The following is a 144,179-nucleotide window of genomic DNA, read 5'->3' as shown; positions in this document are numbered from 1 at the left end:
ATGAAGAAGGGTAAATGTAATGCCCCGCTGAGGGTGAAAACTCAGGGTGTGGCTGGTCATCATGTGTTCGGTACATTTGGAAGAGGCAGATTCCAGAAGATAAGACTTCAAGAAACAGAGGTTGTGTTTGACACAGGCCAATGCAAAAGAGTGGGGAGGGTGAGCCCAGCCACAGAGAGACCCCAGAGGACCCAGGCTGGCAGGGGTGGGGATTGCTTGGGGGAGAGAGTAGGGGGAGTGGAAGTACTCAGCTCGCCAGCCCAGCTACGAGTTCCCTGGAAGCCTGGGGACTTCTCCAGTGAATTAGGGAGCATTTAACATCTCCAGCTAATTAGCCACTGCCTGCTACCAAGGAAGGAGAGAGGAGTTTGGAGCCAGGCAGCTTTGAAAGGCAATGCCGCTCCTTGACAAAGCCGGCCTGGGGAGGTTTCAAAGGCAACTTCTGAGCGGCCTGCACGTTTCATGTTCATTAGATCCTTGCTTCCCAGGCTCCAAAGACAAACAGTGGGATTTAAGGGTTTTCTTTCCTTTTTGGAGACATTGCATTCTGAGCTGTGCGCTTTCAGCTGGGGAGGAGGCAGAGCCGGCTGAGAGTCTTGCTCCTCCAGATCCAGAGCCTAAGCAGAGCCTGGATCCATCTTCTCTGCACACTGGCAGCTTCCCAGGGGTTCCAGAAACTCCACACCATCCCCATCTTGCAGCCTAGTTGAGCAGGTATCCATGGCCAGTCGGGCGTGGGCTATAAAGGGGTGCAGTCCAGGTGTTGCAGGACACAGAAGTCTTGTTTATCATTATCTCCTCAGCACTTAGGGATTCCCAGGTGGCTCAGTGGTAAAGAATCTGCCCGCCAATGCAGGAGACATGGGTTCGATCCCTTGGTTGGAAAGATCCCCTGGAGAAGGAAACGGCAACCCACTTTAGCATTCTTGCCTGGAAAATTCCATGGCCAGAGGAACCTGGCGAGCTGCAGTGCCTGGGGTCACAGTCGGACACGACTGAGTATGCATGCACCTATGTGCTCAATAAATGTTTACTGAGTGAGTGAAGAAATCAATGAGCATGCTGGTCATTTCCTTGCTGCTCCCAGACACATGTCCAGCCTTTCTCTGCCCTGATTTGTGGCACAGGGAACTACATTTCCCAGGTGCCTTTACCTACTGGCTTCTGGATGGGTTCAGTCAATCAGAAGTGCTGGAGGAAGGTAGAGTGTGGGAGGAGGGGGAAAGCCAGGATGTTTTGACCCTTACTCTGTTTCCAGCCAGAACTCTGCGACATCCATGTCTCCTCTTTGGCTCCTGTGGAAAAACCCCTTCTTGCATGGCCCAGCTCCTTCTGGCAGGCCAGCAGCTGGTCCAATTTCTGCTTGGAGGCCTTGGCTCCTGGGCTCCTGAAACACTGCCCCCTCTATCCAGGGCTAGGAAGGTGGTGGCTTCTTGCTGATCTCTGGGTTGTCCTACTCAGACAGTAAAGAGTCCGCCTGTAATGTAGGAGACCCAGGTTTGATCCCTGTGTTGGGAACATCCCCTGGAGAAGGAAATGGCAACCCACTCCAGTCCTCTCGCCTGGAGAACCCCATGGACAGAGGAGCCTGGTGGGCTACAGTCCACGGCGTCGCAAAGAGTTGGACACAGCTGAGCAACTAGCACTTTCACCTTCACCTGTTCTCCAGCTGCACAACTAAATCCCTAATTTAAATCCCTCCGCTTGAAAGGCCTGGTGTGATTTCTGTTTTCTCAGTGAGCTGAGCAGGGTGCATGAGTGACTATGCTGAGTATTCCCTGCAGAGAAAAGCCTGTGTACCAGCAGCAGGTCTCATTGGGTTGGTTGGCCTGGGACCTGGAGGCCTACAGACGTGGCTGCCTTGTTCTGGGCAAGCCACCCCATCCCTCTGCCAGGGCACGTGTCCTGGTGCTGCCAGAGCCCAGGGCTGCTTCCCTCCTATCCCAGATTGTGCATTCCCTCAAACTCTGTTGCAAAAGCCTAAAACATGGCACAAAGGAACAGCGAGATACAAAGAGGAGAAAGCCTTCTACCACCTGCCAGACCCCGTGTGAGCCTTTAGTCTTTGCTTCGAGAAGGCTCACAATGACCCTGTTGGGTAGATCATCTTATCCTCATTTGATGGCGGAGGAGGCTGAGACTCTAAGAGCTTAAGTGACCTCTTTCCTCAAATGGTCACTTAGTCTGTTCATTCGGTCTCACTTTTATGCCTTTTGCCTCCATGCCCAGCCTCACTGGTTCTGTCACTTTAAACCCTCACAGTCCTTCTCCAGTCTCTGGGCTGAGACTGGGCTGCCTGCCCCAAAGCTCACCATCCAGAATATCCTCCACACCCTGCCAGGACCATTTTCTAAAATGAATTGAACCACGTATCCCACTGCTCAAATCCTGCCAGAATCCTTACTGCTTAAGGAATAAGGTCCGATCTCCTTGGCACAGCAGCAAAACCCCCTGAGGTCTGGTCCAGTCCCCTCCCCAGCTGTCTCTCTTGACTCCCTCTCACTCACACCCCTCCCATAAATCAGCCTCACGAAGCCACTGGGAGTTTCTCTAACAAAGCTGATGGGTCATACCTCTGTCTATTCCAGGCTGTGCTCTCAGCTCTAAGGACTTCCCCACGTTGCCTCCCTCTCCCTCCAGCTCCCTGGGACGCTCTGGCTCTTTCTTCAAGACCAGGCTTCAGGGCGCTTCCCTGGTGGTACAGTGGTTAATAATCCACCTTGCAATGCAAGGGACACCGGTTTGATCTCTGGTCTGGGAGGATCCCACATGCCGAGGGGCAACTGAGATTCTGTGTCTCAACTACTGAGTCTGCGTGCCTAGCGCCTGTGTTCACAACCAGAGAAGCCCCCGCAATGAGAAGCCCATGCACTGCAACTAGAGAGCAGCCCCTGCTCTCTGCAAACAGAGAAAGCCTGCATATAATGATGAAGACCCAGCACAGCCAAAATTAAAATGAATAAATATTTTTTAAAAAGACAGGGCTCTTGTATCTCCCTTTGTGGGACACCTTCCTAGCTCACCTGCTCCAGATGTGTCTGTTCTTCCCGCTCCCATGCACCTTTGTCTTCTGGTTCCCGTTTTGCATCCATCCCACCGCATTGCAACCGTGGGTTCACATCTCCACTTCCCTGGCTAGACTGCAAGTTCCCTGAGGGCAGGAATTATGTTTCATTCATTCACTTATTTAAAAATGCTTACTGAGCACCAACTTAACATTAGGCACTGTGTCTGATGCTAGTACCATGGAGAACATGGTCTAGTGTGGAATAATCCATCACACCAATAACACTAATATTTAATAAATGATCACACCAATGCATATATAATTATAGGTTATGATAGAAAAGTAAAGGATGTGATATCCCTGGTGTCTGATACCAGGAGGTATTCAGGAGGTGCTACTTTTCTTCCCCAGTTCCATTGCACGAGGGTGTATATTTATTGTACATGTAGCCTGTCTCCCACAGTATGGACACTGCCCACCCCATGGGTTTGCAAACTTTCTGGGGGAGGGACACTGTCTCTTCAGGTCCTGTCTCCAGGAGCTGGCACATAGTAGGTATATGATATATGTGGGTTGAATTTAAAGTGGAATTACATCTCTTTGTGTGAGTCAGGGTGGCTTTACTATCCAGAGGAGGCCAGGCCACCGGGCAGTGAGGTCAGGGCTCTGGATATGGCTGCCTTTCCTCTTCGTGAAGACTACCTCCCCCGTGGCAGTGGAAAACGGGAAAAGGAGAGTCTTTTCAGTTCTGTTACTTACTAGGACGTATGACTTTGGACAAGTCGCAGAGCCGCTCTGAGCCTCAATCTGCTCACCTGTATAGTGGAGCGAATAATAGTACTGATGTCGTGTTTGCTCTGAGGAGGCTTCAGTTAACACACAGGAAGCATGAGAGCCATGCCTGACATAGCGCAGTCTGGAGGGCTGCACCATTTTTATTATCATGACCATTCCTACTGCAGAACTGCAGAGAACGACTGACTGTTGCCTGCATGCCTCTCCCCGCCAGCTCACACACCCAGCCCAGCCCAGCCCCCTCTGGCCTGGCACGCGACTGGAGTCCCATCCTTTCCTCTTGCTAGGAAGCTGTGGGTAACTGGGGCTTAATTAAGCATGCTTGACTAGGGTGTGATTAGCGGCTGCTGTGAATCAGCATTGGGCCAGAGTTGTGGAGAGGACCAGGGGGATGCAGATAGAGCGGAACAGAAGGCTGCTGGTGCCCGGGGCTGGATTTCCAGGCTCAATCAACTTGCTTTGTTCAACAATTGAGGTGGACAGGGTGAACGCTCCTCAGTCTCGCCAGCCACCCCATGCTAGCACCAGAGCTGTAGTTCTGTAGTCACTGCTACTCATTCATTCATTCAGCAAATAGTGCGTGCTTACTGCTGCCAGACATTGTCCTGGGTGCTGGGCTGGCAGGGTGGACAACGTGGATGGATACAGGTCCTTGTCCCCAAGTAACATACAGGCTAGGAGGAGGAGCAGAGAGAAGTAAATAGAGATTAAAATACACTGTGATGTCATGAGGAGGGGCAGCCAGGTGACTCCAGGAAGAGGTGTATGGTTTGTGTGCTCTGAGTACTTATCCTGTAGAGCCTCACATCATGCCTTGAGGTGACCTTATTTCCTCACCTGTCTACCTCCCCACCAGCTGTAGGCAACCTGAAGGCACAGACTATATGACATCATTCTCTGTACCTCCAGCTCTTGGCATAGTGCCTGGAACTTACCAAGTGCTCAAAAAATTGTTTAGTTGAATGAAACCCAGCTCAGGAAGCAACTGGTTGTAGGATCCCTTAGGACAGGGACTGGCCAACTATAGCCTGTGGGTCCAATCCTGCCTACAGCTGGGCTATTTTGTATAGCCCTCAAGCTAAGAACAGTTTCTACATTTTTTAAGGGGTGAATTGCTTAAAAAAAAAAAACACCAAAAACTCAAAGAATCATATGCTGCAGAGACATGTGTGGCTGCAGAGCCTAAAATATTTACCCTGGTGTTTTACAGCAAAAGTCTGCCACTCCTCGTTCTAGAAACTTCTGTCTTCTTTTCTCCATCTATGGAGTGAGGAGCTTGGGTTAGATCCCACAAGGCTTCCTGATGTGAAGTCATGGGATTCTGTCCTCTATGGCTTTTGTCTCTGGCTTGAGGGTCCCATGTGGCATCATCTCACCAGTGGCCCCCACAGTGCCTGCACCGTGGCGGGTACATAGGTGATGTCACCTGGCTGGTGGCGTGGTGTCAGGAAAGAGAAGCAGCTCAGAGCCTGGCTCTGTCGCCACACAGCTGTGTGAGTTTAGGCAAGTTATTTGACTCCCTGAGCCTCGGTTTCCTCACTTGCAAATGGGGATAATAACTTAGCACCTGCTTCCTAGGGTGGCAGTAAGGTTTAGAAAGGAGGTCATTAGAGCGGAGTTGCTTTGTAAATTCTACCATACTGTTCAAATGCTAGAAGCTATTGCTACTCTTGGGGCTCCCCTGGTGGTTCATTGGTAAAGAAACCACCTGCCAAGGCAGGAGATGCGGGAGACGTTGGTTCCATCCATGGGTCAGGAAAATCCCCTGGAGGAGGAAGTGGAAGCCCACCCACTTCAGTATTCTTGCCTGGGAAATCCCACGGACAGAGGAAGGATCCTGATGGGCTACAGCCCCTGGGGTTGCAAAGAGTGGGACACAACTGCCTGACTGAGCATGCACACACATGCACATTGCTACTGTTACTATGGGATATATATTCTTACTTTGTCCCACTTGATACCATTTAACTCATGGGCTGGTTTCTGTAAGAAAGATGGTTAGGTTTTTGAAGGTCAAGGTGGGTTCTAAAACTGCCCATCAGAAAGCCCAGTGTGAGTGAGCTCAGATGGGGTTATCTGTGTTCTTGGGGGTCCCCAGTCTGATCTTCAGACTGTGGGAAGGGATAGTTGATTAAGACTTGGGTAGGGTGAACCCCCCAAATCTTGATCCCTGAGGATTCCCTGGGGCAATGGATGAAACCAGACCCACACAGCAGATCACCTCTGTTTCCAAGAGGGAGAACTTGACTTTCCTGCCTAGCCTGGTGGCCCACCCTGCACTCACTGCCAATGGATCTAGCTTCATCTCCCCATAACCTTGATTGATCTTTGTTCAGCATTTTCCTTTCAATGAGCTCCCCCATATATATCCACTTTGTTTTCTGCAAGATCCCTCTGTAATAGAAATATTGCTCTCCCTTTTATCGATGAAGATACTGAGGTTCAGGGAGGTTAAGAGACTTGCCCAAGTGAGTGTCCCAGCTAGGATGAGACCTGGGTGTCTTATTTCCAGGCTCTTTCCATCACACCAAACTGCCTTTATTCACCTGCCTCAGTTGTACCAACACATTTGTCTTCTCCCAGCCCCGCTTCCACTCCTAAACTGTTGCTTCATCCTAGCTGACTCACAGGTCAGGGAGCATCCCTTCTATCCACCTCCATGCTGGTGTCGGGGCAGGCTTGCCCTGCAGTGGAAGCCCGTTGTGATAACAGTGGGGCTTGGGGCCCTCCCTGGCCTGGCCCTGCCCCTGCTGTGTCTGAGGGTAGAGGTGGCTGGGGAAGGCGCACACCATGAGTGCCAAGGAGGAGATGTCATATTCAGTTACCATGACATGGATATTTATGCTGCCATGGGGTCCTGGGTGTCACACCACATTAGGCAGGCACTCAGGACCTACTCCCGCCAGCCAAGGGATCAGCTGCCTGGCCCTCTTTCCCTTCTGCTGCTGGGTTCCGTGCTAGGTGGCATTCCTGACCCCTTGGGATACAGTTAGAGGCTCCTGGGTGCCCAGCCTTTGGGAGAGGCCGCATTTTAGAGTTTGAGTGTTCAGCAAGGGACAGGGAGCCTTGTTCCCTTGATAATTCTGTCTAATCTTCCCCAGGTGCAGGCTCTTTTCCTAGCTTCTGGTTTGATGGGCAGCATCCCGGCTTTGAGGACCCCACAGCCTCTCTCTGTGGGCTTGGCCCAGATATGGTGCCCTACAGACTCTTGGATGCAGGGGTAACCTGTAATGCAGATCCTCAGACCTTACCTCTCCCAAGAGAGTGCCCTGATGGGCTTCCAGGGAGACCTACAGCCCCTCGCCCCCAGCTTTGCTCCCCTTCTGCCTTGCCCATCTTCAGCTTTGTGTCTGCCACTCTCAGCCATTCCCTCTGTACCCAGCAGTAGGTTGAGGATGGGGAGGGGGTCATGGGCAGTGAAGGGAGAGCAGAGAGGGCACAGGTCCGCATCCCTGAGGAAGGAAGTGTTTGGGGGGCATGTGGCTTTGCAGGTACCCAGCCTAAAGAGTGAGGAGTTGGGGATAGAAGGCACAAGCAGGGCCAGAGCACTGGGGTTGACCGCATCCTCCCCTCCTCCCCTGGCCTTCCTGACTGTCCCCTCAGGGTCTGGCCTGAGCCTTCCCTTCCAGCTCCATCACACACATGGCCCCCCCTACTCCGCCCCACCGTCTTAAGTCTTCCCCATGCTCTGCCTGCAGCCTTACCACCCTCATGCCTCCATTGCATCCATCAGGCTGCAAACATCCCAAAGGCTGACCCCTGTCAGGACTGACTTCGCCACCTGGAAAGATTCTACTGGTCCTTCGCATCTCTTTTTAAGATCCACCTCCACTGAGAGGCCTCCCCTGGCCTCTGCTCCCCCTGGAACGCTGCCTGGTTGGGCTCATCTCCACTGTGACTGCATCTGTCTGCATGTGGATTGGTTGCTGTCTCTGCCTGACTCTTGACAGTGAGTGACTGAGGGTTGGGACAATGTCTTCATCACCTTGGGACCCTCAACTGTAGCTCTATGCTTGGCCTACATTGCTGACATTTAAAAACTGTTTAGAACATGCTTGGATTAGTCAGCTGATCAATGACAAGGACTTTGGAAGAAGTGCTCAAGGAGTCGTCTCCACCCCCTGTTTCTTCCCAGTGTCCCCTGGTCCTCCCCATGGGACAAGGAAAGACAAGTCTTGGAGCCCACAGTCCGGACCCCCTAAAAGGGGTTAAAAACCCAAGACTGGGCTCCCAGGAAAAGAGTAGCATCTCCAAAGAGGCTCCTCTGGACAGGTCCCCCACATCATTCTTGGATAGCCCCCTGGACACTGCTCTGTGCAAATATCTGACATTCAAAGCTGACTCCAGCCTCCGAGCTCAGTATGCTAAGCCCTGAGGAGCTGCTTCACTCTGGCTCATCCACCTCGGCCGGCTCCAAACTAGGTCAGGCCCTGCTGCTGGCCGGCAGGAGTTGGCCAACACTGACTGCCCAGCGGCCTGGCCACGTGGTTGCTGCTCCTGGGGAGTGACAGCGGGGAAGCTGCTGCAGAAGGGCGGGGGTTTAAGCTGGGGTGGATGGGGCAGGGGGTGGAGGAGAAGGTCTGACATTGAGGCCAAAGCAGGTTGCAGTGTTTGCCTCGCTCCACTCTCATGAGCGAATTTGCTGATTAGACATTTGTTCTTTCATTTATTTATTTCACAAGTCTTTACTGTGTGCTAGCCTTGTGCCAGGCACTGTATTGGGTGCAGAGGTTGGAAGAAGAGTTCCTGGGCCAGACACATACCAACCACTGTAAGACATGCCAGAGCAATGCCAAGGTTTGTACCAGATGCTGCGGGGCTGCCCGGGGGGAGAGAACGATGGGGAAGGTCTGTGGAATCAGAGAGCTAATGAGTCCCGAGGGCCAAGAGCTCACACCGACTCCCTTTGATATCTACCCAACCCCTGCCCCCACAGATGTGCTCTAGACCAGAGCTCCAGAGTAGAGACCAAAGGCATCCTCCCCATGTGCATGGCAACCGCACTAGGCCAAGCTTCCTCTCATTTGGCAGCTGTAGCTGCCTTTTAATGGGGCCCCTTTTGCCATCTAACTTCCATGTAACAGCAAAAATGATTTTGCTCTAAATATATATTTTAGCTTTACTAGTTAATACATGCCCTTGGTACAAAATAGATTAGCTTTAAAAATGGGAGTCGTATCACTCCTTTGCTTATGATCTGACTTCTCATATACAAATCCGCAGTTTTCTACCTGACCTATGATGCTCTCCCTAACTTGGGACCTACCTGCCTCTCTGATCCCACTTTGTATCACTTGCCCCCTCCCCACAGTGGACCAGTCTGCTCCTCAAACAAACCAGTGTCCCTGCCTCCCAAGGCTTCTCATGCTCTGGTCCGTCTGCCTACCATGCTTTTCCCTAGACCTCTGCTCTGCTGCTGCTTCTCATCACTCCATTTCAGCTTAATATCACCTCCTTAGAGAAGCCTTCCGTGATGGCTAATCTCTAGCAGCCATGAGATATTCTATCCTACTGCTATATTTTTAAAAAGCAACTTTACTGAGATAAAATGTTCAGTGGATACATTTTGACATATGTAACACTGGTGAAGCCATAACTACTGTCAAGATAGTCAATGTATCCATCATCCCCAAAGTTTCTTGTGTCTTTGAAATTCCTTCCTTCTATCCTTCCCAACCTTTTCTCTCCCACCTGGTGACAACCACTGATCTGCCTTTTGTCACTATAGATTAGTTTTCACTTTTAAGAATCTCATATAAACTGAATCATGTACTGTTTTGGGGGAAAGTTTGGCTTTTTCACAAAGCATGATTATTTAGAGAATTATCCATGTTGCATGAATCAATGGTTTATTCCTTTGTACTGCTGAGTAACACACCGTTGTACAGAGCAACCACCATTAGTTTATCTAATCAACTGTTGATGGACTTTTGAGTTGTTTTCAGGGATTGGCTGTTATAAATTAAGCTGCATGAACATTTGTGTACTAGTTGTTTCTCTTTTGTAAATACCCAAGAACAAAAGGTCTGGATCATCTTTAACTTTTAAAAAAGTTATACGGGTTCTTTTCCAAAATGGTTGTACCATTTCACATTCCCAGCAGCAGTGAATGAGAGTTCAGTCCTTCTACATTCCTGACAAACATCCATGCGGTCAATCTTTTTATTTGTAGCTATTCTAACAGCTATGGAGTAGTTGCCCATTGTGGTTTTAATTTGCATTTCCCTAATGATGAATTAATATTAAGGAATTATTCTTGTTCTTCTTTGACATTTGTAGATCTTCTGTGGTGAACTGTCTGTTTAAACATTTTACATCCATTTTCCAAAATTGGATTGTTGTTTCCAAATTGGTTGTTTATTATTGAATAGTGCAATGTACTTTTCAAACTCTAGATACAAGTGCTTTAGCATATATGTGATTCACAAATGTTTTCTTCCAGTCTCTGGTTTATCTTTTCATTCTCTTAGTGTCTTCCAAAAAACAGAAGTTATTAATTTTGCTAAAGCCAAATTTTTCAACATCCTTTTTTATGGATCATGCATTTTGGTATTATATCTAAGCCCATCTCTGCCTACAGACTATGTTCTAGAAAGACAGAGACTCTCACTGTACTTGGTACAGAATATGGGCTTAATTCATAATTGTGGAATAAGTAAATGTCATTTTAATATTTGTAAGAACACTGCAACATGGGTGTTCCCATTTTATAGTTGCATAAACCGAGTATTGGAGAGATTAAGTAAATTGCCCCCAGTATGTACCACATAATCCAATAAATGAACCAAGCATATAATCTTGTTCCTACATAGTTTTCTCTCTGGGTATTCACTTGATACCAAAATATGAGTAATGCTGGCAGAGAAACTAGACAATGGGTCTCAAACTTCAACATGCATGCAGCGGAAGGCCAAGAATCTGCACTGCTAATAGCCCCATACTTTGAGAGTCTCTGGCCCAGCCTATACAGAGGTAGGAGAAGCAAAAAGTCTGCTCTGTTCAGAGGAGGGGATACTTGGTACAGATGGACCCAGAAGCACTAGAGTGAATGGTTGTGAATTTTGAGTGTTCAGGAACTCAGCCTTGGAGGGTGGGCATTTGTAGACATGTACCAACAAGCCCCAAAGACTAAATCAAACACAGCAAGTCCTTTTTCAGGGTCAATGACTTCTTGATGAGCCAGTTTCTTTTCTCTCTATTCCTGTGTTTCTCAAGTTTTCATAGACAGGGGTTATTTCCTTTCTTTTAATACAATGACAAACTGTAGGGGTCTTTCAAGCTGTTCTGGGATGAGTCTTAGAAACCCCACTGCCCTGTATGGACATTTCTCACTTTCTGCTTGCTCCAAGGGGAAGTAGGGACAGGGACACAAAGGAAGGAAGATAGGAAACAGAGAAGTTCGGGGAGGGGGTACTTTTCAGGGAAAGAATTAATCAACAGGGACTTCTGTTCAGTGACTTGGGGGCAGCTGCCCTTTTGGCATGTTGGGGCAAAGGCATGGGGAAAATCAAGAGACTCTGGGCCCTGGGACTGCACCACAGAACTGACTCATTTCCAGAGTTCTCCTGGCTCAACCTCAACCTGTGCAGATCAGGGAAGGAGGAGGGCATCTGTAGTGGGGATAAGAGGAGGGCGGGAGGGGCGCTTGGATAAGGGGGATGGAACCTCTGCTCCCCTCTCATCCCCTGAGTCTTGGCACATTCCAAACCCTCTGCTGGGTTTCCTGTCCCTCTGCCCTCTGGTGTCACGTTGGATCAGGCATCTGCTGCAGTAAGGCAGAAGTGGCAGGCAAAGGCAGTGAGCGCTGGTATCCCATGGGGCAGGCAGAGAGGGGGCAGGAGGGAGCACACAGGAGGAGGAAGTACAGAGGGCAGGCATCAGGACCAGGTGCCAAGGTGCTATGTTATGGGAGGTGGGAGTGGACATCCTCCTAGAGGCAATTTACATAACACATGGCTTGGCCCATCAATTGCCCTGGGAGCTAAGAGAGTCATTTACACGCTATCACCAGATTGGTTGGGAGAAATAGAAGGGCACTTGTCCCCTGGGGTGGTCTCTGCCATCCTGTGTTGGCACTGCATTGGACAGATGTCATAGCCTTCATCTGGGAGGAGGCAGCATCTCCCTGGGTAGCATAGCCATCCTTGCAGCCTAGACTCAGTGTCTGGGGTCAGAGGGAGGGTCTTAGTCCATTCTCAAATAGCATAGAAGGTGAGCCACACTTGCTTGACATTAGAGCCAGATACAGGTAAAATCCTATTAAGTAGTGTCAGTGTGTGGAGTTTTATTTATTAGATATTTGTGTTCACTTTCAATTGCTGGGTGACAAATCATCACTAAATTACCAGCTTAAAACAACATGCATTTTATCATCTCCCAGATTCTGTGAGTCAGGAGTCCAAGCCCAACTTAACTAGTTCCCCACTTAGGGTCTCACAAAGCTGAAATCTAGGTGTCAGCTCATCTGGATCTCTTTCTGGAGTGGAATCTTCTTCTAAGCTCACGTGGTTGTTGGCAGAATTCAGCACCTTGCCGCTGTAGAACTGGGGTCCCATTCTCTTGCTGGCTGTGATCCAGGGACCTCTCTTGACTCCTAGAAGCACTCAGCTTGCCTCCCTGTAGTGCTCTCATAGGCTCGCTTCCCACATGGCAGCTAAATTCTTTAAGGTCACCAGGAGACTCTGTCCTTGCTCAGGAAGGGCCAGTCCTCTTTAAGGGCTTTCACTGGTTAAGTCAGGCCCACTAAGGATAACCTTCCACTTAATTAACTCAAAATGAAGTGATTTGAGGCCTTAATTACTTCACTCCATCATCTTCATGGGTCCCACCCACACTGCAGGGAAGAGAGTTATATAGGGTGTGTGCATGAGGAGGAGGGGTTCTTGGGGCTACCTTAGAATTGTGCCTATCACAATATTTTACTGAGAGAGAGAAATTGGATATTTAAAGATAGAAAAGAGTGGTAGGTATAGAACAAAAGAGTTGCACAGACCCCACCTGCAATTCTGTTCTGCTCTGCTCTCCCCTTTCTTGCTTATAATGAAAACAGTTGATAATTCAAAATTTTAATTATAAACAGTGACTGCCACATGGATAGCAACCAAAAAGAGCATTTGCTGTATGTGCTCATTTCTTACAGGGAATTGGTGGAAACCAGCTCAACCAATGACTATTGCCTTTGGCCATCTGCTGGGACACACACATAGCTTATAGAATCAGAGGATTACAGGCTGCTGGAGCCAGCAGGGGCTTTGGGGATCTTGTAATCCAACCCAAACATCGCACAGATGATGGAACCAAGGCCCAGAGAGGAGACGCGAGTTGTGCGAGGTCACACAGCTAGTTGGTGGCAAGGTTTACTGGGAACCAACCAAAGGCATCTCATTCAGCCAGCAGGCTCCATGTGAGGACTGGGAGGGGACACATGTGTCCTAGGCCACCTCTTGCACTTTCCAGTATGCCAGGTTGCCTCATTGCACAGTCATTGGCCCTCTAATGGGACTGGCTTCCTGGAATTCTTATGTGTAAAATGCTTCCTTGTCCTGCTTGGCCAAGGGGAATAGACAGAGGGGCTACAGCCTGAGCACAGATGGGGTGGCAGCAGGAGGAGGGGGCTCTGCAGTCTGCAGAACAGCAATATGTGTGTGTGTGTGTGTGTGTGTGTGTGTGTGTGTATCCAACTGAGATTAAACCCTGAAAGCAAGACTCACCCTTACCTCCTCCTCCCCTAGGCAATCACATCCTGCCTGTGACTATGTCACTGCCACCCCTCCAGAAGCCTTTATCAGTATCACAGATGCTGATTCACAAGATGCAGGTCACCAAGGAAGGTGATTAATGATGGCAGCTGCTGTCCCCCTCACTCTCCCAGCCTCCCTGACCTTGCTCATCCCCCTCCTCTTTCCAAAATAGATAAACATTCCAGGCATGAGAGGGGAAGGAAGGGGAATTGGGCCCTTCTGCAGTAGCTGCGATGGGTCAGGCACCATGCCAGGCTCTTGCATTTGTTCTCATTTAACAATGTACATAGAGAGATCCCGTGGGCTGTCCTGGGATGCAGGGGAGGGCTGTGTTCTTTCCATGTCCCCATAGAGGGCAGTGCCAGGCTGATTTCCTGCAGACACAATTGCCATTCTTTGGCACATATGTTGTTCATGTTGGCTCTGATGTGCATGTTGTCAGCATGCCAGGCTCCAGAGGACAAACCCATGTAACCCTGGAGCCTTCAATGTCGAGGCTGTCAGGGACCTCTGCAATCATTCACTTTCCTAGAAAGAGTGAGATGGAGGCCCAGAGGAAAAATGACTTATTCAAGGTCATACAAAGCTAGCTTCCCTTGGCTTCTGTTCTAGAGTTTGCTTTCCTATCTAGCTTCTATTTCTCCCACTGTACTTTTATTCTCTGGAGGCAGGGACAGTCACCAGATGTTCAGAACTGCAGGGCAAAGGGTAAAGAGGGATCAAGGACTTTAGTGAAGGAAATTTAAGGCATGAGGATGGCTCCTCCCCATTTCCATCTCTGAGCAACTTCATCTAGCTCCTTCCTTGAGTGATGGCCCTTGTCATAACGACTAGAATGGGCTGCCAAAAAGCCTCCTGATGGGGCCAGCGATGTGACAGACCCTCTTACACTGAGGCAGCCTCCACACATTGGACTGTTTTCTTAATTCTTTTCTTTGTGTCCAGGTATGTGTGTGTGTGTGTGTGTGTGTGTGTGTGTGTGTGTGTGTGTGTGTGTGCGTTGCAGGGGGTGGAGGGGGAGTGGAGTCAGGAAGGGCCACAGAATATACACTAATTGTGCACATATTGTATCAGTATGCATGCAGAACTCCAAGCCCAATTTCTGCTCTGTGGGATGACAGTGGGATATTCACTTCCTCTTGTTTAGGGGAGATTCAATGAGTCATGCTAATGGGTGACAGAATCCAATGCAGGAAAGCCAAGGACTGCTTTGTTCCTGCATCTTTTGGCTTCCTCTGGGTCAGGCTGGGAGGTTTGGGGAGAGGGCTGGGCCTGGCCCTCATATTCCTATCTTCTGCAACTTTGTCTTTCAGTGAACTTGGCAAAGAGGTGGAGAGGCAGGACTGAGAATTCAAGTCTGGCAGATCTGAGAACGTACTCTAAAGTCCATGGCCCCATTTTCTTGAGGAGTGTCTGATTGGATAATAGAGTCAAAGCAGGGCTTTCCCCCTCTGGAGAAGCTCAGTAAATTCAGCACCTTGGACAGGGCTCGTGACAGGGCTGCGAAGGCTGGACCGCCCTTCACGCCCTTTGGTGCCCCCAGCAGGCCTGTGGGTCGAGTGCTTATGGGTGTCAAGGCTCAGAGCTCCCAGGAGATCCAGAACTGGGCCCTGAAGACACTGGGTGAACTGGTTTTTCATGACTGGGCCCTCAGAAAGCTTGACTGCCTAGGATTGGTCAGCAAATGCGATGGAGTCTTGGGGTAGGGCTGGTCCTTCAGTGGGGGTGGGGGGTGGGGGGGTGCTCATGGACATGTTTGCAGGACCACAGGTGCTGGAACTGGGTTTGTGGAGGTCACGCTTTGCCTGTTTGATGTCCCAACTGTAAACTCCTTGAAGACAGGGATGGAGAAGGAGATCTTGTTCACTGCTGTGCCCCTAACATGCAATAGAGTGCCTGGCAGGTGGTAATACTTTTCAGTGATTAATGTATTGACCCAGTCTTGCAAAAAGAGGTCACAGAGAGTGAAGTTTGGATTGAGATCCTGACATAAATAAAGACAGGACCTTGGATGGGCTTCTGTTGGGAGCTATCATCCCTGCCCTGATGAATTTTCTACTGCCCTCACAAGGAACCTCTCTCCCCAACCATGCTGGCCTGCCAGTGCACCCCAGTTCCCCACCACGTGGGGAAGACCCACCATGTGGGTCTCTTCCTCTTGACATCTGTTTACCTCATCACCCCTCCCTAACCCCTTCTTCACACTGCAGTGAGTTTTCTCTTTCCTGAACTCCTGGGTCACTGATTCTCTGGGCCCCTTAATACTGACAAGGAGTTCATATTTTATGTGTGTGTGTCTTTGTTCCATTTTGGCATGCCACAACTTAAGCAGTTCTTTTTGTAAAAAAAATTAATAATATACATTACCCAACAGTATCATTTCAATGTGTAATATTAAAAAATATTAATGAGATATTCTACACTCTTCTTTTCAAAATCTATGGTGGGTTTTATACCTTGAGCACATCTCATTTCACACTGGTTGCATTTCCAGTGCTCAGTAGCCCCAGGTAGAGTGGACAGCATGTTTAAACAGCTCTTGGTGCTGAGAACAGGCCATCTGAGTGCATGTGGCATACATACCACCCCAGGCCTCTTTGCTGGGTGGCAAGGGTCTAGAAAGTCCATGGGAGCCCATATCTTGGGTTCATGCTCCATCTCTCCTCTTCTTCACTCTGTAACTAGCTGGAACTGGCCTTCTGTGCCTCTGTCACCTGCTCCTGTAAAAGTGGGAGATCATTTCTGCTTCCTCTCTATAGCACCAGAAGGTTCTAACCTTGCTTTCTCAGCTTTCCCACAAATAGAAGGTGCTATATTTCTTTTTGCATAAAAGATTTCAGCCTATATGACCCTACATTCTATTTTGCATCACCTTTCCCTCCTCTCACACCCCCACCCCCAAGCTGCCCTAGAATATTGAAAAGCTCTCATTCTAATGGAATGGCCCATCCAATGCTGGAATAGATGATTTAAGTGGTGCTAAGCTCTCCATTACTGGAGGTAGCCAAGGCAATGTATTCTTGCAGCTGGGCTGATGCAAAGGGGAATTCTGCATGGATGAGAAGTTGAGCAGGAGAACTTAAGGGAGTCACTTTCCACTTTGAGACACCATGATTCCATCAAGTATTCGGAGTGGAAATAGATAGTGGGGTGACTGAAGAAACATAAAATACAGCCTCTGACCTCAAAGACTATATACAGTTCAACTGGGGAGACAAAACAGATACACAGGAAATGTCTAGAAAACATAGGAGCTGGCATAAGTCCTAAGTTTACAGAGCAAGGGTGCCTTGGACACAGCAGAGAGTGGAGGTGAGTGAGGAGAATCCATGCTTTCTCCTAGAGTTGTGTTCTGTCTCCTTGACATTTCCTGATGCCCCGGGCTGTTGTCTTGGATCACCCGGCACTGATTCCACCACTGCCTGCAGGACAGGCAGCCCTCTGCTTGCTGCTCTAGAATCTCCTGTGTGCTAAAGAGGACAGCAGGTGGGTCCCCTTCTCATGTCTCTCCACTACTGCTTCTGCACAGCACTGGTGACCAGCTTTATCCTCTCTACGGAGCTGATTCTTAGTTATAAACCAGTGTTTCTGAGCTGTGGGTGCTCGCTTCCTCATGTCCATGAAGTGTGTCCCTGCACAGGACCCTCAGTTGGGGTGATGCCACTAGAGAGAGGCAGAACCGAACATGGAGACATAGGGGAAGACAGAGGCATGCAGGTCTCCCAGGTAAACCCTGAGAGCTGCTCAAAGGATGGAAGAGTAGAGAGGGATGGAGGGAGAGGTTGAGAATGAAGTTGCTGATCAGTGTCTCTGCCTTTCTAGAATCAGAGAGTCAGGGCCAGGAAAGACCTCAGGGACCTTGTGCAGGTGAAGACACAGGCATCCCCACCCCCGTCTCCCACTCTCTCCTTCTCGTCCCTTTCTGTTGCTCTGCCCCTCCTGAGACCTCCTCTGTCTCAGCTCTGACTGTTACTTGGCTTGGAGGGTGGATGCTCCTCCTTCCTCTTGGGAGAAGTCGCTGTTCCCTCGGCTGTTTTTGGAGTAATGCCAATCTTCTTCTTCTTCATGCAGTTTCTTTCTTTTCACCCTCTGCTGCATCCCAGCCAGCCCCTCTGTTGGTCCCCCACAGTCAGCTGCTTTGGGGGTCTTCGAACCATTAGCAGAGAACCTCCCAAGACTCAGAGAGGGCAGTGGCCAAACCTGCCGCTGCCCAGCAGGCCTGCCCCAAGATGGGGGGTGGCACTCGGCTCTTCCCTTGCTGCTGGGTAGGCAGGCATCACCCATCTCCCAGGCTGAGCAGCAGTGGCAGCGAGAGAGCCAGTCGCCCCCTCCTCCAACTTTGCCCAGCCATCTGCAGCGCTAGGTGTGTGACTGAGCCTTCTGCAGGCTGTGGGGCCTGAGGCTGTCAGACAGCAGACTCTCATCCCGCCTTCTGAGGTGTTGAGGAAACACGAGATGCACCATCAACCCACTCCACGGTGACGTACATGGCTCTGCCATATGCCAGCCTTGGGTGCTTGAGTCTGCATTCCCGGGGGGGGGGGGGGCGGTGGGTGTCCACCTTCCAGGTGGGAGGATGTGATGCCTGCAGGGCAGTCAGAGACAGGCGGGGAGCACTGGGGTGCTTTCCTCCTGCCACTGACTCTGGGAGCACAGGTCCCTGCAGAGAAGGCAGTTGGGGGGCTTTCCATAACTGAAGGGGGGCTCATCCAGCTGCTGAACATCTGCAGGGCCCACCAGCCCTGGAGCACGTCTGTCTAGGGCATTCCGCGAAGAAGATGCTGACGGGGCATGGCTGAAACTAGGGGAGTGAGGCAGGGGGATGGAAGGAGTGACCTGTCAAGGGGCATCTTCACGTGAGGTGCCTGGCTTGTCAGGCCTGAATCCATCCCACTGGGGGAAGTGTGAGGGCGAGGGGTAAAGGGTTCTAGGACAAGTAGTGAAGCATCTTCCGAGACAGCACGCCTGCCAGCTGAACACTTCTGAGGTAGGTTGACACAGATTTACGTTTCTCCATGGATTCAATAAACAACACCATCCCGCCTGCCCACCCACACGCTGGCTGGCAGATGACTGCAAAGCCCCCACAGCCTGTCTGTGAGGCTGAGGGCTCAGTTGGGGGCAAATGAGGGTTCTAAAGACCCCGAGGGAAGGAGCACTTGAAAGACCCAGCGTCCAGAGGAAGGAGGGGAGAGTTGACCTCGCTCCGGCTGTCCCATGCCCGCCTTCACTCAGGCGCACGTCTGCCTGGGTCACTGGTGCCCTTTGTCTGTAAGCTCACTTCGGCTCCAGGGTTTGCACAACGAGGATATGGGGCTGCCTGACCTTTGGAGTCCCTTCTGCTCTGATAACTCTGGGTTCCCGCTTCACTTCCTGTTCTCTCTGCACCCCCACAGAGCCCTCTCAGCTCCTACTGGGTCAATATCATGATGCCAAAAGTATCCCAATTTGACTGGTCCCTTGGGCTCTGGGAGGAGGCACTGAGAGTCCCCCTGTCTTGCGGGGACCATCTCTACCCCGGCCAGGAGTCCTCTGCTCTGAGATCGGGGAGGAGGTGTGACCAGAACCCCTGAAGCATCCGTCGCTTTGCATCCATGCTGCTGCCAACTCAGAATATGGAGTGTCTATGTCTTACTCCCGCTTTGTCATTTTACAGATAAAGCCATGGTGGCCAGAGAGAGGAGGCTCTTGCTTGAGCTCCGAAGGCTATCACAGACAGATAGAAGTGGCTCCAAACCCAGGCCTCCTGGGCCTCAGTGTGATGAGCGCACTGTCCCAGCTGCTAACTACAACACTCCGCCCTGGAAGGGACACGGTCTTGGCTGGGGCTCCCTGTGCAGCTCTTTTCCTATCAGAAGAGGGAAGTGAGCGGCAGCAGGGGCAGCAAGAGTTGGTCCCCCCTGATTTAGTGGACACGATAGGCCCCCTGTGTCCTGCGCTGCCCAGCTTCCTCGGGGTTCCCCCACCTTCCGGCCCTGAGCATCCCTGGTCTGTATCCCCTCCCCCTCTCCCCCTCGGCTCCCCAGGCACCTGCCCTTGGCTGAGACAGACAAGCCTGCTGGGAGGGGGCAGGTACTGATGCTAACGGTGGGGTTTCTGGCACAGTAAACAGCCAGAGTGAAAGCAGTGCTTTGGGGCAGGGGTCTAACTCCTGGATGCTTCAGGAGCATCACAGGTGGGTCTGGGACATGAAGGTACGGAATGCGTGACCTCAGAACCCTAGCCTGATTTGGGAGGCTATTCCCCTACTCCCCCTCTCCAGCTCGAGGGCCAATAGCTTCAGATGCCACAGCTGCTGCCCCGCCGGGTGCCCCTCGCCCGCCGCAACTGATTGCAGCGTGTGCCGTTCCATTTTTAACAGCCCTGCTCGGCCCAGGCTGCCTGAGCCGATCCAGAGGCGGGCCCTGTTGTTGATTGCAGTGCTAAAAATACCGGCGTGGTTTCTGATGAGAGCAGGGGCTTGGCTCCCCCTTTGCCCGGCACCTTGGCTCTCTGCTGCCTTCCTGCAGAATGCTTTGTGGGGGACCGTGGGGGCTAAAGGCAGAGAAGCCAAATTACTCCCCTGCCCTTTGCAAGCATTTAGACGGAAAGCAGAATGGCTTTCCGGATATTTGGGGACCTGATAGCAGCCAGGGGCTTTCTGAATGTTTCGAGTCGTCCGTATTTTGTGCTATATAGACAGCCTTTTGATGTTCTGTGATTTGAGAGGTATGATTTGCTAGATCCATGCTGGGAGGAAAGCTGGAACTGTCCCAGGCTACCTCCCTTTTCTCCCTCTCCATGGCTTCCCCCTTCTAGACAGTGGCTAAGTCCTGTGGGTTCCTCCTCCTGTAGCATCTCTCCCATCTGCCCACTCCTGCCCCTTTTCGTCCCTCTCCCTCTGCCTGGGGAAGACCCTCTCCCAGCTGCTGGGGCCCCCTCCTGCCCTCTGACACTCGGGCTTCTGAGTCTGTGTCACTCACTGCTGTCAGCATGTTTTCCTAAGCTCATCTCCCATCAGCCACCCCTGCATTCTGAAACCCAACTCCTCAACCCAGCATGTAAGACCTTCCATGATTTGACCTTGGTGGATTGCTCTGGTCTAATTTCCCTCCAAGGCACCGTCAGCAGCAGTCACGCTGGGCTATTCTGTGTTCACGGTCCAAGTGCCAGGGTCATGTTGCCCGTGTTCCCTTTAGGTGGTCAGCACACCACCATTTCTCCAACCATTTCAGGAAAATTGCAGATTAACATAATCACAAAGTGTATTGTCCCCTTTGCTGAGGAGTGGGCTCTGGAACAGAGCAGTTATAGATGTTCTGGGAGCCTGGTCACCCAGTAAGAATGTGGTCGAGCAACCTACTGGTGTCTTTTTTGCTCTCAAACTCATGTGAATGACCTCACCGCGCAGGGTGGACAAAAGGATGTCTTCCCTGAGGGCAACTGGATCTTGCCAAACTATCAAAGGTTCTTGGTCACAGAGCACTTCACTCCTGGACCCTTACCGGAGGGGCTAGCACCCAGAATCCACCCCCTGTTGAATTAACAATGTGTTCACAGAAAGAAGGATGAGGTGGAGTCTTACCAGATGGGGCTCCCCTGGCCTGGACTAGGGGCAGGTGCCCATCTGGCTCAGGGAAGCTGCCTAGAAAACCACTGAACAAAATCAAACTGTAGAAACTTTCCTCGCAACCTCCCCTCACCCCCCAGCATCTGCCACCACAGACTCTCCAACGCCAGCGCCGCTAATTCAAGCTCCCTTGTTGACAGATGGGAAACTGAGGCCCAGAGAGGGGAATGGGTTCTTCTCGGTTAATGACAGAATCAGAACTGCAACCCGGGCCCCTTGCATCCTTGTCACAGGTTTCCCCTCACTGCACCCTGCTGGCCCCTCCAGTGCCTCACTCATGATGATGTCTTTCTCTCCCATGACAGACCCTGTCCATTCTTCATGGCCTGACCCTTCTTTCCCACGAGCTCTGAAAGCTCTGACATGAGTGTCAATTATGAGTGCTCTCCACCTCTCACCACTCCTCCTGGGCTGTGAGCTCCCTGAGGTCAGGGATTGGCTTGGTTTCAAGTTTGTATCTGGTTCAGGGACTTCCCTGGTGCTTTAGTGATTAAGACTCCACCTTCTAATGCAAGAGACATGTGTTTGATCCCTGGTTGGGGAACTAAGATCTTGCATGACTCAGGGCAACTAAGCCCATGTGCCACAACTAAAGAAACATGTGCTCTGCGACAACTGAGCCTGTGTGCCACAAGGAAGACCCAGCAGCACAGACAAAAAGAGCTTGCACCTAGTTCAGCTCAGTTGTTCAGTCATGTCTGACTCTTTGTGACCCCATGGACTGCAGCACACGAGGCCTCCCTGTCCATCACCAACTCCCAGAACTTGCTGAAACTCATGTCCATCAAGCTGGTGATGCCATCCAACCATCTCATCCTCTGTTGTCCCCTTCTCCTCCTGCCTTCAATCATTCCCAGCATCAGGGTCCTTTCCAACGAGTCAGTTCTTCACATCAGGTAGCCAAAGTATTGGAGCTGCAGCTTCAGCATCAGTCCTTCCAATGAATATTCAGGACTGATTTCCTTTATGATTGACTGGTTGGATCTTCTTGTAGTCCAAGAGACTCTCAAGAATCTTCTCTAACACCACAGTTCAAAAGCATTAATTCTTTGGCACTCAGCTTTCTTCATGGTCCAACTCTCACATCTATACATGACTACTGGAAAAACCATAGCTTTGACTACACAGACCTTTGTCAGCAAAGTAATGTCTCTGTTTTTAAATTATGCTGTCTAGGTCTGTCATAGCTTTCCTTTCAAGGAGCAAGCATCTTGTAATTTCATGGCTGCAGTCACCATCTGCAGTAATTTTGGAGCCCAAGATTTTGGTACCTAGTTCAGGGCCTGACAAATAGAAAGGGCTCAATAAGTGTTTGCTGAATGAGGCGATGAATAATTCAAAAGTCTGTTCCACTTAACTCTCATTTGAAGATGGGTGTGGTTATTGTTGCAGGAATTCATGTTGACTTAAGGCTGAATGATGCAATCTCAGAGCAAGAGGAGCCATGAACAGTGAAGGAAGTAGCTTTCTAAGGCGCTCTACCAGTCCCTCTGTTTCCCCTCTCCTTCCCACTGGCTGTTGGCATCACTGCCCAGGACAACACCGACACCATCTACTTAGGGCCACCTTGTCTGTAACAAGGACCATATTGTCTTTCCAACACCTGCTACTTGGGACCATATTGTCTTTCTGTTCACCTCAGTCCAGAAGGAACTGGGAGGGGAATCATCTGTCAGATTTCATTTCTCATTGCTGCTGGGAGCCAGCCATAGGAAGAGTAAGGAGGAACACAGGGAGATGGTGGTATTGGAAATAAAGCATCAGCGTGAGAGCTGAGTAGGTGCCATGTTTTGTTTCTCTGGATTCCCAGGGCTTCAAGAGTGTGTGCGTGAATGTTACACCCTTACCCAAATGTCCTTCGTGGTGGTGTTGCAACCAGGCCACAGTCCTATTTCTTCCACCTCCTTCAGGTCTTAGGCAGGATTGTTTGCCTAAAAAGAAACCACTCAAGCTTGCTTCAGTAGCAAGGGATTTAGCACAAGGATGCAAGAGTGCCTCATGAGACCCACAGCCAGAACACCCAGGTCGCAGGAGAGCTGAGAAGCACCTGGGAACCCAGTGAATTGCCCTTCCTGCCTGCTCTCCCCTCTGATGCCACACGGTGAATCAGCCCTGATGCTCTCCATGCTCCGTTTTCCTGCCTCACTTTGCAGATCAGCTTTCTTCGCTTGCTCATCAACACATATTCCTAAAATAGCTGCTCCAGCCTCCCCCTACAGCCTGCCCTGATTGCCTGACCTCCAGCTCCAGGACTTGCCCCAGACTCACTCCCAGGCTCTGGGCCTTTAGTGTCAAAAAAAAATCTTAAGAGAAGCTATCTGATTGGCTGCTGGTCAGCCAATGACTTGTCTCTTGCTGGGTCAGGTATCTACTTCTCATCCAATAGTATGAGGCCAGCAGGCAGCGGGTAGGTGGTATAAGATGCTGGCTTCTCAGGATTTGTAAGTAGGCAGGTTTGTTGGAAGGGGGAGTTGAGGACCCTAAGTGTTTCCTCTAAGCCAGCCAGGGTCCAGTGGAAGGCAGATTCCTTTCCATATCCTTGAACATTGTCAAGGGTGTCCTCAGAAATGTTCCTGTTACCCAGGCAGAGTAGAGATGGAGTCCTCCCCCGTCTCAACTTCAGGCAGGGTAGCCTGTTACCAGGAGCGTGAAGTACCCCAATCTCTCCTTCCTGCACATGCTCAGGCTTGAGTGAAGGCAGCCTCCACCACATCCTGGAAACTCTCTCCTCCATCTCAGCTACTGCCTTGGGGCTCCTGGTCCCCTTGATCCAGGGTAGCCTGAGTTGTGCTGCAATGAGGACAGGAGTCGGGGGCTCTGACTGGGGTGAGGGGGTCTTCCTGGTGCTGCTGGGAGGGCCTCCAGTCTATGGGTCTCAACCTGCAGGTTATTTCCTGCACCTGCTCCAGGCACAGTCTGCCTATCTGAGGGTGGTCAATCCTTTATGGTGGTTTAAAATATGTCCCCCCCCCCACACACAAAAAATATGTCCACACATTTTCAGATACTCCCTTGAAATGGAGGAGCCCAAATCTCCTCTCCTGAGTGTGGGCTGCACTTTGAGATTTGCTTCTAGCAAATAGAATAAGGCAGAAGTGATGGTATGTGACTCCTGAGACTAGGTCATAAAAAGTCCTGTGGCTTTCTTCTGACTCTGGGGAAGCAGTTACCATGTCATGGTACTCAAACAGTCCTATAGGAAGCTGATGTAGGGAGGAGCTGAGGCCACCTGCCCATACCCATCTGAATGAGCTACCTTGGAAGTGAACCTTTAGCCCCAGTCAAACTTTCAGATGCTCAAGCACCAGCTAGCATCTTGACTGTAAACTTATAGGAGAGCTGGAGCTGGAACCAGTCCACCAAGCTTCTCTCAAATTTCTGATCCCCACAAACTATGAGATGATTAACATTTTTTTGTTTAAGTTTTGGGGTTACTTGTTAAACAGCAATAGTTAAGGAATGTTAGTGGATACACTCCTGTATTTACTGTCTTCCTCAAGTATTTGACATTTTGTAGGAAACGATTTTAATTCACTTTCTAATTTCTGCTAGGGATGTGCATGGCAAAGTGGAAGTCCCCTGGGGGAGAAAATCCAGACCAGAAGTCAGGAGGTTTTCATTCTGGTTTTGTATACTCATGAGTTCCTGTGGAATTTGCCCAATTTGTTTATGCTTTTAGGGCACTGTTATCTCATCTATAGAATGGGGCTAACAGTGTTTGTCCCGTGTGCTTCTAGGATTGTTACAGGATGAAATGAGATCATAAATGTGAAAGTGTTTCATAAATAATGAAACTCTTTGTACATGTGAGGATTAAAATGTCAAGATTAAACATGGACTGTGATAGAATTTAACGTACATTCATCATATGAACTATCATTCTTTGGAATATTTACTTTCTTTAATCCTGACAAGTATTAGGTTGGTGCTTCTGTCCCCATCTTGGGATTAGGGAACCAAGGCTCACCTGGAAGTCCGTGCTCTCACATTCACACTGTCACCACTTATACCCTGAAAAATCCAGAGAATTTCTGACCTCCACAAATATCCCCAGGCTCTCTCGCTGAGTTTCTCTGGCTGCCCCATTCATCTGCTAACAACCCTTCCAAGGCTCCGGCATCTCCAACGGTCAAGATCCTGACTGCTTCCTTGGCAGCGTGAGTCATGCTAACAGGCTTTATCTTGAGTGTGTCCTAGGAGGGAATGGGAGCGAGGGGTCTGGGTCGGGGGATGGGGGTGACTCACTCTGACCATCTCAGGAAGGATAAACCAAGCCCCACATGAAGGAGAAAAGGTTACAGAATGCCGGGGGAGATCTGGTCGGTGAGAAGTTAAAAGCCTGATTTGCTAAGCTCTGGGTGATGATCCTGTAGGGAGGTCCTCATCCATTAGCACTTGTGGCCCTGCGAAGCCTGCAGACCATTTCCCCACTGGGCTGAGAGCCTGCCCTTCCCATCTAGATTTCTTGTTTAGGGATAGGGGAATTGCTCCAGTGAGTCAGGCCACACAATCCGGAGCCAAGAGGCCTTCTGCCTTACGGACTGCTGCCTCTACACCTGCTCCTGCATCCACCCTCTCTCCCCTTTGTGGACCTGACTTCTCCAGGTACCGCAGAGGATTTCTGAGAACTTCCCCCAGGCCTGCCTTGCTCATGTCCAAGGTGTTCCTGTCTGCCACCTCATCCTGGTGCCCTGTACTGGGGTCAGCCATTCATATCCCTTTTGCCTGTTGGGAAAAAAGGTTTCTTTGCATTTGAGTGGTCCTGGGAGGAAGCCATTCTCTCTTTCCCGGTCTCAGAGCCACACACAGCTACTGGGGTGAGGTGGGGACAGCCACCTTTGGGGAGCATGGGGACAAGGACACAGCGGCAGAGCCTGAGGGTGGGGAGACGTCTCTCAGAGTCTGAGAAATCTGTCTTGTTACAGCTTGTAGGCCATGGCAAACGTTCTGGGAGTACCCGATTGCCGCCCCCTCTCCCTGGGGCTGGAGCATTTGTCCCTCTCAAAGGGAAGGTCAAGAAGCTGCTGAATCGCACTTTCCTCTCCCCACGCCATGTGTCTCTGCAGATGAGTCATCCTCTTTCCCCCTCCTGCCCTCCCCTGCTCCCTCCCTCCCTTCCCCACCCAGTCGTTGGATCATTGGATCCGGGGTGATATGACTGCCCAGCCTGGCTGCCTGGGCCTCTCTGTAAGGGGTGGGCTTCCAGTCTCCTCAGTAGGGCAGGGAAGCTCCATCCTAGGCCTGTGGGGTTCAGGCTTCTTAACTGAATTCCCTGAAATATCTTTTGAGTCACTCGTATATGTCAGATACTGTGCTAGACCCGCAGGGAATGTGCATGATTTTTGCACTCACAGGACCTAGAGGTGACTGGAGGGGAGGAACTTTAAACATGAAATCACACATCATACACATAATCATATGTAATAAACATGATGGTGTGTCTTATAAGGAAAAAAGCACAGGAAGCTTCGAGCAGGCATGAGGATCACCACAGGAAGATGAAGTAAGGGGCGGTTAGGAAGGCCCCGCTCTCCCCATGAGGAAAGGGTATTAAAATGAGACCTGAAGAACAGAAGGGTGGGGAAAGCACTCAGGGAGCAGAACCAGCAGATACAAAGATCCTGTGGTCCAAAGAAGCCTGGTATTTTCAAAGAACAGCAGGAAAGAGATTGGTTGATTTGCAATAAGCAAGAGAAGAAGGGAGGGGAGATGGGACAGAAAAGAAAGGAGGGCCAGGGCATGTAGGGCCTTGTTCAGGCTAAAGAATCTCAGAAATGGTCCTAAGGGCTAGTTTGGCAGTTGCTTATAGCATTAAAGGCATACTTACCGTATCTAGTGTTTCTATTTCAATTTCTGTGTTTACCCAAAAGAAATAAAAATGCATATACATGAAAAGACCTGTATGCAATACTCATAGAAGCTTTATTCATAAATAGCCTCCAAACTGAAACGACTCAAACATCCATTAACTGGTGGGTTGATAAACAAACGTTGTATCCATACAATGGACTACTACAGAACAAGGAAAAGAATGTATTAGTGATTGACACATGCAGCAATGTAGGTGAATCCAACACTGTTGTTACCCTGGGTCAAGGAAGCCAGGTACAGAAGAGTGCACACTGTGGGAAATTCTAGAAAAGGCAAAACAAATTAACAACTACAGAAATTGGATCAGGCATGGGAGGGGGCTAGGGGGTTGTCTGGTCAGAGATATAAGTGAACTTTCTGAGATGATGGAAATGGAATGGGCTGGTGGTTACCCAGGTGAATATATTTGTCAAAATTCATTACCTATACACTTAAAATGGGCTTCCTTGGTGGTTCAGACAGTTAAGAATCTGCCTGCAATGCAGGAGACCCAGGTTCGATCCCTAGATTGGAAAGATTCTCCGGAGAAGGGAATGGCAACCCATTCCCGTATTCTTGCCTGGAGAATTCCATGGACAGAGACCACAGTCCATGGGGTTGCAAAGGTTTGAACACGACTGACTAGAACGGATGTATTTTGTTTTATGTAAGTCATACATCAATAAAGTTAATATTTGAAAAACAGTACATTGTTGTCCTGAAACGATTATGGTTTTTGTTACCCAAATAGATGTCCACACTGTTTGCGCAGACAAAACACAAACAGGTTATGATTAGATTTGTGTGTTTTTTAAAGCCCTCTGGCTCGTGTATGGAGACAAAATTGGAAGGGAGCAGGTGTGGAAGTGGGAAAGCACTGGACAAGTTCAGACAAACCGGGATGTTGGTGGGGACTGTGGTGATGGTGGGAGGAGAGAGGCAGGAGACAGAGGACCCTGTGTCCTTCCCAGGCTGGAATGTGTCACCCCTCCCCAAGGTCAATGGACTGTCCTTGGCCGTCAGCCAGGCCTGGGCCTGGGGTGGAGCCGATGATCCCAGGAGAGGACTCATGTGCTTTGAGGCACCCGTCTGTGGGCAGACATGCTCCGCCAGCCCTGCCCTCGTACACACGAGAGCCTGGCTTTATGGTCATATGACATATGACTTACATAAAACAAAATATACCCATTTTAAGTGTGAAAATGTTAGTCTGTCAGTCACTCAGTCATGTCAAACTCTGTGACCCCATGCACGGTAGCCTCTGTCCATGGAATTCTCCAGGAAGGAATACTGGAGTAGGTAGACATTCCCTGACAGCCACCCCGTTTGCACACTCACAGACACTCAGTCCCACCTTCCTGCACACCCAGGCTCACATTCATTGACTCTCAAGCCCCCCACACACCGCACGCTGTACATTTATACCATAGAGCTTTTGAGGGGAGGACTGGACTGAATCCTGCTTCCCTTACTGGTTAAGTGTGACCTGAGCCCAGGGGCACCCTCTTTGCCCCCACTTTCCTTATCTGGAAACTGGCAGCAACTGTGGGGCTGCCTCCCAGGTGGCTGGGCAGACCAGCCATTGATGACGGGCAGCGGCCGGTTCGCGCTGTTCCCGCACATCAGTCCTCAGTGCTCCAGCGAGGACTCACACGTCACATTCACTCTCACTTTCATTCACACCCCAGAATTAGCAGAAGCTGCGGCCAGAAAGGGTAATTCACTTCCCCATGCACTCATTCACCCGGCACACTCCCCTCCTGCCTGAGGTCCTGCATCTGCTCCGGCCCCGCCTGCTCTTCTGACGGCTCTCTCCAGGAGCCCACACTCACCTTAGTCCTCCCCTCTGCCCCTGCATGGGCTGCCTGGCCTGGAGGTGCAGAGCACAACCTCCACCTCTTGCAGCTCCCTCCATCAGCCCATCCTGCAGCCTCACACCTGGTCCCCCGGAGCCAGGCCTGCTCCCAGCCCTCCTGGGAGGCTGAGGTAATTGGCTCAATTAATCAGCTCAATTAGCACCTTCCGGGTGAGTGGATCAGCTCAAAGCCGACCCAGCCTCTGTCAAGTGGGCTCTGCCTGTGCCAGCATGGTGCTAAGCACAACGACAGGGGCAGAGGTCATGGTTAGAGGGGCTCTCTGCTCTGGACATGCAGGCCACAGGGTGAGGAGGTCAAGCTACCCACAATAGGGCACCTGGACCTGTGTCCTTGCAGAGTGGTCCCAGCACTGCTGGGCATGATTGTGGTCCATGGTCATGGTCATGATCAATCGCCTCCACCCTCTCCTCTTCTGCTCCCGGACCTGCACCTCCTTCCTGCTCAGGTTCAGAGCACCCTCTTCCCAGCAGCCTCCCATGCTGAGTCCCCAGGTAATGCTTGCACCTACTCTGAGTGACTGCGTCCCGAGGTCAGCTCCAGTGAGAGAGGTGGCTTGCTCCCTCCACTCACCGGTACCTTCCAGGTAGGTTTACAGATGTGATCCAGTCCTTGTGGGGGAGGGGAAGCCAGCACCTTCCTGGGAGTCATGGTGAGTGGGCCTGACCTCTCAGACCCTTTCTGTTTCTGGGTGTCCTTTCAGAACTCCTGTCTCAGGGTTTGGGTTCTCGAGTTCCTCACCATTCCTCCTGGTGTCAGCACCTCCCTCTATCCCGCAGCCCCCAAGACTCCCCAGCGTCTGCTGCGCTCAGGCGCTCCTACCTCCTTTGCTCCCTGTTGATGGCTTCTGGGCGCAGGCAGTCAGGAAGCCTGGCGGTGTTTCTGAATGGCAGTGAGAGCGATTCCAGCGCTGCAGGAGCGGCCCCGGGTACCCACCCCAGCTGTGTCTCATGGGTGGAATGCCTGTGTCCTCCTGTAGCGCTTTCCAACTCAGTCTATCTTTTCCCAGAGGTCTCTCTTGCAAACAGGCTGTCTTTCTTCTAGATCAGAGAAATCCAGGGTTTCCAGGGAAGTGGATGAGGAGGTGGCTGTGTGCCTGTGACTGAGGTTAGGATGGCAGCTGGCTCTGAGTCACGAATACAACACTGGACCAAGAGCTAGGGGCTCTGTTCTCAGACACTGGGTGACTTGGGCCTCAGTTTCCTGCTCTGTCAAATGGGGAGAGAGACTTGGGATTGAGTGGTGCCTGAGGTCCCTCTGAGCCGCATGTTCTATGACTCAGACCAGGAAAAGGAGTCTTCAGGGCCGGCCCTTTCTCAGACTCTCCCATCTCTGCTATCCCCGGGCTGCAGTTTCTGTTCTTCATGCTGGCCCTGGCCCAGGGGTGCTGAGCGGAAGCACAGGGCCCAGGGGCATCTTGTCCTCTCTGAGTGATTTCTCTGTTAACCGTCACCTCGTTGGGAGTGCCTGCGGCTTCTCCCACCCCCACACCAGAGTTACGACAACCACGAAGCTAGTAATGACCATTTATGGAGTGTCTGGGCTTCCAGGCTCTTTGCATGCACTATGTCTAATGCTCATGACAACACAAGGTGGTCATTAACTGTCCGTTTCATCCACAGATAAGGAAAATGAAACTCAGAGATGTTTAGTGTCTTTCCTGAGGGCACACACCATAAAGAACTTGCTCCTTACAACACACAGCTTCCTGCTCAACAACATGTGCAAAATAGGGTAGGGGTGAGGGCGGGAGGGGGCAGTCTGGGAGCTGGGATGTTCCAGCTCTGGGTGGGAGCTGCCGGGATCTCTGGTCAACTCTCACAAAGCGCTGCCCTCCTTGGGGAGGTGGGCTGCTCACTGCAGAGCTAAAGAGGCACACAGACAAAGAGGGAGCTGGGGTCCCTGCCCTGTGGAAAGTGGGGGACAGGGCAGAGGGGAGAGAGCCAGGAGGGCAGAGGCAGCTGATTCAAGGACTTCATCCAGGGAGTCTTTGCTGATGGCCGCAGCCCTGGGGGCCCCCACGGAAGTCACCTTTGATGAACTGAGGCTGGCTACAGTGGCCAACACTTGGTGCCACCTAGGCTTCTCTGAGCATGTTGCTCTGGATCAGAAGTCCGCTGACTCTTAATCTGCTCTCCTGTCTCTCCAGCTTTGTTGTCCCCATTCAAGGGCCCAAATGACCTCTCAGCCCCTTTCCTGCCTGACTTACATTCATCTTCACCTCCAGGCACTATCCTTCAGCCTCTAGCCCATGGCCAGGCACACCACGGGGAGACCAGCTGGGCTGCCCGCAGGTGTGAACCTCCGTCCCCAACTCTCTGGCTCTTTGGCCCATTTTCCTTTATCCAGAGGAGAGGCCCTGGACCCTGGACTGGCTGAGAGGCCATGCATATCGGCCCTGGCTGCCTGGTTGGATGGGTAAAGTGGGCAGTTTTAGGGTAGGGGAGTTCAAGGGGAGAAGCCGACAGTCCCCTCCAGAGTGAGAGGCAACATGGGGTGGGGTGTGTGGACCTGGAGACGAGGACTCCTGGGGCGCCCGCAGGAATGGCCAGGTGTGTCCCCTCTGGCCCAGACGTGTCCTCCACCCTCAAACTGCTGATGCTCCTTAAACTCTCGAGCTCTGCTCAGGCTTCAGGATCTAGAGCAGAGCAGCAAGGCTGGCCCGGCTTCTTCTTCCTTTTCCTGTGGGTGGGTATTTTGTCTTCAGGCTTTTACCTCCTGTGTCCTCGGGGCCCTGGAGCCAGGTGCCCCTGGGATATTTACAGCTCCCTTGGCTGCCAAGACGGCCGGGTTGAGCTCTGGGGAGCTGGGGAGCAGGGAGGAGGCCTCACGAAGCCTGGGTTCCTGCCGGCTGACTGACAGCCAGGGGCGATAGCATCTCCTAGCCCTTCCCCGGGGAGCCTGCTTACGGAGGAGTTCAGCCCGAGTCATCTCTGCCGTCAGTCCCACCTCTCTGTCTCGTGGAGATAAACTCATCACTCCCCAAGGCGGGCCGGGAGGCCGGCGGACTGTCTGAGCAGGCGGGCGGGGGGCGGGGGGCGGGCACAGCAGCTCATGCTTGTGCCCACATGCTCTTTGGCCCTTCATCTAGCGCCTGGCAGGGCGGAGGTCTTACCACCGGCACTTCCTTCTCCTTCTCTGTCCTTCACAAAGGGCCTGGCAGAATGGCACTGTGGAGGGAGGTGGGTGTGTTGGGGGGACAAGGCTGTCACCCCGGAAATGGAGGGAGAGGCCGAGATGGCTCAGCTTTGTGTGAGTCTGCAGGGCAGGTCCTCTGGTCTTCTCTGCATCCCTAGCTGAGGGTTTCAGGCTGTCCCCAGGGGAGCTGAACTAAGGGGTGATCTTTTGGGGGTTTTATTTTTCTCAGCTGCTAAATAAACTAGTAAGGTAAAATGACATTTCCTAGCTTTAGGGGGGTATAGATCCTTTGAAAATCTGGTAAGGACAACAGACCCTTTCCCTATCCATAGGCACACATGTATGCACATGTAGACATGAATGTGTGTGCATGCACATGCACATCTGCCTGTTATTTGTGGAAATTCACAGGCCCCCCTGGAGGGAGGGCTCACCATGTTCTCCAGATTTAGAAGTCCCAGACTCAGTGGCTTCTGGGCTGGCCACACATGTGTGTTCCGTATGCGTGCAGCAGAGCAGACCTGGAGCCTGGGGAGGCCTGTAGAAGTCTCTGGCTGGGACAGTCATCTTGGGGCGACCCCAGTCCAACCCTGTGTCTGCTGAAGGTGCCTGTGTGACCACAGGCTGGAGTAGACACTACTCTGGGTGGGGCGGTGCGTGCTCTGACCTTTGCCACCAGGGCTGCCCCTTTTCCAGTGATACCACCTCCAGCCCCTTCATGCTCTCTCCCAGTGCCCTGTTCAATGACTGACAGGCTGCATGGTGTGCATCTGGGGAGTAGGGGCGGCCAGGGGGGCAGCCAGTGCTGTGTGTGCTGCCCTGTGCATGGGGAGGGGCTCTCTGCGGGGGCTACAGTGAGCTGGTGTGGGCACCGTCACTATCCTAGGCATGTCCCAGGTCCCGGCAAGACAGAGCCTGCCCAAGCTTCTCCTTCCCTGTTCTGGAGTAGAGCCTAACACTGTCTGCAGAGATGGGACGTTTAAAATAAACTCCTGGTTCACTGAACTGGGATCTGCCCTCATCTGCATCATCTCCTGAATCCTTCACGAAGGGATATGATGGGAATAACCAGCATTGAAGGTTGAACTGTGATCTCATTCAACCTGAAAACTTGCTCTAAAGTAGCCCCTAGTCATGTCCCCTTGGCGGACGAGGAGCCCCGGAAAAGAGATGGAGGGATGTATCTAAAATCATAGAACTGGACTCTGAGCAGTAGAGGCAGACCCGGGGCTATGCCCTCAGTTGTGTTCTATCTCAGGATCCTAGGCAGGGACGTTAGGGAAGAACCAAGGTCACCTGGTCATCATCCCACAAGCTAGTGTCCTCACACCCATGCTGCCAGGACAATGGAATGACGGCATCTGAAGCTGGAAGCGGGGCAAGAGGTGGAGTACTCTGCTTGTGTGTGAGTGCATGCACAGGCGTGCATTTGTGTCTGCACATGAGTATCATGCTTGTATAATTCACTTGAATGCATGAAGAAAGTGTTCGGTTAGTTTCCACAGCATATGCAGTGCAGCTTTGCCTCTTGCCGAGCGGTGGGAGAGGACTGGATGGGGGAATCCAGGGAGGCTTCCTGGAGGAGGCATGGTTAAATAGGGCCACAAGGAGCGGAAGAGGATCACCACGCCCTGGGACTGAGGCTGAGGTGTGACATCTCTGTGTGTGTTACAAAAGGGCATGTCGTGCACAGCCTGGCTCTGGGTCCTGGCTGATACCATTCCAGCTTTAGTCCCTTGTTCCTCTAATCTGGACCCTCCTCTTCCTTGGCCTTTGTGTGTGCACAGGTGGGAAGGGGCGAGGGTGAGGACAGACACGTGTGGGGGAACCTGTGGTTTCCATGCTGATGGGGCACGTATGTGGGGCTGGGGTCAAGGCCCCCGACATCCTGTTCCTCAACTCCTGGACAGTAGCAGGGTGGGGAGACTGCATGGAGCATAAGATGTAACAGTCCCAACAGCCTGGACACATTTGTCTACCTGCAGGGCCCGCCCTCAGTCCTGGGCAGAGACCAGCTTCCTGTTCTGGGGAAGCAGATCCTGGTGTGTGTGTGTGTGTGTGTGTGTGTGTGTGTGTGCGTGCACGTGCGCACATGTGCCTGCAGGCTGTATGTCAGAGGGAGAGAGAAACAGGATTTGAGAGTACCTGGTGTGGGGATGCAGGAAGAAGCATCCTTGGGTGCAAGGAGACGCCTTGTGGAGGTGGGGACAGTTCTGTTGTGTTCTCTTGGTCCCTTCCCCTGGTATGCACTGGGTAAGGGCTCTGCCCTGGGGCCCCTTGCTCAGTTGCTCTCCCAGGTCCAGCCTGACCCTGAGAAGGTAACTCCCACAGCCCCAGGCACCAGCAGGATACTCCTTTAACTCAAGTGATGTTCCGCTACCCCCCACCCCAGGCATGTGCAGGAAACTGCGGGTGTTGGTAGCCTCCATGGAGCTGACCTACCAGTGAAGGTCCTACCTGTCACAGCCAAGGAAGGCCTTCCCCTCGCAGGCTCTAGGACCCCAGAACTAGGAGCAAGAGTGTGGGGCTTGCCTCCCTAGCCCCCTGGGTTTGTGCTGAAGACTGGGGTTGGGATGGCTTCCCAGCTCAGTGGGTGGCTAGGAGTTACTCATGCTCCCATCAGAGAGCAGACAGCAGTGGCCCAGCAGGGAGGGCGGAAAGGGGCTGGCCCACCCTGAGCTGTGTTGCCAAATTTGTTTGTGTTTATTTTGGTTCCTTTGTACAACATGGAAACAAATGCGCTCTTCCCCCTGCTGCTCTGTCTCTGATCTTCACGGGGGTGGGGTGGCGGCAGAGGTGATGGGAGTGGGGTGTGTGTGTGAGTGTGTGTGTGTGTGTGTGTGTGTGTATGTGTACATATGTATGTGTGTGTGTGTCTGTGAGTGCATGTGCATGCTCAGTCACTTCAGCCATGCCCGACTCCTTGCGACCCCATGGACTGGAGCCCTCCAGGCTCCCCTGTCCATGGGATTCTCCAGGCAAGAATACTGGAATGGGTTGCCATGCCCTCCTCCAGGGGATCTTCCCAGCCCATGGATCGAATCCAGGTCTCCTGCATTGCAGGTGGATTTTTTACCATCTGAGCTACCAGGGACGCCCAAGAATACTGGGTTATCCCTTCTCCAGGGGATCTTCCTGACCCAGGGATCAAACCAGGGTCTCCTGCATTGCAGGTGGATTCTTTACCAGCTGAGCTACCAGGGAAGCCCATATATATGATATGTGGTAGGAGGCATGTATTAGCTCAGGCCTGCCCCTTTTTCCTGGAGAATGGCCCTCTCTCTTCCCCCATTGCCAGTTCCCTAAGGAGAAGCCAGGGACTAAAGGTGGGCAGACGGAGAGAAGCTACGTAGGTAGGGCAGAGAAGGGGTAAGTGGCCTGGCACCAGGAGTCAAGAAACCTGGGCTTGGCTATGATCTTGGATAACAGGGGATATCATTTAATGAACACCTACTAAGTGCTTTTATATTCTTTCATTCAAAGATCCTTACTATCAAAAACCTACTATAAAATGATAATTATACAACATGATAGAGGTGTTGATTATTGCTATAATGGCAATCTTATTATCATATACAAATGGATCAAGTCAACATGTACACCTTAAATTTACAAAATGTTATATGTTGAATATATTTCAGTTAAAAAAACCTACTTAATTCTTGGCACTGAGGATATGAAAAGTAAAGTGTTAGTCACTTAGTCTTGTCTAACTCTGTAACCCCATGGGCTATAGCCTGCCAGACTCCTCTGTCCATGAGATTCTCCAGGCAAGAATACTGGAGTGGGGCTATTCCCTTCTCCAGGGTATCTTCCTAACCCAGGGATCAAACTCAGGTCTTATGAATCATAGGCAGATTCTTTGCCATCTGGGCCATCAGGAAGCCCTGTTTCAGTTAAAAAAAAAAAAAACCTACTATAATTCTTGGCACTGGGGGTATAGCAGTAATGAAAAAGGAAAAATCCTCATTCTCAGGAAGCGTACTTTCTATGGACTCTACATTCTAGGTGTTCTCTCCCCATTTTATAGATGAGGAAACTGAGGCCCAGAACGGCTGCTTTGCCTGAGATCGCTCAGCATGCTTTTCTCCCTCAGTAGGCCCTGTGCCCTCCCGAGCCTCAGTTTCCTCCTCTGTAAAGATGAAGATTCAGATTAGAGGATTTCAAGCTCCTTCACCTCTGATGGCCTACACCAAGGGCGTGAGACTCGGAGGGAGGAATTCCCTGGGGGAACAGACCCATGCCGTGTGCTTGTGGGAAAGTGGAGAAAATGACTTGGCATTGGTGTGGAGTGGGCTGCAAAGGACTGTCAGGAGAGGACAGCAATGCTTTGAGTCCAGGACATTGGCTGGTGGCTTGCTTTTCTGAGGCCCAGGCCGTATGATCGGGGGAGTTTCTCTCATCCTTGAATTAATAACAAAATGCTCCAGGAGGACAAACTGTGCCTTTGTTCTACAGACTATATCATCCTGCAAACCATTCAACTCTGCGTGCTCAGGCCCTAACTCTGTCTCATGTGCTAGATCCAGAGGGAGGAACAGTTCAGGATGTGGTCAGGAGGCATCCCTGCTTCCTACCTCCAGCATCAGCTCTCAGCCCGAGTTCCAGAGCATCTTCTCTTGCATTGACCTGGGGCAGGGGAGCTGTCAGTGGAAGAGACACTTTGCTTGGCACCCCTAAGGGAATGGTATGTGAAAGTCCCCAGGTGTCCTGAGAATATTCATTGAGGCCTATATCTATCAGAGTCACACAGCTGCGGGTCACTAAGGGCCTGGGGAGGATTACAGGCAAAGTTTGAAGACCAGGAGGAGAGATAAAGCTGCTCCATCTGAGGCTGGTGGGGCTGAGAGGCTGGGTGAAGTGTGGGGGGTGGTGAGAGGTCCTGGAAGGTGAAGGCTCATCACTGACCTGTTCTGCAAAGTCAGAGCAAAGGAGGTGATCAGAAGCCACAGAAGACAGGTTGGAACAGAAAAAGGACTTCCAACAAAAACACTTGTGGCCAAATTGGGGGACGCTTTCTCTGAAGGCCTTTGCAGACTGACTAACCTCTCTGTACCAGTGATGATGAAAGATCAGCCAGCCGGGGGCAGATCACAGGAATTGCTGACCCCAGGACTCTTTCTAACCCTGGCTTCTAGAATCTAACCTCTAGATGCTGCTGCCTGCTTGTTTATCCGGAAGGCCCAGAGTTGGGCAGTTGTTCCTGGTGTGATGGGGTATGATGACCCTTCCTGTGTAGAGAAGACCCCGAGGGTCACTCTAACCATGACCCCTCCTTGCCACCTCCCCTGGTCTCTCAGCAGCCACACCTCATCCTCAGCCCCTCTCTCGTCAGGTCTGCCATTGGAAGTTCCTCTCCAGGTCTGCCCTGCCACAGGCTCTGATGGGCCCACCCCTCCCACCAGAGGGGACCTTGGGAAATGGATTGCATGTGGCAGAGTGTCAGTAGGCTTGGCATGGTGCGGCGGGCAGGGCTGACAGCGGAAATTGGAAGCTAGCTGCTGTTTGACAGGTATATTATTCCCGCTGTTCTTGATTTATTTACCAAACAGCATGCAGGGCCCCAGAAAGCTCCCAGGGAGAGCCTGGGAGTGGAAGCTGAGGGGACTCTGAAGGGAGGAAGTGGTCTGTGTGTGCTGACATTGGTGCCACGTGGAAGGGGCCTGGGAAGCCTGGTGGAGCGGGAGGCTTCTGTGGGATCCTCCTTCAGGACCCTGGCAGGAGGGGCTTCCTGAGCCAGGGTGTGGGGCCAGGGTCAGTCGTTTGGGGTCAAAGTCAAGTGCAGGTCTGCCCCTCAGAGGTGGTTTGGAGAGGGGTCCCACCATGCCCAGTGCGCAGGGGAAACAGGGCAACGTGCTAGGGTCCTCAGCGGTGGTGGGGGGATCAGGCTGCCCAGCAGGTTTGTCCAGGCCCCCATCAGCACTCAGAAGCCCAGCCAAGGAGGCGAGTGAGGTCTGACCTGGAGCCCACACCCGGTCATTGAGGTGGGCACCCTGGCACAGAGCTCTGTCTGCCTGGAGGGGCACCTTTTCCTAGTACCTTTCCAAAGGTGCTGCGTGGGCTAGTGGCAAGTCTATGAGGGGTAAGCAGAATATCAGGCATGGGACAGACAGAAATCCAAGTCCTTCTGGGTTACATATGACACGTGACCTGGAAAGGCCCCAGCCTCTCTAAATATTGGTGTCTTCACGGTATGGCCGTTGGGACCCCAGGCTCTCTGAGCTTTCATCTGCTCCTAGTAAATGGTAATAATAATAATAATGCCCCTTCTTGGGGCTATTTGAGGAAGAACTAAGATAATCTACGTAAGAGTGCTTTGTAAGTCTATATGCATAGTTTTAAAAAAGAATTTTTAAATGAATGGAGAGAAAAGGCAGAGTGAGCATTCATCCCAAATGGCAGCTAGTGAGTCACGCCATGAGGATGGGCATCTGCGTGTGTTTGGAGGAGTGGATGGCTGACTGTGGGTGTAAGGCCGTGTCGGCTCAGCTGTGGATTTGCTCTCAGTGAGATGAGGAAGCTCTTCAGAGGAGCCCTTGGCTGCCACCGGAGAATCTGATTGTGTGTGCCCAGAGTGCACATGTGTGCCAGTTCCCATGTGAGGATGTGTGTGACAGTGTGATGGTCTCCCTGTGAGTGTGACTGAATACTTTAGGAATGCAGGACTATGTGTACACACACGTGTGTGTGCACATGGGAGTTTGAATGTATGGGTATGTGCATGCACACAGGAATATGAGTGTATAGGAGTGTGTGTACACACAAGTGTGTTTGTACGTGAGCATGAATGTATGGGGGGTGTGCATACAGGAATGTGAGTGATAGAAATATGTGTGCACACAGGGGTGTATGCACATGAGTGTGAATGTATGGGGGTGTGTGCACACAGGAATGTGAGTGTATAGGAGTATGTGTGCACACAGGGGTGTATGCAAGCAAGTGTGAATGTATGGGTGTGTGTGTGTGCACAAGAATGTGAGTGTATGGGAGTGTGTGTGCACACAGGGGTGTATGCATGTGTGAGTGTGAATGTATGGGGAGTGTGCACACAGGAATGTGAGTATAGAGGAGTGTGTATGCACACAAGGGCATGCACATGAGAGTTAAGGGATTGGAGTCAGTGTTTGCAGAAGCATGCACAGGGAGGACATGCACGTGTGCACAGATGCACACACACACGCACACACACAGATCCCTCAGCACAACATGAAAGTAGCCTTGCAGTGTCTGCAGTACATCTCCTGCCTGTGAACCTGATGCAAAATTCATGGAGTTTCTGGTTTTAGAAGTGCAGAGATGGAGAGGAGTGGGGATTATGTCTGATCTTGAGTGGTAGGTGAGTTGCAATACAGAACGGGGCTCAGTGGAAAATCCCTTCCTCTCTGACTTCGCTCTGGGGCGTGGTGGTGGGGGGCACCAACTATTTCTTCCCAGTTTCTGGTCCGTGGACTTTCTTGGCTTGTGATAATGACTGTCCCCACCCCACCGCCCAGCACACTGGCTGTCATCCTAGAAGCAGATCTGATGGTTCAACCCAGAGGTTGAGGGTGGAGGCAGGGAGGGAGGGAAGCACTGGGAGCCCAGGGGGTCCCAATGAATGTAACCCCCTGACCCTATGGCAGGGGCCCCCAATCTCCAGGATCTAATGCCTGATGATCTGAGGTGGAGCGGCTAAAATAATAATAGAAATAAAGGGCATGATAAAGGCAGTGCATTCCAGTCATCCCGAAACCAGCCCACTCCCATCCCTGCTCTGTGGAAAAACTCTTCTATGTTACTGACCCCTGGTGCCAAAAAGATTGGGGACCACTGCTCTATGAGGGTCTTCCTGGTTATTCAGATGGTAAATAATCTGCCTGCAATGCAGGAGACCCAATTTCAGTCCCTGGGTCAGGAAGATCCCCTGGAAAAGGGAATGGCTACACACTCCAGTATTCTTGTCTGGAGAATCCCATGGACAGAGGAGCCTAATGGGCTACAGTCCATGGGGTCGCAAGGAATCGAACCCAACTGAGCGACTTAGCACTCACATATGCCCTGTGAAGTCAGACAGCTCTGGAATAGTGGGCAATGTGATCTGAGGACCACAGATGGTAGCTGGAAAGCAGCTTTTCTGGGATGGGCAGTCTCCAGTGACCCCAGACAAACCTCCAGGCAGGTCCAGCTCCTTGCTCTCCTGGGAGCTCAGGCTGTAATCCTATAGAAGGTTCACTCACTGATGCAATTGGCCCCTTGCACACTCATGAGGGTGAGGGGGCCCTGGCCACGGCAGAGCACAGGGATGCCAGGCTCCTTGCTCTGGGCCTTGCTGTGACCCTGGTACCCGGTTTCTGGCTGGGATGTGGTTGGGACTGAAAGAGTCACGAAACAAGCCCGGGTGCTGACCCCTCTGGAGGAAGGTGCTGCGGAGCTTGGCGGGGGCGTGAGCACAGCAGCTGGGAAGGAGACGGGAAGCCCAGAGGGACACGAGCCCCGTCATGTCCACTTACGCTCTGTGAGCTGAAACTCGGCCCTCCAGGGAAGGGGGAGTGGGCGGGGGTGGGGAAGGCGATGCTGGAAAGGCTGGGAGCGCATCTGTCTCCCAGTCCAGGCCAAGCTGTGCTCGTTGCCCACAGCCCTGTGGCCTTGCTCACCCTGGGTCCCCAGACCCGACCATCCCTGTGTCCTTCTCCCTCTGGCCACTGCCTGACCGCAGGTGCCACCTCCAAGCTCTGTCAAGAGATCAGGCTCTCTGGCCACCCTGGACTCTGGGCGGCATGTGTTTGCATCTCTGAATGCACGCCCCCATTACTCTCTTCCCCCTTTACTTTCTCTGCCTTTCTTTCTGCTTCTCTGCCTCCCCCTCCCCCTCCTCTGACCACATTCTCTTTCTCCTCTCCTCTGTCCATCCTCTTTCCCATTTCCCTCCTTTTCAAATCTCTTCTCTGAGCTTGATGTTCTTCCCCATCCCACCTTATCCCCATCCTCTTTTTAGATCGTCAGAGCCAGCAAAGGGCAGTAAATAAAGACAGAAGAGTGGTCAGGCTGGGAACCCACAGCCTTGGAGGCCACCTCCCCAGCTGCCCCCAGATAGGGGTCACCACCCCAAGAGGAGGGAGCTACTCTGCCATGTATGTCCAGACACCCACACTCTACACAACACTCCATGCCTTTATGGGGGTGGGGAGGCCTTTATGGGGGAAAGAAAGGAAGTCAGCGACCTTGATGCTTCCTGCATATCAGGACAAAGGCTCTTAAAAGGGAGCCAGCAGATGAGGGAGGTGGACGTGGGGACCATACACTGGCCTGAGCTTGTCTGGGCTCCACCTTCCTGCCAGAACCCCCAGTGAGGCTGGCTGTCTACTCAGGCCCACAGACTGTCACCTCGGGAGGGCTCCTCTAGGCTCGGGTCCCACGGGTAACTCTCCAGCCCTGGGGGCTCGGTGCTGACCCTTGGATGGAGCTCAAGACCCTTCACAGCCAGCTCCTCCAATTCCAGTCACCCCTCTGTTCCCATGCCCATGTGCTCCGTCTTTTCACCATACCTCCCTGGCTTAGAATGTAGTGTTAAAACCCCCAACAAAACTTGAAGTAACAACAACCAAAAAACCCAAACAAAAAAGAACTTGGAAGCTGGACAGCTACATGGGACCCTGGGAGGGGCTGCTCCCAGATGTGTGACGTGGGGAGGGTTATGCCCAACTGTCTTCTTTATTTTGGATAGTCGGCTCTGGTTTTTTTCCCCCTTTCTCCAGACTTTTCTCAACTGTGTTGGCTTGACCTCCTACCTCCAGGGGAGGGTACCTGACCCAGACCTAGCCAATGAGAGCTTACATCATCCCTGCGATAGAGATTGGTCCAGAGTTGGGGAAGTCTTTTCCCTTGGCATGGCTAAGCTGATAGAAGTGTATCTGAAGTTGTCTTTCTCAGCTTGGGGAGACCAACTCTTCCCCAAAATAGACACAGGTTTATTTTATTAAAAAACATAGGTTATTTTATTTCCCCAAAAACCAACACAAGTGAGCAGAGCAAAGTGACAGAGGAAACAGATACTCAAGAACCTTGATTGATGGTGCCTGGATACAGCCATGCCTGAAATCCTGAGGCCATATCCATTCTTGAACAGTTAAGTTATGTGAGCCAATTGCTTTTCTTTCTTGTTTGCTGAATGCAGTTTGACTTGGGTTTCTGTCCTTTGCAAAGCAGGGAGTTGATCAATGCAGAGAGATGACATAACCTTTCTGAACATGTTTCATCGTCAGTGAATTTATTTCTCTTACAAATACTGATGGAATTGGTACTGAAAGGCAACCCTCACCTAAGACAGGGAGCAGCAATTGTCAAAGACCGGGCCGTTGTTAGCTCACTGGCCCTTCTAAGAACTCTGTGAGGATGTTTAGGACTGTAGAGATTATGCTTCATTTTCTGAGGTAGACTCTCATAGCCAGGAATTTTACAGGTGCCAGAGAGCTTCTGTCTGCTCCATCTTGGGTCACTTTCCACCCTCTGTCCCTGCCTTCTGCCCCAGGGAGGCTGGCCCTGTTCCTCTGGACCACCCTCAGTTCTGTCATGGAGTCCCCAGCAGTTCATCTCAGGGACTGGGGAGAAGTTCAACATCTCTGCTCTCCTTTCTCTCCCACGGGGTGGCCTTGGGCTGGCCCTGACCCTTGACCAAAGGTTTGAGCTCCCAACCTGTTCCAGAAACCACTCCCTCCCTTTGAGCCTCAAGGTGGTAACAGCTCTGCTTCCCCTCTGCATTGCCAATGCATTTATAAAACGTCCCTTATTAAGTCCTTGATTTACCCTAATTTGTGTGGTTATTGGTTTCCCATGGAGACTGATATTGGTTCATCCAACCACATCAAATATCTGGGTTTTTAAAAAATTTATTTTAAAAATTATTTGCTTATTTATTTGACTGAACCAAAGTCTTGCAGCATACAGGATCTTCAGTCTTCATAATAGCATGTAGGATTTTTTTTAGTTTCCTGTTTTGCTGAAAGTTTTACTTTCATTTCACATTTGAAGGATTTGTTAATGAAAGAAACCACTGATGACTGATGACAATTTCAATTTTTTAAAAGAAGATTTTTTAATGTAATTTTAGAAAGAAAGTGAAAGTAGCTCAGTCATGTCTGACTCTTTGCGACCCCATGAACTATATCTTTTTGCCAGAATACTGGAGTGGGTAGCCTATCCCTTCTCTGGGGGATCTTCCCAACCTAGGGATCAAACCCAGGTCTCCCTCATTGCAAGCGGATTCTTTACCAGCTGAGCCACAAGGGAAGCCCTTAATTTTAGCATACAGTCACTAAAAGAAAAGGAATAGAAACAACAGAGAAAAGTAACAGCACATACATCACCAACATGGGCCAATCAGCATCCAGGCTTAGCACTGGGAGCTCCTGAAAAATAGCGATCTTGAGTCCCAGTTGAGAAAAGGTCCTAGGCAGTGTGTCTACCCCATGAGTGGGATTTCTAATTGCAGTTTTGGGGGCTCCCACTTATAATCTCAGGCTGCAAACCGATATCACCATCAGCTTGTATGGAAAAATGCAGCACTGGTTTTACTTTAAAATTTTTACAATACTGTTTTATCTTGTGAGTCATAGGATTTTGTTAAACCCTGGGGCAGTTGACCAGACCTCAAGAATTTCAAGGTACTCAAGAATTCCAAGACCCAGTCCTTTTCTTACATAAAGTGCCGCCTGACTTGCTGTGCTTGCAGGCAGGCATGGAATTGGGCAGTGTCCAGGTAGGTCAGAGAGAAGGTCGGAGGCCTGCTTTCATGCTTCTGAAACCTGAGCAAGATTTCTTCTATTTTAATTTCCCTAACACTGTTGCATGTGAGATCTAGTTTCCTGACTAGGGATTGAACCCACGCCCCCTGCATTGAGAGCTCAGAGCCGTAGCCACTGGACCACTAGGGAAGTCCTGACATCAACTACTTAAATTCAGATATGAATGTTCTACATTCTATGCCTTTTGTATTATCCCACTATCCTGGGACCCCGCACAGTTCCTTTTCTTCCAGGGCCTGGTTGAGCCACATTTTCTCCATGAAACTTTCCCAAACCTCTGCCCTCCCATTTCCCAATCCCCTGTGCACACGATGTCAGAGCCTGCTGGACACCTGTCTCCTCTACTCCAAGGGCACAGGGACCGTGAACTCCTCTACTTATCTCTCCAGTGCCTGCCACCCTCTAGCTGCTCAGTCCCGTCCAGGACCTGGTATATAGTAGGTACTCAACAACTGCTAGTTGAATTCAGTGACAGATTCTGGAGTGGCTCTTAGGATGTGGCCACGGGAGTCTGCACTATCTGTGGCCTTTGTAGCTGGCTGGGGAAAAACCTCCTCGTTCTTTGAGACTCAGCTTGGGCATCGCCTCTTGCAGGAAGTCTTCTCTCATCCAGTGGTCCAGCTCCTGAGCTGCTTGAATGGTCCGCCAGCGGCTCTGACCCAGCTTGCCCTGTTTGGTCAGGAGGCCTCAGAGCAGGACTAACCCCCATGACCAAACACTATGCTTGCTGCAGGCTGGATAGATGGCCACAAAGTGGACAGCAGTGACCATTTCTTTCATTTAAAAGTATCTCTTCTTTGGGCTATGTGTCAATCCCTCCTGGATGCAGTAGAGGGTAGAACCTATCTGAATCCTGGGTTCACTAGGAAGTGGTCAGGTAGGATAATGTTGCCTGTGAGGGTGGGTAATATTTTCCCTAAAAGGGGGAAGACACCACTGTTGTTGCTAGTGTTGACTTAAAAAAATGCACAGCACAAGAGTTATGAATCAAGTTTTATTTGGGGCAAAATGAGGACTCTAGCCTGGGACACAGCACTTCAGATATCTCTGAGAATCAGCTCCAAAGAGGCAGGGGGGAAAGTCTATATATATGTAATTTTGTTGAAGGGGGAGTACATACAATCAGCTGCATATTTTTTTGCAGAAGTTTTCTGCTAGTCACCTGAAGGTTACTGCTAATCATGAGGAGCAGTTGTCATTATGAAGGATTTTAGTGCTTTTCTAGATATGAGGATATAAAAGAATTGGACTCATAAAATCAGCTCCTGAAAATATCTGTCTGGAGACCTGTTCTGTCAATTTTTCCAGAGTGCTTCATTTCTGCCCTCCACCTTGAGCTCCTTCCAAGGGGGTGTTGAAAGTTAGCAGCTGCAGCAGCACACGATTCAATTCTCATAGAGGTAGATGGCAAGTGCCAATTTGTAGTTGGCACTACTCATCCTGGTATATAGTATAGGAAGTATATAGAGAATAGGAGGACCCTCAGGCAAGTTACTGGAACAAGGAAGCCCCCCGATAGGCAGGAGTAACACCTTCCTTGGATCTGCAGGAGCCTGAGTGTCTGGGAAGCATTCTGGACAATAGGGGTTAAAGCTGTCACCTGCTTTGTGGAGAGCAGTAAGAGTCGTCATTAACTAAGAATTCTCATGCCTGTGCTTGGGGTTTAGCTCTCACCACATCGTTCTGGGTGGGGCTTCCCTGGTAGCTCCTCGGTAAAGAATCCACGTGCAATGCAGGAGTCACAGGAGACATGGGTTCCATCCCTGAGCCAGGAAGATCCCCTGGAGAAGGAAATGGCAGCCCACTCCAGTATTCTTGCCTGGAGAATCCCATGGACAGAGGAGCCTGGAGGGCTACAGCCCATAAGGTCTCAAAGAGTCAGACATGACTGAAGTGACAAAGCACGTGTGCACATCATTATGGAAAGGTAATTTTATCTCCATTGTTCGATGAGGACCTGAGATTTAGAGAGGTGAAGCAGCTTTCCGAGAGCAGCTAGTTAGGAAGAGCCAGGTTTCAAATTCCAGCATGGTTCTAAAGCTGTAACTGCAGCTGAAGTATAGGCAGAGAGGAAGGACTAGGGTGGGGGGACGCTGCAGGGCCCCTACTTTGACATGAGCTGCCACACCTCATGAGTCTGACTATCTGGCTACCTGTGATCAGGTGTGTGAGTTTTTCTTGGGTTGTCCCTGCACCACTGGGCCCGTGTGACTGAGCTCTAGAGCCCTAAGGCAAGGGTCACATAGCCAGGTGGGGGCCAGAGTTACAGGTTTCATTTCTGCCCTCCACCTTGAGCTCCTTCCAAGGGGGTGTTGAAAGTTAGCAGCTGCAGCAGCACATGATTTAATTCTCATAGAGGTAGATGGCCTGGCCTGAAGTCTGAGTAGGAGTCAGCTAGAGACCCCAAGGGGAAGGTGGCACTTGGGCACAGAACTGGGGTCTCTGCTTTCCCAGAATCAGCCTGACACAGGGTTAGCTGACACTAGTTGTTCATATGGCTCGCTTCTCCTCCCATTGGCATCCCAGCACCGGGCTGTGAAGGAAAGAAGGCTCAGAAAACTTGGGCTCAGTGTGGACCTGGCAGGACCTAACTCTAAATGTTCTAATCACAGAACTACATCCTGGATAAGCTTCCAGGCTAGGTTTCCTTTACCAGACCCTTGGGTACCATCACACCTCCCAACTCCATGCACTGGTGGCACTGGAGAAATGCAAACACTTGACCCAACCTGCTGAACAAAGGTGAGTGGTCTGTCCTTTGCTCCCAGACCCACAGCAAACTACACAATTACAAACAAAATGGAAATAACTTTCTAAATTATCCATTTTAGCTCCTCTGTTCTACATGGAACTCCAAGCTGGTACTGGAGGAAATGAAAGAAAGTGAAAATGTTAGTTGCTCAGTCATGTCCAACTCTTAGCCGCACCATGGACGGTGGCCCTCCAGCCTCCTCCTTCCATGGGAGTCCCCAGGCAAGAATACTGGAGTGAGTTGTCATTCCCTTTTCCAGGGGATCTTCCTGACCCAGGGATCGAACCTGCATCCCCTGCATCGCAGGCAGATTCTTTACAGTCTAAGCCCCCAGGGAAGCTCCTGGTTCTGGAGGAGGGAAGAGGAAAAAGACCAGGGCTGGCTCTGAGCTGGGTGGGACTCAGGCTGGGCCCCCACCCAACTCCCTAAGACCCCACAAGGACCCCAGTAAAACTGAAACAGCTCTCTTTCCCTCCGTCTCTCTCTCTTCTGGGTAGCCCGAGGGAGCAGCTCTGGACCCCAGTGGGTAATGCAGTATTGACGACTGGCTTTCTCTCTTCTCAGTAACCAGCTCAGTGCACAACAGATCAATTTGCAATCATAGCTGCTTTTCAGCCCCTGCACCACCATCAGTGCTAACTCAGGGCTGGTATTGGGATGGCCACTGTCAGATTTCCTGCCTGTCTTGCACAACACCCAGAGTTGAGGTGGGAGGAGGTGGATTGGGAACAGGTGGGTGCCTGGGACTCTGGTCAAACAACCCGAGGTCTGTTGGGCCACACCTCCTGTGCAGGGTCCTCTCCTGGGGACAGGGTGATGGTGCAGAGGTTGAAGGAGCCCTGGCTCGGCCCTAGAGGAGCGCGGGGTTTGGGAATGCCAGGAAACAGACAAAAGGCTCTTCTAGAGAGCACCTGAAAGGTACAGGATCTTTGTGTGGCAGAACCCCAGAGGCCATCCAGCCTAGCATTTCTTGGCCACTGCAGCACACAGAGGGTGTGCCTCGCACATCCAGATCCTTCCAGATCACGCTCACTCCTCTCTCCAGCCACAGAAAGTACATCGTATGACAAGTGGTAGTGATGCTAAATAGGTACCGAGACCTCCATCAACCTTCTGAGGTCCCCCAGCTGTACTGAGCCAGGGTTTGAACCCTGCTGTCTGGCTCCAGTGTCCACTCTAAGCTTTCAATAGTAGACATCCAATAATTATTTGTTGAATGGAAGCCTGGGTACTTTGGAAAATGCAGACACCCCACCCTGGATCTTCTGAATCAGAATCTTAAGAGGGGTCCCTGGCATTTGAATTGTTCACAGAATTTCTGGGTTGTTCCAATGAAGTACACAGGTAAAGCAGCGGAGAGCAGAAGTGATCGCCAAGGCCACTGAGCTGAACGGTGGGACTGCAGCCTTCGCCTCCTGGTGCTGAGTGGTGGGTGATTACGTGACTGATGGGGGTTCAGTGGGCCTGGGTTTCCTGGAGAAGGTGCACCTGAGCAGGGCTTACAGGTAGAGAAGGGAGGGGGTCTCGTGCAGGGAAGAGGCAGGGGAGATCCAGGCAAAGAGAAGGGCCTGAGCAAAGGCTTGCCGTGGAACCAAGCACGTTTCATTCTTCTCTGGAGAGAAACTGAACCTGTGGAGAGGGAGATGCCTGGTACCATCCTTGGTTTGTGCTTTAGAGAGAGGTAGAGAGGTAAAGAGAAGTGGCCATCCTACAGAAAATCCAAGAAGGCTTCTTGGAGGAGGAAGAAGATGGATTTCAGGGCCTTGCTAAATAGAGGACAAGATGCTGAGCAGTGGGCACAGGTGAGGTGGCGTCAGCCCAAGGGGCGGCTGGGTGGGAGTAGATTTGACGTGAGATCATCAGGAGTCATCAGACCTGCTGGAGCCCTCATTCTGCCATTTCCAGCCATTTAACCATGCCTTGCCTCAGTTTTCCCATTTTATAAATGGGGATAATAACACCAGTTCTCTTTCAGGGTGAGTAAAGAGAGAAGGAGACGATGGCAGTGAACCGGCTTTTAAACTGGGAACTGCCACACAAACATAAGTGACCTGGGCCTGGGTTTCACAGACCAGAGTCTGAATTCCTGCTCTGACACTTGTTAGCTGTGCAGTCTAGAGACAAGTTGCTTGAGTGTTGTCACCTGTGAAAGGAGGATAACGAACCTCTGCATCACAAGATGAAATCAGGTTGCTAGTGAGAGAGAGGGTCCCTGGTACACAGCAGCTCAATTAATGCTAGGGGGGTAGTGCAGCCTTGTGGAAAACGACATCCAGACCTTGCCCCTCCTCCACTCAGCAGCCTGACCTCGCCTGACCTCCGTGAGCCGCAGCTTCTGCAGGTAGGAAAGAGGATGCGAACCTCACTGGGCAGCCGTGAGAATGGAGAGCCTTGAGCGGAGGACTAGCATGGGGGAGGCAGTCTGTCAACGATGGGACTGCCGTCAGTCAGAATGAACAGGTAAAGGCAGCGGAGAATCAACAGGCCAGAGAGCAGAGAGGAGCAAGTTCGGAGGAACAGGAGGCAGGAAGAGGAATGAGACGCCCAGGATTAGAAGTAGCAACAAGCCCTCAGAGCCCTGCTGAGGACACTGAAGACTGCCAGGCCTGACCTTGACCCTGCCCCTCCTCACACCTTGGGGACCTGCTCTGGGCGCCTTCTGGTCTGGACTCAGGCTCTGGACCCAGCCCCTAGGCCGGTCTCCAGTCTGCGCCACCTAGCATCGATGAATGCTTGGGTGAGGACCGCAAGGGCTGCAGCCACAATCAATACTCTAATCAACACCACACGGAACCCGCCAGCGCTTTTCCCCCACCCTGAACTTGTTGCGAGGAGGGGAGGTTGGGAGTTGCTGAGAGGAGAGAAAGATTAACTCCAATGCTGAGAACTCAACTGGATAAATAATTGAATCAGTGGGAGAGGAGGAGGGACAAACCAGGGAGACAATACAGCCAAGGATGCAGAGGAGACTCTCTGCAAGGGGGTCTGGAAGCAGGAGCCGTTTGAGCTTCCCAGGCCAGTGCAGGGGGTTTGAGACAAGGATGCAGGCTCCGATGGTGGATGGCACCGTCATCTACTTTGCAGTTCTTCTGCCAAGACTGAGTTCCTGCTTGAGCCCTACCCTTTGACAGGACAGTGTGTTATCCTCCCCCACCCCCTCCCTCCTCCTTCCAAGTCTTGCTCCAGACCCTGGATCTGAGGCTCCTACAAGGGTTCCAGAACCACCTTTCTTTCCACATAGCCCTGCAGGGTGAGATTAGGACTCAGCGAAGGGCATCTGTCTGAATCCCCTTCTGTGTGTGTGTGTGTGTGTGTGTGCTAAGCCTCTTCAATTGTGTCCAGCTAATTGTGACCGCATGGACTGTAGCCTACTAGGCTCCTCCGTCCATAGGATGCTCCAGGCAAGAATACTGGAGTGGGTTGCCATGCCCTCCTCCAGGGGATCTTCCTGACCCAGGGGTCAAGCCCGAGTCTCTTAGTCTCCTGTATTGGCAGGCGGGTTCTTTACCATTAGTACCACCTGGGAAGCCCTTCCCTTCTGCATCAGATCTCAGTTCTTCCTCCACTTCGGAGGCCAGAGCCTCTTGTCTGGGAGCCCAGAGCTCTATATCAGGCCTTGCCTTGAGGGAGGGACCGGGTCATGCTGGCTCACCTGCAGCAGTGGCTTTTGTCCACCTCTGACCCGCTTACTAGGCGCCAATCACTCTCTTGAGTGGCAGCACAGTGCTGAGCACCCAAGGATGGGTCCAGGTCTTTGCTGCCCCTTATCCCCAGTGCTCTCTTGCCAATCTCAGGTTTGTGCCTCCACTGCCTTCCAGAAGGAAGCCTGGACATCTCCACCTGCCCCCACGGCAGAACCTTGCAGGCTGGGCAGCTGAACCCCATGGGGGTCACACCAGGGAGGAGACCTGGTTACAGGTATGGCTCTGCCAGGCTTGACCTTGGTGAGTTCGTTCATCTCACTGAGCCCGACTTCACTCAGCTTTATCCTTGTAAAGCTATCTCTGCCCTCCTGGCCCCCCGGGGTTTCTATGGAGAGAAAATGTGATAATGCTTCCTGATGGCCTGGTGGGGCGGGGCGGGGGTGGTGGTGGCGCTCTGCCGGGAAGTGATGAACATGGTGGATGTGGCTCAGGCTGACCCCAGACCACATGACATCCATCCACTGACCCCACATGGACATGATACAGGAACAAACCCATCAGAAACATTCAGGGAGGCTTGTGACAAGTGGGGGATCGTGGGCCCTCCTTGGACAGGACCAACATCTCATGGGTTGCTCCCTCTCACCCACTCCTGGGCATCAACCCCACATGTCTGTGCTTGAGCTCAGCATAAGGGCCTGAGAAGAAGGAAGTGTGATCCCAAAGCCTGGCTGATCCCACCCTAGTCACATGACTTCTGCAGGGCCTTCAGCGGTAGAGATTGTCCCTAGCCACCTTCCCTTATTCCCCTCCCCAGACCACCTAGAATGTCACAGCCAACAGTGACCTTAGAGGCTTCACAGTTAAAATGGCCTGAACTGACTTCTGGCCACTGCTCTTTACACAAAGACAGGTGGTTAGCTGGCTAGGTTCCTGGGGACTCGAAGGCATGGAAGGACATCCTGGGGGTGATGGGGAGGGCAATGGGGAGCTGAGTGATCAAGTCTTTGCCTCCTCCTCCCCAGCTCCATCTGAGTCAGGGCTACTCCCTCCTCTTTGATCTGTATTTTATTTCTGGGTAAAATATATGAAAACAGCATTCTGCTGCTGCAAAAAAACAAAAATCCCCCAAACAACTGTGAAAATTGCTGCCCTGGACTCCACCATGTTCTCCCATCCTGAGCCCAACCCTGTGCTGCTCAGCCTGTCCCCTGCAGACCTTTCTCATCTGTCCCTGGATGGCTCTGGGCTCTTCCTCCAGACCACATTCTCCTACGCCCCCCTGTATGCTTCTCTCTAAAATCAAAGTCAACCCTCCAACTGACCAAGTCTAATGACTAGTCTTGGTAAAGAGATAATGAGAGGGCCTTCCCAGGAATCGATGTGGTGTTTTTCAACAGGAATCTTCTGGAGACGGTGCCCTAATTTGCTTTAAAGGACTTAGGGGGGCATCAGGGGAGATGTTTCTGGACATGGAGGCCTTTGGGGGTTTCTTGCCCCCCTATACTGGAGCACATGCTTAGCCTGTGTTCACAGTCACAGGCAGGGTGGAAGAAGAGCAGTTACAACTGCCCAACACAAACCTTACACATCCAAGGTCCTGCCACACCCTACACTCCATCTCGTGTCATCTCTACAGTCATCCCATCAGATATCAACGGTCAGCATCCCCACTTTACAGATGGGGAAATGGAGGCTCAGAGCAGGTCTGTGACCCTTCTCCAGGGCCTCACATTCTGCAATGCTGGCTCTCAACCTCATCTGCCTCCTCAAGCCATACCTACACTGCTGCAGGGCTGCCTGGGTCTGGCCTTTCTGATGTCAGATTCACACCCAGGGCTCTCTGTGGTGGGTGCTGCTGGCCCCGAGGCTGCCGCTTCTGCCTGCAGCCCTCACCCTCCTTGTCCCCTCTCAGTCTTTCCTCTATGTCCTCTTCTTCCAGGGCTCGGTCGGCTGAGCCAACACATCCCTCCATCTGTTCTGTTCATCCTCACTTTGGCTGGAGGGCCTGACCTAGTTTAGGGAAGGCTGTGTGTGTGTGTGGTGTGTGTGTGTGTGTAGGCACATGCTTACATGAGAATGAGTGCACAGACAGGATTGTGTGCGCATGTGCGCATATGCGCACACATTTGCATTTCGGAGTGTGTGAAACAGGCAGCTTGTAGTGGAGTGGAAAGATGACCAGATCCCAAGGGAGTGGGGCTGGGCTGGGGCACTTCAGTGGGCTCTGCCCTGCATTCTCAAACTAGCACGGTATCTGGCAGGAATATGTGCTCAATAGATGCTCACCAAGGGGATGCATTTGACCCCATTACACACTCTGGGAAGCAGTGTCCTGGGCAGGGCTGGGGTAGGGCTTTTCCCATCCCAGGGTAAAATGTCCTGTTTGTCGGTTGTGTGGCAGGGGCTGTCTGTGCACAGAGTGTGGGGGGAGGGACCTCAGGCTTCCCTGGCCAATGTCTGGGGGGCAGAGCCTGTCCTGGACAGATAAGCCCCTCCCTCTGCCCCGCCTCCTCAGGGGGAACTGCAGTAAAAACAGCCCAGGCCCTGGGCTCACACAGGCCAGGGATGGGTCCTGCACGGATTTGAACTTGTCAATGCTGGTAGACCCTGGGTGAGTTGCCTAGCCTCTCTGAACCTCACCATCCTCTTCAGTGAACTGAGGTACCTCGTCTCTCCTGAAAGACCTCCAGGGGCTAAGAAGATGCAATGAGACCATACGGGTCTTTGCACGTGGTGACTGGTCTCTGACCTATAAAACAGGGATATTTCCCTTGACTTGGTAGAGCTGATGTGCACGCTTGCAAGATGCCTCAGGTAGTCCCCCCTACACACTGCGTGGCCCCCAGCAGGGGCGCCCCAAGAGCAGCCACTTTAGTAACTGAATGGCCAGGCACCTGCTGTGCTGGTCAACTTGGCTGAGTGCTCCGTGGCCACCAGCCAAACCCACGGCTCCCAGAGGGTCTCGTCTTCCAGGGCCTCTTTGTTCCAGGCAGTTCAGCCACCAACAAATTTCACTCAGGAGTGAAGTCAGCCTGCTTCTGGGACAAAGTGGGCTCCAGGACTATGTCTAGGGCTGTGAGCCTGGACTGGGAGAGGGACCCTGTGACATCTGGAGGGTTTGAAGTCAACTCTTGTCTCCACCTGCTCCCTGGTGTGGAGCTGGAATTCTGGGCCAGGAGGCTAGTGGGGAAGCACATACCCCAGTGCCTGCTGGTCTGGGAGGGAGGGCAAGGTGAGGGACAGGCAGCTTGGCCTGAGTTGGGGACTGGAGCCTGGGGTGGGGCGGGGCTTGTGAGTCAGGAGACCCCAGTCCCACCCTTGACCTGCACTGATGTCCACAGGCAAGGCATGAGGTTCATCCGGGCATGGGTTTCCCCGCCTATGAACTGGCGGGACCCCGCCACTCTTCCCAGGATCCTCAAAAGGCGGATGAGACATGAGAGATGGCAGATCCCTCTCCCAACGGCAGGTGCAACCTCGCTGGTCCTCTGGGAAGATTTCCAGACCTTGGCCTGACATCATCTCATCCATGATTCCCTCCTTCGCCCTGACAAAGAGAAGAATAAGAGGACCAGGTGGTCCTGGGCCCCAGACCACAGCAAGTGGCTGATGGACCGAGACCTTCCCAGTGCTCCTGGTGGCCGGGCACTGGCCTCGCTAGAAAAGCACATTTCTGCTTCATTAGGCCAGCCTGTGAAATGTATGCCAATGTCCCTGATGGGGGCAGAAGCCGCCAGCACATAAAACATGCAGAAAAGGAAGCGCTCGGTTTCCTCCTGGACCTGGTAATGGCCATTCTGTTCTGTATCACTAGCCGTCAGAGCATGGGGCCTGGATGGAATGGGACCCTGGTTCCCATCGCCGCCCATGAAGAAACAGCCTGACTTGTGAATAAAACGGGGAAGTTGAAATACAGTTTAGGTGGTTTAGTTCAAGTTGGATATTAATAGCTCCAGGGACAGGCTCAGAAAGAGGGAGGGGGGGGGGGAAGGAGAAGGAAAAGAGAGAACTGTGAACACTATTAACATCCAATTTCCTCAGAGAATCGGATCTGGGGAGGGAGGGGGCACTGGGGCGCTGCTGACACTGCAGGTTCCTGGGAAGCGGCTCCTGCTCCCAGGAGGCGGTGTGCTGGGCGGTGCTCTGGGAGGGGAGGCCTGGCAGTGTGGGGACCCTCACCTTGGGCTTTGCACCTTACAGGCCTGGACGCATGTCTCGAACTTAAAGCACCGCTGCTCCTCCCGCATGCAATGAATGGTGTGCTTGGCCCTCTGGTACCCCCCACCCACCCACCCACACTCCTGGGTGCCCGCTCTCTACTCCTCCTGCAGGAGAGGGGCCACGGCCAGACCTGTGTGGACACTATTGTGACCCGTTCATCTGCAGCTGCGTGGGTGCGGGCCGCTGACTGCTCACAGCTGCCCTGTCTGCAGAGAGGGGGGTGATCCAGCCACTCCTCAGGACAAGCCATCAACCGACCAATGACAGGTGAATGTGGGGTAGAAGGGCTGAGCCCTTTGCTGGGAGTGTGGTCTCCTTCTTGACTGATTTATGTTCTAGTACAGCCCATGCATCAGGTCAAAGGTGGCCCTGCCCTGAGACCCCACCCTCTTCTTTTCATTCTATCCACTGCTTCCCTCACTCCTCTGGCTTAGCGTGAAAAACGCTCCCTCAGAAAGTTAGGAACTCAGGCTCTGCTTCTGAGGAGCCCAAACCTAAGGCAAACTGGTGGTGTGGAGCCTGCGTGAGCCTCAGCGCCCTCATGCACGAAAGGGGGGTCATGTCCGCTCATGGGGTCGCAGAGACCACCAGAGGCAGAGTTGTGGGGGGACTCCTTGCCCTCTCTGAGGCACTTGGATGAGGGTCCTAGCTCTTGTCACAGACTGCCACACATTTAGTGGCTTTAAACAACGCACATTCTTTATCTTGACAGCTCAGGAGGTCACAAGTCCAGCATGAGTCTCGCCGAGCTGAATTCAAACTATTGGCCGGACTCCCTTCCTTTCTGGAGACTCCAGGAGGGAATGCATTTCCTTGCCTTTCCTAGCTTGGGAGGCCACTGCATTCCTTGTCTCTGTGGCCCCTCTCCCAGTCTTCAAAGCCACCAAGGGCCAGTGAAGTCTTTCTCGCCCTGCATCACTCTGATTCCAGCTCTCCTGTCTCCCTTTTCATTTACAAGGACCCTCATGATTACATTGGGCCCACCCGGATAATCCAGGATAATCTCCCCATCTCAAAATCCTTAACTTAATCACATCTGCAAAGTCCCTTTTGCCATGTAAGGGAACATATTTCACGAGTTTGGGGGATTAGAACGTGGGCACCTGGGGGGCATTATTCTGTCTACTGCAGTCTCAGTGGACCCCGCTCAACATATATTTATTTTCTCTCCTTTAGGCATGTTATCGCTTTCCTTTGAGACACTTCCTGCCTCTTTAATTTAAAGATATTGTAGGATTAAACGGCATCATGAGGGTGAGGGAGATTTGCAAATGGGGCATATGGAAGGAGAGAGTCTTATGGGCCCTTTTATCTCCCAATACAGTACCCCCTCCGGATTCCACGCACTGCCGTCCTCTCCTCTCTTCCAAAGCCCTCCTCCCCATTCTCCTCTGTGAAAGTTTTCTGGAAATGCCCATGTAGGAGAAGAATCTTGACCAGTTCTTGGGAGTCGGGTGGAGATGTTGGAGCTTCTGAGGTTGTTGTGGGAGAGGGTGGGGTGAGAGGTCTGTTTCTGATTAGACCCTTTTATTTCTGATAAAAGCCATTTGCCCAGAGCATGCCAGCAGGAAGGGATGGGCATCAACATGGAGAAGCAGGAATGGCTGCAATGCCTGAGATTCTGTGGGACAAGGAGGCAATTGGGATTGTGTTGCTGGCCATGATGGGATCAAAAACTTCTTCTGTTGCACCGAGCCTTCAGTGGGTTTCCCTGGTGGCTCAGATGGTAAAGAATCTGCAGACACGCCTGAGTGACTAATACACACACACCTCGCCTTCCAGTATTCTTTGCACTCCTTAACTCTCAGCAAAGTTGAAAAGGCAGCCCGTGTCAGTTGCTCTGAGGAGGAGAGGCAAGGGATTTGGGTTGCAGGAACACTTGGGCCAGGAAGTGGGGTGGCCAGGAGAGGGGTAGGGGAGGGGGACAGCAGAAGTGAAAGTGGGGCCTCCAAGGGGGAGAGAAACCACACAGGGTACTATGTCCTCCCGGAAGCAGTGTCCAGTCTGAGCTGAGCACCCCCACTTTTCCATCACTCCATTGCAGGGATCCGGTAGGGGTCTCTGCACCCCCACTGGACTGACAGTTCCCAGAGGATGGGGCGATGCCCTTTTCTTTCTGCTTTTCAGCATCCAGTGTGGTACTTGGCACACAGGTGCTCTGTCACCACTCACCGAGGGAGAAAACTGGATCAGGGGAGGGAGGCAGTGAGTTCAAATGCCATCACGCCAACCTCCCCTTGGTGAATCTGTCATGGAGAATAAGCCAAGTCAAGGCCAGTGCCAATAGCCTATATTCAGTATCTTGTAATAAACTACAATAGAAAAGAATCTGAAAAAATAAATACATATATACATATATATATTCACTCTGTATATGCATATAATGAATCACTTTGCTGTATAGCTGAAGTTCACACAATACTGTAGACAAAGTGTGCTTCAATTTAAGAAAAGAAAAAACAAGCTTAAGAAAACAAACAACAAAAAAACTAATGCAGAGTCTCCATAGCTCTCTGGGGATAAAGCTCAGCCTTCTCTATGGCCAATTAACACACCAAAAATCAAAGGTCCTTGAAGCTTTCCCTTTGGCTTGAAAACCACAATGTGGCTAGGGAGACAGGAGATTTGAGGTCAAGACTCCGTTAGAATTCTCTGACAGACCTTGGACAAGTCAGTTCTTCTTCTGGACTTTCCTTTCTTTTTCCCCCTCCAACTTTGCTGAGGTATAATTGACAAAGAAACTTTTAAGATATTTAAAGTGTACATCTTGGTGATGTGATATATACATAGATTGTGAAAGCGTTCCTCCTCCTAGTTAATTATCACATCCATCACATCCCATATTTATCTTCTTTTTGTGTATGAAGACATTTAAATTCTATTCTTTTAGCAGATTTCAATCACACAATTCAGTGTTATCAACTGTGTGTGGGTGTGTGTATGTTCAGTTTTTCAGTCGTGTCCCACTCTTTCCAGCCCCATGGACTGTAGCCTGCCAGGCTCCTCTGTCCATGGGATTCTCCAGGTAAGAATATTGGAGTGGTTTGCTATTTCCTTTTCCAGGGTATCTTCCAGCCCAGGGATGGAAACTGCATCTCCTGCATCTCCTTCATTGCAGGTGGATTCTTCATAGCTGAGCCACCAAGGAAGCCCATTATCAACTACAGTCACCAAGTTATACAATAGATCTTCAGAACTTATTCATCTTTTACTGAAAGTGTATGCACTTTTATCAGTCTCTCCCTATTTATTCCACTCCCCAACTTTGGCAACCACTTTCCCACTGTGTTTCTATGAATGTGACTTTCCCCCCCTAGTTTTTATCAAAGTTTCCACATATAAGAAATAATATGCAGGATCTGTCTTTCTCTGTCTGGCTTATTTCAGTTAGCATAATGCCTTCAAGTTTCATCTGTGTTGTTGCAAACGTCAAGATTTCCTTCTTTCTCATGGCTGAATGATATTCCTTTGTATATATGTACCACGTCTTCTTTATGTATTCATCTGATGATGGACAGTTAGGTTGCTTCCTTATCTTGGCTTCTCTAACTAATACTGCGATGAATGTGCATGTGTGCTGAGTTGCTTAGTCATGTCCTACTCTTCTGGACCCCATGGACTATAGCCCACCAGGCTCCTCTGTCCATGGGATTTTCCAGGCAAGAATACTGGAGTGGGGCTGTCATTTCCTCCTCCAGGGGATCTTCCCAACCCAGAGATTGAACCCACGTCTCCTGCATCTCCTGAGTTTGCAGGTGGATTCTTTACCACCACACAACTGGGGAAGTCCTATATGCTGCAATGAGTGTGAGAGTGCAAATATCTCTTAGATATCTTGTTTTCATTTCATTTAGATATATACCCAGAAGTGAGATTGCTGGATCATATGGTAGTTCAACATGTCATATGGTAGTGACAAAATGTGGTCCACTGGAGTAGGGAATGTCAAACCACTTCAGTATTCTTGCCTTGAGAACCTCATGAACAGTATGAAAAGGCAACAAGATAGGACACTGAAAGATGAACTCCCCAGGTCGGTAGGTGCCCAATATGCTACTGGAGATCAGTGGAGAAATAACTCCAGAAGGACTGAAGAGACGGAGTCAAAGCAAAAACAACACCCAGTTGTGGATGTGACTGGTGATAGCAGCAAGGTCCAGTGCTGTAAAGAGCAATATTGCATAGGAACCTGGAATGTTAGGTCCTTGAATCAAGGCAAATTGGAAGTGGTCAAACAGGAGATAGGAAGAGTGAACATTGACATTTTAGGAATCAGCAAACTAAAATGGACTGGAATGGGTGAACTTAACTCAGATGACCATTATATCTACTACTGTGGGCAAGAATCACTTAGAAGAAATGGAATAGCCATCATAGTAAACAAATGAGTCCAAAATGCAGTACTTGGATGCAATCTCAAAAATGACGGAATGATCTCTGTTTCCAAGGCAAACCATTCAATTTCATGGTAATCCAAATCTATGCCCTGACCAGTAATGCTGAAGAAGCTGAAGTTGAACGGTTCTATGAAGACCTACAAGACCTTCTAGAACTAACACCCCCAAAAGATGTCCTTTTCATTATAGGAGACTGGAATGCAAAAGTAGGAAGTCAAGAAACACCTGGAGTAACAGGCAAATTTGGCCTTGGAGTACAGAATGAAGCAGGGCAAAGGCTAATAGAGTTTTGCCAAGAGAACACACTGGTCATAGCAAACACCCTCTTCCAACAACACAAGAGAAGACTCTACACATGGACATCACTAGATGGTCAACACCAATATCAGATTGATTATATTCTTTATAACCAAAGGTGGAGAAGCTATATATAGTTAGCAAAAACAAGACTGGGAGCTGACTGTGGCTCAGATCATGAACTCCTTATTGCCAAATTCAGACTTAAGTTGAAGAAAGTAGGGAAAACCACTAGACCATTCAGGTATGACCTAAATCAAATCCCTTATGACTATACAGTGGAAGTGAGAAATAGATTTAAGGGACTAGATCTGATAGACAGAGTGCCTGATGAACTATGGACGGAGGTTCGTGACATTGTATAGGAGACAGAGATCATGACCATCCCCAAGAAAAAGAAATGAAAATAGTTGATTGAGGAGGCCTTACAAATAGCTGTGAAAAGAAGAAATTGAAAAGCAAAGGAGAAAGGAAAGATATACCTATTTGAATGCAGAGTTCCAAAGAATAGCAAGGAGAGATAAGAAAGACTTCCTCCATGATCAGTGCAAAGAAAGAGAGGAAAACAATAGAATGGAAAGACTAGAGATCTCTTCAAGAAAATTAGAGATACCAAGGGAACATTTCATGCAAAGATAGGCTCAATAAATGACAGAAATGGTATAGACCTAACAGAAGCAGAAGATATTAAGAAGAGGTGGTAAGAAAACACAGAAGAACTATACAAAAAATATCTTCATTATCCAGATAACCAAGATGGTGTGATCACTCACCTAGAGCCAGACATCCTGGAATGCGAAGTCGAGTAGGGCTTAGGAAGCATTACTACAAGCAAAGCTAGTGGAGGTGATGGAATTCCAGTTGAGCTATTTCAAATCCTAAAAGATGATGCTGTGAAAGTGCTGCACTCAATATGCCAGCAAATTTGGAAAACTCAGTAGTGGCCACAGCACTGGAAAAGGTCAGTTTTCATTCTAATCCCAAAGAAAGGCAATGCCAAAGAATGCTCAAACTACGGCACAATTACACTCATCTCACACACTAGCAAAGTAATGCTCAAAATTCTCCAAGCCAGGCTTCAACAGTCTGTGAACTGTGAACTTCCAGATGTTCAAGCTGGATTTAGAAAAGGCAGAGGAACCAGAGATCAAATTGCCAACATCCGTTGGATCATCAAAAAAGCAAGAGAGTTCCAGAGAAACCTCTACTTCTTCTTTATTGACTACGCCAAAGCCTTTGACTGTGTGGATCACAACTAACTGTGGAAAATTCTTCAAGAGATGGGAATGCCAGGCCACCTGACCCATCTCCTGAGGAATCTGTATGCAGGTCAAGAAGCAACAGTTAGAACCAGACATGGGACAACAGACTGGTTCCACATTGAGAAAGGAGTACATCAAGGCTGTATATTGTCACGCTGCTTATTTAACTTATATTCAGAGTACATCACAAGAAATGCTGCACTGGATGAAGACCAAGCTGGAATCAAAATTTCCAGGAGAAATATCAATAACCTCAGATATGGAGATGACAGAAAGTGAAGAAGAACTAAAGAGACTCTTGATGAAAGTGAAAGAAGAGAGTGAAAAAGTTGACTTAAATCTCAACATTCAGAAAACTAGGATCCTGGCATCCAGTCCCATCACTTCATGGCAAATAGATGGGGAAACAGCGGCAGACTTAATTTTTTGGGCTCCAAAATCACTGCAGATGGTGACTGCAGTCATTAAATTAAAAGATGCTTACTCCTTGGAAGAAAAGTTATGACCAACCTAGACAGCATATTAAAAGCAGAGACATTATTTTGGCAACAAAGGTCTGTCTAGTCAAGATTATGGTTTTTCCAGTAGTCATGTATGGATGTGAGAGTTGGACCATGAAGAAAGCTGAGCACCAAAGAATTGATGCTTTTGAATGTGGTGTTGGAGAAGACTCTTGAGAGTCCCTAGGACTGCAAGGAGATCCAACCAATCCATCCTAAAGGAAATCAGTCCTGAATATTCTTTGGGAGGACTGATGTTGAAGCTACAACTCCAATCTTTGACCACCTGATGAGAAGAACTGACTCTTTGGAAAAGACCCTGATGCTGGGATAGATTGAAGGCGGGAGGAGAAGGGGACAACAGAGGATGAGATGGTTGGATGGCATCACCGAGTCAATGGACATGAGTTTGAGTAAACTCCGGGAGTTGGTGATGGACAGGGAGGCCTGTTAGTACAAGGAGGCATGCTGTAATCCATGGAGTCGCAAAGAGCTGGACACGACTGAGCGACTGAACTGAGAACTGATGGTAGTTCTATTCTTAATTTTTAAAAGGATTCTCCATACTCTTTTCCATAGTGGCTATAGTAGTTTACATTTCCACCAGTCGTGTAAAACACTTCCCCTTTCTCTTGCCTTTTTGATGATAGCCATGAAGCAATATCTCATTATGGTTTTGATTTGCATTTCCCTGATGATCAGTGATGCTGAGCACCTTCTCATGTACCTGTTGGCCATTTGTATGTCTTCTTTGAAAAAAAATCTCTCTTCAATTCCTCTGCCCATTTTTAATTGGATTTTTTACTTTGAATTGTATGAGTTCTTTATATTTTGGATATTAACCTCTTATCAAATTTATGATTTTCAAATATTTCCTACCATTCTGTTAGTTGCCTTTTTGATTTGTTGATGGTTTCCTTTGTTGCACAGAAGTTTAAAAAATTTTTTTTAATTTATTTTTTAAAAGATTTTTTTTATATGGGCCATTTTTATAGTTTTGAAGTTGTTACATTATTGCTTCTGTTTATATTTTGGTTTTCTGACTGTGAGGCATGTGGGATCTTAGTTTCCTGAAGAGAGGGATTGACTCTGCACCCCGGTGCATTGGAAGGCAAAATCTTCATCACTGAACTGCAGGGAAGTCCCTGCACAGACACTTTTTAGTGTAATGCTCATTTTCACTTTTCCACTTGTTTATTTTCACTATTGTTGCTTTTGTTTTTAGTGTCAAGTCCAAAAATAATCATTACCAAAAGGTCAAAGAGCTTGCTCCCTATGCTTTCGTCTATGAGTTTTATGGTTTCAGGTCCTGAATCAAAGTCTTTAATTCATTTCGAGTTGATTTTTGTGAATACGGGTCCGGTTTCGTTCTTTTGCATGTGGCTGCCCGGTTATTGAAGAGACTTGTATACCCATTGTATATTCTTGGCTCCTTTGTTGTAAGTTAACTGACCATTTATGCGTGAGTTTATTTCTGGGCTGTTTTGTCTTATGGATGTATGTGTCTGTTTTTATGACAATAGAATACTGTTTTGATTCCTATAATGTTATAATACAGTTTCTATTCAGGAAAAGTGATTCCTTCAGTTTTGTTCTTTCTCAAGATTCCTTTGACTGTTCAAAGTCTTGTGGCTTCACACAAATTTTAGATTGTTTTCTGAAAAAAATTCCTGTGAAAAAATGCCATAGGGATTTGGATAGTATGGACATTTCAACAATATCAGTTCTTTCAGTCCATGAGCATAGACTCTCTCTCCATTTATTTCTGCTTTGTTCAATTTGTTTCATCACTGTCTTGTAGTTGTCAGTGTATAGCTCTTTTACCTCTGACTAATTTATTCTAGGTATTTTTTCTTTTTGATGCAAATGTAAATGGCATTGTATTCTGAATTTCTCTTTTGAATAGTTTGTTAGTGTATAGAAATGCAATTGCTTTTTGAATATTGATTTTTATATCCTGAAAATTTACTAAATTCCATTATTTCTTCTGCTCTTCCTTCTTTTTCTCCCTTTTCTTCTTCAACAGTTTTACTGGGGTATAATTGACACCAGGGCTTCCCTGATGACCAAACGGTAAAGAATTCACCTACAGATTCCACCTGGAGGAGGGCATGGCAACCCGCTTGCCTGGAGAATCCCATGGACAGAGGAGCCTGGCAGCTACAGTCCATGTGGTTGCAGAGTCAGACACGACTAAAGGGACTGAGCATGCACACAAACGGCACATATGTAGTGTGTCCAACTGGATAAATTTTGACACGTGTATACAATTGTGAACCATCACCCCCCTCGCCCCCACTGCAGATATTTAGTTATGGCTGCCTGAGCTAATGCAACTAATACAACAGCTGATACAACAAGCTTGAGTGACCTCCTCCCTTTGGGTGGGGCTGAACTTATTGACTCACCTCGAACAATAGAATATGGCAGAAGTAATGGGAGGTCTGAGATTAGACCATGAAAAGCCCTTAGCTCTGTCTTACGTGTCTTCTCTTGTTCTCTTGCTTACTCTGAAAAAAGCTGCTTGTCATGTTGAGAGTTATCCCTTGAAGAGGCCCATGCAACAGAAAACTGAGGGAGGCTTCTTGCCCAGCCAACAGCAATAAATGCTTGTTGTTTTGAGCCACTAAATTTTGGGTTAATTGGTAACACAGCAGTGGATAACTAATACACTACTAAGCTCTTTCCTAAAGGATCGTACTAATTTACATTCCCACTAACAGTGACAAGAGTTTCAGCCACTCTACATACTTGGCAACACTTGGTATTGTCTTTCATTTTTATTGGCTATTCTAGTGGGTATGTGGCAATGCTACATTATTATTTTAATTTGCATTTCTCTGATGACTAATGAAACTGAGCACCTGAATATCATTTGTAAAGTGCTTATTCAAGTCTTTTGCCCATTTTTCTAGTGGATAATTTACAATTTGTCTGGAGGGATTCTTTTTTATGTTCAGGTTATGAGTTTTTTCTTGGACTTCTATATTGCAAATGACTTCTTCCATTTTGTGACTTGCTGTTTCACTTTCTGTTTTTAAACTTAAAGAATTTCTTTTTCAAATTTACAGAAAAGTTACAAGAATAAAATTAGTACAAAAAGTTTTAGTATAGCTTTTACTTGGATCCACCTTTGGTAGCACTTTGCCTCATTTATTTTATCATTTGTACTCTTCTTGCCACATCCCTTTTTCTCTAGACATGCACATACATGCATACACACACACAATACTTTTCTGAACCATGTGAGAGCAAGTTACATATGTGACAATCTTTACCTCTCAATGGTTGAGTGTATAAGTGTGTACTTCTTTAGACTAGTCCCTTACATGATCACTACAGCTATTTCAACTTCAGTTAATTTAACATTGATACACTATTTCTATCTACTCTACTATCTGTATTCCATTTCTTTTCCAGTTGATCAGTTGGTGCCCTTTATAGCATCCCCCACCCTGAATACAGAATCTCATCTAGGTCAGGTATTGTTCTTAGCTGTCCTGTCTCTTTAGTCCCCTTTAATCAGAAACATTTCCATAGCCTTTCTTTGTCTTTTATGACATTGACATTTTGAAGAATACAGTTCCTCCCCCTCTTCCCTTTTAAATAGAATGTCCCTCATTTTGTTTGTCTGATATTTTCTTGTGATTAGAGGAAATATGGCACCACCGGCTGGAATAGCATATGAATGACGTTGTGTCCTTCTCCTAGTCTCACATCTGGAGCCTCACAATTTCCCTCTGCTCCTCGTTAATGACGTTAATTTTGATCATTTGGTCAAGGTGGTGTCTGGTTTCCCCACTGTATAGTTATGATATTTTTCTTTGCAACTAATGAGCAATCTACAGGGATATACTTTAAGACTATACCAACTATTCTGCTTCTCATCAAAATTTCCCCTAGATTTAGCATACACTGAAGATTCTTACCTGAACCAATCTTTACTATAATTGTTACAAAAGGGTGATTTTCTACCTCTGTCTCTCCCTCCACTTTTACAAGCCAGCCGTCAGCATTATATTATGAGCAGAAACCCTCCCTTTGAAGGTACCTTGATTTAATGGAGTCTAACTTATTGGTTTTCTCCTTTATAGTGAATGCCTTTTGTGTCCAGTTTTTAAAAAAATTGCCTATCTCAACCTCTTGAAGATATTCTCCTATGTTTTCTTCTAAAGGCTTTATTATTAGACCTTTGACATTTGGATCTTTGATCCATTTGGGATTGATTTTTGTGTGTCTGATGTGAGCTAGGGGTCAAGATGGACATTTTTTCCATATGGAAATCCAATTAAGTGAAATGCCTTTATTAATAACTTCTACTTACAGAAGAAATGAATAAATACTTCCCCCCCTTAAAAAATTCCAAGACAATACAGATAATGCTAAATTCTCATTTGACCCTCCTTGCCCGTCCTAATCATTTCCCCAGGGCCCTGGAAGCAACCATTGTTATCAGTTTATTAGATTCTTGTGAACTTTTTTCCCTAAGCATTTATATAGAGGCATATACCAGTTTCTGCTTCCCTCCCCTCACCCCCATAGTGTAAGCTTGTAGGAATCATTCTGCCACTTGCTTTTTTTCACTCAGCAATATGTCTTGGATGTCCTTTTGTGTTGGCACATAGAGATCTCTACAGTTTTTGAAAACCGTTGCACTGGATTCTGTGTTGTGTATATCATATGTTACAGACTTTTACAGTACAGTTTGTTTTTATCACTCATGGATTTTTTAAGTTGATTCTGATTTTCAGTTTTGCTCTTTGGATGACTTTTATGCATACTGTATGAACCACTTACTGGGCAGCACCATGACAAAAATTGAGCCATCCCCAAGGGGAGCATCTGTGTCCAGAACCCCTGAGAAGCAGATGAAGATGAGAACTAATATCCCAGAGGCTCTGGACTCTTCCTGGATTCAGGACAAACTAGAAAGCTCCGAGTCTGGGTGACAGCCTGTGAGTTACAAAACCGGAAATGAAACCTGTGTCTTGGGATGCTGAGCCCAGGACACAGCAGACCTCTCAGGCCACCCGTGTCATCCTCCCTGTTTCCCCTCCCTCCAGAGCAGGACTCTGAGAGGGGATATTATGAGATATGGATGGGGGTCTGCTTATGGTTCCTCCCACCTCCTCCCCCAATGCTCTGTGCTCTTCCCAGAGGAGCCAGGCCTACACCTCGACTGTAAAGCCTCCCTCCTCTCAACTTCCGATTGTTGAAAACTTCTCCGCTTTCCCAGGTGCCCCTGAGGGACAGGTAAGAACAAATTTTGACGGGAGAGAAGCTGCAGCCCTTAAATCACATGTTGGGCAAAATAATCAAAGAATCTTCCCCAAATTTGTCAACGGCAGCACTGGGCCTAGCTGCTCGGTAATGACTCGCACTTGATGACAGATCTCAAGAAAATGCGTTTTGGAAGCAATCAGTATATGCTGAATAGGATCCTATTTTACAAGCATTTTATCTACTCTTAAGGACATGGGAGATGAGGAAAACAGATAAGCCTCTCTATTAATATTGATTAGACCATTATATATCTGAAAAAGAGATTTTAGTCAGAGATGATTGCACCTCACCAGCACAGCCTTCCTTCTTGAATTGAATCGTTTATTCTGCTATTCAGCGCTGGGGGTGTGGGAGGGAGTACCTGCCGGCTTTGCTTCCTGCTGGATGAGGAGGCAGGGGAGGGACTCAGGTGAGAGGAGTAAGAGGGCCCTGACCTGCTTCCTTGCCGATCCACAGGGGCCCCGTAATAGGAAGGTAAAAGAGTTAGTAACAGCAGAAAGGATGGAGGTCAGACATTCAGTAATGTCTGCTTATTTGAATGGGCCTTTTTATTACTGGGGGCTTTCCTGGTGGTTCAGATGGTAAAGAATCTGCCTGCAAAGCAGAAGACCCGTGTTCGACCCCTGGGTCAAGAAGATCCCCTGGAGAAGGGAATGGCTACCCACTCTGGTATTTTTGCTTGGAGAAGTCCATGGATTGAGGAGCCTGGTGGGCTACTGTCCACGGGGTTGCAAAGAGTTGGCCACGACTGGGAGACTAACACTTTTATTATTGATCACAGAAGACTGATAAAAATGTTCAACCCAGCTAGTAGTCAAGTTTAAACAACAAAATATCACTTATGCCATCAGATTAGCAAAAAAATATGCTTTTTTAAAAAAGCATAATACCTAATGCTGGTGAGGGTGTGGTGAAGCTGCACTCTCATGCATTACTGCATGACTGGCAGAAGTGCAGGTGAGTACCACCTTTTTGGAAGACAATTTCATGTCATTTATAGAGGACCTATTTTCTGTTCAGCACGGGGTTAAGACCTGCATGTGCAGTAGTGAATGAAATTAAGTTCCTGCCCTCATAAAGCATACCGTTTAGTGGGAGAAACTGAAAATTCACAAGTGAACACATAATCAAATATTTACTAATTATGAAGGGCCTTGAAGAAAACAGTGAGCCAGGGAGGAAGTGGGGGAGATCAATGAAGATTTTCCCAAAGAGGGGACTGTGAGATGGATCATGAATGGTAGGAAGGAGTGAGCCACAGGAAGAGGGGAAATGATCCTGGCAGAGGAAACAGCATATGCAAAGGTCCTGTGGTGGGAGAGATCTTTGATGAACTGAGAAGAGGCTGGGGAGGACACAGCAGATTAGAGGAACACAGCGAGGAGTCAGCTGGAGATGGGGTGAGTGAGGGACACGCAAGGGGAGCCCTGCTGAGTCTTCAGCAGAAGTGATACAATCTGCTTGCTGTTTGATGAAGAGGCTCTGGCTGCTGTGACAGTGGGCTGGGGTGGGTTACAGAGGAAGCAGAAAGGACAGGTAGGAGCCTATGGAAACAGTGTGGGTAGGAGATGATGGTGCTTGGGCGAGGGCTGTGGCAGGAAGATTTATATCAAAACCTGACAAAGGTTTAAACCTTTAGACCAGGAATGCCTCTACAGAATTTATCCCAAGGAGATAATCAGGTACACCCAAAGATTTACATATAAATGTAATATACTCTTTGGGCTTCCCAGGTGGCGCTGTGTTAACCATCTGCCTGCCAATGCAGGAGATGATGAAGGAGATGCAAGTTCGATCCTTGGGTCAGAAAGATCTCCTGGAGGAGGAAACAGTAATCCCACTCCAGTATTCTTGCCTGGAAAATTCCATGGACAGAGGAGCCTGCTGGGTTACAGTCCATGGAGTCACAAAGAGTTGGACACGACTGAACATGCAGGCACGCGTAATACATTCATTACGGCTTTAGTCAGAAAGACAAAAAAAAAAAAAAGAAAACAGCATAAATGTTCACTCTGAGGGGGCTGGTGAAGTGATGGTACATCTAGACAAGAGCTGCCATACAGTTATGAAAATTATTGTTTTAGAAGAATGTTTAATGATACAGGAAAATGCTTTATATTCTCTTAAGTGAAAAAAATCAGGATACCAAACTGAATGTACACTAGGATGCCAGTTTCACAAAACGTCATGTCTGTCTTTCTTTTTATCTAAAATAAACACCAAAATGTTCGTGGTAGCTCTCTGGGTGACCTATGGACGAGTTTATTTTTTTTCTACATTTTAGTGTTTCCTAAAATGTCTCACAATAAGCATATACTTTTGTAATTTAAAAAATACAAACATCACTTGGAAATTATAAGCTATATCTCTCTAGAAGAGGCAAGGGGAGGATGTGTGGGTGTGACAAGGAGTTGTGGGAGAGGGGTGGGAAGCAGCCCCTCATGTGATGCGTGAGAGTAAACTCGTGTCCGACAGGAACACGTCAGCTGCTCCCTTCTAGTCTGAAACCCTCCTGGCCTTGAAGACACCCTCTAAAGCCACCCCAGCTCTTCCCCGCCCCTGTCCTCACCTCTGCAGGGCTCTCAAAGGCCTCATTACTGTGGCCGCTGTGCTCAGCCTGGCTGCAGTCAGGTCCTCTGGGGGGTGAAGAATGCAGATGCCGGGCTCCATCCACTGCCGGTTCCGATCCTGAGACATCCCCTAAGAGCCACCCCGCTCCCACCTCCTAATCTCCTCTATCTCTCTAAATGGCTCAACTCTCCCCTCAATGAGGCCTCAAGTGTGATCCCTAGGAGGGTGAATTCTGGAGCCAGACTGCTTGGGTGGGAACTCAGGCTCCAACCCTTTTCTTAGTCTCCAGACCCTCAGCTGTAAGCAGGGGAATACAATAGTGCCGACTTTGCAGAGCTGAGGAGATAGGATGAGTGAAAACATGCATCACCTTCACAACAGGGTCCCCGACTTGGGGGACTCCTATGCTATAAGAGTGAGGGCTGGCATCATTCTTCCAGTTGCTCAGACCACCAGCCCAGGGGTCTGCCTGGATTCCTCCTCCGCTCATCGTAGCACATAAGTAGCGGCAAATGCAGACCCTGTCTGCGCTTGCCCCCTGCACTGTGCCTGTTCATTCCATTCAGGAGCCTCTGCGGGGCCTCCCTGCCTCCATTCTTGCCTCCCTCTGACTCAGCATGCTCATGCCAGCCAGAGGGGCTTCCTCAAATGAAAATCTGGTTCTGCAACTCGTCTCAGGGGTTACAATGAAATCCAAACTCTTTATCACAGCCTGCAAGACCCGAGAGAATCAGCCAACAGAAAATAAATGGAAATTTAAATAATGAAACATTATTTTTGCTATTAGATTGGCAAAGATTTTTAAAAATAGAAATAAAGCCCAGTGTTAGTTGAGGATGGAGTGAAATTGGGCTCTTAAGCGAGAACCTGCTCTCACTCCGGCATTTTGAGCTCAGGGAGGGACGTCGAGGAGGAGACAGAGGACAAGGTCAGTGTGGCCGAGGGAAGACCAAGGAAGGGAGGGTAAAGGCTCCTGAGAGCTCAAATAAGATAAGGACAGAGAACTGACCATGGCTTTGGCCAGAGTGGTTCCAGTGGAATGCTGGGGAAGAAAACCATATTGCAAAAAAGGGCAGAGAAAAGAGAATCCCATGAAGCAACAGTGTTTGTGTCTGTGTGTGGTATGTGTATGATGTGGTGTATGTATGTGTGCTTATATATGTGTGTGGTATGTGTGGTGTGGTGTGTGTGTGTGTGTATATGTATGTGTGTGGTGTGGTGTATGGTGTGTGGTGTGGTGTATGGTGTGTGGTGTGTATATGTATGTGTGTGGTGTGTGTGTGTATGTGTGTGTGTGGTGTGTGTGATATGTGTGGTGTGTGTAAGGTATGGTGGATGTATGTATACGTATATATGTGTGTGTGGTGTGTGTGGTATGTGGCATGGTACATGACGTGTGGTGTGTATGTGGTACGGTGCATGTATGTGTATGTGTGGTATGGTGATGTATGTGTGTATGTATGTGCACAATGTGTGTGTGGTGTGGTGTGTGTGTGTGGGTATATGGATGGGTGCAGTGTGTGTGTGTGGTATAGTGTATGTATGTTTGTGGTGTGTATGTGATATGGTGTGTGTGCGATGTGTGCGTGGTATGGTGCATACATGCATGTGTGTGTGCATGTTTCCGTGTGGTATGTGTGGTGTGTGTGTTGTGTTGTGGTATGTGTGGTGTGTGTGTATGTATATGTGTAGTGTATGTGATGAATGTGTGTGGTATGTGTAGTGTGTATGTATGGTGTGTCCATGTGTGTGGTTTGATGTGGTATGGTGTGTATGTGTGTGTGGTGTGTGTGGTATGGTGTATGTATGTGTATGTACATATGTGTGTGTGGTGTGTGTGGTGTGTGTGGTGTGTGTGGTATGTGTGGTGTGGTGCATGGTATGTGGTGTGTATGTGGGGTGGTGTGCGAATGTGTGGTGTGGTGTGTGTATGTATGTGCACAGTGTGTGTGTGGTATGGTGTATGTATGTGTGTGGTGTGTATGTGATGTGTGTGTGCGATGTGTGCCTGGTATGGTGTATACATGTGTGTGTATGTGTGTGATATATGTGTGGTGTGTGTTGTGTGTGTGTGTTGTGTGTATGTATACATGTGTGGTGTATGTGATGAATGTGTGTGGTATGTTTAGAGTGTATGTATGGTGTGTGCGTGTGTGTGGTGTGTGTGATGTGTGGTATATGTGTGGTGTGTGTTGTGTGTGTATGTTGTGTGTATGTATATGTGTGTGGTGTATGTGATGAATGTGTGTGGTATGTTTAGTGTGTATGTATGGTGTGTGCGTGTGTGTGGTGTGTGTGACGTGTGTATGATGGAGAGCGTGAGCAGACCCGCCTAAGGAGAACTCTGGAAGATAAGCGGGGCTCTCTGGGGTGGGAGTGGAGGGGTTGGCTGGCAGGGAGGGTCCTAACAGCCCAGCTGAGGAGCCAGCAGGCAGGGCGATTTCAGGAAGCCGTGATAGGTGGTAAAGGCTCCGGGGGTGTGGGGCCCCAACACGATTCACCAGAGAAGACAAAGGAAAGCGCCTGAGCTCGATGAGTTGATTCTAGATGCTAATTCCTGCCGGACCCTGTCCATTTCTTTGGTAAGTCAGATCACTTGGATCACTTCCGTGGAGGAAATGTAATTCTGATAAGAGACGTCTGTGTGATTGTGTATCTGTTTGGGGATTCTCCACAGGAGCAATGAACTGGTAGTGTAAGGGCCCCAGAAAGGAGAAGACAGACGCCTGTGTGAGTGTGCACCTGCATGTGTGTGTATATGTGTGAGCTTTTCCAGTTCCAGTTGGGAGGCAGGAGTGGGGCCTAGGTCCTTGTGTTCGAGCCTACATGTTGAATTGTATACTCGGGTGAGGATAGGGTTGGGACTACTGTTTGGGGCTCAAAGACACTAAAAATACTCTCAGTTTCATCTTGAAGTGTGGGTATTCAGAGAGGATATGTAAGAAAACCTCTCTTTCTACCATCCTGTGTTTCACTTTTCCTTCTAATCCTCTTCAAGTCCACTGCCTTCAGGAAGCTTTTCTTCCCTCCCTTGCTCCTGTTGTGACCTGCTCCATCTTTGAACCTAAGTTGGGTTGGACAGGTCTGTGTCACTGCAGAAAGGGTAGAGGCACACACTCCAGCATCTAGAGAAACCCTACTCCCCTGGGCCTCTGGTTTCCCCCCCCCCCCCAATTATTTTTATTAGTTGGAGGTTAATTACTTTACAATATTGTAGTGGTTCTTGCCATACATTGACATGAATCAGCCATGGATTTACATGTGTTCCCCATCCTGAAACCCCCTCCTGCCTCCCTCTCCATCCCATCCCTCTGGGTCTTCCCAGTGCACCAGCCCCAAGCACTTGTCTCATGCATCCAACCTGGACTGGAGATCTGTTTCACACTTGATAATATACATGTTTCAATGCGGTTCTTTCAGATCATCCCACCCTCGCCTTCTCCCATAGAGTCCAAAAGTCTGTTCTATACATCTGTGTCTCTTTTTCTGTCTTGCATATAGGGTTATCATTACCATCTTTCTAAATTCCATATATATGTGTTAGTATACTGTATTGTTTTTGATCTTTTTGGCTTACTTCACTCTGTATAATGGGCTCCAGTTTCATCCATCTCATTAGAACTGATTCAAATGAATTCTTTTTAATGACTGAGTAATATTCCATGGTGTATATGTACCAAAGCTTTCTTATCCATTCGTCTGCTGATGGGCATCTAGGTTTTTTCCACATCCTGGCTATTATAAACAGTGCTGTGATGAACATTGGGGTACACGTGTCTCTTTCAGATCTGGTTTCCTTGGTGTGTATGTCCAGGACTGGGATTGCTGGGCCATATGGCAGTTCTATTTCCAGTTTCTAAAGGAATCTCCATACTGTTCTCCATAGTGACTGTACTAGTTTGCATTCCCACCAACAGTGTAAGAGGGTTCCCTTTTCTCCACACCCTCTCTAGCATTTATTGCTTGTAGACTTTTGGATAACAGTCATTCTGACTGGCGTGTAATGGTACCTCATTGAGGTTTTGATTTGCATTTCTCTGATGATGAGTGATGTTGAGCATCTTTTCATGTGTTTGTTAGCCATCTGTATGTCTTCTTTGGAGAAATGTCTGTTTAGTTCTTTGGACCATTTTTTGATTGGGTCATTTATTTTTCTGGAATTGAGCTGCAGTATCATCAACACATCAGAGGTGAGGAGGACTAGTCTGGTTCTGGGAGTCTCCATTCCTAAGTGTTCACAGGGAGCTTGAGAGCAAGCAGACGTCCTGATAGACTGTGAACATTTATTATAGATAGGATGTTATAATAGTCCCTCTTCATGCCTTGTCTAATTTCACAACAATCTCATGAGTCCACAGTAACTGTCTGTATCCGTATTTTACAGGTAAGGCAATGGAGGATGAGAGATGTTAACATTACCTAGTGTTGGCCCAGCAGGCAGAGGCCAAGCTGTATTGAACATAATCATGTGACCCGAGCAGGGGGCCCTGTTCAGGATCATGGGGTGGGCCTAGCAGTAACTGCGCCCCATCTCCTAGCATTCAAGGGGACTCTGAGACCCCCTTGCCTTGCTAATTTCTCTGTTGCCTCTGTGCTCCCTAATTCTCCCTGTCTTGGAAACTCCCAGGGTCAGAATTACACACCATCTTTTCTCGAAGTCAAGGTCTATAAAGTTAAATTCCTACAGGAAGGGAAAGTGAAAGTCACTCAGTCATGTCCGACTCTTTGCGACTCCATGGACTACAGTCCATGGAATTCTCCAGGCCAGAATACTGGAGTGGGTAACCTTTCCCTTCTCCACAGGATCTTCCTAACCCAGGGATACGAACCCAGGTCTCCCGTGCTGCAGGCGGATTCTTTACCAGCTGAGCCACAAGGGAAGCCCAAGAATACTGGAGTGGGTAGCCTATCCCTTACTCCAGTGAATCTTCCCGACCCAGGAATTGAACTGGGGTCTCCTCCATTGCAGGCGGATTCTTTACCAACTGAGCTATGAAGGAAGCCAAGCAGTAATTACACGAAGAGGGACGTGGCCAGCCTTAAGGGCAGATGTTTGTTGCCGGAGTGGTGGCAACTTCAGCTCCTGAAAAGCACTTGCTTCTTAGAGACTGCTGGTCCTTGACTCCAGCCAGTGGTCATCTCCTCTCACCTCTGATCCGGCAAGAAAAGCTAAAATCTCTTGATTTTTAAAAGTTGGTCCAAATCTGTCCTGAGCAGTATTCTAAAGTGATAAGAAAATAGATGACCGAAATACATTAACAAAAGGAATGTGCCTCTGTAAGCTGGCAAGTTTGTGATCTCTGATCCCTCATGTCTGTTCTCATGCTTGCCTCGCTCCAGGCACGCTCAACTGAAATCTCTGGCTATGGATGCACAGAAAATGGTGCTGGACCCTTAGGTGGGCTCTGGGCTTGGTGAGTTTGTGATGGAGTAAGATTGACATCTCCTGAAAGAGACCCCTATGGCTTTCTCACTCCCTGGCCCCAGCACACTTCAGCACATTTTGGGGCTGGTATGTGTGTGCGTGTGTGTGTGTGGGGGGTGTCAGATATTTGTAGGAATGGGTCACATTTTCAGACCTTTCTGAGTAGTTTCCTAAAAGGACTTTGAAAATCAGTGTGAGATGGAACCCTGAAGGAAACAGAGTTGGAACCCTGCTTGAATTAATGTCCTTCACCCTCAAATTTTTCTGAGAAGGCTGGAGGAATGGTAGTTGGGGCAAAGTGAATGTCCAACATACATTCAAAGATGACCCACACACAGGAAATATGACACTGTGAACAAAACCCAGTAGAAACCATAGACAACAGAAACAGATCCCACTTGCATCAGACAGTGGAATTATTAGACTTAGAGGACTGTGCTTACTATGTTCAAAGAAATAAAGATCCAACTTGAACATTTCAGGGAATTGGAAGCTATAAATGCATAACATTTTTATATGTAACATTTAAAAAGGGAATTCTAGAACTAAAATTGCAGTAGTTGAAACTAAGAACTTCATGGATGGGTTTAATAACAGATTAGACATGGCTAGAGCAAAGGTTACTGAATTGGAATTGGAGCTAGAGGAGACTGTTTACAGTGTAGCACTGAGAAAAAGATGGAAAATATAGAAAAGAGGGTGAAACAATAATAGAGGGGAAAATGAGGTGTAATATATGGGTCACTGGAATCCCAGAAGAAAAGGAAAAGAAGAGAGCAGGGCAGAAGAAATATTTGAATTTTCCATTACTGAGAAAAGACATCAATCTATAGATTCTGGAAGCCTCCAGAGGTGGGTTGATATGTACCAGACACAGGTCACTCACTGACTCAGAGGGGTGAGAAACCAGTACTTCACAAATCATTTGTCCTAGATGGGAATGGAGCCAGAGGTCTCTAGTTAGGGGGAGTGGAAACCGGAAAAGTAATGGAAGTAAAGTTTTTTGATTAATTTACTTTACGAACTTGCTTATTTATTTATTCATCAATTCAACACAGATTAGTTGAGCACCTACTTGGCTTGAGACACTGTGATTGGCAGTTGGTCTGAAAATGGGGATAAGTCTTAGTTATAAAAAAAGATGTTTGTCTTCAAAGGAGGCAAGATGTTTAGAGAGTTTAGTGTCTGGGTGCCCAGAGTAAGATGGCACCTGGAAGTGTATGATGTTGGGGCTTAGAGCCTGGTTGGGAACAAAGGCCATTTGATGAGAGATCATCCAAACTGGTGCCTATGAGAGTTTTGGTTCATCTGTGAAGATATATATTATTTCAGGAGTCAATTTGGACTGTAAATAAGCTCTTGGGTGCTCTAAATAAAATTTGCAGGGTTTTAGAAACTCTGACTGCATTAATATTACTTGTATTTTATATTTTTTTCTTCCTTTCTCAGGAAAATTTATTTTGATAAAAGGCGCTTGCTTAAATTCTATTAGAAGGAAAAGTCAGGGATTTATGTATTGACATGGGTTGCAGAGGAAGGAGAAGCAACAGCCCTATGGAGGCCAGAAGTGGTGGCTGTGGTCATTAGAGAGGCCACACTAAAGGTCACTTCAGAGGACAAAGTCAGAACTCTTTAAACAGCTATCCCACCTGGAGGTTTGGTAAAGCCAGGAACACACGAGGCACATGCATGGTTGGACACTGGCCCCGGCTATGGCTCTCAACTTTTGGGGAGGTCACAGACCACCTTGAGAAGCCCGTTACCAGAAACATACACATACAAACCACATCCCCTGAGCAAATTCGGGGGCCTCATGGATCCTGATCTAAAAATTTTTGACCTATTCACCTTTTAGCTGTAATTTGGGGAAATCGAGGTCTACATAGGTGAAGGAATTGTCCAAATTCATACAGATAGTGGACTCTGTCCCAGGTTTCCTGATCTTTGGGCTGGGGCTTGTCCTCACGCCGCCTGACTCCCCCGGGAGCTGTCCAGCGCAGGGTGGTGCTATCTATCTGTACATGACGGAGCAGCTCTCATATGGCGTGGTGAGGGGGGATCAAGTTCATGAGATGTGTGTTTGGGGGATTCTCAGTGGGTGGAGGGTCCATGAGGAGGATCCCCTTCTGCAGGAAGGGATCTTCCTCCTGAAGGGCCTGGGAGGTCAAGTACTAACTGCTTTTCAACCCAAAAGCCACTGGGCAGTGAAAGCTCTTGAATAAAATAGGATGACAATAACAGAGTCATTGGAGGAAGCTGATTCCTATCGTCTCATGTCGTCCTGGCCTCTCATGTCAAACAGTCTCTAGAGCAGCCTGGGGCTCAGGAGACACCCCCAGATTCCCAGTGTGACCTTAGCCTGGGCTCCTCTTTCCTGGAATCCAACAGAACAAAGTCTTGAGACTGACTCCAGTCCCGTGGGGCTAATCACCCTCTGGGTTTTCTCCCCTCTCTCTCCTCTCTCTCTTTCCCTTCCTCTTGCCTTCTCCTCTGCTGCAGGGACAAGGGGGAGGGAGTGTACACATGCCACACGCCAAACTCCTATTTTCTTTCAAGAAAAATTGTGATTATTAAAGATGTAATTTTTGATTCTAAAAATATCATAGTGTAGATGCCTCTCTTCTCCCAGTCCTCTTCCCTCTCTGCTCATCATCATTCTCTTTCTTGATCAGCCCCCATGAGAACTGCACTGGGGGCAGGTATGGAAAACAGTGGCATCTTCAGCAGCTGGGATGAGAAGTGGGGGTCTGGAGGAGTGTGGGGAGGTGCAGGCAGGGCTGGGTGAGGCTGAAGAAGAAGAGGCTGGAGTGTGTAGTGTTCAGTGTATGCTCCGGGTGAGGTGCACTGTCGGGGAGGGCGGTGAGCAAGCCTCCTCTTGCTTCTAAATGGTGAGCAGTTTCCCAGCACTCTTAGCTGAAGGCAGACTTCCTCTTCTCAATGAATGTTTGATTTGGAGTTTATTGACTCCATTTGCCAGAGTATTTTCCTTAAATATTTTTTGAGTCTAATGCACACTGTATGCATCCATAATGGCTCTGGCTAGCCTTGTTTTTCTGCAGAACCAATCAAGCAATTTGGATGAGATGGAATTGAACTCAGAGGCATCAGGAGAGGGTGGCTGGAGATGTGGGCAGGGAGGGAGGAATGGGCTTGAAAGAGAAGAGCCAAAAGGTGAGGAGAGGCAGTACTGAGGATGCACTTGGATGCAGAGGTGGAAAAGAGTAAAGACGTTAGACAAGGAAGAGGATGAGAAAATGTGGAAGGGGGAAGGAGAGAAAAAGGAAAAGGAGAGAAAGATGAAAGAATACATTTTGTCCAGCTTACAATTTTGTGTGACCTTGGGAATATGGATGAGTTAAGTCGATGGATGACTCTCAGATTACTTTGGAGTTTCCAATTCTAACCTCTTCTTGCTCTCTATCTTTCATGAAAAGAGTAAAGTAGGCATGTGTGTTGGACGGCACTGTCTGCTTCCCCAGCGTCCATTCATCCCCTCTTATGCTGTGGTTGTGTTGTGCTCAGTCGTGTTGTGTTGTGTCTGACTCTTCTGCGACCCCATGGACTGTAGCCCACCAGGCTCCTCTGGTATGAATAGTGAAATGGGCTGCCATTTCCTCCTCCAAGGGGACTTTCTGACCCAGGGATTGAACGCACGTCTCCTGCATTGGCAGGAAGATTCTTTACCACGAAGCCGCCTGGGAAACCCTCTTTTGGTGTGGCAGCTTGTTATTGAGTAAGACTGAACTCCTGAGCTGGCCTATCACTGGCCTGAGCCAATCATGGCATTCCTAGTACCCTAACCCCTGTGATTGATTGGTTGAGGAACAGAACCAAACCAATCAATGCATAGGATTCTCCTGGCTGCTGTAATTGGTTGTCACTGAAGATTTCCAATCAGAGGAAGTTGGGAATTTTGTTAAAAGGTGGGGAAGAAGAGCTTTTTATCTCCTCCTGTTTATGGAAGAGGAAATATGTTTCCCCAGAGCTGCTGGCAATAATTTCATTACCATGAGGGAGTTCAGTTTGGGAATGAAACTGCTATATTAAGAGGACAGAGTGGAAAGAATCACAAAGAATTGGAGCTGAGTCTTATGGGGGACGTCACAAACCTAGGGATCAAATTCGTCCAGCATTTCCTCTGGACATCCGAACTACCCAAGCCAGTAGATTCCTTATTGTTTAAGTGATTATGAGTTAAATTGTCTGTTATATATACCTGAAAATGTACTAATTAATGAAATATCTTTGAATTTAATCTCTCCTCTTCTCCCAGCTGCAGGCTTCACGAAAGCTCTGGCACGATGCACCCGCAAGCCCAGGCTGGACGGGCTTTGGATAGAGTTTTTCCCCCAAACTTAGCTCAGCCTCTGGGGGCAGGGATGTGGCTGGAAGGATGAGGAAAGAGGAAGGGGTAAAAAAACCACAGACTACATCCTGGAAGGTCAGACCCCTCCACTCAGCTGGGCGAGCACATCCGCTCCCCCAGTCAACTCCAAGCCAGCTTTCAGGGCAGCTTTCCACTGTGAGTACACATCACCCAGTCTGGTGTCCCAGGCTCACCTCCCACCTGCCTGCCAGGTTCAGCCCCCGGCCATTCTCTGAGGACACCCACACCTCTCTTTTTGTCTAGAACTCTAAACCTAACCAGCCATAAGGCCTCCTTGGACTTACGTCAACTTTGAACATCCTCCTTCTGCTGGGGCTTCATCAAAATCTGCATGAAGTAGGGTGGGGGTGGCCAGGGGAGAACGTGTAGTTCGAAAAATCATAACCAGCACATTTATTATTTTTGTGCATAAAACTGCTGAGAGTGAAGTTAACAAATTGTTCTTAACTAGTGGAATATAGTAGACAGTGAGAGAAAGCATTATTGGGGTCATGGATGAAAAAAAAGAAGTTGAGAACCAGAACTCTAATTGATGAGACCTCCTGCTGGACTGACCTTCCTAGGGCCCTTGTCCCTTACTCCGTGGCATTTTCCGGGTCCCGCCTTAGGCTGCAGTTATATGTGTATTGATCTTACTCCCTTGCTAGGTCATGGAACCTTGACTGCCTGCTGGAGTTGGGAGGGCCTTGAGGGATCAGTGGCTATGGAGTTTCCACCTCTTCTCCACCAAGATGCATGTGAGTGATGGGGTTCACCTTTACAGTGTGCTCCTAAGGTTATTAAAAATCTGGGTCTGAAAGCTGTCACCCCTCACCTTTCTCTTATAGTCAAGAAAGCAGAGGAGAAAGTGAACGACTCTGAAACAAGAGGTCGCTGCTTGGCTTTTTAAAGACCTTAGTGAAACTGTGGTCTTGACAGCCTCATTTGCAGAGATAAATACATTTTATTCATTTACAAAGCAATGCTTTACATTGCAAGGGCAAAGCTTGGCGGTCTGAGCATAGAGTTGAACAGAGGGTGTGGAGAAGAGATACAGGAAAGGGCCCTTCCCACTCCACCGGATGCAGAGGAAGGAGGGAGTTCTCTGGTCACAGTAAGGGAGGGTGTGAACTCTGAACATCCTTGCTTTTCCACATTACCCTCCCTGGTGTCAAGTTCAGGGCAGGGTGGGTGAGAGAGAGCTGCTCCCGGGGAGGTGTGGGGATCCTGAGAATATTGGCGCTCGTGTCCTGCATTCCAAACGTAGCCAGAGGAGAGGATGAGCTCCCAGTGGTGTGATGCAGGTGAAACTGCAGCTCTGGTGGACGGAGGTGTCTGGGGTGGGTGTGAGTTGGTGCTCCTGGCTGCTGCACCCTGTATCCAAAAAGGAGAGGGGATTCCTGAGTGTCCCTGAGCGGGGCTGGTGGAAACACTGAAAGAACTGGTGGAGGAAAGAGTCCTGAGGTCGGAATGAGGCTGCCACCTGATTGGACTTCATCTGGGGGTTTGATTGGGATGTCAGAATGGGTCAGGTGAGGCCAGAGGACATCAGGTTGGGACCAGAAACAAGTGGCCTGGCTCACGCTGCTGACAACAACTCAGAGGGCATCCGTGTGTGCTACTCCCCATCCCCCACCTTCACACGCCATCCGAGGAAGGAGAATGGGACAAGGAGGTTCCTTGAGGCAAAAGAAATGACAACATAAGGGACTCTGATTCAGTTTTTAAAAATTTTATTTATTGGTTTTTGGCCATACTGGGTCTGTGTTCCTCTGCAGGCTTTTCTCTAGTTGCAGCTCCTGGGCTCCAGAGCACAGGCGCAGTAGTTGTGGTGTACAGGTTTAGTTGCTCCTGGCATATGGGATCTTCCCAGATCAGGGATCAAACCTGTGTCTTCTGCATTGGCAGGCAGACTCTTTAAACACTGAGCCACTAAGGAAACCCAGGACTTTGATTCTTGATCGACTTTCCAAAAGAGAATGTTTTAAACTGAGTTACTATCTACTGAATTGATGCCTTTGAACTGTGGTGCTGGAGAAGACTCCTGAAAATCCCTTGGACAGCAAGGAGATCAAACCAGTCAATCTTAAGGAAAATCAACACTGAATATTTATTGTAAGGGCTGATGCTGAAGCTGAAGCTCCAGTATTTTGATCATCTGATGTGAACAGATGACTCATTGGAAAAGTCCCTGATGCTGGGAAAGATTGAGGGCAGAAGGAGAAGAGGGCATTAGAGGATGACTGAACGGCATCACTGATGCAATAGACATGAACTTGGACAAACTTCGGGAGATGGTGAAGGACAAGGAGGCCTGGTGTGGTGCAGTCCATGGGGTCACAAAGAGTTGGACATGACTAGGTGACTGAACAACAACTATCTATTGACAAATTGGCCTCCTACCACAACCAACCCTATGGCCCAAACCATCAGCGAGAAGGGAGAACCTGGAAAGGAGGCAGCCAGTTGTGGAAAATTGTTACTTGTCTTACCTACTGAGTTGTTGGGTGTGACCTCTACCCCTTTCCAGAGTAATTATTTCAATGAAAAGAAAGTGAAGTCGCTCAGTCATGTCTGACTCTTTGCAACCCCATGGACTTTACCCTACCAGACTCCTCCATCTATGGGATTTTCCAGGCAATAGTACTGGAGTGGGCTGCCATTTCCTTCTCCAGGGGATCTTCCCAACCCAGGGATCAAACCTGAGTCTCCCACATTGTAGACAGACGCTTTACCATCTGAGCCACCAGGGAAGTATTATTTCAATGAGTGATATGAAAAAGAACCTCAGGAAAAAAAGAAGAAAAAGAACCCCAGGGTACTATGGGAAGGAGTATTGGGAGGTCTGACCTAGTTTGAAAGATCACGGAAGGCTGCCCAGAGGAAGTGATGTTTAAGTAGAATTCTGGAAGATGTATAGGACTTAGTGGGGTGCAAAGGGTGGGCATCAGTCTAAGGGTTGGTGACCATTGCTTCGTCACCCAACGTGGGGATTCCTCAGAGTCCCAAGAGTGGGCTGCCCTCGCCGATTGGCCCCATCCCCTGGCCAGGGTCAGGAGCAACGGGACAAACCCCCGAAGCCCAGGGGGGCTGCTCCGTGTGCCTTTTGCGAGACAAAGGTGGAGGTGCAGAAAGCCTGGGTTTGAGCCTCTGGCTAAGCAGCCTGACAACTGGTTCTCCTGGGGAGTTTGCCCTGGCCTTAGCCAGCCACAGACCCCAGTACCTTGAGTGCCTTTGCTGTCTGAGGAAGGCTGAGACAGAGTGGCTTCCAGCCCCATGTCCCCTGCCAGTCCATATGCTGTGCTGTCCAGCCAAGGGCTCGTGCATGAAGTTGGCTGCTCCGCCTAATGGTCGGGAAAGGAGGCAATTGCATACCTCCATCTGCCAGCTGAGAGCCTGTGCAGAGGGAGCCCATTAGCAACCCCTCCTGTGTGCCAGCCTCAATTAGCCCAGGCAGGAGCAGAGGTCAGCAGGTAATAGGCTCTGCAGCCAGGTGGATGGAAGGAGGGCCTCTCCTTCCATGCCTGGGGGCCCTGGGGTGGGGATAGATTGCAATCTGTGGGACAAGGAGAAGGGCAGGTCTCCAGCTTTCTCCTTGCTCCCGGTTTGCAAGGAATGGTTTAGACTGGAATCAAAGTCACAGGATAGGATGTCCCCTCTCTCCAAAAGCATTTGGATCTGGTCTGAGTGACAGCAAATTAAATGGCAGAGGAACATTTACAAGGAAGCTCACCTCAGAGCGGCAGTGTAGGGGTCTGGGTGGGGGGATGGCAGAGACCGGGCTCAGCCTGCCAGCGAGCAGCTCTGCTGGTGACCACTGGGCCAACTGCTGGGTGATGCTTTGTGCAGAATGTGTGGGAACTGAGGTTGTGCCCAGGGTTTCCTGGGGGCTTAGGAACTCACTTAACAGACCCCTTAGGGCCTGCAGTGGCTGCTGGGGAGTAACCTTCCCTTTGATCAGCCTCCTTATCAGGGTGCCTGCATTTCACAGAAGGTCCACAGAGAGGGCAGCCAGGAAAAATGTAGGATGCCTGGTTGAATGTGAATTTCAGATAAATAACAGATAATTGTTTAGTACAAGCCTGTTCCAGTAATATTCGGGATGTACTTATATGAAATACTTATTCATTGTTTATCTGAAATTCAAACTGAACTGGGCATTCTGTATTTTTTAAAGTTAATTAATTAATTTTGGCTGCCCTGGGTCTTCATTGCAGTGCAAGGGTTTTCTCTAGTTGCGGCTAGCAGACCTACTTTTCATCATGGTGCATGGGCTTCTCACTGCTGTGGCTTCGCTCACTGTGGACCATGGGCTCTGGGGCACACGGGCTTCGGTCGTTGTGGCCAGTGGGCTCTAGAGTGCAGGCTCAGTAGTTGTGGCACACGGGCTTTAGTTGCTCCGCCGCATGTGGGATCTTCCCAGACTAGGGATCTAACCCGTGTCCCTTCATTGGCAGGTGGCTTCCTAACCAAGGGACCACCAGGAAAGTCCCAGTGTTCTATGTTTTTATTTGCTCAATCTGGCAGCCTCTTTAGGGTTTTTTTTTCCCCAGAGGGTGGTGGGCTGATTCCTCACAGCATGTGGGACTGCATACCATCCTGGGGAGGGAGCCTGCCCACTGTCCTGGCCCTGGACTCTGTCTGGGACCCATCCTGGGGGCGTGTGGACTGCAGAGGGAAGTCACCGAGGACCCTGGCTGCGGTCAGTGTGGGGAACCAGCCTCATCAGCTGTCCTGAGCCTGGAGCACAAGGTGAGTTTGGGAGGAGGAGATGCTGTAGCTGGAGAAGGGAGGGGCCCAGGCCCACGGAGCGCCCTTCCCAGCTCAGCAGAACCTAGAGAAGAGTGTCTCTCAGGCTCCGTGGCTCCCAGCTCGGAGCTCTCCCCTCCTGAGATGGTGGGAATTACTCCCAATCAGACCACCTTTCACTCTGATGAGGGGAGAACTGACCATCTATCATGGGCTCTTCTAAGCACTGATGTTGGGCTTCCTGACACAGGGGCTGCTGCCCTCCAGCCTCTGAATCTTATTTCCCGGAGGCCTGGGGAGCCATGTGGGGTGGGAGAAGAAAAGGAAACATCAATCTTCCGTGCTCAGCCCAGGCCATGTTTAAAAGGGGGAACAAACTGTTTCCGAGTGTCCTACCTGGGGGTGGGGTGAGAGTGGGGGCTCTGTTTATGTTTATTTTTTTGTTTGAAGTGTGAGCTCTCAGTGGGGTCTCCTACCTCACTGGGGCTCAGGGTGAGCAGGGCAAGGGGTAAAGTGCATGAAAAGAAGCTGATGAACCAGGAGACAGGGGCAGAAGACTCCCCATCAGATCATCGGAGGAGGTGCTTGAAGGAACACGGCCTGTTGGGAGATCACAGACCTACGCAGTTCATCACTCACCCTCATCACACACCCCATCCTGGTCACCCCAGACACGTTTAAATGTATTTCTCTCCCTGGTGCTGGTCCCCACGGTTCATGCTCCAGGCTTTGGCCCATCTGGTTTTAGGGGAACAAATGACAGGAAGGCAGCATGTTCCTTAAGAAAAGTTTCTGGAGGCAAACCACCCTCAGTGGGAGTGGGACCACCAGCATCCACTCTTTGTGATATGTTTTTAGCTGCTTCATATCCTTCCCTGTCCCTAACTTGGATGAGCCTCTGCTACGTCTGGGCCAATTCATAATCTCCAATTTCCTCAAAACCTTCTACACATGGGTGTCTTATTGGAGTTGTTTGGGGTTAATTGTGCCTGGCGTCAAAGCTGCCTGCACCTTCCACACCACCTCCCTCAGCCCTTCAATCCCATAGCTGACATGTTTCCTGTTAGGGCAGGCTGCGGGGAAGTTCTCTTCCCCTGGACCACAAATTCTCCTTGGAAAAGACCAGTTGTTTCCTTGCCTTTCCTCTTGTTCCGGTCTCAGAAGGTGTACAATGCCCTTGCTGAACCTCTTGTTGTCTTTTGATCTGAGAATCTTTCATAAGCGTCCTTTGCCCCTCTTTCAGTCTGTTTCCATCTCTCAACTCAAATGACCAAACTGTGTGAGCATCCCCGAGGGAGCATCAGGCTTTCACCCGGTGATCATACATTCTTTGAGAGCTGACTGTTGAACTTGAGGGATACAGTGATTAGTCAGACTCAGATATTTGGATAGTCTCTGAGAAAGATGGAGGCAACTGAGAGGTGGGTCTAGGCCCCTGCCCCACACCCTCCTTTGTTTTATTGATCCACAGGGAGTAAGTGACATATTTAACATCACAGCGCTAGTTGGGGACAGAACGAAGATTGAAACCTTTGACTCTTAATCCACCACATTTTCTGCAACTGTAAATTTGAGTGGAGCAAGTGTGTGGGGGGGAGTGGGACTGGGTACAAAGCTGACCCTTAATTACCGTATGAGACATGAGAAACCCACATTTTTGTTCTCCACTCTCTACACCAACTTCCCACCCACCACAGCAGGATGCAAGCTCCTTTCTGTCCACTAGACGCTGAGGCCAATAGAGAAGCTTGCTCAGAGCCAGGCTCTGGTTCGCAGTGGAAGTAAGACTGGACAGCTGCTTGGGTGTCAGATCTAAGTTGGTGCTGAATATCATATTTCTGGAAATGTGATGAGCTGGAGGGAGCTGTACTGACCTGCGCTCCTGTGGGGGGCTGAGAAGTGGGTGGCTGGGAGAACATGCTGATGATCCACTTGGGGTCTAGGCTGAGACCTCAAAAGGGCATGTTCAAGAAGCAACAGCTGATTAGTCCCTCCATCACCTCTTGGGGTGGATGTCCAATCACTGCTGGCCTCTGGCTTGGCTATGTGGGCTGGGAGTTCATTGTTGGGGCCAGAATAAACTGCGTAGGACCCAGAGGAGAGGCCAGCCATGTCATCTAAAACCACATCTTAGATCTTCCCTGTGCAGCCCTTGCTTTTAAGTGCATGTGGAACGCACATCATTTTGACCCTGTCTGGGGCACTGTATATTTCTGTAAACCTCTGAGAAGCCCAGTTCGTTTCTTGCTGTGTAATCTCAGATGCTTATCTTTCTCCTCTATTCTTTCTGCTCAGGCCAGAAGCCATTCTTTAAGAGGAGATTCCCCTTTGCCTGGATACCCACACCCACCTGGTCCAGCCAGATATGCCCCACCCACTCCTCCATTCCAGCCAATCACACCAGCCCCTGGCAGCCACCTGCCAGCCCTCCACTGTTCCCCTGGGTCCTAAGTGATCTCCTCTCATTAAAGCCAGTGGAGGCTTGTAGGCCCTTACAATGTCCTTCTAGCAATATTTGGAAACGCAACCAGTCCTTCCATTGAATAATTCTCTTTTTCCTTGACTTGTTTCATAACGGTATCTCTTGATTCTTTTCCTTCTTCTCCAACTAGACTGTCTCTCCCTGACTGTACTTTCTCTGTCCATGGGGTGTATCTTCTCCTAGCATCAGATGTCACCTTTATGCCCATCTGTCCATTGTTTATTTATACATCTATCCAGCAGGCGTCTGCAGGTCACCAGCTAGAGCAAGCACTTGGGAGGCCCCAGGGTGTGATGGTGAACAGACCCAGCTCTGGGTGAGCTTTCAGCTAGCATGTGGGAGACATGTAATAAGCAAATCAATAAGCAAGGAAAACAAGGGACAGTGGTGGGTGGCTGCTCTCAGGGAGGTCTCCACAGAGTGATGCTCTTGTAGGGACCCACGTGACAAGAAGAGCCAGGAGGCAGTAGATTCTGCAAACCCTAAGGTTCTCAAGGTCAGCAGTCCAAAGAGCAGAGAGAACCGCAGAGAGGAGTAGTGCAAGGGAGACAGGATGGCCCAGAGACAAGCTCATGCGGAGCTGAGAGCTAAGCAAGGAGTCAGCATTTAGTCCTGAAGGTGAGGAGGAGCCCCTGGAGGGTGATACGCTTGGTAGTGACCTGGTCTGATCACTGCTGGAGGGAATGGGCTTGGAGAGACAGGAAGAGGGCGAGAATGGGAAGGAGGCCTTAGGTAGGGGCTGTCATGTGGTCCCGGGAGAAAGATGATGGGGACTGTGAGCAGGCAGAGGGAAGAGGACACTTGTGCCCGCCTGCCTTGGAGAGGGGGAGGGCCCACAGGTGGAACCGATGGCTGGGATGTGGGGAGAAAGTGAGGGCGAAGGAAAAGGTTTAGGATTTCCTCTGGGGTTTGCCCTAAGCAACAGGACAAATGGACATGGAGCCCAAGAGGCAGAGGGGGAAGCAGCTTGTTTCCGTGGGAGTGGCAGGAGGATCTCAGCCTCCATCTTCACCCTCAAACCTGCCTCCACCCTACAACATCATTCCTGTTGGGCTGCTGGTCTCGATTCCTTTATCTGATCACCTCTGTACATCTTTCAGTTCAGTTCAGTTGCTTAGTTGTGTCTGATTCTTTGCAATCCCATGGACTGCAGCACACCAGGCTTCTCTGTCCATCACCAACTCCCAGAACTTTCTCAAACTCGTGTTCATTGAGTTGGTGATACTTTCCAACCATCTCATTCTCTGTTGTCCCCTTCTTTTCCTGCCTTCAATCTATTCCAGCATTAGGGTCTTTTCCAGTGAGTCAGTTCTTCTCATCAGGTGGCCAAAGTATTGGAGTTTTAGCTTAAGCATCAGTTCTTCCAATGAATATTCAGGACTGATTTCCTTTAGGATGGATTGGTTGGATCTCCTTGCAGTCCAAGGGACTCTCAAGAGTCTTCTCCAACACCACAGTTCAAAAGCATCAATTCTTTGGTGCCCAGCTTTCTTCATGGTCCAACTCTCACATCCATACATGACTACTGGAAAAACTGTAGCTTTGACTAGACGGACTTCTGTTGGCAAAGTAATGTCTCTGCTCTTTAATATGCTATCTAGGTTAGTCATAGCTTTTCTTCCAAGGATCAAGCTTGTTTTCATGGCTGCAGTCACCATCCGCGGTGATTTTTGGAGTCCAAGAAAAGAAACTCTCTCACAGTTTCCATTGTTTGCCCATCTATTTGCCATGAAGTGATGGAACCAGATGCCATTATCTTAGTTTTCTGAATGTTGAGTTTTAAGCCAGCTTTTTCACTCTCCTCTTTCACTTTCATCAAGAGGCTCTTTAGTTCTTCTTCACTTTCTGCCATAAGGGTGGTGTCATCTGCATATCTGTGGTTATTGATATTTCTCCTGGCAATTTTGATTCCAGCTTGGGCTTCATCCAGTCTGGCATTTCACATTACGTACTCTGTATGTAAGTTAAACAAGCAAGATGACAATGTACAGCCTTGACGTACTCCTTTCTCAATGTGGAACCAGTCTGTTGTCCCATGTCTGGTTCTAACTGTTGCTTCTTGACCTGCATACAGATTCCTCAGGAGACAGGCCAGGTGGTCTGGCATTCCCATCTCTTGAAGAATTTTCCACAGTTAGTTGTGATCCACACAGTCAAAGGCTTTGGCGTAGCAATAAAGAAGAAGTAGAGGTTTTACTGGAACTCTTTTGCTTTTTTGATGATCCAACGGATGTTGGCAATTTGATCTCTGGTTCCTCTGCCTTTTCTAAGGCAGCTTAGAACATCTGGAAGTTCACAGATGCTTAGAACAACTTCCAGATGTTCCAGCTTGAACATCTGGAAGTTCACAGTTCACATACTGTTGAAGCCTGGCTTGGAGAATTTTGAGCATTTCTTTGCTAGTGTGTGAGATGAGTGCAACGGTGCAATAGTTTGAACATTTTTGGCATTGCCTTTCTTTGGGATTGGAATGAACACTGACCTTTTCCAGTGCTGTGGCCACTACTGAGTTTTCCAAATTTGCTGGCATATCGAGTGCAGCACTTTCACAGCATCATCTTTTAGAATTTGAAATAGCTCAACTGGAATTCCGTCACCTCCACTAGCTTTGTTTGTAGTAATGCTTCCTAAGCCCTACTTGACTTCACATTCTAGGATGTCTGGCTCTAGGTGAGTGATCACACCATCATGGTTATCTGGGTCATGAAGATCTTTTTTGTATAGTTCTTCTGTGTATTCTTGCCACCTCTTCTTAATATCTTCTGCTTCTGTTAGGTCTATATATTTCTGTCCTTTATTGTGGCCATCTTTGCATGAAATGTTCCCTTGGTATCTCTAATTTTCTATTTTTCATGAAAATTTCAATTTCAACATTCAATGTGCTGAGCAGGAAATCAATCTGGAATTCATCTTCACTTCCTCCCTCTGTGGCTCACCTTTCTACACCCAAAGAGTCCCCTCATCCTATGCTTTTGAGCTCCTAGATGCCTCCGCCAATTCCCCAGCTGTCCTCTCCCCTTGCCTCTTGCTGTCCCCAAGCCACCCTCAACTCTGAGATCCAACAATTTTTTTTCCCAGAGCATAAATCTGACAATGTCATTTTCTTTCTCAACACGTTTCAATGACTCCTGTTTGGGACAAAGTCCAAACTCCTCAGCGTCCTGCCCTCTGCCTGGCTCCCATCCTTCAGTGATGTGTGTGCATGGTCCTGCTCCAGCCACGCAAAGTGAAAGTGAAAGTGAAGTCACTCAGTTGTGTCCAACTCTTTGCGATCCCATGTCCATGGGATTCTCCAGGCAAGAATACTGGAGTGGGTTGCCATTTCCTTTTCCAGAGAATCTTCCCAACATAAGGATTGAACACAGGTCTCCCACATTGCAGACAGACTCTTTATTGTCTGAGCCACCAGGGTCTCTAAGTCCCTAAATAAGCCTCCAGGCCTTGGCCCTTTCCTGGCGTTCTTCTCTGCTAAGTGCCTCCCTCACACTCCCATTCTATTTGTCTTTTAAGAACAAGCTTAATTAGTACCTCTTCCTAGACTTCCCTAGACTCCTCTTCATCATGTCCCTGGAGAACACAGACCCAGGATGAGCTGAATACTCCCCAGGTTATCCTCATGGAACATGCTCAAAACTGTTCTGGTCTCATGTCCCTGTCTTGGTTAACAATCTCACATCGTCAACCACCAGGCGACGGAGGCAGGAATCCTCCACTTCTCTCTGCTTCCCCAGCCTCCGCCACTCAACCAGCCATCAGGACTGACTTGATGGAGTTAATTGCAACTCTGAAGTGTGTCCCAGGAAGGTCCTGTTCCATTTTGCAGGTGATGAAACTTTCCCTCGACTCTGACATTTTCCTTCGGAGGACTTACGCTACTAAGTGCAAGAGAAGAAAATTATATAGTGCTGTGGATCTTGTAACCCAGAGCTGACCTAATCCAGACTCAGGGAGGGAGAGGAGGGGACATTCAGGCTAGGAGGTGAAGGTTGAGGGACAGGTAATCAGAGAGGGGTGGGAAGGTGGGAGGACAATAATTGTCATAAAACAATTATTTCTGAAGTTTAAGGATGTCTGTTTCGATGTTATGGAGAACAGTATGGAGGTTCCTTAAAAAACTGAAAACAGCGTTACCTATGATCCAGCAATTCCACTCCTGGGCATATATCCAGAAAAGACAAAAGCTCTAATTCAAAAAGATCCATGCACCCCAATGTTCATAGTTGTATTATTTACAATAGCCAAGACATTCAAGCAACTTAAATTTCCATTAAGAGATGAATGGATAAAGAAGATGTGGTACATATACACAATGGAATACTACTCAGCCATAAAAAGAATGAAATAATGCCATTTGCAGCAACATGAGTGGATCTACAGGTGATCATACTAGGTGAAGTAAGCCAGACATGGGAAAGAAAAATATCAGGCAATACCACTTAAATGTGGGATCTAAAATAAATGATTCAAATGGACTTAGTTACAAAGCAGAAATAAACTCACAGACATAGAAAACAAACATGGTTACCTAAGAGAAAGGGGATGGGGAGGTACAAATCATGAGTTTGAGATTAACAGACACATACTACTATATTTAAAATGGATAACTAATAAGGACCTGCATAATAAGGTTCCCTGCATAGCATAGGGAACTATATTTAAAATCTTGTAATAACCTATCATGGAAAAGAGTCTGAAAAAGGATATGTGTGTGCGTGCGTGTTTGTAACTGAATCACTTTGGTGTACACCTGAAACTAACACAACACTGTAAATTAATTATATTTCAACAAAAAAATCACAGTAAAGACAATGCCTACTTCCCATCTAGACTGAAGAGGGGGGCTGCAGCTGCCTTGGACACCACACGTCTCTAGCTCCCCAAAGCATGTGACACATGTGTAGGCATTCCATGTTTCCTGGATGAACATGCATGCCCTTCACAGGTTGTTGCACCTTTCAATCCAGCAGGCCAGACTCCCTCTTGTCGTCCCACCTCCCCACCCCTCTCTGGTTACCTGTCCCTCATCCTTCAGCTCCTAGCCTGGATGTCCCCGCCTCTCCCTCCCTGAATCTGGATTAGGTCAGCTCTGGGTTACAAGCTTCACAGCACTATGTAATTTTCTGCTCTTGCACTTAGTAGAGTGAACCGTAAGGACACCCGTCTCTGATTGCTAATGTCTGCATTCACAAGGCTGTGAGCTTCATGCGGGATCAGGTACTTGGTCTGGTTTTGGTCACTCTTGCTCTCCCAGTGCCGGGCACAGTGCCTGAAGCACGGTAGGCGCTGGATAACTATTTGGTGACTGGATGGACGATCTCAGAATAATAGATGGGGAAGGGATTTGCAAACTGTACAGTTCCCCACCTATCTCTGGCCCCTCTCATCTGTAACTTTGTCCTCCCTGGGAGTTGAGTTTAAATGTCATGAGGGTGGGATAGGGGGAACATGGCAGACTCTTGGTGGGCGCAAAAAGGACTTGTGCGGTTTAGAGATGACCCACAGCAAATGTGATAATTTCCCCTCTCCTGCACACACATATACACAAGCACATGCGTGCCCATGCCCACGCACACACACTCTCGCAGTGTCACACCCAGGGTCACTGAATTGCTCCAGGTTTGTGTCACTGCTATGTGGCAGTATGTTCCACACGTATGTGTTCATTTCAGCAGGTCGTTCTTAGATTGTAAACTCCTAGAAAGAAGGAACTGGGTCTACAAGAGTCTCTATAAAGCTTCTGTGCGCTTAAAGGAAGTAGACAATGAATCCATGACCAACTAGTAAATTACATTCAAGGCCCTTTGGGGAGGCAGTGAGAGTATATATGTTAACTAAGTAATGACTATGGTAACAGGTGGGGGAGAACATTCAAGGACTTGCCTCTCAGGTGGTTCATTCTAGAAAGGCGAACGCAGGAGAACCCCCCCCTCCCTATATTGTCACTGTGTGGGGACACAGGCATGGCTGCAAGCGTCAGTGCCTCATCCTTCCTGGAGCCCCACGATCAGACAAGCCCTGGGACATTGTGCCTTGATTTCTTTTTTGGAGCTGGAATTTCCCCAGCAGCCTCTCTAGCAGATGTTGCAGAGTTGGCATCAGAAAGGGCCTTGAACACTAAGGTTGCTATCACACTCGGTTTGAATACTTCCAGAGATGGGAGCTCACTACTTTGCTGGGCAGCCCCTCCCACTGCCGACAGCTCGCAGCCATCTCCTTCTTTTCCAGAGCTGACTGGGCCATGCCTTCTTGCCTTTAGCACTGTTTCTCTGAGAAACTGCATTCTTCTCCCTCTTAGAGGAAGCAGTAAGGGTTCATCAGTGGAGCCGGCCAGGGGTTGAAGGCCACTGTGTGTGATGTCTCCCCTCACTGCTCCCCAGCCCATAGCAGGGGCCTTCCTTCTACATGCTCTCCCAGGCCCCCTTGTCTGTCACCCAGCTATGACTTACCTAGATATGTGTCACCCAGAGGACAGGAACATTTGATTGCTAGGGAAAAAAAGCCTTTTTTTTTTTTTAACGCCTTTCAAAAAGTGAGTCATGATTGGTCTAAAAATAGCCTGTGGAGATCAGAAGAAACAAACACACACAAAAAAATGATACTAAAAATCTGGAGTACCTAATTATAGGAGAAAGGAAATGGTTTGGCAGAATTGGGATTCCAGTGATTTTTTTCATATTTTATTTGACTCAGACCCCGTGCAGGGAGAGTGAAATATATCAGGCACTGTTAGTACATTTCCCAACCCAGAGACTCAGAATCCCTCTATCAGGTTATTTACAGCCTCCATGGGCATTCTTGAGTTTGTGGTATTTGGGCCCACTCCCCTGTCTGTGATTCCCCCAGGCAATCTGTGCTCACAAAAGGTGTAATCCATCAGGTGGCCTATCGCAGTTGCTCAGTCCAGGCGCTGAGCAAGCACCTTAGGTGAGGAAAGCTCCGTAGAGGTCCCTGAGCAAAGACTATTGAGTGGATGGTGCACATGCCCAGAGGAAAGAAAAGGAGGGATCACTAGCATCGTCCTGGGTTCACCAAGCCCAGGTCCAGCCAAAATGGTCTCTTTTGGGGGTTGTTAGGTATTGTGGGCTGGTAGACACATGGTGAGCTATGGACATCGCCTACCTAGATTTGAGCAAGGCATTTTGTAAAGACTTTGATGTAACCCTTGGGGACAAGATGGAGAATTGTGGATTAGACAGTAATCAAGTTAGATGGATTAGCAGACAAAGTACCGTGTGCGCCAGCAGTGGGTAAACCTGCCAGGGAGCTAATGCAATCTTGGACTGTATTAATCGAAGCCCAGAGCCCAGGAGTGGGGAGATAATGGTTTGTCCCTCTGTGTTTGGCAGTGGCCAGACCACATCTGGAACATTGCATTTCATTGTAGTTGAGCAAGGACATTGACAAATGGATGGCATTCGGAGGAGGGGGACTGCGATGCCTGGGGTGGGGTGGGGGTGGTGATCTGTGTACCAGACCATGTGAGCAGTGGTTGAGGGAGCTGGGGACTTTCAACCTGGAAGAGAGAACGTCTAAGTGGATCCTGACAGCTGCTTTCAAATATTTACAGGTCGGCTGTGGAAGTCAGAGCAGAAATATTGGATGCAGTGTCAGAAATGCCGCACTTGACAGCAAGGTGGATTTTGGTTTGGTTTGCAGTACATCAACGAGAAGGGAGGAGCTCTGAGACCGGCAAAGGGGCTTCCTGCTCTCAGCTGCCCACACAATCTTCCTTCTCTGGAGCAAGACCTGAATGTGGGGCTTCACTTATTGAACACTGCTCTTCACTTTTCTGGCTTACCAAAAATATCAGTATACCAGGACTTGTGCCAAACTTGGAGGAGGAAGTGGGGAATACAGAGGGGGCAAACGACTTTGTCCTCAAGAAGCTTATGTTCTAGTCAGAGAGATGCACATACCAACAGCTATTGTGCACACGAGGATTTCCCTGGAGTGTAGCAGGAACGGCACTGGATTGCTGCTTCCCATTCAGCTGCCAAATCACTGCATCCCTCAGATGGCAAGTGGAATGACTAGGGCCATGGCCCTCCTCCCCTGCAGTGCATACTAGCCAGCTGGAAAACTTGCTTAAAACCAGCCTTCCGCTTCCTTGCATCTGTGATCTGGGGCGGGGTGGCCAAGTGATTCTAATGCAGGGAGCACAGGGATCACTGGAAAAAACGAAGGAGTTAAGAAAGAACATGGCCTCTGAAAGAAGTTTCATTTTTCTGCTGAGAGTGAAGGAGGGTGGGCCGGAGGGGAGATCAGCTAGTTAGGAGGGTATGGCTCTGAGCTGGGGAAGAAGGAATGCCAGATAGACTTTAAGGTGGTGGAAACTAAAACACAGGGACGGTCTCAGTGGAGAGAAGGAAGTGGCAGGTGTTGACATACAGGGGATGAGGATGGAGAGATATCAAAATAGCTTTTCCAAGATAAAGTGTTGTAACTGGATTGGCAGATGGACTCTGCTTGAGGGTGGGGATAGAGAGTGGCCATAGTCTATGACCACGACTTGTAAATTCTGACCATTGTTCTGGTAACTCAGGGTGGGGATGGGGGCGGTGTGTCCTGAGCCCCCTCTGTGAAGGGCAGTCCCGGGTCAAATCTCTGAAAGAGGGCAGGTTCTCCCACCAGGGGCTGGGGAGGTGAGGACCTTGGGGAAAGGATCCCAGTTGACTAGGCTCTTGCCCAAGCTAGGCAAGCTTCCCTAGCCTGGCCCCTCCTCTACCAACACCCTCCCACCCCATCTCTCTCCCCCCTTTCTCTGTCTCCCCTCCCCTCCTTCACCCCCTTCCTCCTCCTGGCAGGGGAGTCAGGGAAATAATGAGGTTGCCCAACTGGCAGTGCACGCACCATCAGGGTGTAGAATGAAGACGGATGACTGTAGCTAAGAGACAATTTGAAAAGGGATAAATACAGGCAACAAGTTATTCACCACAGCAATTTGTACAGAGCGTTAAAAACCTGCAGATGGGTTGTTTCACATCATCTCCTTTTCCATTTGCAGGCTGACAGGCCCGGGTAAACGACAGTGATGGATGGCTTCGGGCCTGGCCCCTTAATCTACTGCTCTGCCATTGATTAGTTTGGCTGGCACCACACCCCAGGGTGGTGGACGTGACTGTCTCTCCTAGAATCCAGAGTCAGAGCTGGGCTGTTGGACTTGGAGGGGACTCTGTGGGGAGAAGTGCTGGGGAGAGGGCTGGGGAGGAGGTGGGGGGCAGAGAGGCCCCCCAAGGGTTTGCCATTGGAGACCTGGAAGCTGGCACAGAGCAGCAGGAGGTTTCTGCAACAGAGGATGGATTTGAACAGAAGACACCAGGGGAGGGGAGCAAGCAGAAGTTGACAACCTGAGTCCAGTCCTCCAGCCCAGGCTCCATGAGAGGCTGGCTCCCCTCCATCTAGCCTGGCAATGACTGGTGATGAGCCCTCAAGGCTCTTTTACAGAGTCTTATTTATTTTATAGGAATGTAATGTACAACATGGGGCTTCCCAGGTGGTGCTAGTGGTAAAAACATAAAACCCTCCTGCCAACGCAGGAGATGTAAAAGACACGGGTTCGATTCCTAAGTCGGGACGATCTCCTGGAGGAGGGCATGGCAACCCACTCCAGTGTTCTTGCCTGGAGAATCCCATGGACAGAGGAGTCTGGCAGGCTACAGTCCATAGTGTCATAAGAGTCAGACCCAACTGAAAAGACTTACCACAGCACAAAGCCCAACATAGTGACTGTAGTTAACACTGCTGTAGGGTTTATTTATTTATTTTGTCCAAGGCATGTGGGATCTTAGTTCCTCAATCAGGGATCAAACCTGTGCTCCTTGCATTGGGAATGTGGAGTCTTAACCACTGGGCCACCAAGGAAGTCCCCAGATCGCTTATAGCCTCTGTATCCCAAGTGCCCAGCTGAGTGTCTTTCTATGAATGAATCAGCAGGTAACATCCTTCCAGTGTTATAAATGGGAGGATGGAAATCCTACAGAGAGGGGGATTATAATTATCTGGGGCCCGGGAGGAGCTGATCTTAGACTGAGTTTAGGATGCCCAAAGTGAAGAGAGGATAGATGGGGGACCCTCAAGATGACACGCAGGCAGGAAGGACACAGGCTGGCAGGCTGCTGCAGAGGGGATCAAAAGATTAGGAGGCATCAAAGACTACAAATTTAGGGCGAGGTGAGGATGCACAATTCCCCATAGTGCCTAAGAATTTAGAGAGAGAAGAAAGATTTGAGGAAGAGGTATGCTGCTATATTGGGACTGGAAAAAGCATTAGGGTCAGATTGGGGGAACTTTGCTCTTGCCTCTGTTTCCCATATGGCTCACGGTAGGGTGCTGGGCATTGACGGAAACCTCCCTGGGCTTTGCATCCTGAATTTAAAGAGAGAAATGTGGAAAATAGTAGCAGCTCACACTTTTAGTGTGCTTTTCTGTGTAAAGAAGTGTCCTGGCCATCATGATACCATTTGATCCTTCTAATAACCGAGAGAGAGGGAGGGGGGCAAGTTTTATTGTCCCCATTTTAAAAGGACAAGTAGAGGCTCAGAGAGGTTAAGAAACTTGGCCAAGTTCACATGCTTATAAGTGTGAACTCAGGCTCTAGTCTCTGCCTCTGCTATAACACATAGCTCCATGGCTTCTGGGACTTGAGCACTTAGAGGGAAGTGGGGCTACTAAAGCAGGGATCAACCAGCTTCTAAACAAACCCTCATCTAAGTTTTAATCTTTAGAGCAGAATACATTTTTCTAAAAACTGGGCAACTGTTGCCTGCTGGTCCAAGAGTCTGAGTGCCCCTGAGATCCCTCAGTCTTGCCAGAAGGATGATGAGAATACAGATCAGCATCGGTTTCCTTAGAAACTGATTGACCTCTGGTTGAGATGACTAGTTCTGGTGTTGGCATCCTTCCTGCCTGCTCCCTAACCAAAGCCTCGGTATTCTGTAAAGTTTGGTTCAGGGCGCACCTCCTCCTTGAAGACCTCCCTGATAATCACACCACATTGAGGACTCCCTCCTCTGGGAGCTCAGCGTGCTTGAACCTACACTGCCTTTATATTGTCAACCAGGCCAGATGTTCTGAGATCTGCTTAATAAATGCGATTACCTTGTGATTTTGTGGGAGAGAGTTGGACTCAAGGGACTTTTCCAGATGGTTCCCCGCCCCCACGTCCCTGCCAGACGCTGACCCTGAGTGAGTCAGGATTAATGAATTGAGCCCTATCTGGGCAGCTAAATACCTGCCTGCCCTTGAACAGGTCACTTTGCCCTACATGGGTCTGTGGTTCTTGCCTGTAAATTAAAGAGGTGATGGTGGGAGAGACAGATGACCTGGGTCAGTGCTTGTCAGCCCTGGCTGTCCATCAGAAACACTTGTAGAACTTCTGAGAATTCAGAGATCTGGGACCGGTTTCAGTCCTCCTGAATCAAAATCTCTGGGGAAGTGGCCTACACATCTGGCTCTCTTTTTTCTAGGCCACATAAGCTGATTTTGATATTCAGCCAGGACTGGGAAACAGTGCCCTCCCCGGAGGATCAGAACAGCCATCAGTCAGGCACCGTGCTAAACTGTGTGCCCTCCTCATCACGTTTAACTGGCTACAACTTGGCTACCCTCTTAGATCTCAGACTCTGAGACAGGTAAGCACACTCAAGAGGATTTCTGGGGACGGTCCCCAACCTTTTTGGCACCAGAGACCAGTTTCATGGAAGACAATTTTCCCAAGAACTGGGGCAGAGAATGGCGTTGGGATGATTCAAGTGCATTACATCTATTGTGCACTTTTTTTAATGTATTTATTTTTAATTGGAGGATAATCACTTTACAACCTTGTGCTGGTTTGTGCCACACACCAGCATGAATCTACACACGTCCCCTCCCTCCTGAACCTCCCTGGTACACTTTATTTATATTATTGTTATATCAATTCTACTGCAGATCATCAGGCATTAGATCATAGAGGTTGGGGATCCCTGCTGTAGGAGAATAATACCCGTTAGAGAGTGAGGGAAACAGGACGGGGCAGAGGGACAAGGTAAGCACACGATGGATACAAGACCTTGGACAAGCTCAGCGCTGAGACCGAGGTCCTTCAACATTGCCTCGAGTGGAGGTGAGGGGGTCAAGCCTCTGCATCCCACGTGGATAAGTCTTTGGTTGTGGGCAGCCTCTGTGGAAGGTCCCTAACTCTGGGGAGGGCAGCTCCCTTTTGCCAAGGATATTGTTGGGAAGCCATCAGCAGGCAGTGCCCAGGCAGCTGGAGAACTGAAGGCCTGGTTCCTGAAGATGGGGTCTAGGCGGCCACCCCTGCCCCCCCACCAAGAGCATCTGCTATGTTCTGATGCCCATTCATGGTAACTGACTTGTCTAAGGGATCTGAGGTCAAACCGCATCTTCTCTGCACATGGCCCAAAGCTACACAGAACATTGGGAACATCTGCATAAAACCTGGAACCCTAGCTCTGTACCCCACCCCCTGCACACACACAGGGACATACAAGCACACACCCACATACGCACTACAGCACAGGGAAGGTAGAGGGCCAAACCTCAAGTCCTGGGAATAACTGTCTGAAGAGATCAGACAAGGCCGTAGTAGCAGTATTACGACAAGCCTACATCTGTGAAACTCAGAAGTTGTGTTCCAGCATTAAATGTATCTTAATAAAAAATTGCTGTTGTTGTTTAGTCACTAAGCTGTGTCTGACTCTTTGGTGACCCCGTGGACCGTAGCCCACCAGGCTCCTCTGTCCGTGGCATTACCCAGGCAAGAATACTGGAGTGGGTTGCCATTTCCTTCTCCAGGGGATCTTCCCGACCTAGGGATGGAACACTAGTCTCCTGCATTGACAGGCAGATTCTTTACCACTGAGCCACCAGGGAAACCATTACCATTACTCTACACAACAGAAATGTTGTTTATTTTTATTGTTCAGCATAACATGCTTTGTGTGTGTGTGTTAGTCGCTCAGGTGTATCCGACTCTTTGTGACTCCATGGACTGTAGCCCGATGAGCTCGTCTGTCCCTAGAATTCTCTAGGCAAGGATACTGGAGTGGGTTGCCATTCCCTTCTCCAGGAGATCTTCCCGACCCAGCAGTTGAAGCCAGGTCTCCCACAGTGCAGTTGGATTCTTTACCATTTGAGCCACTAACATGCTTCAACAGTGTGTAATTGTTAACAGCCTTGGAAGGACTGATGCTGAAGCTGAAACTCCAATACTTTGGCCACTTGATGCGAAGAACTGACTCATTTGAGAAGACCCTGATGCTGGGGAAGATTGAAGGCAGCAGGAGAAGGGGACAACAGAGGATGAGATGGTTGGATGGCATCACCGACTCGATGGACATGAGTTTGAGTAAACTCTGGGAGTTGGTGATGGACAGGGAGGCCTGGCGTGCTGCAGTCCATGGAGTCTCAAAGAATCGGACACGACTGAGTGACTGAACTGAACTGAACTGAACTGAAGGACACTGCAAGAGCCTGACAGTGCCTTTGTACCCCGCTGACTGGTGGCACAGGTCCTTCCTCTTTCTGCTTCAGGGGCCCCTCCCCAGGCCCTGGTGTTGTGGGGGACAGGGGGCAGGGGAACTGCCCCAGACCAGCAGGGTTGGCCATCAACTCAGGTGCCCTTATTTGGCCATTGGTGGGGCTCCTTGGCACCCAAACACTTCCCCTGGAGCAGGCCTGAGCAGGCCGGGTTTCAGCCCAAGATGGGGGCGGCCCTGCTCACTCCCATTTGATTCAAGGCCTTGGAAGGCGGAGTGGGAAAGCAGCAGCTGTGAGCAGAGGGAGGCGTGCCTCGTGCAGCAGAAACACCAAAATAGACTCAGTAGTGGAGGGAAGGGTGGAGGAGGCAGTCTGAACACTCACCTTGGGGAGAGCCAGCCCTGAGGGAGCCCGGAGAGGAAGAGTGGGCTGCGGGGTATAGACGGGTAAGAAAACGCCTCTGACCAGGAGCCGCGTTGGGGACCACCAGAGCCTGGCGTTCATGCTTTGTCCAGGCACCCACTCACTTGCCTGCTTACTCTCATCTGCGTTCATTCACCGACCCCCTTCCTTTGCTCACTCTTCTTGTTTCTCAGACTGAGCTTTCCTGGGTTGGGGGGGGACAAGACTGTTTTCATGCCCTGCACCCCTTCACCACCCAGCACAGTGTCTCGACTCCGGGACTCAATGAATGTTTGTTTATTCTTTCATTTTCATTCCACCTCAGATTCACTCACTTTCTGTGGATACGTTGTGTCTCTGAGGGCACACAGGGAGCACCCAATGGCATTCAGAGCAAGACGGGGACCTCGTGAGGGGAGTTAAGAGTCAGGTCCACGAAGGAGTTTGGTTCTAGCTCAGGCGGTGAGGGGCTCCGAGCGGCTTGACCAGCCCGAGGGTCAGGGCCAGGTAGAAGCCTGCCTGGGCTGTGTGGAGGCCTGGCTTGGGAAGGGCCCCTTCGGGGAGCTGGACACTACAGTGGAAAGGATTTGGGTCTGGGGAGGGAATGGCCACTCCAAGAGGACAGGAGTAGAGGGAAAGTCAAGAATGAGTGGAGAGAGGAGATGGATGCAGTGAGAGGACCCTGATGGGGAGCCCACGGTGGGAGGCCGTGCTGTCCTCTCTGGCTGTCCAGGGCTGCTGGCTGTGCCTGACCACTATAGACTACCTGGGGGCTTGGTTTACTAGACTCCACTTTTGCCTGGGCTAGGATGGATGTAGTGACCACTGAGAGTTTGCCCACCAAGCAGGATCTTTCCTGACAGCCTCAAAATGACCAGGAAACTGATTTTGAAGCATACACATCCCAGGAATGAATGGCTCATGGCCAGCCAGGGTTTCATGCAGGCTTATCAGCTCCCAATCATCAAGCTGCCCTGTGACATTGTCTCTGAATGACTTATGTGTGTGTGTGTGTGTGTGTGTGTGTGTGTGTGTGTGTGTGTGTGTGCTCAGTCGTGTCCAGCTCTTTGCAGCCCCATGGACTGTGGCCCACCAGGCTTCTCTGGCTGTGGCATTTCCCAGGCAAAAATACTGGAGTGGATTTCCATTTCCTTTTCCAGGGGATCTTTCCAACCCAGGGGTTGAACCCCCATCGCCTGCATTGACAGGCGGATTCTTTACCACTAAAGTCACCTTGGCAACCAATTAGAAGATGAATTTGGACCAGCTAAAAATCACCTCCTTCCAAAGTAGAAAAGAAACCAGCTGGTCTCAGTTTGCACCTCTGTCATCTCCTCGCAGGCATGCGTGAGCATCCGTGTTCACTCAGCTTGTGTTAACCCAGGTCCTCTGAGAGCTGGCCTGATGCTTGTTCGCTGTGTGGATCTAGGTCTCTAGGTCTCTTCCTGCCTGCTGCCTGAGGTGTTCTGCCCAGACTCTTTCTTCTCTTGCAGGAGGGTCTTGCTGAACCTCAGCCGTGTCTGCACCATCGTTAAGGGTGAATTCTGACCCTGCTCAGGTGAGGGGCTCGGAGTTCACATCCTCACCACCTCCCTCCTCACATCTCTTTCACTTTCTCAGGAGGGGTGCTCAGTCACTTGTGTCTGACTTCTTGTGAGCTCATGGACTGTAGCTTGCCAAGCTCCTCTGTCCATGGGATTTTCCAGGCAAGAATACTGGAGTGGGCTGCCAGGCCCTCCTCCAGGGGATCTTCCCAACACAGGGATCAAGCCTGGGTCTCCTGCATTGCAGGCGGATTCTTTACCCCTGAGCCACCTGGGAAGTCCTTATCAGGAGGAGGGAACTCTTTTCAGGTTACAGAGAAGAGGGTGGGGGATTTAGACCCTCCTCCTTTCTATTCAGAGGCCCTCAGAAAGGAACAGCTTCTTTCACTGGCCTTGGGGGACGTGGCTGTTTGTCCCTGGTAAATAGGAGAAGCAAATAAGGATGTGAGTTCCCAGGCACAGGCTTGCAAAGGGCTGGCCTCCCTCCTTTGCCCATCTGGGCCTTGCCAGGATGCACAGACGAGGCAGCCAGGGAAAGAGGAAGTCTGAAATTCCTAGAGTAACTTGCTGCAGAGGAGTGTGGGGATGCGCCCTGTCACCCTCTCTCCACCATAGCTGACCCCTCCCTGTTGCCCTCTCTCCCCCCTCAACCCCATCTGCTGGCTGAGATTGCAGTTTCCATCCAGGACCGAGGTCATCTGGTGGCCAGAAGAGCCTCCATCACTGTGTTACTCAGACAGGCGGCAGGGGCCCACCCCTGGAACATCCTCTGGACCCTTAACCGGAGGGGTGGGAGAGAGTTTCTTCACCAGAAGAAAGGCCACCTCAGCGGGAGGGGAGAGGAGGCAAAAGGTTTCTGGGACGAGCCACTCCGAAGAGCTTTGGCAGTTTTGAAGGTCACTTTTTCCCCCCTTCCTCCAAAGAATTTAATTAGGCTTCTATAAAGCAGTTAGATTTAGGAGCGGAACATTTTTAGCTCCCCTGCTAGGAGTGCTCATGAATATTAAAGACCGAGGAAGGAGGCAGGAGCTGGGCCGGCTCGCACCCTGCCCGGAATCCCTGGGGACTGTGGCGCGTGGGCACAGGAGAAAGGGCAGCTGGGTTCCTTTGGTGATGGTGGAGGGGGGCGTTTCCTGCACAGCCCCCAGCAGTCTTTAAGAGTTGAAGTCATCACTTCTTCCACTCGGCCAGGACCTGGGCTTGAGTGTCCTGGAGTTCAGTGCTGGCCTGATGACACAGATGAGAGCAAAGGGGGGGAACCTTGGAAAGGGCGCTGAGGACCTGCTCCCCAGGCCACCCTCTAGGGCTCTTACTGCCTCTGAGAGGAGGGTCAGCTCCCTGGGGCCAGCTTCAAAGCTCTCCTACAGCAAAGGTTGGCCACCTCCCCGTACAGAGCATGACTGGGTCAGGTCAGAGAGCAGGGGCTGATCAAGTCCCTGTGTGCTCAGCCTTCATGGGGCACGAGATAGACCTGCATCTGGCCTGCAGTGGTTTCCAGTGGAGCCAGGAGACCAGACAGGCTCCCCAGAGCTGTCCGAGAGAGCAAGTGGACCAGTCCAACTGTGCTCAGTGAGAGCATTCTTAGTTCCGTGGACTATGGGTGGGTGGCGGTGGCACCGGGCACCGCCCAGCCATCTCTCCCGTTACAGTGGGGAGTCCCCTCCAGCCCCTTTGTGAAATCAGCCAGATCCCACCTTCTGACATGTTTCCCACAGTACACCGAGCTCTCCAGACAGGTTCAGTCCCATCGTCACCCAGGAGCTCCACTCACAGGGTCCTTGAGGAAGAGGCAGAGGGGGGCTCCTGTCTCCTTCCATTTTACAGATGGGGAAACTGAGGTCTTGAGGATGTCAGCTCTGACATAATCCTCGAAGGAGCCAAGGTAGAGATGCTCAGGACCAGTATCAGCAGGCGGGGCCATGAGAAAGGAAGGAGGCAGCCCGTTTCTGGGCTCAGGTTGGAGCTGTTCTCCTGTCTGCCCATCCTGGTCTTAGTCATCTGCCCACAAAACCCTCCACACAGCACGGCAGCGGCTGACGGCTGGAGCGCTGGGCCAGGAGCCCAGAGAGCTGTGAAGAGGGCGGTGGGTCTGTTTGGGGCTGTTTGTGATTTCAGCTCTTTGAAGGCCCAGCCAGGAAATAATCTGTCCTTCTGTTGAGGCCTGGATTTGACCCACAGAGTCGCTGAGCTGGCCAGGGCCTCACTGTCTCCCAGCTGCTGCAGCCTGGAGTGGCACCGGTGTTATCCAATGAGTCCTATGGGTTTTGTTTGTTTGTCTTGTTTTTAAGAAATAGAGGCCTTACCAAGGTCTTGAGATGTATTATTTGTGAATGCCAGCCCTACTCTCTGACAGTCTTAGCTTCATCTCTGACTTGTGTTGTGACCTCGAGCAGGAATCCCTACCTCCATGGTCATGTTTTCTCTTGAGGACAGGATGATGACAAGAGCCCCAGGGATGCCTGCTTCCAAGCAGGTGAAAGTTTTTGTAAAGTCTCTGTTTCTTGCTGTTTCAGTGAGGCCCTTTCCCCGGGGCAGCCCTGCCATCTGGGTTCAGGAGCCCGGGGATCTGTACTGAGGGTCCAGTCTCCATCCTTGGGGTGCTCCGCGACCCTGGGTTGTCTTTCAGGGTTTCTTCCTGCCCCATGTCTGGGGGTGGATGGGCAGGAGCTGTAGCTGAGGCTGTAGACCTCCCTCTAGGCAATGAGGGGAGATGCCAGCAGCTCAGGTTTGCAGGAAGCAAGCAGACCTGCAGAGCAGACGGCCCCCTTTGCCCACCTGAGAAACTCTCTGCCCCTTCCCGTCTGGCTCCTTCCGCCCTCTGCCCGCTCTCACTCGCCAGCTGGGCTCCCTGGCCATTCATCCGTCTTGCCTATCGGAGAGCCCAGGGCACACGCTCCCGGTCTTGTCAGCTTGAAATTAAAGGCTTGCTCCATGGAGCCAGGTCCTCTCCAGACACACCTCACGTTGATTATCCCCTCAGAAGGAGTGGTTGATTTGGTTTCTGTTGTGATGTTCCAGGGTGGGATGGGGATGGGTGTGGGTGGAGGGAGGAGGAGAGGGCTGGAAAAGATCTCTTCTCTCTGGAGCAGAGAACCTCACAGAGCAGAGGAACCTAAAGGGCCACGTCTCTGTGAGCCGACTGACCTTGGTTGCAATGGCCAGCGTGCTGGCTCAGGGGGATGTTGCTACAGTGTGTATTATGTGGCTGATCAGGATGGACTGGCTAGAGGATCGAAGACAGCAGAGGAGGCTCGGCACTCCAGGTTTGCTGAGCGGCCAACCTCCCTTCTTTGCTCTGATTGTTCCCATGTCAGATGTTTCTTTACAGAGGAAATCCAGTTCTGCCAGGAGTCACCCCTTCTTCTCCCCAGAGGGAGAGCCTGGCTTTGACGAGCGATGTGAGGAAGTGTGGCCGGAGGGGGCGCTCTTTGGGTGCCCATTTGGGCTTCCGTGTCTGTGCAAGAAACCCAAGTGCCGACTGAGCTCTCTCTGCACCTTAAGATTTATGGCTCTGGCCTGAGCCTCCCTCACACATCCTATGGAAATCCTGTACTCTATCCCAAGACATAAGAATTTCCAGAGGGAGGACTCTCATGAGCACCTTGGTTTTGAGCTCATGCTTCTGCTGAATTCACTCATTTATGGATAGTCTCCTGATCCACACAAGCCATCCCAGTTTGGCAGTTTCAATTTAGATGTGGGATTCAATCCCTTCTTTGAATTCTACCCCTAAACCACTCACACCAGGCATTCACAGCTGTGTCAGACTTGACTGAGTTGTGGGGAGACAGAAAAAATGTTTTGGGGAGGGAGTCGTTACCTGTTGAAAGATGGAGAAAATTGGTGCATCTAGAAGCATGAGAGATCAACCAGTTTGGATAAAATTGATATAAATGACTTTTTAAACTGCACTTATTTAAAGTGTTCAATTTGATAAGTTTTGAAACATCACCACCGTGATGTTTCACCCCCTCCCCCAAAGTCTCCTCCTCCCCCTCCCACCTTGGCCAACCACTGATCTGCTTCCTGTCACTATGGATTGGTTTGCATTTCCTAGAGTTTTATATAAATGGAATCATGTGGTATGAACTCTTTTTTTTTTTTGAACTCTTTAAGACAGAGAGGGTTTTATATCTCAGAAGTGAAAACAGCTTTGCCTTGAATATTAGACACACTTATTCTTTAAAAGTGCATTGCCCACCCCACCAAGATGCCGTGCAGTGCCCACATTACTGGGCTATTCTGCTTCCCGCTGCCCCTGAATTTCATCTCACTTTTAATGCAGAGCTGTTCAGCTACCTTTTGGTTTCCTTGACTTCTGCTAATCCATATCCTTAGAGACTTATCAAGGTAATTTCCTGAACAAAAGAGAGTTCCCTCCCTAAGATCAATTCCAGTGTCAGCTGTTAGGATAAATTTTTCTATCCTCTTATGCCTTATGTGTGTGTGTGTGTGTGTGTATGCGTGTGTATGTAAGTGTGGGTGTGGGTGTGGGTGTGGGTGTGCGCGTGTGCATGCACATTGAGAAGTAGAAGCATGAGGGATGCAAAGGGGACTATTTTACAAAAGTGTCTATTGATGCCAGATCTCCCTGGTGGTCCAGTGGTTAATAATCTGCCTGCCAATGAAGGGGGCACAAGTTTGATCCCTGGTCCAACAAGATTCCACATGCTTCCAGGCAACTAAGCCCGTGTGCCGCAGCTACTGAAGCCCACTTACCCCAGAGCCCTTGTTCTGCAGCAAGAGAAACCACCACAATGAGAAGCCCATGCACCACAGAGAGTAAACCCTGCTGACTGCAACTAGAGAAAGCCTGAGCAGTAATGAAGACCCAGCACACCCAGAAAGAAAGAAAGGGCAGTACTGGCATTTGCAAGCAAGCAACTCATTAAAAAAAACATTGGTTGATGCATACCTGTACCAGACACTAGGCTAAGCCCTTTCATACATTACTTCACTTAGTCCTCCTAGCAAATATGTGACATAGAAATAAGAATTCACTTTAACAGGTGCAAAAGTGAGACTTTAAGAGGCTAAATACATTGTCTGCATGCATGCATGCTCAGTTGCTCAGTCTTGTCCGATTCTTTGCAACCCCATGAACTGTAGCCCACCAGACTCCTCTGATCATGGAACTTTCCAGGCAAGACAAACACAAAAGCAAAACTAAGGCCCAGGTATCCTGACTCCAGGCTTGGTGCTCATTCCTCTGCACTGGGAATGATGACGAGGTTAAGCCTGTGTTTCACAAGTTGGTTGGGAGTCCTGCTTGGAGGTCTGAGTGGAAAAAGACAGTGAAGCTGAGTCCCAGTTCAGTGGAAGGCTGGCACCATGGATTAGAGATGTCTGTCACGGGTGTGGGTGTGGAGCTGATGTTGGTATGTCATCTGTGCTTTATACCACGCTTCTTCGGTCCTTCCTGTAATGCAAAACTGAGTTATTACTCTGTGTGAGCAGGAGATCCGATGCCTTGCTCTCTGAAGGAGCACCCACAGGTTGCCCCCAGCAGGTTGGCCACATCTGATGACCCCTCTCCAGCAGGATTTCGTGCCTGACCTTGGTCCTCACCCCTGAGTCGGTGTCTAGGGGCTGCAGTTGTCAGGGCTCTCCTCACATCCTCTCTCCAGCCCTTTCTCTAGGAACCTGGCCGTCTTATTTCTCTCTCAAGTCTCACCACTCCATGCTAGGCAGCCAGGGCTCAGGGTCATGGCGACTGAACAGCACTCTCAGACCCCAAGGTGCGTGCCCTATTTACCCCTCTCTCTCTGGCACCACTTCTGATTTTCTCTCTCAGTTCCATGGCCATCCCTGGTTCAGTCATCAGCGCCTCTCATCCACATCCCTACAGAAGCCACTTCCTGTCTGCCTCCCGCCAGCCCACTCTCCTCAAGGCAGCAGGAAGCCTGTTCTAAAATGTCCATGGGATCATGGCACTCCCTGCCTCTCAACCTCCTGGTGTCTTCCATCCTACTAGCTTTCAACTCCTCACCATGGAGGCCTCTGGCCTGATCTCTCTACTCCAGCCATGCCACCCTTCTCCACAGATGCCAACGCTCCAAACTCAAGTTTGCCTCAGGCCTTTGCACTTGCTTAAATGCCACCTTCTCGACCATCCTATCTGAAATCAGTGCTCCCTCCCTCCCCTTCTGGTCACTTGCCCTCATTTCCTTCAGAGCACTTATCACGAGATAACGGTATGGCAGACCAGAAGCTCACAAAAGCTCTGCTTTGTCTACCTTTCAGTCTAGAATAATGTCAGGCACCTAGAGAATACCAAATAGCTGTGGAAGGAATACACTCAAAGCGCTTTTGCAAGCATGCATTTTATTACAAACTTCCTCAAGTTGTTTATGAAATAGGAGAAGAATAGTCATAATTCATGGAAAAGACATGAGTATCTAGTTGACCTTGGGCAAACCATTTAACCTGTTTGAGCTTCAGTCTCCTTGTTTGCAAAATAGGGTGTGGATTGTCCTGCTTACCCAGAAAGCTGAGCAGGTTGGTGACAGGGCACAGGAAGCACCCTTCCTTAGACTGGACCACCACTAGGCTTCTCGGGAATTTTCCTGGGACTGAAGGGCCGTGGTCAATACTCTGCGCTTGATGCCGAGTGCTGTAGCTATGGGCCTCTGAGCCGCCTGTCTTTCCCTGACCCAGACCAGAGCCAGAGGCTGGCAGGGCCTCTCCCCAGCCTCCCATCTTCCCTTCTCCCTCCCTCTCTCCTTCTGTCCTCCCCTCTTCCTGTCCAGTTCCCAGATCCAGCTGGGAGCTCCTTCTTACCCCCTTCCTGGGAGCCTCAGAGCTGGCGAATCAAAGGTGCTGTGCTGGCCCTTGGAGCACAGCTGGAGGATGAGCAGGAGGTGGTTTAAGGGAAGGGACACCGCCTCCCGGGGACCTGAGGAATGGCTCTGGGTTCTGCACCTCCCCCCTGCCCCCAAGAGAAGCTTGGTGGAAGCACATTCTTCTCCCAGGTCACCTCTTGGACCTCTCCTCCACTGATCCATACTCCCGTCACATCCATCACCTTTCACATAAGGTATAGGCTCCTGGGAGGAAATGCAGACAGCACTGCCTCAGGTAGGAAGGAGGCAAAAGGGGTGGGAATGATTCTCCCTGGGGGATTGTGCTTAGGCTTGTGCTTAAGTTTAGTTGCTTAGTCAAGTCCGACTCTTTGTGACCCTGTGGACTGTAGCCCACCAGGCTCCTCTGTCCATGGGATTCTCCAGGCAAGAGTACTGGAATGCGTTGCCATTTCTTCCTCCAGGGAATCTTCCGCACCTGGAGATACAACCCAAGTCTTCTGTGTCTCCTTCGTTGCAGGCGGATTCTCTACCCACTGAGCAGTTAGGGATGCTAATGGTTTATTTTTCCTTGACACCACCTTTAAGCAATGGCCTCGGCCTGGGAGCAGCCCCCAGCATGCTGTCTGGGAAGGCAGTCTGGCTCAGGTAGCCTCCCACATCTCACTCCTGCTGGTGGAGTCCTCGAGAAATGGTCCTTGGTTCGCCTGCCTGGGAACAGACGGATGCAACCTGAGACTAAGTGCTCACGGAATGTCAGGACACGGGTTCCGGTGGTGACAGGGTGACCTCAGGCAGGTCGCTGCCCTTCTTGGGTCTTGGTTCTGTCTGCCGGTAAATGAGGGATTGGAACTAGAGGCCTTGGGATGCTGTTTACTTTAGGAGACTTAAGCTTCATCTAGAGCTAAGGTGCTATTGATTGTTCTTGTCTGACTCGGGTGAACTGCTTTCTGTGCCGAATTCCCAGCTTCGCAGACCCTCTGGGGGCAGGCAAGGCCCGCATCAGCTCAGCGGCAACCTCATCATCACTAATCACCACAGCTCTCCTTTGTCACAAAACCACTCTTTGCTGTTCCCATGCCTTGGTTCCCTCCTCTGTGCAATAGACAACACTCGCTTTCCAGAGAATGAAATAGAGATGTACTTACATAAAGTTGGAAGCGACCAAGCCAGGATTTTGCCCTGCTCAACCCACAATGTTGAACCACACGCTCATCCTCTCCAGCCTCCTGCCATGAGGCAGAACTTTGCATAAATGACCCACAGTGGTGGCAGGAGATGAGGGCCCTTCCCTAGACACCTTGGAAAACAGGGCGAGCAGGTCCCATTGCCTCTCCTAGGACAGTTGGCGAGGATCTGCATGTTTGCAGAGACACTGGAGCTGTGATGGAAAATGTTATCCTAGAAGGAACTTCTGCCAGCCATGGCATGCTTCTTGAGATGGCTAAAGGGCTGGCGAGGTAAGCATGATCCAGAGACAGCCCGCAGGGACAGGCCTGAGTGAAGATCAACAACACGTTGCTGGTGAGCCCGGAAAGCAGAGAAGCCGGGATGGGTAAATAAGGAGACAGATGCTGAGTGTGGAGCCAGGGGACCCAGCATGGGAGGGCCTGGGGCCAGGAAGCCTGCCTGTGTCCATGGTGATGCTTGATAGACCTGGACAGGTAGAAAAGGGCAGTGGGACGAGCCTTTCAATGCTTTTGCTCTGTTTTGAGATGAAAAGAGATGGAGGCTCTGAGGTTGGTTGCAACCTTGTTTTTTTCCAGCTCCTTGTTCTGAAAAGCCTGGGGATGGTAAACAGCCTGTGCCCCCTTGCTGGCTAAGGGAGACTTCCTAGAGGAATCCAGCTCTCCTTCACATGACAGACACACACTTCAGTTCATACAAGCAGAGGAACAAAGAAGGAAATAAACCAACCAGGAGGTTATACACCAGTCCGAAGGTTTCCTTCTAAGGCAGCCTTGCAAATAACAATGTAATGTACCAGCCTAAAATAAGCCTTCACCTGCCCAGAGCAGGAGAGGGAGTTAAGGCAGTGGCGTGGGCCTTATTGGCCCTGCGAAGTCTAAGGAAACCTAGAACACCTGGGGATGGGGATGCTGAGAGCCAGCCTCTTTTGCACCTTAGAGTCTGATGTCATGCTGGGGGATACAGTGTACCCAAGACTTTCCCTAGGGCTCCAGCTAGAAAGAACAGAGATGAGGCAGGGGCACACATCCTCTTTCAGATGGTCCCAGAGGAGTAGTGAGTGCGGTGCCGCTCAGGGTTCTGCCAGCCCCTCCAGGGACAGCAGCTAGGTGTCAGCAGGGGTGGGAACGCACGTGCTGTCACTTGTAGGTCTTGGGAAGACTCATCCATCTGATGGCATGGCCTGTCCATTTGTATCCATTTGGTCTTCTCCTGAGATGCTGGGATTCATCTTCATTAGGGAAGGAAGGAGACATCTTCTGATGAGATCCAAGGGGTGCCTGTACCTTCATCCTGCCTCACCCAGAAGCTGGAGCTGTGGCTGGGGGCAGTTCTTCGGAGACCTCACAAGGGGGATGAGTCCTTGTCTCTCTTTAAGAGAAAGAAAGAGTCTGGACAAAGGGATTTCTGGGCAGAGGGTCTCTGACTTCATGTCCACCCCAGAGAAGAAACCCTGGAAGAAACTGAGGACTATCTAGCCCTCAGCCTGGGGGCCCTGCGTTCTGAGGACAGACGCGCTAGTTATCAATTGCTGTGTAACAAATCATTTTAAAACTCAGTGACTTAAAGCGACACTAATCATTAATCGTCTCTCATGGGGGTACGGTGCTCAGGGCAGCCTGATTGGGTGGCTCTGGCTCAGGGCCCTTCAAGGGCTGCTCTCATCTGAAGGCTGAACTGGCCCAGGGCCCTGTTTCTAAGGAGGTCCTCTCACGTGGCGGGCAAGCTGGTTGCTCTCATCTGGGCTCTCAGCAAGGGCTGCCTGGGTGTCCTCTTAGCGTGGTGACTGATTCCCCCAAAGCGAGCCATGCAAGAGACTGAAGGGGTAAGGCTGTCACGACCTAGAATTGGAAGTCATGAGCCGTCACTCTCATTGTATACTAGCTGTCACACAGTCCAGCCCCGATTCAATGGGGGAGGGTCCACACAAGGTCTAATTTCAAGGGGATCAATGGGGCCATCTTGGAAGCCAAATAGCACAGCATGGATGAGAAAATACTTGGGCATAGGGATGGCAATAGGCTTAAGGATTGGAAGCCTAGGGAATGGGGATGAGGAAGTCAAAAAAATCTGGGATTAAATTCCAGTAGTCTCCCACCAGCTATAGGACTTCAGGCAAATGACCTTGAACATTTATCCTCAGGTTCCTTGTCTGCCAAAAGGGCATGAGTCTCTGGCATCACGTTCTGACCGAGGTGTGATGAGGGTGTGTGCCACATGGTCAGGCTCAGAGAGGATGATCCTTCTGTTCTTCCAGGGTCATGTCCTCCCAGTGCCAGACAAAATCCATAAGTGTACTATCATCCCCCTTCTGGGGCCACTGACAAGGATGAGGAGTTTCACAAATGTTCCTGATGCCTCTCCCTGGGGAAGTCCTAGAGCTCCACCCACAGGGGTCCCAGGGCTAGGGATCAAGAACATGAGTCTTTCCCTTCTTTCAGTCTGGTCAAAATATCCTAAGATGGCTCATGGATCCCTAATTTTGCCTCCTTTGCCTGCCAAGTGAGCTCCCTTCCCTGGGTGATCACAGACCTAGGAGTGTGGAAGGGAATAGTAAATAGCCAGTGTGGTGTGTTTGGAGTGTAGCATTTGTGGTTCTGAGAGGTGAGGCTGGGAACACAGATGGGGGTAAGTTTTCAAAGAACTTTATTCCCCAGCTGAACATCATATCCTTTGTCTGTGGGTCCCAGGCAACTACAGCAGGTTTCCAAGCGGAAACCAAGTTCTGCTTTTAAAACAATCAACAGGAGGAAGTTCTGGCTCCAGCTTTCTTCTCCCTGCTCCTACCGTCATTACTGACCTATTCACGGCCACCACCCAAACCCACCACTTCAGAGAAAGCCTGATGAAGCTGCACCACCAAGTTAATACAAACCCCCAGCCCCGGGGCTGAGCCAGCCCAGGATGGAGGCAGCTGTAACAAGAGAGGAAATTACAGATAAGAAAGGAGAAATGGCCACAGCAAGATGAAGGGAAGGCAGGAGCCGGCAGAAAACAAACCAAGGTGTCAAGACAGAATCAATAACCATCACCGCGAAGAGAAGAAGATGGGATTCATTACCGAGAGGGTAAAACAGACATTACCCAGCCTGCCCACGCAGCTCGCTGCACAAGTGGAAGAACTTTCAACTCGGCAAGTGCTGACGGTGGAAATACTTAAAAACGCAGCAACGCAGGAGACAGAGCAGGAAGACCGAGGGAGAAGCAGAGAAAGAGACGTGCGGGGAGATGGAAGGAGAAAGCGTAACATGCAGAGGGACAAACACGGGTGGAATTTGATTGATTTTGTGCCTGGGTTCTTGAGCCTGGGGTGTCGAGGACAGGATCCTCTTATCCTATGGGGAGCTGGGACAGACCTGACTGTCCAAAGTGAAGGAGGAAGATGAAGGCCTGGAAGCCAACACAGATCTGTTGGAGAGACCTGTTGGAAGAGAACATGTGACTTGGATGAGAGGCTGAAAGTTGAGCCCATTCACATTAGCCAGCTTATCCTGTGCAGAGAGAACTGGAAACTGACTCACAGGGTGGGTCTCTTGGGAATGTGTGCAAAGGATAGGAGTCCCTGTGTCCCTAATCGGGGCTCACGGTCCCCTCTCCATCCATCCCGGTAGCGGATAGGGTAGAGTCTTCCCCCACTTGGGTAGGGAAACTGAAGCTTGTGTGCTAAGTCACTTCCGTCATGTCCAACTCCTTGCAGCCGGGACCGCCACCCTCCAGGTTTCTCTGTCCATGGGATTCTCTAGGCAAGAATACTGGAGTGGGTTACCATGCCCTCCTCCAGGGGATCTTCCCAACCCAGGGATCAAACCCGTGTCTCTTATGCCTCCTGCATTGGCAGGCAGTTCTTTACCACTGATGCCACCTGGGGAAATGTCAAATCTTCAGGCCACTGGAACTGCAAAGGCAGAGATGCTGGCAGGTCCCAGGGGGGCTGGATTCTGTACCAGGCAGCAGGACAGAGCTAAGGTCAGGGATGAGACACCCCAAGGGTAGGTGAGGGAAGACTGTTAGAGCCAGCTGCAGGAGCTCAGGGAAGATGGGGTGACAGCCAGAGGGACAATCTTCAAGCCCGAGTGGTCACCATGCAAGACAGAGTAGCAAAAATCCTGACAGGCGGGCAGAATGACGGAGGGGGCAGCAGGCAGCCTCGGGGTGGTCTGCTGCTGGTAGCAGGATTCTAGCCATGGGGAGGAGGCCTGACACTAGCAGGACAGAGATCCAAACCTGGAAAGGCCAAGGTATCAGGGAGGCCAGAAAGATAAGACTTAACACAAAGCAGATTAAAGAGCAAAGCAGATCTTACCTTATCAGTCCCACAGGTGGTGCAGACAAGCCCTGGGGACCATAATGGTGTAACCATCAGGCCAGAACTGCCAAGATCGTCCAGCCCTAAGTCCAGACTTGGGCTTGTGGCAGAACCTACTGCTGGAAGGGGGAGGGTAGGAAGGTGGAATGAGTAAACCCAGCCTTGGGAACAGGAGGGTTGTACAGGCCAGGGCCTGGCCAGGTCCAGGCACCCAAGGCCACATCCTCAGGTCTGTCTGGATCTTCTCCACCCTAGCACTGGCTGAAGGCATGCAGAACTATGAGCAGGGCAGCTGTGGGCAGGGATGTGGGTGGACTAGAGGCCGAGGGACCTGGGAGGAAATTGGTTGGCACCCTGTGTCCCTAGGCATCCTGCACCCAGGACGTGGGCCCCTGATGCGGCTTGCCTGGAGGATGCTAGAAGCTGCTTTTGGTGCTGGTATTTAAATCGTGGAGCTGTCAGGGCCAATCTGGAGTGTGAGCCAGAGGGAGCTGGTAGAGCATCCAGTGCCTGGTTCACTCACATTGCAAGAGGACAGGCCCCTGGCCACAGGTTTCCTGTTCACGCATCCCTCTTTCGGGGCAAGGGGGCCAGTGAGTGATAATGCCACCCACGGACGGTTATCACTACGTATGTTACGCTTACTGTGTGCCAGCCGGTGTGCTCAATGCCACACGTGCTTTATCTCATTTGAACCACATACAGCTAATGTTCTGTCGATTTTAAACAGGAGGAAATGGTTTCAGAGAAGTGATAGAACTGGCCCAACATCACACAGCCTTGAAGTCGTAGAACCCAGATATGAACATATGGAGTTTGGCTCCTTGACCTCGTGAAGTCATCTTTGACTCAAGGCCATCCCTAAGCTCTTTAGATTTCTTTAGGTTCTTAAGGATGTCTGCATCTCAACCCTCTGTCCTCCCCAGGGTGGAGCCCTGTGGTCCCCTCATCCATGCTCGTCTTGGTCTGCCTGCCTTCTGCCTTCTTCTTCCTTTCACTTTATTTGTTTCTGTGCGTCTCTCAGTGTCTACACCTCCTTTTCTGCCACGGCCTCCTTTGCTATTTTCCCATGTTTTGCCTCTGCCTTTCTATATTAATTTTGTGGGTTCTACATGTCTGGATCTGCCTCTGCCTCCTCCCATCTGTCGTTCTCACACACCTTGCAGAAAAGCCGTGTCTATTTGGGAGGATTTGCTTGGCAGATCTCCTAGACTCAGGTATTTCCTGTGGGCTCTGCCCTCCTCCCAGGACCAGCCCCTTCTCTCTCCCTGATCCCAGCTCAGAGCTGCCGTAATGGGCTGGAACCGCCCCTCCAGAGCAGACAGAGGAACCAGAACCTGGACTCACCAGAGCAGCTTGCAGGGCAGGGAGGGGCTCGATCTCAGGTGCTTAGCATGGAGACAGCTTTCTTGGCCTTTGAGGGGAAGAGTGGGGGGCTGGGGAGGAACAGTGTGTTGTTGAGCTGAAAACATTCGAATATTGACAAAAATCTGGTTAAAACAATTAAACTGGTCAACTATAACTGTTCTTACTCCCTCGCAGTTTGGGGTGCCCTGGATGGACTCCTTTCTCTCCTTGCAATAAAGAGGCTCAAGCTCGGCCCCCACCTCCCTGCCATGATAGCAGCATCTCCAGGTAAGCCGCTCCCCGTCATGGGTCCCAGGGGCCCTAGGACTACCGAGTGTTTGGAGTGACAGGGCCAGACTCACTTAGCACCTTTGCACACGCCCCTGACCTGCCTGGACCTCTCCTCCCCTGATGTGGCCTGCCCCCTCACATTCCTCGAGGCCTTTGCTGGGATGTCACCCTCTCTGCCAGGCCTGTTTTGGAACCCACATTTAAAACTGTCCCCACCATGCCATCCCTCTCCCTTGCCCACTGTAGTGCGCTCATCTCCTGCCACTGTTGAATCAGTTCTTTCTGTTTCCTTCACTTACATGTGATCCCCACAGGAACAGCGTTTGTCCACCTGACTTTCTGCAACCCCAGAACCCCCAGTACAGCCTGGTGCATAGTGGGTGCTCCGTAAATATTGGTTACACAAGCGGTTACGCCTTTATACCTAGATTGGAACTGTTGCTGTACCATGGGGATAGTCTCGCAGTCTTTCTATGTTTTTAAACATTTTGATCTGCTTTTTGGAATTTGAGTTATTTTCTTTTGTGTCTTTTATTTCTCATTTGCATTCAGCCTGTTCTTCCTACTCTGTACAACTTTAGGATAACATAAGTGGTAATAAAAAGTTGAAAACAACCTAAGTATCCAATAACAGATTAGTTGGAAAATATCTAATATTACAAAACAGAATATACAATAATATTTTATCTTTGTAAACTAGACTTGATGATGTATAGATATTTATCGCTCATTATTTGGCAAAACATTTTCTCAGAAACACATATTAATAGCTGCTAAAGGGAACTCTGGTGTCGAAGAGTTTAGAAAACAACAAAGTTAAATAGGTTTCTTAACTGTGTATCTCTCGAGAGCTTCCAATTCATTTATGATGACTGTCACACTGAATATTCATTATAATGAATGCTAAGAAGCTCCAAGAAGAAAATACAATATGTAATATTTTTCAGATTTTGACCAGGTTTGTTGTTGCTATTATCGTTCTTGTTTTATAACACAAGGGACTCAAGTTCTGGAACTTTCTTTGGGAAGCGGTAAAATTTGCCTGAATACACACACACACACAGAATTCAGAAATGCATATACCAAAGTGCTCTGAGTGGTTGTGTCTGGATGGGTGGGTTTATAATTGTTCCTTATGCTCTTTTCACTTGTCTGTATTTTCTCTAATGTGTATTTTTTTGTAATAAGATAAAAAGCATAAACAACTAAAAACAGAACAATAAAAGAAACTCTTAAGAGAAAAGATCTGAAATTTTTCAATTCGATGTCCCTTTCCTCTTTCTAAAGTTTTCTAATTTGTTTTCAACCTGCTCTGGGTTTTTTTTGGCAAAGCCGTTATAATTTTTATTTTGAAAATTAGTTGAAAATGAATATTTCCAATCAACAGCTCATTTTTTTAGGACCCATTCATCATCTTGACCAAATAGTCATCTCGGGACCAAATCATGCAGGAAATGGGAGGAGAGACTTGGAGTAGGAGGTAAAAGAGGAGATAGGAACAGACAGGAGGAAAAAGAGAGGGAGTGAGGCTGGTGGAGCATTCCCTGGTGGTCCAGTGGCTAAGACCAAAGCTTCCAATGTGGGAGGCCTGAGTTCAGTCTCTGGACAGTAAACTCGTTCCTATACGCCACAACTAAGGATTCTGCACGCTGCAACAAAGAGCAAAGATCCCACATGCTACAACTAAAACCTGGCACAGTGAAATAAATAAATATTTTTAAAAGAGAGAAGATGGGAAGGAATGGAAGAAGAGAGCAGAGTTGGAGCAGTAGAGAAAGAGATCTCAGAGACAAGGAGGAATCAACAAGAGAAGAGACAGGAGGGTGGGCAGCCATCGGACATTCACTGGACTATTGTCCTGTGCTGAGCACAGGGGAGGGTGCTCAAGACATAGCGCGAGATCACAGCAAGATGGGGAGATGAGGAATAAACCATTTCAACAGAGTGTTTCGTGTCGTGAAGCAGGGGCCGAGGGGCTCGGAGAGGCAGCCGTCAGCACGGTGAGAGGAGGTAGCAGCTACCACCTGAGCCGCCTTCCTCCCAGACGGCAGAAGTGGGGTCCCTCAGCTCCCACCCAGGGTCTCCATGGAAGGGGCTTTGGGGCGGTCAGCTCATTAAGCTGGGGGGTGGGGTGGGGAGGGCTGGACCACTTGTCTCGAAGCTGCACATGCATCTCAGGCAGTGTGCACTGTTTTTACAGAGATTGTTATAAATCTACAATAATAGTGTTGCTTTTTTTTTTTTTTTTAAGAAACACTCTTATTCACATGCTTTACAGAAGATTGAAAAATGTCAGTTGCTCACATCAGAGAACACATATTATCGATGAGATATGGAGACAGGTGGAGGTTGCGGAGCGGTCGAAGCTGCCTCCTTCCTCACCCCAGGGCACAGCCTGTGTCGGGGACTGGTGCACCATGTCCTGCTCCAAGCCAGGAAGGGGGTTACAATGGCCGCGAGGTCCCGTCCACCCCGCTGTCCCTCAATCTGAACAACTCGAGTTGTCAGTAGAGTGTCTAAGGGTCCAGGTTCCATAACCGGACCCCTCACTGGGAGTCCTGGCTGTATCTTCCCTTGACAAGACTGTGGCCAAGTTCCTTCACCCTCACTCCCAGCCTCGGTTCCTCCTCTGTAAAAAGACAGGAATAGTATCTGCTTTGTGGTATCAGTTAGTATCAGTTAGGATTTGAGAACCTGTGACAGGTTCTCAGCACATGTTCACTAGTAACACTAGCAATGACTTTTTTACCTGTCAGAGGAGAAGTGTGATGCTAAGATGATGACTGTGTCCTCTGAACACTGGGCTTGAGACACACACTCTATCTTCCCCGCCAAGATTCCACCCTTTTCTGCTTGCGTGCCTATGTGTGGGCTCAGTCGTTTCAGTCGTGTCTGACTCTGCGACCCCACAGACTGCAGCCCACCAGGCTCCTCTGTCCATGGGATTTTCCAGGCAAGAATACTGGAATGGGCTGCCATGCCCTCCTCCAGGGGATCTTCCCCACTCGGATTGAATCCATGTTCCCTGCATCTCCTGCCCTGCCGGTGGATTCTTTATTGCTGAGCCACCGAGGAAGCCCTGTTTTTGCTTAGGGCAAATTATCAGCTGCCTGCATCCCTGGGAGAAAGGGCAACGGGAGCATCCATTCTGCAGAGAAGGAGCTGGGTCTAAGGGGCGAAGGCACAGCACCTGCCTCCCTGCCCCACCTGGAGAAGCCCTGCCAGCAACTTGTGACAGATGGCAGCACTTTGAGTGACTACTGCAATTTTAACTCCTTTCGATAATCCAGCGCCAGAAAGCCACATACTTTAAAACTGTCCCCGGATCATAGATCAACCCCAAAGGCCAAGTCCAGCTCAGTTAATAACCTCTGGAAACACCATCCATCACTGGGGGCAGCCCGTCCTTAGTGCTCTCCGCACGGACTCCTGGCAGAGACGGATGGACCTCTTCTCTTGGCAGCACCTCTTGGCTTGTTTGCATCTTGCGTTTTTATAACCAGAAACAGACATTTCTGAGCTGAGCCCAGGGTGGAGAGAGGAGTTAGGTGGGTGTCAGGAGCGATGGGGTGATTGCCCCTTAGACAGTGGACGTGGCTGTCTCTCCCTGCCCCTCTCAGGAGATGCCCCTCCTTCCTGACCTCTCATGGGCCTGGCCTGTGAGCTTTACTTGGCCCCCTAGTATCTGGGAGGAACCCTAGAAGACCTTGGCCTCTCCTTCAGGAGCTCTCTAAGAGTCTACTTGCTGGAGTGATTGCCAGGGGAAGGCCTAAGTGGCAGGACCATGATGTGATAGAGTGATGCCAGCTTCCCATTGGGCGGGGGCTGCTGAGTGCTGACAGCCAAGTGTTCTAGAGGCTGGGCTAGTTTCTGGAAGCTGTCTGACCAGGGGCGATGTCCTCTCTGATGGGGATGCCTGGGGCCTGAGGGAGCCTCCTTCCTGCTGTCTTTAATACCCAGCCCTGCTGCCACATCCCCAGCCTCCTAGACTGCCACCCCACTGTCCCCTCGCTAGTCCTCCCCTACACCCAGACAAAGGCCTCTTGAAGTTTAGATACCACTTTGATCACGACCCTCCTGTGCACAAAGCACATTTCCAACTGTCCCCACCACCTAGGAAATAAGGCCCAAGCTCCTTAGTCTGGTGCTTAAGCCCAGACTTTTGCTGCCAGTTGATTCCTTGGCTGAGGCCAAATGAGCCTTTCCTCCCTCTACTGTCACCATCCTGTACATTACATTGTCTGCTCAAGCACTGGAAAAACCTTCTCTCTTCCTTTCCACCTATTCACATCCTACCCATTCAGTAAATCCCAGTTCAAGTCTCACCTCCTCCAGGAAGCCCTCCTTGACCACTCCAATCTCTATTTCCAGCACTCTGATGGCATGCACTGTCCCTGATACAGCCTTGGGCATTTAGTGTAGGCAACTTCGTATTGTTGGGCTCATGCTGATTCGGAAGTTCTTCTCCTTCTTTGACTTCTGTACGGTTGTCCTTGTCTTTACATCTCTTACTCTAGCCCTATCGCCACATGTTCAAGCATTTCCCAGTCTTCAAAACTGCCTCCTCTGGGATCCATTGGCTCTTTAGATGGAAAGTCCAAGGGGCAGGAGCTGTGTTGTCTTTTCACCTCCATGTTCTCAGTGCCTAGTCCAGAGCCTGTCACAGAGTGAACAAAAGATACTGGCTCAGTTGGATGACTTTGACTGTTGTCTTTACCTCTTCAATGGCACAAGTTGCTTCCTGCCTCACATTGCAAATTATGTTCTCACCCTCACTCCGTAACCTACTCAATGTGTTGTTTCCCTAGCAATATCTAGCAAGATGTATTCCCATAAATGACAAACACTTGGATGAACCTCTGGCTGAAATCCCCCTCAGGTATCCTTGGAAGTTCTCTCTGCCCTGTGGTAACCTAGAAGCATGAGAGGGTGCTCCGTTCAGGAGTCTGATGTGCCATCTGGGCCTGGTTACACAGTCCCCAGCGAATGTATACACTGCCTTTTCATTAGCCGCTCATCTGTTAGCGGATATTTAAGTTGCTTCCACATTTTGGCTATTGTGTGAATAGCCAAGCTAAGTATTGCTACAATAGAATCAATATTATTCAGCCTTTGAAAAGAAGGAAATACTATCATATGAGACAACATGGATGAAACTTGAGGACATTATGCTAAATGAAATAAACCAGTCACAGAAGGACAAATACTACACAATTCCATGCATATGAGGCATCTAACATAGCCTAAGTCATCGAAGCAGAGAGCAGAATGGTGGTTGACATGGGCTGGGGGAGGGGGAGTGGAGAGTGACTGTTCAATGTACATAAAGTTTCAGTGATGTGAGATGAAAAAGTTCTAGAGAGCTGCTGAGATGCTGTGATTGTAGCTATGCTTAAAATTTTTTAATATACTTAAAAAGTTTTAAAGAGGGTAGATGTCATATTGTATGCTTTTTCCCACAATATAAAAAGAAAATGTTTAGACGAATTAAGAGCACTATTTTTTTAAAAGCAAAAAACTCTGCAAAAAACAACAGTCCCTCAACCCCATCCCACACTGTACCCCAATATCTTGAGAACTTGCCCCGCTTTCTCCCCAGTTCTTTCTGCTCAGGACCAGCTGCCAACTGGCAGCTCTGCATTCTAGAAAGACCTTTGAGCTTGGAGTTGGGAGATTTACTTCTTGACTCTGCTCCTTATTAACTGTGGGATGTGTACAAAATATTTAGACTCCTCAGCCTGAGTTTCCTTATCTTTGAAAATAGAAATACCAGTGCTGGCTACCTGTCAGTGTTTCTGAGAGACTCTAATGAGCTCATGTTTGAGGAAGCACATCGTAAATAATAGAGAACCGCATTGCTGCTATTACTCTAGCAAGAAGTTTCCAGCCAGATGGAGGCTGGGGGGCAGAATCTGCACCTCCTCTTTCTGTTCACCCATTCGAATTAGGAACAGTCAAGATTGCAACAGAGTCACTCTGGAGGGGATGATCTGCCTGAGGGGCGGAACTTTGGTTGGGATTGGATTCAGCTACAAGTAACTAAAAAAATCAGTGTCTTATATAAGATAGGACTTTATTTTTCCTCTCGCATGAAAATCTGAAAGCAGTTGGGGAATGTCAGAGATGGAAACTTTGGTCCAGACACTTCTGAGGACTCCACAATCCTTCCAGCTTGCTCTTCGGTTCTCCCTATGTCCTTGTCTTCACTATTCAAGACGGCCACCATCACAGCCATGTTCTGGGTGGCTCCGTGCAGAAAGGGGTAGATAAGAAAAGAGCTAAGGAAAGACTCCCCTAGTGGTCCAGTGGTTAAGACTTAGCACTCCCAGTGCAGGGGGCCTGGGTTCAATCCTTGGTTGGGGAAAGAGGTAGACATGCTGCAACTAAGACCTGGTGCAGCCAAATATTAAAAAAAGTAATAAAATAAAATAAAAAGCCAAAAAGGAGAAAAGGGCTAAGGGGATACATGGCAGCTGCATTTTAAGGAAGGTTCCTGGAATCTGCCAGACAATACTTCTGCCACTGGGCAAAACTCAGCCACACTTCACTGCAAGGGGACTGGTTATGAAGTCTTTACTCTAGGGGACATGTGACCAGCGAAATTCTCCTGCTTTGGAAGAAAAATGAGTGTTAGTCGCTCAGTCATGTCATACTCTTTGCAACTCTGTGGATTGTAGCCCACCAGGCTCCTCTGTTCATGGGATTCTCCAGGCAAGAACACTGGAGTGGGTAGCCTTTCCCTTCTCCAGGGGATCTTCCCAACCCAGGGATCGAACTCACATCTCCTGCATTGCAGACAGATTCTTTACCATCTGAGCCAGCAGGGAAGCCCGTTTTGGAAGAAGTGGAACATGAATACTGGCAGGAAAACTAACGTCTCTGCCATGAGATGGAAGGGGGATGGAGGGGAAGAGAGACTGGTCAAAATCCCCATGTTTTCCTATTGGATCTTGGAGCCGTCTATTACTGTGTATCTGAGCCAACGACCTGGAGAGAAGATGGCAGTTTGGACACATGGTATTTACAACTTCCTGCTGTCCTCTCCATCCCCGTGGGCTAAACAGCCACCTGGATGCCCTAACTTTCAAGGCTGAGTGTTTAGATGCATGCAGTTTCACTGCTTTCCTGCCTCAGAGGCAAAGGTGGCTAAAGTAGGTTTCCTGATTAAGTAGGAAATAGGCTAGGTGGCCAGTGTCATCAGGGACTCCTGTCACTAGTTGTCTGTCTGTCCATGTATTATAACAGACAGACTGCAGGGTCATGAGGCTGTCTTAGCACTAAATTGTGGGTTGTGGAACCACTGCCTAAAAACTCCTAAGATGAAATGGAAAAACCCAAAGGAATTTTTTGGCCAGCCCAACACCAGGCACTTCACACGCGTTATTATCTCTGTTAATGGAAGAGGAAACCGAAGCACTGAGAACTTAGATGATTTGCCCAAATTCATGCAGCCAGTTAGCAACTGAGTCAGGTGTGACCTCGGTGTCTCGCCTTCATAGCTCATGTTCTTACCCCGACCACTAGACTCTCCTTCCATTCATCTGCTTTGTGTCTATCTTGTCAAGACAGACAAGGCTCCCTGTGTTGCACCTCTGCCTCTCTTGAAGGTTCCAAACTAGCCCTTTTCCTGGACCAGGAGATCCTTTTCCAAACCCTGTGTTCACCAACCTTCTTTTTAAGTTTCATTTCCCCCAGAAAGGGTCTCTTTGATAACCCACTGAGTCTGGCCTTGCTACTCCCTCCATCTTCCCCTTCAACACCGTATCCCTCTGTTCAGCAGCTGATGGTTGGGCCCTGGTTCAGGTACTTCTGTTGTAGATGACCTGTGTATTTTTCATGTGTTTCTCTCCTGTCTTCCAATCTTGGTGGGAGCCAATGGGCTTTAGTTACAGTGTGGGCCCTGGATCCCCTTCCCTCTGCTGCACATACATCCCACTCTAGTTTGTACATCTTCCCTCCAACTTGAGGACCAGATTCCTACAACCATTGCCTCTCCACCCTGAGCCCATAATGGTGCTCAAATCATCCCCTGTGGGAAACAACACTGCCGACCTCCAGGATTCCTTTCTGGTTACTGCCCTTTCTCTTTCCCGCTCTCAACAGAATTTTTTGAAAGACTAGTCTATATCTGCTGCTTCATTTTTCTTACCTCTCATCTCTCTTCAACCAACCACAGCTTGGCCTCTGCGTGGCATGCCATTGACCTTGTCTGGCCAAGGCACATATGGCCTTCATATTGCTTATCGATGGACCCTTCTCAGCCCTTATTTTCTGTTACTCGCCCTGGCATCTGACACTGTTAACAGTCCTGTTTCTGAAAACTCTATCCTTTCTTTATTACCATGATATCTTGTCTCCTGGTTCTCTTTAAACTTACCATTTTTATGTCTTCTTATTTTCTTCTCCTTTATTACATGTCCGTGTTTACCAGGCCTCTGACCTTGGTCCTTTCCTCTTCTCACCTTATACTGTCTTTCAAGGTGATTTAATATACACCAATTATTTTAAATGCCACCATTGTGCTATTGACCCAGATATATTTATGTTTCCAACACAGATCACACAGCTGAGATTCAGCTCTGTATATCCAGCTGCCTATTGGCTGGCCGACTCCTGCTGCATCCCCACTGTCATCTCAACCTCGGCATTTCTGAAACCAATTCATCAGCTTCTCTTCCTGTTTGATCTGCTTGCTGCTTTCTTTTCTTGGTCAGAGGACCTAACAGTTATGTGGTCCTACAAGTCAGGATCTGGAGAACCATCCTGGATCCCTCCTCTTTCCTTCCACTATGTCAGTCAGTACTGCCAACTCTGCATCTCAAAGTTTTCCCTGAAGGCATCCTCTCTTTTCCATCACCCCCACATTTGCCTTCCTGGGTAACTGCATGAGACTCCCAGAATCACTCATTGTTCCCAAGACTATCTCTCCTGCTTTCTTTTTGCACCCAACAGGACCCCTTAAAAGCACAAATTTAGTCATTGATTCATTTGACAAATGTTTCTTTAGTGCCTATTATGTTCTAGGCACTGTCCTAAGTGTCAGAGATACAGAAGTAGATGCTATAAATAGACTAACTCTTCCTGATGGAGTTTACCTTCTAGTTGGGTGGCTGAGGGAAAATGACAATAAAGAGGTAAATAATTCTATGTCAAGTGGTAGTAAGTTCTATAAAGAAGAATAGAGAAAGATTAGGGGATGAAAACAAATCATGGGGCAGTGCTGGGCTATTAAGGGGCTCAGGGGAGATGTCTCTTAAGAGGTGACATGGGAGCGAAGCTATAAAAGTGTGGAGGGAGTAAGCCTTGTGACTATCCAGGGGTGGTGAGAAGAGTCCTTCAGATAGAGGAAACAGGGTGCTTTTTGTGTTTGAGGACCAAGAAGTCAGTGTAGATGGGAAGGAAGAGGGTTAGGCTGAGGACGGACAAGTATTGGGAAGGCTGGATGACATAGAATCTCATGGGCTATTGCAAGGACTTTGGCTCTTTGAGTGAGAGGAAGGCCATGAGAAAGTGGGGGGGGCAGAGGAGGGACATGACCCAGGTTTCACCTCAGAAGAATAGATGTATAGGCCAGAAGCAGAAAGACCAGGTAGAAGTAGGTGCAGTAATTCAGGTGAAAATAGGATGATGACCTGGATCGGGATCATAGCGTACAGTGGTGAGAAGGGGTCAGATCTGGGAGACATATCTTGGAGGAGAGATGATGAGAAACTTGTGAGGATTGGGTGGGGAGTATTAAGAAAGAGAGGAAGCAAGGCTGATTTCAAGGATTTCCATAGGACAACTGGAAAGATAGGAGTTGCCACCTCCTCATATGCAGAAGATGGCAGGAGATTTGGCCAGTGGGCAGGGAAGGACCACTGCAAGTGTGGTTGGGACAGGTTAGGCTTGGGAGATCTTGACCTAGATGTGGATGGGGAGTAGGTACTTGGATTCACAAGGTAGAGTTCAGGGAGGAATTGGGGCTGGAGATCTCACTTCTACCACAAATCCTCCGTGCCTCCCCTTTGCCCTGAGACCAGAGTCTGCCCTGGGTGGGGAAGACAGAGGAGCCCGCTCAGCCCAGGCTGGGGAAGCTGAAAAAGTCAGGAAATCAAGCAAAACCTGGGGCTAAGTAGGAAGCAAAATCCAAACCAAAGAAGGGAGTTCAAATAGGTTATCAACTTGAAAGCGGTCAAAAGTAACCATGACATTAATCCTTATCTGTCCAGTGGTCTTCAGCCCAGTTTTTATTCTGGAAAACCTTTCTCACTTCTCTGAGTAGGTTAGTGTCTCTGTTAATATGACTTATAGCACCATGTATATAGCTCCTCTTTGAAGCACTTATCCTAATTGACAGTTGATACTTGTAATTGTAAAAGTTACATTGAGAGACTTCCCTGGTGGTCCAGTGGTGATGCTTCCCCTTCCAGTGCAAGAGGTGGGAGTATGATACCTGGTCAGGGAGCTAAGATCCTACATGCCTAGAGACCAAAAAAACAGTGAACAGAAACCTCATTGTAACCAATTCAATAAAGACATTAAAAATGGTCCAACATCAAAAAATATTTTCAAAAAGATTACGTCAATAGTACATTGGATACTTGTGATTTAGATCTGTGTTGTTGATTATTGCATTAATGTTTGCCTCTTCTCTTAGACTGGAAGTTACATGAGGCCAGGGATGACTTCTGTCTTTTTTTTCTACCCTGATGAGAGAATGAACAAATTAAGGAGCATCCAGAGGAATCCCAGAAGCAGGAGGAGATGAGCACAGGGAGGTTGTGGTCAAGGGTGATTGCTTGGAACACATGGTGTGTCTAAGACTGGTTTTGACACATGGTTAACCATGATGCAGGATGTGGGGGAGCACAGGGCTGGGCTGCTACAGGCTCTTAGGCCGGGTATTCAGGACTATTAAGGGTCTGACTCCTTCCTGCCCCCAAACCTCATCTCTCCCAATCTCTTTCTCACCTCTGTCTTCATTTTTATAATCCCAGTGGACTGCTTGTGGCTGTCATACATTTTCTATTTCATTTGCTGAGCCTTTCTTTATACACTTCCCTCTTAATCTTCCATTCTTTTAAAAAATATTTATTTATTTGACTGTATTAGGTCTTAGTCGTGGCACACAGGCTTTTCTTTGAAATGCACAGGCTTAGTTGCCCCGCAGCATGTAGGATCTTAGTTGCCCTACCAAGGATTGAACCTGTGTCCCCTGCATTGCCAGGCAGATTCTTAACCACTGGACCACTAGGGAAGTCCTATAACTTCTATTCCTGTCCGTGGCAGGACATTGTTGTTTATCTTTCAAACTAATTCAGCTGTCTCTTTCTCCAGGCCTTCATCATCCCCTAGATGTTCATGCTTTCTTCTCTTCTATACAGTAAGGATCATTATGGGCAAACTAACCAGCAGCTCCACGCAATCAGAACCCCCAGCACCTAGCACAGTGGTAGCACATAGTAGGTGCTTAAGAAATGAGCAAAGGAGTGAGTGAATGAATGGCCATTTAACCCAGATTTCTTGAAACATGATAGACTTCAAACAGCCCATTTTATCACCCTGTACATGTACTCGTAGTTATCACACCATGGGTCCGGATTTTTCTTCTGAAAATTGTGGTCACTGCAGAAATAGTGCAGTAGTTCCCAAGCTAAGGTCTTTGGACTCCCAGGGAAAGTCATAATAAGGCTCTGAGAGCTTCTGTCAATGTCTCAAATAGCCCCACAGAAATCATACTGTTATCAGCAGAGCCTACCTAAAACATCAGGTTTCTCTGCTTTTAGCTGGATTGTGCTAACAGTGGTTATCTCATGCAGGAGCTGAGATTGGCTGGGGATGACTTCATAGGAGTCCCTGGGGTCTGTGGAAGGAAAAACAATAAAGGGGTGCTGGGAAGTTAAAAGGCTGGAACGGCTATGGTGGAGGATGGTGCCCTGGGTTTAGAATGGAGAGCTGTGAGAACTGGCCCTAGCTCCAGCAGAATGAACCATCCATCTTCTCCGGGCCCCCACCCCCTCAACTGGAAAGGGAACAATTGTAACTTCCTTGAGGGTCAAAGGAGGGTGAAAGTGTCTCTAAAGGAAAAGGCTGAGCCAGAGGCAAGATTATGCCCAGCTTCAGAGGCTCCTGGGGTGGAGTGGGGGGAACACAGGCAGAGAGCAAAAGAGAGCTGTTCCTGAGGTTGGAGCATGGGGTTCAGAGAGGCCTGGGCCACACATGGTGAGGGGGAGTCCGGCAGGCACCAGATGCTGAAGGCCTGTGAAGTCACACCAAGGGATATGGACAACAAGATCCTTTAGGGAAAAATCCAAAATTGCCACTGGCTCTCTCTAGAGAAGGAAATGGCAACCCACTCCAATATTCTTGTCTGGAAAATTCCATGGACAGAAGAGACAGAGAAGCCTGGTGGGCTACAGTTCACGGGGTCACAAAGAGTCGGACACGACTGAGCAACTAACACTCGAGTATAGTGAGTGACGTGAATCCCAGTGCTGCCCTCAGTGCTTCTCGGGGAAAAGTCCGAAGCACAGAATTTACTCCCAGCCCTGCTCTTTGGGTGTTGATTTCAGCCAGAAGGTCCCGACCCAGCCGTAGCTCCCCACACATGGAGCTCCTTTGGGAGTGCAGGTGTTGCTGCAGCGATGCTCAGGGCAACCGGCCAGGTCACTGGGACCAGATGCTGGCTCCATGGCAACGAGGACCAGAGTGAATGAAGCCCCAGTGGCTGCTGGGAGCCCTTGGTGGGAGGTGCCACTGTGCCCTGGCTGAGCCAGAACAGGGCAGATGAACACTCTGTGCTGCTGCTGCACCCACCCCTCACCCCTCACCCCCACCCCCAGGCTTCCCCTATAAACCCTCCATTCCTTGAGACCAGTGAAAATGCTGCCTTCCACGGAAATTCTGCCTCCCCTGAGTCCCAACTCAGAGTTTATTCATTCTTTCTCTGTGTTCCTACAACACATTGCAGACACCTCCACTTACTTCTTATTTTGTCCTGCCTCATGTTTTGATGATTTCCTTTCTTGCCTTTTTCCTCCACCACACTGTGAGCAGGCTCGCATCTCGTCTGCACTTGTTCCTTCCTGAATGCTGAGCCTGACTACTGCAAGAAGTCAATAAATTGTGTTGATTGTGGGAGAAAACATCCTTGGTGACCAAACCTGATGCCTGATTTGCTGGTGGCCTGGTATGACCAAGCAGGCGCTGAGCACCATTACCCACACCTGGGGCACATTCTTCCCTGTGTGTGCTTTCAGTGTCAACAATGAAAAGGGCTGAAAGAATGACTGGAGGACGCCTTGGAGAGAGTTTCTATGAAAACGTCAAAAGATATCTCCAGTGAAGATCACACGGAAACCACTCCAGAGGTATTAATGTTCTACCGTTGAAATTTCCAGAAAAGGTGATGGTGTCAGAGCGATCCTGTTTTATACCTAATAGATTCTTTTTTAAAAAACTTTTTATTTCATATTGGAGTTTAACTGATCAACAATGTTGAGATAGCTTCAGGTGTGCACCAAAGGGTGCATGTACATGTACATGTATCCATTCCCCCCCAAACTCCTCTCCCATACCGGCTGCCACATGACATTGAGTAGAGTTCCTGCTGGTTTTTGTGTTTTTATTTTTTTTTTATATATTTTTTGTTTAGTTATTTATGGCTGTGCTGGGTCTTTGTTGCTGCACATGGGCTTTTTCTAGTTGCAGTGAGAGGGAGCTACTCTCTAGTTGCAAAAGCAGTGCATGGGTTTTTCATTGCAGTGGCCTCTCTCGTTGTGGCTTGAAGGCTCTAGAACACGTGGGCTTCAGTAGTTGGGGCACACGGGCTTAGTTGGCCCTCGGCGTATTGAAATTTTCCAGGACCAGCAATCAAACCAGTGTCCCTTGCATTAGCGGGTAGATTCTTAACTGCTGGACTGCCAGGAGAGTCACCTGGCAGATTCTCGAAAACAGAAAATCCTGCTGGAGTTCTTCCCTTCAACCTGCTCAGCCCATTTCCTAGGAAGACCCACCCACCCCACCATGTTCTTCCCTGCATGCCTGGAGTTGAAGCTAAGCCGGCAGAGACCCAGCTGGCTCCTGTGGGGTGTGGGTGGGGCTACTGAAAGCAAGCAAAGAAGTGATGTCTGCTGGTGACCTCGGCAGCCTGGGACCTGCTGCAAGACGGTCTGATGGTGGCAGCCCCATGCTTGTATTCAGGGACAAGGAAGCACCTGATGGTTGCTTTGTCTACCATGGCCCCTCCAAGTCATGGCGCAGGAAAAATACTTGCCTCTGTCACTAGGCTGCACCTGTAAATAAATCGGAAGATAAAAAGGCCTTTCTGCTTTTCAAACTGTGACAGGCGCATCCTGGTAAATTGCCTTCATGCTTTTTTAATAGAAGTAAAAAGGTTTGGGAGGATTGCGTCGCCCTAATACAGAAGCACTTTTCTCTCATTTGAGCGGCCGCAGATGGGATAATGAACGCATTTTTATCTTTGTCTCTAAACAAAATACAAAGAACCTGGAGTTAGAAAAACTTGCCTTTGTGGCATTTCGAGGAAAAAGTAAGATGGGAGTGGGTGGAAACCAGCCCCCCAGGTGCTGGGAGCTAAAGGTTGGGGATTTGTTCCCCTCCTAAAGCATGCTGCCTTCTTTTGGACTGGAAGTGTGTTTGCTTCCTGGATTCAGAGACCCACTTCTGTATCTCAACCTTGGTTTATTTATCTACAGCATAGCTGTAAGCTTCTTCATTCCCGTTCTTGTTGGAAAAGAACGAAAACCTCCCTGGCCCAGTCCAGACAGATGGCAGGTGGTCAAACAGATCAGTTAAAGGTCATACTTGTTCTGTATCAGAATGTTCATGTGCCTGGGCGCATGTTGAGACCCAGAAGCAGGCATTCAAGGCGCGCCCCCCTCCCCGCCCACAGCCCACTATGAGGAGGAAGGCTAGGTGAATGGTTTCGGTGGGCCTGTCAGACACTCGGCCATGAAGTCTGGTTCCTGGGGTCTCTCGCCTTCTTGCAGCCCTTCCTGGGGATTCAGGCTTGCTGGTACCTCTTTCCACCAATCCCTTCTCTGGACTCTCAGTGCCTCTCACACTGATGTGCAATTCTTTATCTACGCATTGCTCTTTGCTCTAAAACTGGGAGGAAGAGAAGACAAGCCTCATGCTTGGTGGATGCTCTCATTCTTAGTGCCCAGCACAGCATCTGGATGCCCAGTGGGTACTTGCAATGAACTGTTTATGTCCCCAAATTCATATGTTGAAGACCTAACCCCCAGTGGGATGCTGTCTGGACATGAAGTCTTTGGGAGATAATTAGGGTTAGATGAGCTCATGAGGGTGGGACCCTCATGATGGAATTCTGCACCCTCCTTCCCCGCTCCTCCCCCCTCTGCCCACAGGTAGAGCAAGCTGCACACACAGCGAGATGGCTGCTGACAATAAATCAAGAGCAGAAGCCTCAGAAATAAACCTACCTTGCTGGCACCTTGATCTTGGACTTCCCAGCCTCCAAAACTATGAGAAATGAATTTCCACTGTTTCAGCCAACCAGTCTATGGTATTTTGTTATGGCAATCCTAGTTAAGTGCTCGAAGAATGTTTGTGGATGAATGAATGAGTGATCAGGAGACATTTGGCTGTCTCACACTTGGGATGAACAGTGAAGCTGGCCAAGTTCCCCTGTGGAGAAGGGTGTGGTTGAGCTCCGAAGCTGAGGGCTCTGCCCGCCTCTCTGCCCACCCATCGCCTGGGATAAAGGGGGGTGAAATTGGCTGTGTAACCTTTACCTTCTCATCCACTTCAAGGGTATAAAAAGGTGGAGAGGTTGAGAGTGCTGGGAGGCTTTCTCTCAAGTGAGCTATCAGTGGGCCGTGTCCCAACTCCTCTCATGGGAAAGGGAAGGGGGCTGCTTCCCCCACTGACCAAATAAAGGAACTGGACAAGAGCCACACGAGAGCTGGACTGAGGCCTGAGAAGATCTAAAGGTGAGAGGCTGGTGGCCTGAGGAGGCTGGGCATAGAGGGACTAGATGGCCTCAAATTGCTGCCTTTCTAGAGTCTGGCCGGGTATGGAGGTGGGGGGCTCCCTCCTCTGGGCTGGTGTGGACCTCACATAGAGATACCAGCATCTCTGAAGGCATCAAGAATGGGCCAGAGGACTGGGCCCTCAGCTGCAGAACTAGAGGAAGTGAGGGTCATAAACAACCAGTAGAGGAGGTGTCATCCGTAACAGGAGACCACATAAGCCCCCAACAAGAGAAAGTATGTTAGTTGCTAGGTCATGTCCAATTTTTTGTGACCCCATGGACTGTAGCCTGCCAGGCTCCTCTGTCCATGGAATTCTCCAGGCAAGAATCCTGGAGAGGGTAGTCATTCCCTTCTCCAGAGGATCTTCCTAACCCAGGGATAGAACCAGGGTCTCCTGCATTGTAGGCAGACTCTTTACCATATGAGTTGCCAAGAGGAAGACTTGAGCTTTGGAATCTGCCACCAGCCTACAAGTCAAGTGAGACCTCCCTGGCCTTCCTTTCTCCTCCCATCTCTACCCTATCTGAACTTTCGGTGAGGGTAGGGATGCAAGCAGTCATCAATGAATAGAGGAGGAGGTGGAGTGAGAACACAGTGATGAAACTGACCATCCCTGCACCCCACTCCTCAAGGTTCCCACTGGAGCAGGTCCAAGCTGGGCGATGGAAGTCTTCAATGGGATGAGAATTGGAGGTTCTAATAGTAGATTGATCTGGAGTTAAAAAAAAAAACAAATCTGAGTGTTACCTCCCAAACTAAAGGGTTTTTCTGAGAGGTTCTCCAATGTCCAGGAAAGAATATGCTTGAAGGCTCTGTAGCAGAATAAAAAAAAAGATTGAAGCTGCTCTTTGCTTGCATCCTGTCAAGTCCAGCTTCACCTGTGCACGGGTTATCCTGTGTTCTGCCCATGTGCTCCAGGGAAACCTAGAAACACGCCATCCCGATGGAGAAGAAGTTTGCAGCAACTCCTGAAGAAATTCCAGCCTTCATTCACCAAACGGTCTGCCTTATCTGGCCTAACTCAGAGTTCAGCAAAAGAGGGAAGGGGGCCTTCAGATTTCTTCCTAATCAAGACTCAGCACATTTTTATCCTCATTAGAAGATAAGCCAGACACCAAGGGGGCTTAGAGGGAGAGAGACTGCATTCATTTAGGCTGTTTCTTTATAGGATTCTTTGCCTGGGGTCCCCTCCCAGCATGAAGTAGGACCAAAGAAGAACGAGGAAAGACTCTTTGGAAGATTAGCCTTTGAGCTGTGGCTTTCTTCTTTTATTTATTATTTATTTTATATTTAATGTTCATTTTCTTCATTTTATTTTAAATGTTCAGAATTCCCAGACAATTCAGACATACGACTGCCTTTTCATTTGCATATGGGAAGACCCACAACTGCTTCGAACACCAAGAAAAATTATCCCTGAATTAAGCACAGTTTCAGGTTAGATGTACGGCTCACCTCTTGAATTTGTTCCAGAAAGTGATAACTTGCAATATTTCTTTACTGGTTTAGCTTAACCCCTTCTGAGCCACCCTTTAATTCACCTCCATGATGTGGCTGCTTTTGGAGAGGGGAGAAAAATAAACACAGTAAGGCCTCTGGCAGCAGGCTGGCTGTGCACTCAAATGGAAATGTGTTTACGGTGTGAGGGGAAAAAAAAATGATTTGGGGCGGTGAAGTTGGCAAAAAAGAGATAAAGGGGATTTGGTTAGAAGCGAGAGTTAAATGATAGTAAAGGTCCAGAGAAGCTGTGATCAATAAATATAAAGTTCAACCTCATTGCTTTTCTGCTGCTGAGAAGGGCTGAGCCCCGTCTGCTCCCCCCACCAGCCTCGGGCTGCAGGCTGTGCTGGTGGATTCAGCCAAGGAGACCCTCAGACTCCAGCATAGAATTCACTGTCTGTGGACAGCACTTGCTGAGGCAAAGGGCGGACATAGTGTTTCTGCCACTCCTACTGGGGTACAAGACAGGAACCAGCCCTGGCCTTCCTCCATGGGGCGCTCTCCAGAAAGCCCTAAGTTCCATGGAGCACACTGTTTTCAAGACAATAGCTTAGCCCCAAACCGGAACTTGTTTATTATCGGCATAAAATGTGGGGCACACATCCACTTGCTTTGTGTATGTTTTGGACAAAAATAAAGTGAAAAATCCTCAGAAATGGCCAAAGTCCATGAGAGTCAATGCAAGACAGATGCCCACCCATTTACCACCATTGTCATGAACCCAGGGCCTTGTATGCCAGGGCAAAAGTCCTGGTCTCTCTCTAGACCAGCAAGACAGGATTCTGAACCTGGGATGCCCAAGTGACTCCAGGTGGGTTCATCAAGAGTGTCTGCAAGCTTCCTAGGGAGAAAACTATGCTTTTGCACATTTGTCTGAAGTTCTCAGTTTTCTTTCTACCCTCAAAGAGATTGGGCTTCATTAAAAGGAGAAAAGCACTTGTATGTCAAGCTTCATAAGATATGAAGATACTGGATTACACATAAATATACAGACCAGCAGAATTATGAATATTGAGGGAGTGAGATTATTACTTCTTAGAACCTGGGAAGGATGAACTAGTGAGGTTTTCCTTCCACCCCTCCCTTCCTCCATCCATCCATCCACCCCATCAATGAGCATCTAATATGTACCAATATTGTATAAGTGTAGAGATTTTAGATACAAATGGCTCAGTGTGATAAGCTGATGTGATGAAATATTGTGAAGTAAGTTCTAGAATAGATGCATTCCCAGTACAATTGGAGGCATGAGGGAAGAAACACCATGAAGAAGAAGACGGGGGCTCTGGTGGGCTTCATAGAGGCTGCAATGCTTGAGCCAGGACTGAAAGGATGACTAAAAGTGATAGAATCCATTTTCTTGGATTCTTTAGAATGAAGGTAGGGAGGGCCTCCCAGGTGGCACAGTGGTAAAGAATCCACCTGCCAATTCAGGAGACGCAAGAGACGTGGATTCAATCCCTGGGTCAGGAAGATCCCCTGGAGAAGGAAATGGCAGCCCACTCCAGTGTTCTTGCCTGGAAAATCCCATGGACAGAGGAGGGCTACAGTCCGAGGGGCCGCGAAGCGTTGGACATGACTGAGCGACTGAGAACACACTCACAACAGGGAGCGATTCAGATGCCTCCTGACCAGTCCTGTTCAGGATTTTGGAGCATCTGACTCTGCAGGTAAGTCCGGGGATGTGTGCGTGCTTTTTTGCACGCACTGCTGGCTGTGTGCTTTATGCGTGTCTTGGGGAGCTGACAGAGGTGGGGAGATGGAGAAGGTGGAGGGGCCCTGTGTTCAGTATTCTCTGGTCTCCTGTTTTCCTTAGTCTCAGGCAGAGATGGAGAAGAGCTGGAGGCTCACGGTGATTGACGAGTTTTTCAGTGGAGAGCGACAGGCTAATAAATGGAGTGGAGAGCAGCAGAGGGCCGTTTGGGCAGGATATTGCTTCCCTGCCTCCAGTCTCCATCCCCAGTTGCATCTCCAGAGGCGGGACAGTGACCTGGCTGGCCAATAGATGGGGAGCAGCCAGGAGCGGTTTTCCTCCCCCTTCCCTCTCTGCCTCCCTCTGGAAGCAGAACCTGGGAATGGAGGAAGGGGCATCTGGGCAGTTTGCTCCCCACAGGAGCTGGTGTGAATGCAGTCCTGGGCCCAAGGAGGAGTGGGAAGTGCAGTCTTTTCCCTAAACAACATCTGTTCTTTTTGGTTTGGTTTAGAAGACATTTCACAGCTGGCGTCTAGCAAGCCGCTGATCCCATGCTAACAAAAGATGGAGGGGGGAAGGACCAACTCAGCCCCAGGAGACTGCTGCTGCCCAGAGACAAGGAAGCCTTTGCTATTTGCGAACAGGTGTGTGAATGGGGACTTGGAGAGACCTGAATTACTCAAAGGGATTTACCGGGGGTCTCTGTGCCCCAGAGCACAGCTTTGGTGAGCACAAACAGAGGGTGAGAAGGGAAGAGAAGAGGCCGGAACAGGCAACTAAGTCCCAGCTCTGCTCCTCCTGCTTACAGAGCAGAGCACTTACAGAGGGGAGCTTGGCAAGTATTGGAGAACAACCCCCTAAAACTGGAGTCAGATTAGCATTTTCACACTTAAAAATTGTTTAATGCCTGTTAGTTTTCCTGTCCATTCTGCCTTCCCAGGAGCCCTATGAAGCAGATATTTTTATTTGTCAGACTTCTTTACAGATGAAACACCGAGGCACAGAACCTCAATTGCATAACTAGCAAGAAGGAAAGGCACAAACTCGGACTTTGAGGTCTTCTGGCTTCAAAGTCTGTGCGATTTGCAATCAAATCATGCCTGGCCATTATAGGCTTCTTGAAGTTTACAGCCTTTCCCCCGAGTTTCCTGGGACCCCAGCAGAGAGGAGCTGGAAGCTGGTTCTTTCTTCATCTGAGCAGGAGAATAACGGTGGGTCAGCCAGGGTGTGCACATAACCTGCTCCCAGCAAATGCATGAAAGGACAAATTAAATTTTTCGATTTATTTTTAATTGTACAAGTGATATATAGTTACATTTAAATTATTCTCCAATTAAGATAAATAAGTTAATTAAAAAAATAAAAGATCCATGCAGGACTTCCCTGCTGGTCCAGTGGTAAAGAATCTGCCTTGCAATGCAGGGGATGTGGCTCGATTCCTAGTCACAGAACTAAGACCCCACATGCGTGCAGCAAACAAGCCTGTGTGCCGCAACTGCGGAGCCAGCACACCACAGCTGGGGAGTCCAGGGCCACATCAAAAGATCCTGCATGACGCATGGAAGACCCTGCATGCAGCCAAAGACCCAACACAGTCAAATAAATAAACATTAAAAAAAGAGATCCATGCAGCACAAATCAATCCTAAGTGTCCTTCCCTAGAAAGGATTCCCAGTCCTTGGTGGTAACCAGGGGATTGGTGTGTGTCCTCATAGACCTCCTCCTGGGCATTTTACATATACACCCGAATAGGAAATTACTGGACCTTTTGATTACCACATAAGTGGTAAAATGTGGTCCTATGGCTTGCCGCTTACTCTTTACACTTAATAATATGACTTGGAGAGATTTCAATTTCACTACCTACAGAACTACTTCATTTTTTAACAGTGAAATAATATTGTATTAAAGATGCATATATATATATATGTATACATTATATATATATACTTATATATATAATGGGCATGTATGTATATATAGCTTCCCAGGTGGTACCGTGGTAAAGAATGCCTGCAATGCAGGAGATGCGGGAAACGTGAGATAGATTCCTGGGTCAGGAAGATTCCCTGGAGTAGGAAAAGGCAACCTACTCCAGTATTCTTCCCTGGAAAATTCCATAGACAGAGGAGCCTGGTGGGCTATAGTCCATTTGGATGGCAAAGAGCCGGACATGACTGAGTACACACACATGCATGTATATATATGTATACAAAATGTGTATACATAATATATATGTATGTATATATAAAATATATAATGTATGTGTAATATGCATATATGAGACTTCCCTGGTGGTTTAGACGGTAAAGTGTCTGTTATATGTATACATGGATATACCCTTATTTTCCAGTCTTGGACATTGGAGACACAGGTTTTCACTACTGGAAGCATGATAAAGGGCATCTTTGCCCATGTTTTCCTGTATTCATAAATGAATAATTCTCTAGGAGAGATACCTAAAAGTAAAATTCCTAGGAGAAAGGCAAGTGCATGTATTCAATTTAAATAAATTTATTCTTTGTCGGTTTACACTCCCCAACAGTGGTAGAGCAGAGTTCTCATTTCCCTGTACCTGCTTGAATGCTAGATATTATCAATATTATACTTTTTTCCAAAATAAAATATTTCATTTGATTTGATTCAAATTTTCCTGATTTCTGTAAACATTTTTCATATGTTCACTGCTTATTTACTTTGCCGCTTCTTTGAATTACTTCTTCCTATTTTTTGCTCAGTCTTATCATTTTTGTGGAAGCTCTTTACATATCCTGGATATTAATTCATATCTGTTATGTATGTTTCACCTATCTCTCCCAGTCTGTCAATTACCTTTTAACTTTTCTTTATGAGTTTTTTCATCAGACAGAAACAATTAGTTTTGACAAAGTCAGCTTATCATTTTTAAAAATACTTTTGGTTTTACTGTATTTCCCTGATAAGGTTGTCCCTACTCCAAGGTCATAGTATAGTTTTTTCTGATATTTTTATAGCAGTCCCCTCTCTTTTGAAGCTCTTTAGTCAACTTGAAATATATTTTGTTATAGTGGGAATTTGGCTTTAAATTAATATTTTTCCAAATGGATAGCTTTGTTGGCCATTACTGGTGGCCCACCTAGTGTTTATTTCAACTTTCTCTAGATTTTCTTGTGGCATCCAGCCCATCACAATTATTCCCTGGGTTTTGGATCCAGGCCTCATCGTTTTAAGTGTAATCCCATTGTAATTTTTCAGTTGATAAGTTGTGTCCAACTCTTTGCAGACCCACAGACTGCAGTAGCCAGGCTCCTCTGTCCTCCACTATCTCCCAGAGTTTGCTAGAATTGATGTCGGTTGAGTCAGTGATGCTATCTAACCATCTCATCCCCTTCTTCTCTAGCCTTCAATCTTTCCCAGCATCTGGGTCTTTCCAGTGAGTCAGTTCTTTGCATGAGGTGGACAGCTAGCCTAATCATCTGAGCATGGCATACTGTTGGTCATGGTGCTTAGTTCAGGATGAGCATAAAACCCAGTTAAAATGAGCAGAAGTTTACTGAGTGCATCTAGGGAAAATAGTTTGCTCACTTCTCAAAGTTTGCACTGGGAGAAAGTAAGAATCCCTTTCTTCCTTTGGAGATCACGATTTGTGGCTATGGATTCAGGAGCTTGTTGGGCTTCTTGGCACCTTGAGAGAAGTCAGCCCGAGGATGAGGGCAACATGGGGAAAGGGCCACAGCCATAAAGGAAGCCTAGAGAACAGAGTCAGGGCCCCTGAGTTTGGCCAACCTTGAGGCCTCGCTACTGCCTTATCTACCTCTGGACTTCCTTATGCCAGCAATCCATTTCCTTATTATTGGAGCTTGGTTATTTCAAGTTCTCTGTCATGAGCAGCAGTGAGTACCTCAAACTGATACAACAAGCAGCTGTACCAGAGCTACCTTAACTTGTGAACTGATGGATGAGCAGTCCATCCCAGATCATTAATCAGAAATGCTGTCATCATTTACTCTTGCACCTACATGATTTGTTTATTACCTGTCCATTCTTAGGCTCATGTCTTGCTGTTGTAATGACTATAGCTTAGGTCATCATTATGTATTTTATGCTAGTAGGGTAGATCCCTCTTCAGCATACTTCTCTTTCAACAATTGCCTGGCTATTCTTATTCTTTTTATCTTGTGGGTGAATTTCAATTATGTTGATCAACTTCTAAAAAATTCTGTTGGGATTTTGACAGGAGTTGCTTTGTATTTGGGTAGAATGGACATCTTCACGATGCTGAGACTTCCCATCAGGAACATTAGTTGTCTCTCTATTTATTTAGATCTTTTTCTGCAATACTCAGTTGAGTTTCACAGTTATTGCATTACAGTCTTGTTCATATCTTAACTGGGTCCATTCCTTGGAAACTTAGAGGAATTTCTTCTTATTGTTTTTTCCCTATTTTGGATGTCTTTTTAAAAAAAATTGGTAGCATGGTTGGAAGCTTGAATTTTTTGGTTGTTGTTCTGATACTTTTATCAATGTGCTGAAATCTTACTAACAGTCTGTCATGTCATTCTTTTGAATTTCCTAGGTAGATGATCATATCACTTGAAAACAATATTTTTCTCCTTCATTCTTCTTCTATTCATCCTCCATTCTCTTTTTCTTCACTTAAGGCAGTGACCAATACCCCCAGAAACATGTTGAACAGGATAGACATCCATATATTCTCTGCAGACAGAAAGGGGACATTTTTAAACATTCTTTAGAAGTAATGGAATTAAAGAAGTATAATTTTCTTCCTACTTATTGAGGTTTTTTTTTAAATGATGAAAATATGTAGGATTTTATCAAATGCTTTTTTTGGTATGTAGCAAGATAGCCATATAGACTCTTCCTTTATTACATAGTGAATTATGTTAACATATTTTCTAATGTTGAATTGGCCTGTATGACTGGGATGAACTCATTGGAAGGACTAGTCTTTCAATCATTACTCGGTTTTATTGGCTAATACTTTATTTTGATTTGGGGCAGCAAAATTCAAAAGTAAGATGAGTATTTGAGGTTTTTTTGTTGGTTTGTGTGCTCCTTGCCTGGTTCTTCCTCTCACTCACTGACTGTTGTCTCTCAAGCTCTCCTTTTTGGCCCCTGACCTGGCCTGAGGGCTCCGGCCTTGGGCCTCAGACTCACTTTGGGGTGATCTCTCCCAGACCTGTGGCTTTAACACCATCTATGTGTTGACAGCTCCTGGATGTATAACTTTAACCCAGTCCTGCCCCTGATTCCAGCTCCATATAGCTAACATTCAGATCTACTTAACAAGTCCAGAACAAAATTTCCCCTTAAAGCTATTCCACCCACAATTTTTCCAGCTCTGCAAATGGCAACACTGTTGTCTAGCTGCTTAGGCCAAAAACTTTGGGATCAATCTTAACTTCTCTTTGCCTTTCATAATTCACATCCAATCCCTGAACAATCCCCTGGTTTTGCTGGTATCTGACCATTCCCATTACAGTAAATCCCCTACATATGAACCTTCAAATTGGGAAATTTCACAGTTATGAATGTGTGTTCAGATGTCCACCCACTTAAGGTAGCCCACATGTCTGGGGTACATTGTCAGCGGGGTGCATCCTCTACAAGTGGTTCTGTTTTGTGTATTTTACTGTACAACACTGTATAGAAGACAGTAGTACAGTATCTTTATTTCAAACCCAGAATGTCTAGAAGCAAGCGTAAAAGCAGTAATAATGTAACTCGTACTGCTTAGAAGCACCGAGCAATAACGATGGAATTGGAGGCCCAGAGAATGGATGAGGAGAGACAAAAACAAGAAGAAGAAGTAACTAAAGAATCAAAGAGATCCATGATGCAGGTAAATGGCAAGGGGATTTTCTTTTTACGAGGAGGCACCGTTAGTTTTTGAGGCCCAGGACCTGAACCCAGAAGAGCACATGAAGCTTGCAGCAGCCGTTCAGAATGCAATTCAGCACCACCATGTCATCTGTGATGAGAAAAAAAGAGCCGCTACCCAGACATCACTGGATAGCTTTTTCAAGAAGGTATATAGAATTGAATCCAGCAAGGAACCAGAACCTGTGCCATCAACGTCAGGCATGAATGAAACTGCAGTTTGTCCTCCGTCTCCTATTGCTGACAAAGGTTCAGCCTCACCGTCTCCCACCTCCTTGCCCTCCTCTGGTCTGTAATTCTTCTTGTCTGTTCACTCGATGCCAGCCCCGGTATGACAGCTGTTGTGCTATACTACTGTCTTTTCAAGGTATTGTACTATAAGATTAAAAATGTTTTATTCACTTTTTGTGCTTATTTATGTATTATTTGTGTGAAAAATATTTTAAACCTATTACAGTATAGTACTATATAGTTGACTGTGTTAGTTGGGTACCTAGGCTAACTTTGTTGGACTTATGAACAAATTGGACCAGAGAAACACATTCTTGGAACAGAACTCACTCATATATAGGGGGGACTTACTGTGCCTCCAACTAGTCCAAGCTATCATCTCTTATCTTGTTGTTCAGTCAGAAAGTCGGGTCCAATTATTTGCAACCTCATGTGCTGCCACACACCAGGCTTCCCTGTCCTTTGCTGTCTCCTGGAGTTTGCTCAAACTCATGTCCATTGAGTCAGTGACACCGTCCAACCATCTCATCCTCTGTTGCCCCCTTCTCCTTCTGCCATCAATCTTTTCCAACATCAGGGATGACTGCAATAGCCTCTACCAGTTCTGCCTGCTTCCAGTCTTACTCTCCTTCAGTTTATTAACAGGCAATGTGGCCCCTAACCCTTTCATCTCAATCACTTGTTTCTATCCATGCTGGCCTCCATGCTTTTTCTCAGATGTGCCTGATGTTCTTCAGCCTCAGGGACTTTGCATCTGCTGTTTCCTCACCCCACATCTCCATAAGTCTTTCTTCCCTTCTTCCTTCAAATCTTTGTTCAAATGACTCTCCCAAAGTCTTCTGAAACCACCCTGCATACAACAGCAACCCTCTCTCCCAACCCTCCCTACATGCCCAACCTGCTTCCTTTCCCCCTTAAGGCATTTAACATACTATGTACTCATGTGTTTATTCATTGTCTTCCTCCCCCAGGAAGGCAGACACTTGCCTGTTTGTTTTCTGTTATACCCTCAGCTTGAGGAAAAATGCCTGCAGGTATTAATTTGTCTCATAAACATTTATTAAATTAAAAAATAATTTTTCTCCTGCATTTGTGGCTTGACTTTAATGCCAAAGAATTTTACACGTATACCCCACTTTCATCCTTTCAAAATATCTGTAACAGAAACAGGGACAGAATTATACTTTTTTTTTTCACAGATGCAAAAACTGAAGCCTAGAGAGCCTAAGGGATTTCTCAAGGTCAGAAGCCAGCTGAGGGTCGAGTTGAGTTAGATTCTGTACCTGCTGCAGACCTGCGAGACTGTCAGCATCAGAGGTTGGGGAGCTGTCAGGAGCTGGAAGCTCAGATCAGGTGAGATGAGAAGACTCTGCCACCCATCTGTCCTTACCTCCTGTCCTACTTCTTGGAGAGAGGACATTAGACAGAAGAAACTATGGAGAACACGGGTGTGGGATCCACCTCTAAAATCAGCTGTTGACTCTGGCCCCCTGTAAACAAGGATTGTTCCTCGCTGTGTGTGCTGACCACCTGCTCTTTTCCTCTCCAGGTCCGCTCTCCACCCTTCCCCACCTGCTCTGCCCCAATATGCAGAGCATTCACAACTTCCTTGCTCGCTGGTCCCTGGTCAGGCTGGGCCAGTGCACAGCACCAGCAGGATATCAGAGCTCAGGAGAGCAGTGAGCCTGGGATTGAGTCCCCTGACTCCTTTTCCGCGCCATCCCCATCAGCTGGCCGAGTTCCTCCATCAAGAACCACAGCTCCGATCAAGCGGTCCGCTACCCCTGCTCTGAACAAGACTCTCTCTGTGCCAGTAACTGCCTGCATCAGCCCTCGTCCCTTCAGACCCAGGGAAGGGCAGAGACCCTGTCTCTGTCTAAGGACAGTGCGCCAGCTGCGGTTAGTTTCCTTAAACTGGGCTCATACCTCTGTAAACAGTTCCCAACTCTCTTTACAGTCTGGAGATTAGGTGCGTCATTGCCCCTTCCCCTCCTCCCTTCCCCTCCCCAGGTCCCCAACTGGCTTTAGCTTGAAGATTTTCAGGAGGTAACACACAAGTGCCCGACACAGTCCTTGGGACAAAGCAGGCTCTTCTCACATGTCGGTTCCTCTTTTTTCGGGGCCCTGAAGGGACTGCTGAAAGATATACGTGGGAGGTGGGGTCTCAGTTGGGAGATGCTGAGCTTTGCAGGACAATGAAGCCATGAGGAGGAGGGACGGCTGCAACTCAGAGCAGAGTGAGAGGGTCTCAGGTCCCCTCTTCCTCCCCACCCATGTCCTGAACTCAGAAACCCGACTGATGGGGGCTCCCAGACTCTAGCTGGTTTCAGAGCCTGCAGGGTATGGGGTGGGGAGGGGGTGAAGGTGGCAGGTGGGGACAGGGAGGAGGGAGGAGGCATCCCACAACTTGCTCTTCGGCTTTTCTATCTGATAGCACTTTGCAGCTCCTCGGTCCCTGCTTCCCCCAGGCTGATACCAGGCTGACACGCAGCTGCCCTCCCACCCCGCCCCATCCCAGCAGCAGCCTGGCAGCCTCTGTCCAGGCCCTGGCCTGGCAGCAGGAGACGGGGCTGTCAGACTGCATCATGTCAGTGCCTGAGCTGGGACTCCAGCTGGGCCAAGTGACCTTGTAGAGTTTTGAGGATCATGGGCGGCGGGAAGGAGAGATAAACAGGCTGGATGGATTTACAGTGTCTTCCCAGTTGGAGGGAGGTGGGAGCCAGGCCTCCTTTGAATGCTAGTTCTTCCAGCTCACAATGACTTCTTCTGGATCTGTACTTTTGGGGATCCTGGTGGCTCAGATGGTAAAGAATCTTCCTGCAGTGCAGGAAACCTGGGTTCGATCCCTGGGTTGGGAAGATCCCCTGGAGAGGGAAATGGCAACCCATTCTAGGATTCTTGCCTGGAGAATTCCGTTAACAGAGGAGCCTGGCAGGCTACAGTCCTTGGGGTCACAAAGAGTTAGACATGACTGAGCGTCAAACATATATTATATATATATAGCTGTAGCAGGTGGAAGTCAAACTAGACTTTAGGGTGAATTTTCTGAATCTAAAGACTGCGGAGAATTCATTGTCAAAGAAAGTGGAGATTTCTTCTTCCAGGTAGTGAAGGATACAACTCCTCTTGGAGCCCATGTCTTCTGATGAGTGGCTGAATAATCACAATTCACTCTGCCAAGCACCACGGGGTATTAAATGCATGATCCCTCTTGAACTTCACAGCATCCCATAAGTCAGGAATATTTAGTTGTATTTACTACAGTGGAGGAACCAAAGGCCCAGAGAAGGTAAAATGAATTGTTCAAGAGGCAGGGAGGAGGGGACTCAAACACAACTTGGCAGACTCCACAACCAGATGCACTCTTTCCCTACAGGTCACTTTAAATCATGAGATCATTAATTTGCCTTCCTCCTCCTTGCTCCTCATTGATTGTAGGCAGCATGGAGGCCAAAGTTAAGTTCAGATTTTGGCTACATCTCATCTAACTCAACTTCCTGGAAGAGGTGGAAGGAAGGAAGGACGAAGGTGTAATCCTCTCTGTTGACTGGCGCACAAAGAGGAACACCCATCTAGAGGTCAGCCATCTGCCACAGTGTGGTCCTTGTCCATCACTCCCCACCTCGCCGCTTCTGTCTGTGGCTCAGTCATCGTTTTCCTTTCCCCATCCCTTTGCTGTCTTGGCGCACGGGTGCTCTCAGTTAGACTTTGGGAAGGATTTTCCAAGTCTTCCATTGAGAACTCTCTTGGACAATTTATATCCTTCCAAGGA

This window comes from Muntiacus reevesi, chromosome 9 (assembly GCF_963930625.1).
Source record: "Muntiacus reevesi chromosome 9, mMunRee1.1, whole genome shotgun sequence".
Classification (NCBI taxonomy): domain Eukaryota; kingdom Metazoa; phylum Chordata; class Mammalia; order Artiodactyla; family Cervidae; genus Muntiacus; species Muntiacus reevesi.
The sequence above is the reverse complement of the archived record's forward strand: the minus strand, read 5'-3'. Positions refer to the sequence as shown.